The 121,896-nt window shown below is 40.9% G+C and overlaps 2 protein-coding genes across 3 annotated transcripts; one reads left to right on the top strand and one right to left on the bottom strand.

Annotated features, from left to right (window-relative positions):
* The first annotated feature begins 213 nt into the window (after positions 1–213).
* HJURP (Holliday junction recognition protein) lies at positions 214–42,869 on the top strand. Of its 2 annotated transcripts, none has more exons than XM_067546390.1 (13): positions 214–813; positions 2,141–2,207; positions 3,512–3,576; positions 4,509–4,536; positions 11,586–11,641; positions 14,799–14,856; positions 18,889–18,950; positions 21,272–21,379; positions 21,890–21,971; positions 23,614–24,971; positions 25,672–25,735; positions 35,698–35,785; positions 41,883–42,869. In XM_067546390.1, exons 1-13 carry the CDS (start codon positions 739–741, stop codon positions 42,004–42,006), a joined length of 2,235 nt encoding a protein of 744 aa, XP_067402491.1. In that variant the 5' UTR covers positions 214–738; the 3' UTR covers positions 42,007–42,869. The 2 variants fall into 2 exon arrangements, with proteins under 2 accessions (XP_067402491.1, XP_067402490.1); XM_067546389.1 differs by having other exon boundaries at positions 23,611–24,971.
* A 4,809-nt stretch (positions 42,870–47,678) lies between these two features.
* TRAT1 (T cell receptor associated transmembrane adaptor 1) lies at positions 47,679–62,941 on the bottom strand. The gene is made up of 6 exons (XM_067546387.1): positions 62,828–62,941; positions 55,625–55,741; positions 52,212–52,248; positions 50,782–50,840; positions 49,687–49,745; positions 47,679–48,535 (listed from the first exon to the last, which is right to left on the bottom strand). The coding sequence occupies exons 2-6, from the start codon at positions 55,737–55,739 to the stop codon at positions 48,284–48,286; spliced, it is 522 nt and encodes a 173-aa protein (XP_067402488.1). The 5' UTR covers positions 55,740–55,741; positions 62,828–62,941; the 3' UTR covers positions 47,679–48,283.
* Between the last annotated feature and the right edge of the window lie 58,955 nt (positions 62,942–121,896).

The raw sequence follows: 121,896 nt of genomic DNA, 5'->3' as shown, positions 1-121,896 counted from the left end.
TTTCTGGTCATCCTAGTGGCAGGTAAAAACGTGAAAATCTGAATTCTGAAGCTCCAAAGTAGCAGACATTACGAAATATCCGAAACGGGTTCTTTTAGGCCAGTTTTATGATTGTAAGGGGGTGAGGGGCTGATTCATTTGTGCATATTTGAGGTTGGCAATAACAACTAACATTGCAGAAAAGTGTAATGACCGCCTCTCATCCCCTCTCAAGACCCCTGAGTTCCCCTGTCCCTACACTCTCCAGAAACCCTCTGAGGAGGAGGAGGAGGAGGAGGAACCACCTCACCCCTTTCCCTCCTGTATTTTCTCTCCAGGGCCTGCTAAAACAAAAACCTCAGGGCTGTAATGACCAATAGGAGGCCACAAGGATGCGACCTCCAATAGGAGCTCACGGTGGGCCGGTGTTGCTAGGTAGATCAATGGCCTTTTTTCCCGTGTCGAATCCCTATCCTTTCCGAGCCCGGCGCCCAATTAGAGAGCTCTGAAAAAGAAATGGGCGGAACAGAATAGGCCGGGAGGAGGGATTCCGAATACGATAGCCAATTGGAAAGAGAAACATCGGCTCTGGGAACACGCATTGGCTATTCTGAATAAAGTGACATGGCCAATTTCCAATCCGATTGTCAGTGGTTGCGGAAGGCGGTGCGAAGTTCAAATCGGCGGCGCGCGGCGGCTTAGTGGGGGCGCCCGGAGTGGAAGAGAGTGAGACAGCGGGTGGTGCGGGGGCGCCCCGCCATGGAGGGGCTGGAGGAGAGGCTGCGCCTCAACAACGCGCGGTTCGCGAACTCCCTGCAGCGGATCATAGAGACGGTGAGGCCGGGGGCGGGGCTTCGCTGCCCTCCAGCAGCCGTTATGCTGGGGTGAGCTCGGGTAACGGCCCGCCCCGGGCCCGAGTCCCCCCCCCCCGGGAGCCGCGTGGCCCAGCCGTTCCGCGCAGCTCGCGGGGTGGGGTCGTCTCCTGCCACGTGGGTACGCGGCGCCGGCGAGCAGCGGGGAGGGTTTTTTAACTGGCTTTTGTGTCCTTTTCTCTGGGCCCAGCCCCGGGGGCGCCGCCCATCGGCTGGCTCGGGATGGGCGGAGCCAATCCTGAGTGGAGGGGCCGTAAGGGGACGCAGGGGCCTGCTGTGCCCCCCCCCCCCCGGTACCGGGGACCGGACCGGAGCCGCGGCGCGCCTTATGGCTGCTGCCCCCCCGCAGCACCTCGTTGGCTTGCTCCGAAGGGGGGGGGGCAGACTCCAGCCGCGGCGCTGCCGCCCTTCAGCGAAATCAACAGCACGGGCACGTGTGGGGCGCTAGGAGAAGTCAAGTCTTGAGGCGAAACTTCCCCCTGGGGGTGTGTATCCATGTAGGCTCCTGCGTCTGTCTCAGTCACGTACCCAGCCCGACTTCAGCACCCGCTGCAGACTGGAAGCCACACGTGCTTGGGAGACCGGCTGCCTTTGGCTTAGGTCTCCAAGCAAGGATTTGGGAATTAAGTTTACTAAAACCGTGGCTTAATTCTCCACTCAGGGGTGTGGTATGTGGCAGCTGTGCCCCTGGCCACCAAGCCGCTGACAGGGCAGGTGGTGGCTCCCTGGGAATACATGCAGCGCATTAGACATGCACTATCCCAAAGTATTGTTTGGGCTTCGTGTTTATTTACAAACTGAAAAAATGTTTATGCAACATTTTTTAAAAAACCAAACCTTGGATTTTCTTCTGTGCTGTGGTAAATAGCATTTACACAATGGTGGTGATAAATGCTTCTCATCCTGCCAGACCCTGCATTGCCATATAGGATCAGACCAGCAGTCTGTCTAATCAATGGCCAATACCAGTTATTTCAGAGGAAAGTGGAAGAAACTTTGTAATGGACCATTATGGGATATCTTGTCCATTGTGCGCTTTTACTTCTAAACACCTGTCAATTAGTGTTCGGTTTATCCCCTGGAGCAGCAGTATTTATATCCTTTGAAAATGTATTTTGTAATGTAAATGTGGGTATTGTCAGATTGCTGATTTTAAATTACTTTAAAGTAACAATCAGTGTGTGTATGTGTGTGTTTCAAATCTAAACCAAGGTTATAAAAATTAAGTAAAAGCTTTGCTGTTATAAATTTAACCAATCATTTCTAACTGTTAAAATTTTTTTTAATAGTACAATTATCCCTTTGAAGATGATTTACTTGTCTCTATGGAATCATTGACTTATGATACACCCAGTGGTAAGAATTCCTTAAAACATCAATGTTTTCATTTTTTTCAGACCTACAGATTTACACAAATAGGATTAGACAATGTCTGGCTAAAAGAATTCACTCTGTGTCCCAGATCCTACAAAAACTTCAGTATCTGCTGTAGTTTACACATGGGAGTAGTCCCATTGAAGCCATGTGTAAAATTCAATGCATGGGTGTATTTTTACAGGATCTCGGTCAATGTCCATATGTATAGAGGCCTGCAAATCTGCAGATATCTGCTTTATATCCCTGGATCATTGTCTGCAGATCGCGGATTGGATGCAGATGCAAACTTTGTGTCTGTGCAGGGCTCTACATATGTAGCAATAGGTGAAAGGTAAAAGTACCTTATAATTTTAGTCCAGTGTATCATTATTTAGACCAAAACCGTTATTGGGGTTCAGGATAACAATGATTAATATTATAGTGAATTGTAAGGAACAGACATTAAGGTAGAAGAGGAGTTTAAAGGAAAGAAAGTTAGTGAGAGAAGAGAATGAAGGGGGAGGACCCAATAGCTGTTATGTGAAAGTTTTTGTGATGTGAATGTTTTGCAGTATCTCATTGGGCTGGAGGGATGGAATAGATTGCATTGTCTTAAAAAGACTTTTTCTTCACTGTGAGAGCAAATGGCTAATTTCAGTTACTATACTGAGATTGGGGAAGTCATGTTTTTTCAGTATCTCATAAAAGCGGTCATCTGTCAGATGGGTTGCATGTGTATAGTACTGCTAAGGGAAATCTGCACCAACAAAATAAAAATCCTGCACACAGTATTTTAAAATTCTGCACAATTTTATTTGTCAATAAATACATGTGTAGGCTCCAGCATGGCAATGGGGAGCACAGGCCACTGGCTGCATGGAGGTGGGAGCCTCACCAGGTCAGGTGCAGCGTCACTGCTGAGTCCCTGCAGGACAGGGACCAACTCACTATATACCTCACCAGCAGGGACTACTCACGTATAAAGTTAGCTGCTTGCTTAGGTCTTTGTAGGATCAGAGCCATAACATGCAATGGAGCTGAGTTATGTCATTAAGGGAACTAACTTTGAATTTACTGACTTTATTCAATTTCATCTCAAACATTGAACTGCATTAAAGATGTCATTTTCATATAAAATTGCTGGCCAGCACAAAGCATAATTGACCTGCGGGTGTAGTTTGGTTTTGATGGTTTTTTGTCACTGCCTAATATACTCCTTAAATAAAGAGGGTTTTATTCAACATAGACTTGATACTGTTATGCATACAATATGTTTGTAGTAATTTCTATTTTGTTATATCTAGGACCACAGTTATGGGGTGAAATGTCACCAAAAACCATTACAAAATGGAAGAAAAAATTACACAAGGTATTTAATAACTTGCTTGCATGGTAAGATTACCTTAATTTAACCTTGCTGTTCCAAAGAATATTTATGACATGCAATGGAAGAGAAATAATTCTCCATTTCACAGTGACTAATAAGCCCAGTGGCTGAAAAAATATTGTTGAAAGAATGCAGTTTGAAGGTCTTTTAACAATACTTTTGTACCTCTTCAGGATATCACTGTTGACTTCAAAGTATACTTGAGGTATAATTATAGCAATTGGCCAAGTTCTGCTCTGCGGTCCCCATTGGTCCCACCTCTAGCATTATTTACACGCATTGTTTTGTAGAGATTGAACTAAAGGAATGATAGTCTTTGTGTCTCAGTTGTCTCTAAGTGTCCTTGTGGAGGCTCACTTCACTTCCTTATTGTTGTGGGAATTATATTTCGTGTGTTTCCTTTTTCTTCTCCACTCCAAAAAATAAATACTGGCCCCCTGCAGCAAATATATATTACAAACATTCATAAGAAGCCCCACCTGCAACCTTTTCCCACATGCCTGCTCTAAAAGGTGGGCTGTCTGGGGTGTCTTGAAGGTCAGCAAATCTGGATTTTTTTTTTAACTGGGCAGATTAAAGGAAGAAAGAGTGAATTTTAAGGACCCAAAGTAGAATGCCCTGTCCTTAGTGTGCTCATATACCAAGGTAGCTGCAGTTTGTGTGTCTTTGCTGATCTCAACAGCAGCAGTATAGAGTGAGGAACGGAGGTGGTGCTTCAGGTCAGATGATCTTAGGATATTCAGTGTTTTGTAGGTCAGTAACCTCTTAGGCTGCAACCAAAAGCTGTTGGGAATTGAAGTTGAATAGTACGTTACAAGATCACGGCTTTTACAAGTAAATAAGTACCTTGTTCAAAATAATTTTCACTGTTCTAAGGTTCTTCTGATTCTTCTCTTTTTTGTTTTTAATTGCAGAGGGCCGCACAATGTCAAAAAACCACAGGTAAAGGAAAACTCTTATGTATTTCAGCATTTACTATAATTCATCTATTCAAAAGCAAAATAAAAATGCCACATCACTATATGTGTAGTTTCAGAAATGTATATTTCCTTTTAATATGCTATGAAGTATAAAACAAGACATCAGGCATCGTCATCCAAGAAAAGACCTAAAATGGCACTACTGGACATGTTAATATGCCTTTATAAAAAGCTTGAAAACACATACACACAATTGTTTACGTGATAGGTGTGGTTGGTATCATTGCCTGTTTTTAAGGATGGCCAACACTTCTTGTTATAAAACCATGTTTTCAGTTGCTTATAGCAACCAAACCTTTCACACTAAAATTTTCCATGTTGAATGTCTGCCTCAGGCTGAGTTTTGGAAAATTTCAGTTGCCATTCTAAAAAATGGCTGAACCAGTCTAGGGAAAAATAAGGGGTTTTTACCCCCATTATATTCTGGTGACCTGTTCTTTTAAAAACTCTAATGCCCTTATGTTTTGGAGCAGAGACTTTAAGTTTGGCCGGAGGTTGGCTTTTGTGCCAGGGATGTGGCTTTTGCAATCCTCGTGAAAATCTAGCTGCATTTGGTCAAGTTCTAAGTCTTTGGAAAATTGCAACTCTCACTTGCTCAGTAGAGACTGATATTAGCCCGTAAAGTCCCGGAAGATTCCATCCTTACTGAGCATGTTTGAGCCTCTCACAGCTCCTAGTGCGGATGCCAGTCTCCACAAAGTGACTGAGCATTCTCCACTCCTCACAACTCCTGCAGGTGACAGGAGTGTGCATTTGTCATCCTCATAGAGCAGGGGTGGGGAACGTCCGGCCCGCGGGCCGTATAAGGCCCGCAAAATCATTTGGTCTGGCCCTGGCGGCGGGGGAATTCGGCGGCGGCGCGGTTTCACAGCGGCGGTGGGGTTCCATGGGGGGGACAGTGCCCGCCACCGAAACCCTGCCGCCGTTTGCCCCTTTTCGGCGGCGGGGGGGACTTCGGCAGCGGGCACTCAGCCGTCTTCCGCGTACCACCATCAGGCCCTTGGCAGAAAAAAGGTTCCCCACCCCTGTCATAGAGTGACTGAACATGCTTCAGCCCAGGGCTATGGGGGTTAAGCAGGACACTCCCTCTAATGGCTGCTCTGGGTCTAGGTGCTACTGAGCAGTGGAAATCAGAGCAGGGAGCCTGTGTCTCCTGTGCTGTTAGGGACCCCTCCCCCCAGTTGGCACCCAGGAAGCATGGAGGAGGAAGCAGTCTGATTTGAATGCAGAGAGGACAAAAGCTCTATGGGGGGGAGGGTAAGGAATAGATTGGGTCAAAGAGTTTGGTGAGACTAGGACTAGAGGGAGAAAGGGAGAGAAGCTGGGACTCAGGATAGCGGGGGTGAGGGAGACTGGGACTAGTTGGGCATGGAAATTGAGAGTAGGGGTGGTGAGGAATGGGCTTCCAGGAACTGGTGGATGGCATCACTGAGATTTCACGAGGAGTTGAAGAGCGGAGCACTGAGACTTGCTGGACTAGTAGACAGTCACTAGTAAACAGTGGGGGAAGGGAATAGAGCTGGTAGGAAGAGAGACTTAGATTGGATGAAGAGCCCGAGAGGGAGACTAGAATTGACTGGGCAAGAAGAATGAGACTAGGATGTGAAGCCTGAGGGATGGAGGCTTGGACTGGATAGGCAAGGAGAAAGGGCCTGGGACAAAGAGCCACAGGTTGGGAAGAGGACAGGACTGGAGTAGACAGTTTGGAGGGGATAACTTGGGGAGGAATGTGCAGAAGAGTCTGCACATTAGGGTATGCTCCCTTCCAAACCCTGATATGGAACCCAAGATTCTAGAGGGTCACCATTCTATTGCTGTCAGCAAATATCTGTGAAATCTCCTGGCTGGGTGTCTCTCATTCCCTTCTGGTGCTAGTCTACATAGAGGATGTAAACCTGTTATTGCTGTCAGTTACTTCATTAGCTCCAGTGACAGATCTGTGGTGGATCTAAAGTTTCTAACACTGCTGATGAACCATGTGAGCATCAATATGCCGCCACATAATGGGATTTAGGGTTTTTTTGAGTTTGGCTTTTGAAAAATTTATGGAATTACACAAACTACGTTAAAAGAACATAGTATGTTGCAAGGTCAAAAGTTAGGAAATGCAAATCTGTCCTATGGGCTGAATGAGGTGCAGGGATCCTGTGAAAAAAGTATGTGATCATGTAATTAAAAACTATCACAATGCATATGCACAAGGGGGACAAATTTAGATTGCATAGGCAAGCTTGATTCTGGTTTTCCCAAATTCTGATGCTTGTCTTTTAATGTTGTTTGAACATAGGGATTTCTTTGGTTTGGGTTGTTTTTTCTTCATTCATTTATTTATTTATATGTATGTATGTAGATATATATAAGTTAGATTGTGTTAAAGGTGAACTCTTGGCTGGGGAATGAATGTAGATAGGATAACAGAAGGATGTTGGGGCCAACTATCTGTTAGAGGTTTGAGATACCTTTTTCTTGAAATGTAACATTTGTCTGTTACTATCATGTTCAGGTGATGTAATTACATTCAAAAGATGGGTAGGGGGCTAAAAATGTGCTGTTTATATGGCTCAGGTGTGAGCACAAGAGCAGTATTCCTAAGTCACATGGTGTAATAGGAATTCTCCCTGAGAAAAGGTTTCCAGTATATTTTAACTATAGGCTTGATCCAAAGGCCACTGAAATCAGTGGATCACACCTCTTAACTCCTTCTGATTTTTGTAATAGTATGTGTATATGGTGACAGGGGGTGAGTGATAATTAAAAAATATTCTTAGGTAATGGAATGAAACTCAGAAGGTGGAATAGCCTGCAATGGAGACTTCAAAAGATAGTGTTCATTGTCTCTCCACTGGGAAGTCTTTGTGTTAGGGTTTGACCCTAGCCCTGCTATGTCCTAATGGCTTTGAAATTAATGCCAAAGAAATTTATTTGTTGGGTTTGGGTTTTGGGTTTTTTTAGTACTTCAGAGGCTTAATTTGAACTACTTTTAAATCCCATCTTCTTTACAAGGCCATGTACAAGAAAAACCACTTCACACTTTCTGGTTTGTTTCCTTTCTCCATTTTTAATTTTATTAAAGTAAGCCCTATAGCAGAAGTATTTTTGAACTTAGTTATGCTAAAGCAAGAAGTACTTTACACTTGTTAACAAAACGGATGGACAACATGGATGTTTCTAGCTTTTGTTCTGAGGCAAAAAATAACTTTCCAGTTTTTCTCTGTGTATTTTTACGTAATATGATCAAAGATACAGTCTTACTGGGGATTGTCAGTGTGACAGCAACTTGTAGTAGTTTAAAACCTGTTAGAATAGCATAACAGAATGGGCAGTGGAAAACATTGCATTTTGACTGGTCGGTAACCTTGGTGATATAGTTCCAATCCATGGTGTTGTCCTAGGATTTTTTTGTTTACTGAACTGGATCACAAAAAATAGCAGTACATGCCCACTTATGGCTGTTGAACAAGCAAAACACACTGTTCACTAATACTATGTTATACTACAAGTTTGACGGCATCATAGGCATCAGTTACTATGCTCTTTCAGTTTGCCTTGAAGCCTATTTAGCAAACGAGTTGTAAGATGTCTGTATGTTACTTTAAATCTTTAAGATGAACAGTAACATTACATATTCTTTATGTACTAAATGCCCCCTACAATGTAGTTATTGCTGGGTTTTCAGCATGCATTCCGACTCATATCAGTACTCATTTTAACTATGCAGTTTCATTGTGTTTGCAGTTTATTTGCTTTTTGCTCCAAGCATCTGCCACTTCCTACATTGCACTGTGTTAAAGTTTATGCCCCTGCTTAGTGATTTGTGTTGGCAGTCCTTGGGGTAGGAGGACCAAGGAAGGAATGTGTTAAACTCTGGCAGGATGATGTTTCTATGGTGTTTAACACATAATCCAAATTTTTCTTTACCTTAATAAAAGGGATGGTTTTGTTCCAGTTTCAAACAAAAAATCCCTCTGTGATGTTCAGTGGATTTTGTTCTACAGGAACAACACATTTTAATAGGACATGTTTGTATGTTTTAACTTCCCTTGTTGCTTCCCAGTAGCACATCTAAATTGGGGGTAATGTAACCCCGATTCAGCTTTTTAAAAATAAAATGTTGCTAAAAGATATTTGCAGTGCACTGCAGATGTATATCATATTCACAAAGTGAGCAAGATGTGCTCTCTGTCCCAAAGAGTTTACAAGGTAAGGCCCTGATCCTTCAACCATTGTAAACACATGTGCTTAACACTCTTCCTGTGAGTAATCCCATCATAGTCTTGTTTGGCCCTCCTCCTCTTAACATGCCATATGGCTTTCTCTAGAGTCTAAAGCCTCATCCTGCAATCTGCTAGGCATGAGATTAATCCCACTAAAGTCAGTGGGACTACTTGTGTGCATAAAATAGAGCACAATGAATACATATTTGCAGGATCCCCATATGCCTAATTTAAGAAACCAAAAGGTTTTCCCCGTCATAATAAAAATAAATGCTTTTGATTTTTTATTAACCTCAGTTTATCTAAATACCGAAGTGAAACAGTTAAAACAGAAGCAACAAATTCTGCCTTCAGCAAGAACTTTTTTTTAATGTCTATCATGGATAGGTAGCTTTAGACTGTCTGATTATACATACATTTTTATTATATATAATGTTTCCATTTTTTCCAGGCCAATTGCATCATATGCTTTCTGTCATGAGAAGACATAAACACTACAGTTTTAGTACCAGCAGAGAGTAAATTTGTCTGAAGATTTAGGTACAGAACCTTTAATAGGTATCCTTAGATTATAGAGGGGAGAATCAAATTCTTGCAAGTAGTGTGATAATAATACAGACTGAGTTAATTACTCTCTTCTTCCTGCCTCTGGTGCACATCAAAAGCATGTCCCACGTGTAGATTTTAAAGACTGTACTACTATTTAGAAAATAGATCCTGTTTTCCAATATAACAAGGAGTTACCCTTGTTTAAGATGTTTGTTAATATTATTTGTTTCTGTTTCCAAAGCCAAAGGCTTTTTCATATTTTCTGATTTCTTCTCAGCCATTTCAAATCAATTTTCAATCTGAGAAATGTTATTAGGGACAGCATCTCATTTAGTATCAAGAGTCAAATTGCCCTTCAAGAGTATGCACAGCCGTAAATACAAATTAAACAAAGTTGGTATCAGATGTAATTACCGGTGGTTTTAAGGAACATTTTCCCCCCCCCTCCCCCAACTCAGTCAGGCTGAGTGCTTCTGGTGCAGAAATAAGCTGGGGAAGAAGGTAGCGAGGACTGAAGCACAAAGTAAAATCTTGCACTAGATCCTTCAAGGAGAAAAAAGCATGGAGCATCTTTTAGATTCTTTTTGTAACCACAGATGCTATTATGGTGTTTACATTTGATTTGCTGCTTATGAAAGAAAAATAAAATTGAAATATAGTGATTGCGACAATTGCCCCCTTAAGCCAAAAAAGAGAGCACAATTTGTAAAGAGAGAAACTGCTCTAAGATAGGCTGCCCAAAATATACCAGGAAGATATGAAGTACATAAAACAGCTCCTGAAGTAATAGGTGGAAAAAACCCCAAACCTCTCCCCTTCCCCCAGAAGTACACAGAAAACTGCCTCCCTTCTTCCTCTTCTTTCATGAGTCTCAAAGATAGTACCAGGAAATGCAGGCAGAGGGTTTTCACCTGTAGTCACTTCAGGGAGAAAGGGGGTACTGTATGGCAGCTCCAATTGATGTGAGCATGTGGAGGAGTCATTCCCTAGCTCAGTCATGGCTCTTTTGACAGTTCCTTGGTATTGGTATTGGGGAAGCAATGCAGGAAGTCTCAGATCTGGGAACACCAGCAGATGCGAGATTTTGTGTAAATAGTGTTCATTTAATGCAGTGTTGGGTTTGAGGCAGGTGTCTGGAGCAGGCAAACTAAACTTTTTTTTTAAAGGTACTTGAAACTAGACAAAAAGCATATTTATGATACTGTATTTTTCCTTATTGATTACTAAAAATGTAGCTCCTAATCTTCTCCTTCCTTGCTTTCTAGTACATTTTTGGGCACTATGTAAATAATCCATGCAAAGAACGCAGAAGAAGGCATGTTGCATCTCATTAAAACATTATACATAGTTTTAACAATATTTGCAACTAATTATAAGTGGTATAAATATTTGTCTACCTAAAAGAGCAAATTAATGATTGTAGTGTAAGCCTTGTAAAACTTTGTTCAAAAGAGAAATGCTTATGCTTTGAAGGTAATTTCCAGTATTTACAGCACACATTTTTTTGTGTGTACAACTTAAAAAAGTTGATTAAAAATGTCCAGGAACCAATTCTTATGGGAAAGTTGCATAGCTAGACAGCATTATGCAAAATTCCAGAACTAGGGGGTGATTTCTAGAGGCACAAGGGGCAGTTTGACACCCAACAATACTTGTTCCCCTGAAAATCTCTCTCCCTAACATTTAAGAATGTTATTCATACATTTTGGACAAATTATATATATTCAAAGGCAAATGTCACTTATACTGTATAGAACTAGGCACATTCTTAATATTTAATGCAAATACTTAAGTGTGTGCATATAACTTGACTTGTGTGTAGTCCCAATGAGGTTAATGGAAATAAATTAAATTAGACGGTAGTTGCAGGATTTAGCACCTAGAGATTAGTGGTGTTTCACAAATAGTTTGCAGTTTTCTATTAGAGAGTCTTTTGAGTGTCTATCTAAAAGCATTGGGCCAGTTCTTCAGCTGATCTCATGAACATTTCATTAACTTCAGTGATACTATGCCAATTTACGTTGAGTAAAAGTCTGATTTTGTGTCATTCTTCCTTTCTTTCATTCCTTTGTGTGTGTGCTGAATTTGTTAAACCTTTCTGGAGTATTCTTACTTAGAAAATGCTTTAATTATAAATACATATGTCTAAATGAAGAATTAGTTAAATCAGGTTGTGGATGCAAATAAAGCTTATTTGCAATATGTCGCATTCTAACATAGTTATTTTTTATTATGCATTCTAATTAAGAAACACAAAAGCAATGGACCTCTGATTTTGAAGATGAAGATGTAAAAGTACATCAGGTATGGACACTATAAGGTTTTCTGGCAAATGTGAATATGTTAGATGTTAGTGTATGACTATGCAAATATAATTACTATATGTTTTTCTTCATGCAGGACTCTATGATTTTTATAATAACCTAACTTAAAATAAAAATATTGAATTTAATCACCATGCTGTCTAATACAGATAAAATATTTTTGAAAAAATTAGGATATTTTCTTCCTTATCAACTACGTTAATCTGCTTTGGTTTACTCATTGTATATTTGAATTTTTGCAAAGAGTTTGCAACAGTGCATCTCCTTCAAGAATTGCCCCTATAGTTCCCAGCTGTGGAATGCACATGCATCCTTTATGGCCAGTTGCATCCTTTTAGAAGAGCTGTTATTGTCATTGTTCCTTCATGGGTTGAAACAAAATTTATGCTTATAGTCACTGATCATCTAATATACTTTTCCTATCTTTAATGTAGTGGAGCAACTGGAGGTGGCCTGCAGTTATGGGTTTTGTGCCTCACCATGCCCTTATCATCTGCAGTGTCCCCTATCTGTCCTCAGGATGAGGTTGATGCATCTTTTTATCTGTGGTGAGGCACAAAGGTTCTAATTGCATTACTTGATGCATTGGAGTCCAGATCACAGGAAACCCTGATCTAACATGCCCTTGCGTTTGGTGAACCCCAGGTCATATAGAAGTTCAACTAAACTGTACTGCTTAGGTGTCTGTCACTGACATAACTGGGCCTCAAGCCAATATTTACAGATAAGCAAGGAAAAGTGGTGAGTCATGAGTAGGCTTGGCAGTTTTTATTTTTTGTAAATTTAGTGGTTAATATCTATTTATTTTTAACCTTTTTCCCCCCAGTTTTTATCATTTTAAGTAAATGTTCACAGTTTCAAAGAAGGGCTGCAGGACCCATGACACTACCTGCACAAGTTGATGTGAAGGCTGTGGTCTTGATGAGGGCAGAGCAGAGACCCCTCTCTCCCCCAAAGACCAGGAGGAGGAGAGCAAGCCCCTGGCTGCAAGGAGGCCACCCCACTCCTGAACAGCTCTTCTCCAAGGATGGCCCCCCACACTGTCAGCTGGTGAAGGAGTGGGTGGGACTGTAACAGCAGGGCTGCAGAGAGCTTCTTGTGGGCCTAAGGTGCAGGGGAGGCTGCATTTGCTAACTGATGTCGATGAATATTTTTTTCATCTATTTCTGTGTGTCAGGTGACATCAGTGTTTATTAACGACTTCTGATTTAAATTGAATCCTGCCAAGCTTAAGTCATCTGGGTCTTGAGGCCTTTATGGGAAAGTCGGTGGGCAGTATGGTCCATAGAGCAGCTGTTGCCTTTTTCTCTGGTTATAGTTCTCAACAACAATGCAAATGATATTTGGACCCTGTATTGGTCATTGTTTGAAAGTGGGGTGGGTGGAGTTTTTTTAAGCCTGTTCCTACTGTTTTTAAAAGTATACTGCAATCTTCTTTCCTCTTGTACTGTACATATTGACAGTTATATTTATTTCACTTTTCTTTGAGAAATGCATGCTGTTTATATAAAAGGCTATAGAGAGATAGACTTTCCTATAATTACCTTGGTCCATGTCATTATCTTCTCCCTACTGTGCTGTGGATATATGAATATCCACTGAATCCCAGACTCTGTTTTAGACTAATCTAAAATGAAAGAGCTATTTCCTGTGGGCTTTGAAAACTACAGATGGGGGGAGGGGTGGGAGAGTTTCAACTGAAGATAGGTTTTTTTTAACGTTACTTAGTTAGTGTTTTCAGTTGTAAATTCTGTGCGCTTTTTCAGGGTTAGTTGCTTTTGGGTTCCCTTCTTCTGAGAATCAAATGTGAAACAGTACCTGAAATTCAGTATGGCAGACTTTATGGGTTAGTTGCACCTTTGAAGTAATGACACTGTTTTTCTAGTTGTTTGTCTCAAGTTCATAAAAGTTTTGTGTCCCTGCATTTTGTTATGGTCTTCTGTTCAAAATGCATTTTTGAATTAGATAGCAAAATAGCATTTAGATTTATTTTACCAGAGATCCTGAAGACCCTCATGGTAAGATATTGATTGAAAACATGTAGAAAAAGTTATTTGTCTGTATGAGTATCCTTTGCATTGAATTTAAAAGTTACTAAAAAAATTGACCCTGAAATTTTCTCTGCTGAAACCTTTAAAGTAGACAGTTAAGCCCTAATCTGCATACATTGTGATTTTTTGCTATTGACTCCAATTATTTCATTGGGTGCAGGATCAAACCCCCAAATCCTGAGGAATAATAATATAGTTTTAAAGAAAACCAGTTGCAGATAACTAGTCCCTTTCTTTGTATAAGTAGAGACACTCACTATATTGTAATATCTGCAGTAAAGTAGATTTGCTGTTGTGCAAAGTTCTGTTCTCCTGCGGCAAGTAACTGTAATTAACAGGAAAACAAGATCTTTGTTCTTTTCGTTATCCTTCTCATAGTAGGGGATAAGGGAGTAAACTTTTTTCCTGTGCCAGCAAACTTCCATGGCCATTTTACAAGGTGGCCTTCATATAAACACTTAGGAAATCTTCTGTAGTTAAGTAACCTCAGTGTGGTACTATTTTGAAACCAGCTGGTTCTGCTTCTTGAGTCTACTCCAGGAACAGCATTGTATTTGAAGATTTGTTGTCTTTGTATGACAACCAGTTGAAATGTACTCCATTTAGAAGTATATGTTTTTTCCCAGACTGCCAGCCCTACAAACACAATGTGGAGTCTGAAACTCAAACTGGGTTCTTTTTGGCTCATAGATTACCTATAATAAAGATATGGCAATCAAAATTCATTTAATTATTCTGTTAAACCAGTCTGTCTGATCCCCATCACTGTCTCACTGTAGTGCTGTTATTCTATAACATGTAACCGGAATAGATGACAGCTTCATCTCACTGTTGTGTTTGATCTCTGGGGATAAAAGGAGGAAAAAGTATTAAAAATGTTAGTGTTCAGCTGAGAGTCAGGAATAGGCTTTAGGAGCAGTTTTGTTGATTAAGATGCCATTTAGATATAGTCATTTTCAGAAGAGAATTGGGCTTTCAGCAGGAGCAGTGGAACTAACGGCAAAGGGAAGTTGAGAAGTCCAGATTATTAGAGCTAAATTGCGACTCGTTTTTGTGACTTCATTCATGTGTGTTTTTTATTTCAAGGAACCTGCTAGGAATTCTTCTATAGACTCTCATGAAAAAACTCAAGTTGGTAACACAGGTAAGAGTTCAAAAGTTATCAATCTTGCTATTAGTATTACTAATTTAAAATACATGAAGGTCCTGCTAGTTACCATCTTTTCCAAAGTAATAAAAATGGTAGATTAATCTGGGTCTGCTTTTTACAATCCTAATATGTTATAGCCAAAGTATTGACTAGGGACCATATGAGACTCTGCAACATTATTAATGCTGACCAGTGCAATATTCATGTTCTTGATTAGACCTCAGCCCAGAAGTGGCTGGTATGGCAGCCAAGGAACTTTGTGCAAGATCAAAAGTTTTTCTCTCTCACCAACAAAAGTTGGCTCAATAAAAGATATTACTTCACCCATCTTGTCTCTCTAAGTTTGAAATAGATTTGTTTGCATCTGTCTGCCATTTCTATAAATCAATTGGGGGAGAAAGAATGTGAAAACTCTTATTGCAAAGTGCAAAATGAATGGCTAATTATTATTATTGTTTGTTTATTTGTATTACCATTGTGCCTAAGAGGTGTGTACCAGAAAGGCATGCAGAGTAATATTAATAGGCATGCAAGTGAAGTCATTGAACTAATGATGTGTCTGCAAGAAAAACCAGGACTTCTGCAGCTGTTGTCACAGTCTCATTTCAGCCACTTTTGAAAATGTCTTGTGTTCCTGGCTAACTGCTTAGTTGATCATGACAGTTATATTAATGCTGTGGTCTTCAAATAGCTCTGTTCTGAATGGCATCACACAACTTAGAAAAAATCTTATCAGACTTATTTATACATCTGTAAGAGTAAGATTTGTCCTTTCGAGTAAAGTAATGGTTGGTAATGTTCTTCTTTAACTCATATTGCACTGCAGTAGTCTGATTAATTGGTATATAATCTCTGTGGTATAATTGTTGAAAATGAAACTTCTGCATTAGCATAGCATATCTCTTAAAATGCCCCTTAGCATTTATCTATCAATGGAAAACAACAATTTCAAAATGTGACATTACGGTCAATTAAAAGGACAGTCATATTAGTTTTTTAAATGTCCTTGTCTGTCTCTCGTCAGCATATTTGTACTCATGCGAAGTTATGGCCGCTGTAGGTCAGATGATGGAAACTTCTTATAGCAAGGCCTGTTAAACTATTCATGCCACCTCCTACTCCTCTGCATTCCCTAATGTTTTGAGAGCAAGGCTTTAAAAGGGGGCATGGCACTCTCTGCAGGCTCAGTTCTTTCCAACTGCAGCACCAGATGGAGGTAAACTTCCACGAATCCAGATCGGTGCTTTATTTTAGTGTAGTTCATAGTTGGTGTTTTATAACTGGTGTAGTCTTGGATAAGTTAGTGATTTAAGGAAAATTTTGTTCTTAGTAAACTTTATAGAGACTTTGGTTCTGACTATTTGTCCTTGGTGGATCTAAAGGTAAAGAGACTTGGCTTTAAAGATGTCTACCAGTCTTCCTGGCATCAGATGTTCATACAAATGATCGGAATGTCTTGAAGAGAGTCATCATTCTTCAGAATCCTCTCTCTACAAGCACACTTACTCTGGGAGCATGTGTGACTGTGGTTGCTATAGGGATTATGCTGAGACTGCCCAATCAGGGCAAACTGCAAAGAATGCAGCAAACAATCCCCAGAACTGGTGGTTTATTCTTATCATTAGATTCACCAGGCCAGACATAAAACAGCTTCTGTAATATTTTACTGGTTACCAGGAAGCTAAAATACAGTCCCTTTAAGCAGTCCAGCCTTTGGCTCCCCCACAGACAACCAAGTCAAATATGGTGAGGATTATTTAAAATTTTATTCACCATATTTAAAGTTCTGCCAATCCCACATTACTCACTAGATCAATGAATATTTCAGATTTTATTCAAATACACGCTTATAGCCAATTCTTATTAACTAATCTAAGATTTATTAAAAAGGAAAGGAAGAGAGTACTGAAGTTCAAAATGATTATATATACAGATATGAATAAAGTTCTTAGGTCAGTTTCATAGCTGCTGATTTGTAAAAAGTTCTTCCAGAATCAGTTCCATAGATTGTAGTCCAATAGGCAGTGCATGTGCAGAGTTTAACTTATTTCATAAGAAATAGCAGTGTAATCCAGAGTGGAGCTGGAGACCTCAGTTTTGCCTAAATTTGAAGCAGATCTCAGATGGTAAGGATCAAACTGTAGAGTTCTTTTATAGATCTCTGGCAGGTTACGATAGCCTCTTGACATCAGATAACACAGCAGGCTTTCCTTGGATGAAGAATAAGTAACATACATTGTTGCTGTGAAGTAAACCTTCTATTTCCTGGGCACACATTGGTAACTAGATGCATTCATTAGCATAAGATAATTAACCATTCTAGCAGTTTATAGACAGTTTACTGCAAACATCAAAGAGAAATATAGACAATGATATTATTACACTCCAAGTTTCATCTAAATGTTAATATTCCCTTTATCTTTGCCTTAGAATATAGTAATACACAGGAACAGAAGTTTATCATCTACAAGCTAATGAGATCACACTGTGACGCTTCTAACATATATAGGTAAACACAGATAAATACAATTCGTATTCTATTTCTCCAGCAATACAGACTTACATTTCAAGGATATAGTCTACTTACATGGCCTTGATTGCTAGCTACAAGAAAGGGCCATGTTTGCTATTTCAGTACTTTCCTAATATGTTCTTAAAGGTTGATCTTGGCTCACGTTAGCTGGCTGGTTGCTTAGCCTTTTTTGGCTCAGTGTCACAGCATGCAAGAAGTGCAACAACAGACTAACTTGTATTGCTTCCAAAAGGGTTAATAGCAGTGCTTCTCAGATCCGCCACCTCAGAGGGATCCAATAATAATGCAAAAAGACCAGTGTTGAGGCTGGAAACTTTTGGGTCTAAAAAAACCATGTATAATGCACTGCACTGAACCCTGGGATCCAGTTACAAAACTGCTGTGCAGTCGGCTCCTAAGTCATCAAAATCAACTTTGAAACACTTACAGATTCTGTCAATCTGTGCCTCTGAGCAAAAGGCCAAATCACAGGGAAAATCATTGGATCTGCTTATCCTGGTTCCAAAGTAGGTAGTGCAGGACAAAAAGACTCCTGTTATCAGGACTAGCAGAGAGAGAGAGACTCCTCAGATCCATTGGAGCATGATCAGAGAATAATGGATCCCAAACCATAAGCTAGGATTTCAAATTGGCATATCCTTGTCTAAGGATTGCATTGGATCCAAAGAAAGTTCTGGAACTTGTGGTAGCCTTGTCACCAATACTGTCAGTTTTTTCTGTCATGGTGTTAGATCAAGTGCATCACACAGATTTGCAGTCAGATCATTTCTCAGATCTGCAAGAAACATCTCCTATAAAGGAAGTGAAAAAAAGCTCTTGCCCTTCTCACAGCTCTCTGTCTGAGAAGCAAAGGTTGGAAGACTTGTTTGATATTCCCTGAATACTTAATAGAGGATTGCATGCCTATGAGTGGGGATATGCAGAGGACACTTGAAGGAAGAAACAGAGGTTATTTACCTGGAGTTGTTTGAGATGGACTCTGCATATTCACACTCCTTTCCAAGCTTCCTGTCCTCTTCAGAGTCCTAATAAAATCTTAACTGATGGAAACTGTGGAAGGAATTGAGGCTGCAGAGGACACCATGCCCCCTTTAATAGCCTTGCCCTCGGAGCACTTGGGAATGGAGGGTGGGCTGGAGGGGCACATTAGCTCGCTAATAGTCACTCCTATGAAAAGATTCCACCATTTGAGTTACACCACTCAGCGCATTGACTATGGATATTCATAGTGTATCTCAAAGAGCTCTGGTTACTCCATTTTTCAAAAGTGACTTAGGCACTTTGGAGCCCAAATCCCACTGACTTTCAATGAGATTTAAATTAAAGAGATACGTTTCTTCAAGGTTTTGTAAAAATGTATTTTTGCATGCTGTAATTTTTTGATCAATTTGGTCTTGACAATGTCAGTTTAAAATAATTCCCAGAAAAACGAATATATTGCACTGGTGTTGGATTCAGTTTGAATTTACTTAGTGTTTAACTTCAAATCGTAGATACAGAAAGTGAAGCTGATTTGGTTTCGATTAGAAGAAAATTTGAAAATGTTAACCTCAAGGTAAAAACAATTCTGCTTTATATTTCTTGCATTCAGTTTAAGGGTTGGATTTTTTTTTTTAATTTAAAATATTTCCATGTGTATGTGACAGGTTCTGGATTGATAGCCCCAAAGACTTAATTCCTGTTCATCTGCAGGTCAATTACAGCACAGGCAGCCGCAAGCACTGTACTAGTATCATTTTCTCCTCCTTCTCCACAGTGTTGCCTATTCAGCTCCGAGGTGCTAAAGTGACCAACTCTAGATGTGGAGGGTGGTTTATTTTCCATCTTTGTTCAGTCCAGAAACTGCTAACAAGGATATTGATTAATATTTAAAACTTTCAGGACATTTGTGATCTGGACTGATACAAGCAAAACCATTTCACATAAACTGTTTAGGATTTCTAGTCCCAAAGAAGATTGCGAGGAACTTCAAAGAGACCTAAGCAAGCAATATCAGGGTAATATAATGGCAAATTAAGTTCAATGTTGATAAATGTACATTAACATACATTGGATGGAAAAAATTGAATTACTCAAAACATTTTACAGGTTTCTGAAGTTACTATTGAGGTCTTCATTGAGCTGTCTGACACCCTTTCCCTTTCCTGAGTCAACCGTAACTTCAGTAACTTGTAAAATGTTTTGAGTAGTTGAATTTTTTGTCAAAACAGCAAATGATGTTAAGAAACATAAGAATGAGATGGAGAATATTATGATGCCTCTATATAAATAAATGGCATGGCCTCTTCTGAAATATTATATGCAGTACTGGTCACTGGTATCTCTAAAAGGATATTGCAGAATTAGTGGGTTCAGAGATACGCAACGAAAGAAAGTCACAAAATTCCTGGGTTCAGATCAAGGGCATGAAAAACTCATTTGATGAGATTAAAGAGGTTGGGATTGTTCACTTTAGAAAGGAGTGGAATGAGAGGGGACATGATAAAAAAAAAAATTATTTGTAAAGAGACTGTAGATCAGGAATTAGTTTTCTTTGTCTCTTAACACAAGAACAAAGGACCATGTGATGACATTTGGTGGCAAATCCAAAATCAATAAAAAACTATGCTGTTTCTCACAATGCATAATTAGACTGAAACATCTTGCCCCATAGGACATCGTTGGGGCCAAGAATTTAGCAAAATCTGAAAAGGATTGGATATAGATATCCATTCTATCTGGAGTTACTATAGTAATCAAAAAGTTTGAAGGCATATTAAATCATATGCCTCAATGCATAAGCCAATCTTTAACAATTAGAGACCAGGATAAGATCTAATTCAGGTGTGCAGATTGCAGTACATTTGTCAACTCTGGGGTTCTGACTCTTTTCTGTGAAGCAACTGGTGTTGGCTACTGTCAGAGACAGGTAACTGGACTAGGTGGATCTTGTGTCTGATCCAGTATGGCAATTCCTATATTTTTGGTAAAGACACATATTAACACAGAGAAGGCCAGAGAAAATAGTTAAGTAGAGCTGAAGAATGGAGACAAATCTTCCTTTTGTGTAGGAGTATATATTATCATTTGCATCTCTATTATTATTATTATACAATATTTAGCATTTTTGTTATGACTTGCATCTAAGGATCTCAGTGCTTTACAAATTTTTGTTTTAGAATGTTTTGAAGTATTTATTAAACCCTTTTTACATATGGGCACTCTGAGGCACAGAGGTTGACTTGCCTGGGATCACCCAAACTACTCAGTGTCATGTAGCTATGAGAAGACAGTAGGAGTCCAGAGTAACAGTCTACTGTTATTACTACTGAGCAAGTATCTTTCCCTAAATCTTTAATCAACCTTTTCCTATTTAAAAATAAATAAATAAAGGTGAAGAAAGTCTGCTGGAATACTTCAGCTGGAGAGAAGCTGGAGTGGTATTGGCTTCCATGTAGGCTATTCACATCTCACAAGTATACATAGTTCCAAAAGACTTAGGAGATGGACAGTGAATTTCTTGTTTCGTATAGCTATTTATACATGCATCTAATATGAACACAAGTTCATATTTTCCTTAAAACAGAGAATATATACAATGGAAAAGTTAGGTTATAGTTACTGAACATTTTGTATTGCTCTGTATCTAACTTCCAAGATAAACATCATTTACTTGAAATGCAGTAACCTGATCGGGTATGTCATGGGTCTTTATTGGTCAATATTTATATTATTCTGTTTTAATCAATCTTTTATTTGTTTTTCTTCAAGTATTCAAATCATAAGGATTTCAAATGTATTGCGTTTTGTGAAGTTTTCTATTACTAATTTGCACTGTGTAAACATTTTTTGTTGTGAATGTTGCATTTGACATGTTTTTGTTTCTGTGACTAAAAGGACATTCTACTTGTAAACCCTTCAGAGCTGGAAATGAGAGAGAAAGTTAGAGTTCGTGTGGATGTGATAGTACAAGACAATGAAAGAAACATCCCTAAATGGATTACGGTAATGCATCTGCTTGGTTTGTTGGAATTCATTCACTATGTAAAACTGGTATCTTTAAACTACTAGCCAAACTATTAGTTGGTGTGCCTGTTGCCGGGGTCAATCCAAAATTGTGAGAACTTCATTAGTGAAAAATAGGATGAGTTTCTTGAAGATGGAACATCTTCTTGTTTTATAAATTGAAGTAAATATAAATATTTAGGAAAGAAATGCAAATTTGATGCTTAATTTAGAATTATAAATGTCCTGTAAGATTTTGAATATTTTGCCAAATGTCCTTTTTCTCAAGTTTTTATCTGTTGCTTTGTCTAATAAAACCTACTGTAACTGTAATTGAAGCAAAAGCAAGTCTTAAATAGGGCTTTTTCCTCCCTGTATTTTACTGAACTTTGCAGGGTATGGTTCATGTCTTTTGTACAGTGCCTAGCACAATGGGATTACAATCCTGAATGGAGCCTGGGTGCTATTGTAATATAAAAATAACTTACTGAGTTCTCTGGGGTTTTTCAGGTTGCACCTAGAGAAAAATCAAAGAGCCTTCGTGTAACATGTCCATGGCAAGACTTGATGGGTATGACTAAATATCCAATTGGTAAGTATAAAACTGAACTGTAGTTATTTAACATTTTGTATTGAAAATGCAGAAAAGTGTGTTCACCTGAACATAAAGATGCAATAATTTGAATTCTTGAGGCGGTTTTGTTAATGGGTATTGCCCGTTGTTAATGTTTTGCCATAGGCAAAACATAGGCGTTTTAAACATTTAAAAAAGAGTTAGCTCATATAAATGAACTCCAGCTATTCTATAAAATAGTCAGAGAAAAAGATATATTTCAAAACCCCACAGTAATAAAGAATTTAAGCACGGTCAGGTTAGTACATGTTTTTGTGCTTGCTTTGGTTTAGCTGGTAGCACACCATAGTCTCATGGGAGTCTTGTATTTGGCACTTATTGCTGTACAAGTTCTCCTCGAGGAGCATCATGAAGATGGACCTGATTTTTGCAGTCTTTAGGTGGGAAAAAATGTGCATTGACGTTCATGGGGGTCTTCTCCTGCTTAAGGCCTGCTGGGATTATGGTGCTCTTTTGAAGGAGGGTTTACTTCCTCTAAGTTGTTTTCATGTCCTAACAATTGCTATCAGATATCCAACCAACCATTCTATTCCCTAGCATTTAAGACATGGTGGGTAATGGGCACCTAATTGCCTTCTGTGCCTTTGAACATCTTTCCTTTCGGTGCATAATGCCCTGGGATTATAGAAAGTCCTCTTGATCCTTCCACATTTTTGGATTTAATGGGCTTCTGACTACAAAAAGAGGGACGAAAAAGGTCTTGGGTAAAAACTTGGCTTTTAGGAAGGATCATTGTACTACTTTGAGGGAATAAAACAACTAACATATCTACATAAGGCTATGCCCTAGGTTTCATTATGCCACTGAACCTTGTTAATTTTACACACTGTTCATATGCAGATTGTAATTTACCCCAAAATCAGTAATCTCTCGCTGCTTCACAAAGATTTAGAAGCAGAGTCTACCATTTATGAGTCTTTGTGACTTTTACGGTATATACTTCAGAGCACTTTGCAACTTAGTATGTTACTTGTTATAACTTTACACTTGTCAAATGAACAAGGTAAATTTTATTTATTTTTTTGTCTTTGGTTGCTAACAAATTCACATGGGGTTCCCAGTCATTATTGCAGATTTGTTAAGAGGGGAGGCTCTATCTAATGTTCATTCATCACTGAAGTCCTTTTTGGACAACTTCCACCTATGCCCCAGAAGAACTTTAAAACAGTTTGTACTCCAAGACTCTTGATACCCATTTTCTGCAAGCTGTTAATACTGCCTTGTAAAAATGTTAATGAAAATTAACTAAAATGCATTAGTCCAGCCACCATCCTTTAACCTGATGGGAATCATAATGAAAAACACTTGAGATTTTACTCATGAAAAAAGAAAACAATCGAGAGTTTTAAAAGTCTTTATTAACAGCAATGAAGATTAACAGTGCAAGAATATTTGTACACCTTCTTCTAACATTTAAAATTAGATTTATACTATGTAATTAATACATCACTAGAAAGGTTCTAATTGCTGTTATATATAACTGTATTTGGCCTAATACATAACCAACCTAATGGTTTCAGGAGGAAAGCAGACTCTGCAAATGAATCTTTTGCATCCAGGTCTCTCATACTATGTGTTTCTACTTTTCTTATTTCAGCAGATAAGATAACTGTACCCGGATACGTACCTTTTCTGGAAAAAAATGAAACTGGCTATGATAGCTTCATGGAAGAATACCAGTCTGCAGATGAAGAATGTTGCTGGAGCAATATCACACTTGCAGATTTGTATCCAGGAATGGTGGAGACACTTTGTAAGTTGCTGAACAAACACGCTCAGAGAAATGTAGCTGATTCCATAATCAGACACTACAAACACAGACTATGGCATCGTAGAAAATCAAAGCCTAATGTCACCATAGAAAGAATAAGAAGGTTCAGGTCATCTAAATTGAAGCCTATGCTGCCTGACACAAACAGTAATGATCATCACTTGCCTACTGGAAATAATTTAAATGAAGGTAATAAACTTCTTCATGATGGCAAATGTGAGACACAATGTGTGACTAATGATGAATCTGGTGTGGTATTTTACACACATGCTAATACTGGTGAAATGGAAATAGATTGGTGTGAAAATTTAGGAGATAATTCATATACTCAGAGAATAGACCAAAACATCTCAGAGGCTGTTTTTCCAAATGCTACTGCTAGAACAGAAGAAACATTTCTAATTGAGAGTCCATCTCAGACCACAGTGTCATTACATGGCTCAGAAGGCAGCCCAAATGGGAAGCTGCTTGAAGTACCTTCTCTGGGCTACTCTTCTGTAACTTGCACAACATCTTGTCTAGTGAAAGAGGGCAAGAACGTCAAAATTGACCATACAACTTTTGATGGTACATCAGGGTTCGATTTGTCCACTTGCCACTTGAATGGTGTTGCTAACACCTTTCCACCACTTAACAACTCTTCTCTAATGAGAACATCAAATGCATTAATCAGAAATCCGGAAATAAAAACTTGCAGAGGGGATTTTTCACTGCAGCGCAGTCATTCATTTTCCTCACTTCCTGTGAATCAAAGTCCTGTCAAGACTCGCCAGAAATGCGAAGATGAGTTTGAAAAACTTTACCAGAAGCTGTGCCCTAAAGAACTTCAGAAACCTCATAAGTTTACAAGGCCTCCTTCAAACCCAAAAGAAAAAGAAAGACTAATCAAGTCTTACTTCTGTAATTCTATGAAGTCTCATAAAAAATATGACAGTGCATTTGACAAGGTTTATCAGAGATTGTGTTCCGAAAGGCTTCCAAAACTGCCTACGTTTCTGAGAGCTTCGAATTTAAGGAAATATGAAGGCATACAGATGTCAGAAACTGTGAATGCTCTAATTAACTCACCCATACGAACTTTACCTGCAGTTACCAGAATTAAAAGAGTAGCAGATTTCCACAATGAAGGTCTTTTGTCTTCACCTGTAAAGAGACTGAAAAATATACCTGAATGTTTTTTTCCTAGAGTAAGTCATCAGTCTCTTTGTAGAAAAAATATTAATCCTCAGGTGACTGGTATGGATTTCTCAAGTGTGATGGATGGGATTGTTGCTGGGATATTTGATAGTCCTGATTTGTCAAAGTCAGGCATCTGAAAACTTTGTAAGGACAATTTTATTACAATGTTTTTGGGTGATAATTTGCAAAAGGGTAAAAAATTATAGCTTGTACTAGAGTCAGTTTGAAAAAGATTGATTTAGTCCAAGAGAAGCTTTAAGTCCATTTAAAATTTCTCCTTCAGTTTTTTGCCCAGTATGGTTGAAATGTTTCAAGTGTGTTAAACTCATGGGCCCCCAAATCCCATCTTCTTTAACCTGGAATATGGCCCCTAAAAATATCCCACAAAAGTTCTAGTGTTAGGGTTTTAGTTTAATTTTAGTTAATTGCAATTGAGTTTAAAAGCAATAAGATCTCAAGTTATATGAGCATTATTAAATCATCTTTACGGGCCTCTGAGAAAGAGGCAGGTGTTACTCCCATTTTACAGACAGGGAAACTGAGCTGGACAAGCCAATGGCCTGGAATCATTAGACTCCTATTAATTTCTGTGGGTTTTAAATCAGGCTGTTAGTGCAGGGTTCCCATTTTCTTGTTCTGGTCCATGCTGTGAACTGTAAAACGCTTGTAAGTGTCTACTTTGCTAATTTCTCAGTGCTTTGTTTTCAGGATTCTAGGTTTCATACATCTTCAAATCACACTTTTCTGATTAGCCCAAGTACTTTTGTGCAAGGTAAGTTTCAAAAGGCATTATGAATTACTTTATCAGTTAGGAGGGCTTCTCTTAAGGGGAAGTCAGTAGATCTCCAACTCTTTAATTCTACTTTGGGTATGTCTCAAAATGTTCCTTTCTGAGGGATCACCAAGAAGGGCTTTCTGGACCACAGCTTGAGACTTGGGGTGTTTTACTTTTTCTTTCTTCAGATCAGAAATTTCTTCTAAAGGCTTAATTTTATAAATACTGATTTTCCTGCTCCCTTTCCCTGTTGTGTTGCTAACACCGTACATAGCTAATATCTATTCATGTGCAGTAGGGAAGTCACCAGTTAGTTAATCATATTTTTAAGAACTAAAGGCTTTTGCTACCACTCTAGAGGAGTTCCTGCTTCCAGCTCTACAAACTTGTGGTTACACAGTAACAGGATTACAAATATGTCCAGGCCAGGTCTACGCTGCAGACTTGAGAGTATAACTGTCTCTCAGGTGTGTGAAAATCCACACCCTGGGTGATGTAGTATACCAACCTAATCCCCAGTATAGACAGTACTACATCGGCAGGAGAGCTTCTCCTGTTGACATAGCCGCTGCCTCTCATGGAGGTGGATTAACTATGCCGATGAGAGAAGCTCTCCCATCAGCGTAGGAGCATCTTCACTTAATTGCTTCAGCTGCACTGTTGCAACATTTTAAGTGTAGACTTGCCGTTAGGTGGACTTATTAAGCTAAATAAAAGTGCTGCCACTTAGGCAGCAAGAGGATTTGCTCAAATTCTGAATTTAAAAAATGTAACTGGTTTGAGATTAAATAGGCACAAACTCCCAGGGCCTATAAAATTCCTAATCTTTGTGGTAACCATTATAAAGAATTGCTGAGAATTGTAAATATGACGTTGGAGATTTAAAATAAACTATTCCAAATACAGCAGCATCTGCTACAGTAGTCCTCATAGTTAAGGTTGTCAGTATTTCCGATGTAATACATAATTTTCACATCCATCTCAATTGGCTGTAAAACCTCCAGGCTGAAGTTTATGCGGACACTGTTAACCTGAAAAATCTCATTACTCTTTAAAAGTGTTGTCATGCTCTTGTTGCAAGAAGTACACAAGATATCCTGAAAGTGATTCAAGATTTTTTTTTTGTTTTGTTTCATCAGCTTTTTTACTTTGTGCCTTTTGACAGCACTGTGTTTATTCAATTTCATGGTTCTGTTGACGGTCAGTCATCATTAGCATGATATCACTTATGCATTGCTCATGGAGAAGCATGTATGCCTCTCCTTACTGCCTGTAAGAGGGCATCTCCATTTTTCCGTAACACAGGAGAAGATCTGCTGTTTCTAAGTTTGATTCTAGAAAAGTGTACCTTTTTCCTGTGAACTCTGTATAGATCCAGGGAACAACAAGATGGAGAACGCGACAGCCAGAGTTCCCTCCTTTCCTCCACAGACCATTTTGTATGTGGCTGGGGGAGGGGACAGAAAGGTGGTTCTTCTTTCCCCAAACCATAGTATAGACAAGGGAGTTGTGGGAATCAGGAGAGTAGGAGTGAGATTTTTCACTCTTTGGGACTTCTGTACAGTTCAGAGGTTGGGAGGTCTTGCTTCAGTGCTGCTGAAACTGGCATGCAATCAGTAGTGTGAACAGAAGCAGGAGACGAGGCAAATGGGGCAGACATACTCACACACATCTAATGGTGCTGCTGGACTTTTCCCTTGATGACAAGGCCATTATAAAAATCTGTAGGGGAGGGGAAAAGCTCTTAAGCCTTTTAAAGAAGTTATTGTACAGGTCAAAGAATTTTCTGGTCAGTCTTGCTGTGTTAGAACAGCATTTAGTCAAGCAAAATTTTTCAGGTTATTCATAATTTATTAGCTATATTGGCAAAAGCTCAGTTTTGCCAGTATAAATTGAATCTGCACTGTGTGTGCTTTGCCAGTATGGTACATACTTATATCAGCAAAGCTCTCCTAGGTGTAGACCTGGCTTGACTCTGTACAACAACAAAACCTAGATTGGTATCATCAACATAATTACCCAGAAGTGTGAAATTTTATTACTGTATCACATCTTTTTCCATAGCTTACCCTTTGGCAGAACAACTCCTATGGTCTCAAAGGAGGCATCATTTACTTCTCATACCACTTGTGTCTCTTGTCATACTTGTCTTACATCCCTGGAATTTCCTAAAGATAACTTTTTGGTTCCTCTGATCTACCTTCTTTGATCTCTGAACTAGTTGTTCTTCTTCGAGTGCTTGGTCATGTCCATTCTCAATTAGGTGTGTGTGTGTATGTGTGTGCGCCACATGCACGGGTGCCAGAAATTTTTCCCCTAATGGTACCTGTAGGGCTGACCCTAGTGCCCTCTGCAGCAACGCACATATGCACTTGTATATAGGGCGCTGCCGGCTCTCCTCCCTCTCAGTTCCTTCTTACCGCCTGTGATGGTGCTGGAATGTCTCTTGATCTTGCAAGCCTTCCAAACCTAGTCGTTTTCTAATATCTCTCTTACCTGCATATAATTGCCTTTTAGTTTGTTTAGCTGTAGAGTTGTTAGATAGCGACCTAGGGACGGTCCCCAGGTTTTAAATGCTGTGCTTTGTGTAGGAAGCCTATGCTGAAGAGCAACCCACATCAGAGTTGTTTAAAGTGTCTGGGGAAGACTCACATATGTGAAAAGTGTAAGATCTGCAAAAGCTTTTGCCCCCAGATTGAAAAGAACCACGATGCTCAGCTGAAGGCCATTTTAAGGGATCTGCACTCATACCAGTATCTGAGCCGGGTCATTCGGATTTGGTGCTGTGTACCTCAGCCTCTGCACAGATTACCCCTCTGGCACCGTCTTCTTCATGGCACCAATCAACATCCCTGGTGCCAAAGAAGAGGATGAAAAAGACCCATGCTGAGTGTGGGCGTTAGCCAGCGAAAAAGGAAGAGGTGGGGGACCAGGTGAGACCCTCATCAGGCCACAAATCCCCTCATCCCCTGAGGGACCCCTTACTTTCATGAGCTTCAAGCCCTATAACAAACCCACCACCAACTCTGGGCAGTGGTAAAGGGCCCCGTCACCTGGCAGTACCATCTACTATGGAGGCCTTGCAAGCAATGAAGGACCTCCTGGCGATGCCCGTACCGCCGACACCTAGAGGGGGAAGGCCCCCGCACTGAGACTTCGCACTGATGCCAGTAGGGAGCTTAGCTAAGGGGAAATGCCATTGAAATCAGTGTGGTGGTGCCCATCTCCCAGGCCCTGATCACCAGTGCATAGATAGTCCCCGAACCTGAAGACTTACTCACCGGAATGACCCAGAGAGAGGTTGATTTCTTGCCGATGATCTTCAGGTGCCCAGCACCAGTTGGCAGAGCAGTAGTACTGGTCACCGGAATATCGCCGATCCCCAGATTCCCAGTGCGGATCCCTGGAATCTCGGCCACGCTCCCCTAGCCCTTACCAAAACCTAAGGACAAGCGCCGGTCCAGGGATACCTGATGCACAGACTCCCTACGCCACTCCCCGGTATTGGAGCACTGGGACTTGTCTTAGAATGCTGAGGGACAGTCGGGGTCAGCACCACCATGGTCTCCAGATAGCAGTTCATTGCTCTCAGACAGAGAGGATGTGGTTCAGCGGATAGGTCTATTCTCTAGCCCCACACCTGGCTTCCCCATGATGCCACCAATGGGGGCATGGCTGCAGGGACAATGGCCCAGACTGTGGCAATACTGGAACCTGTGGAGGTTCCCCCCCACTAGGAGTCTTGCAGGCCTATTCAGTAGCAAGTACCTCAGTACCGAGATCTTTGGTGCCCCAGAGTATGGCACTGCACTTAGATGTGGAATCAGACCAAGAAAGGGTGCCCACCTCAAACCCAGGAAGAGCCACCGCAGACAGGGTAAAGGATCCCAATCCGCCACATCTACTAACCTCTTCATCGTCCTCACCTGATGAGGCAGTAGTGGGCCCCTCCACTGCAGCTCTGCTGAATGATTTCAGATCCCATCAGGAACTGCTTAAGAGAGTGGTGTCCAATCTGGTCATTAATATAGAAGAGCTCAATGAGCCTGCAGATGAGCTCTTTGGGATCCTGGCAACAGCAGCTCTATCCAGGGTGGCCCTTCCAGTACATGAAAGGGTAGTGAAGCTTGCCAAAGCACTATGGCAAACCCCAGCCTCCTGATCCCCCACGTCAAAGCGGGTGGAAAGGAAATATTACGTGCTGGCCAAGAGGTTTGAATATCTTTACACTCATCCCTGTTTGGGATCGTTGGTAGCCACAGCTGTCAACAAGAGGGATTGGCAGGGCCAAGTGGGTTCCACGCTGAAAAATGAAGCCAAAAAGCTGGATTTATTAGAAACAACAAGAGTTCTGTAGCATCTTAAAGACTATAACAGATTCCTGCGGGCATAAGCTTTTGTGGGCTGCAACCCACTTCGTCAGATGGGTTGCAGCCCACGAAAACTTATGCCTACAGGAATTTGTTAGTCTTTAAGATGCTACAGGACTCTCGTTGTTTTTGCTGTATACAGACTAACACAGCTACCCCTCTGGATTTATTAGGACGCAAGATTTATTCTACTGCTAGCCTGCAGATGCATGTGTCTAATTAGCAAGCCTTGTTGGGTAGTTACCACTTTAATATCTGGCACTTGCTGAAAAAACTTGCAGACTCCCTAACTCAGGCCTCCACTCGAGTTCAAGGCCATCTTGGAGGAAGGGAGGACAGTAGCTAGGGCGTCACTGCAAGCAGCCTCAGACGCAGCAGTTTCCGCAGCCAGGACCATGGCTTCAGTGTCGATGAGAAGGGCATCGTAGCTGCAGTCGCTGAGCCTTTCATCGGAGGTCCAACAGTTCATCCAGGACCTCCCCTTTGACAGCACAGCCCTGTTTGCAGATCAGAGCGACTCTAGGCTGCATGACATGAAAGATTTGAGGGTGACTGCGTTCCCTTGGCCTGTACACCCTATCATCATTCAGGAGACATTTCAAGCCCCAACAGCACAGAGATTCAGGGGGCAATCCCATGGAGAACTCTACAGAAGAAGGAATAAGGGTTACAAGAGGCGCCTGGGCCACTTCTCATCTGCATGCCCCCAGCCAGGCTCGAGCTGGCATCACCAAGGTGGCAAACAGACCTTTTGAAGGTGCGCCTGAGGGCAACTTACAGTTGCTATCCTGTATCTCTATTGTTGTTTTTCTTCCTGCGTAACTCCTTTTCTCCTGGCCTGGGCTGCCATAACATCAGATCGCTCAGTACAGTAGCCAGAGGATACACCCTCTAGTTTTCCTTGATCCCACCATCCCACTTGCCCTCCCTGTCCCTCTTCAGGGACCCTTCTTATGAGCAATTTCTCATCCAGGAGGTGCATGCCATCTTAAAAGTGGGTGTGGTGGAAGAGGTCCCTCGAGAACTATGGGGAAGAGGTTTTTACTCCTGTTACTTTCTAATTCCCAAGGCAAAAGGAGGGTTGAGACCCATCCTGGACCTGAAGGGCTTCAACAGATACCTCAAGAAGCTGTAGTTTCCTATGGTCTCCTTAGCCACCATTATTCTTTCACTGGATCCGGGTGACTGGTACGCTGTCCTCATCTTAAAAGATGCCTTTTTTCGCATTTGTATCTTCCTAGGACACAGGAAGTTCCTGAGGTTCATGGTGGGAGCTCACCATTATCAGTTCTCAGTGCTCCCCTTTGGCTTTTCAACCACACTGCGCATGTTCACCAAATGCATGGCAGTGGTGATGGCCCACCTAAGGCACAGAGATGTGTAAGTCTGCCCTTACCTGGACGACAGAGGCTGGTCAAGGATTCAAGTCCAGGGCAACACTGAGATTATCCGATCCACTTGCCAAGTTCTGGGCCTTCTAATAAATGAACGAAAGTCAACACTTGTTCCAGTTCAAAAGATAGAGTTTATCAGAGCAGTCCTGGACTTTACACAGGCCAGAGCGCTCCTACCGGAAGAAAGGTTCCTAGCAATGTAAGACCTTACAGCCCAAATATCAACCCCCATGCTCACTATGGAAAGAGTATTCTTCAGCCTACTGGGTCACATGTCAGCCTGTGCTTACGTGGTGCAGCATGCCAGACTGCACCTTAGACCTCTCCAAATGTCCATGTATTCCTCAACCAGGCATCACCTGGACACGATACTTATGGCCCTCCACGAATACTTACCTCCCTGTCAAGGTGGACAAGGCCACATCAGCACAGGGGTACCTTTCAAGGCCCCCCAAACCAATGTTATCACTGGTCTCGGATGCATTAGATCTAGGGTGGGGAGCCCCCCTTGGATCCCTCAAGACTCAGGGCATCCGGAAAAGAAGAGCTAGTGTTGCAAATCAGTGTCAGAGAGCTCAAGGCGGTCTGCCTAGCTTGCTTTGTGTTCCTGCCCCGGATCTCCAACAAGGTGGTTTAAGTAATCACAAACAACACGGCCTCAATGTACTACATCAACAGACGGCTGGGGTGGAGGGGCCGGTCCCTTGCCCTGTGTCAGGAGACCTTACATCTCTGGGACTTCTGTGTCAGTCACAACATCCCCCTGGAGGCGGTACATCTCCTGGGGGCCAGAAACTTATTAGCAGATCACCTCAGCAGGTCCATTTGCTCTCACACAGTGGTCCCTAAACCCAGAAGTGACCAGTCATATCTTCCAGAGGGGGGCAATCCCCAAATGGACCTCTTCACCACCAGGGAGAACAGAAAATGCAGGCTATTCTGCTCCCAGCAGGGACTCAACGATGGCTCTCTGACTGACATCTTCCTCCTGCCTTGGTTGGGAGATTTCATGTATGCCTTCCGCCAATACCACTGATCCACAAGGTCCTCATCAGGGTGAAGAGAGACAGGTCACAAGTCATCCTGCATGGCCACCACAACGTTAGTTCAAGTAACATCTTGAACCATCAATAACTTGCCTGTGGATGCTTCTGTCGCAATTAGATCTTCTCTCCCAGGACCATGGTCATCTGCTTCACCCAGACCTGATCTCCCTGCAACATGCTCCATGGTTAAGCCTGAGAAGAACAGACCTGTTTGGGCCAAGTCTGGTAGATTCTACTCGAGAGTAGAAAACCATCCACCAGAATGTCTTAACTGGCCAACTGGAAACGCTTTACCTGCTGGGTGACAGACCATGGTACCCCTCTGATGGAGACCAGTTCATATGATCCTAGACTACTTGCTCCATTTGAAGCAAGAAGGGTTGGTGGTCTTATCAATCAAAGTGCACTTAGTAGCCATATCGGTAAAATGATCTTTTCAAACGAGATGACCAGATTCCTCAAGGGGTTGGAAAGACTCTTCCCACTGATACAAGACCTGATCCCCCAGTGGGATCTGAATCTGTTTCTCTCCAAGTTCACTGGACCTCCATTTGAGCCCTTGGCTTTGTTCCTTCGTGCACCCATCTTGGAAGGTGGCATTCTTAGTGGCCATTACGTCAGCAAGGCGGGTCTCAGAGATCAAGGCTTTGACCTCGGAGCCTTTCTATACTACTACCTTGTATAAGGACAAGGTTCAATTACAGCCACATCTGGCATTCCTGCTGAAGCTGATTTCCCATTTCCACATAAACCAGGACGTTTTCCTACTGGTCTTCTTCCCAAAACCTCACAATTCTAATGAGGAGAGGCATTTGCACACTCTTGATGTCAGGAGAGCCCTAGGTTTCTACATAGAGAGAACAAAACCCTTCCGTCGTTCCACACAGCTCTTCATCACTATCACCAAACAGATGAAAGGGCTTCCAGTGTCATCACAGTACATCTTGTCGTGGATCACAGCCTGTATTTGGGATTGCTATGAACAGCATGGAGTCGCGCCTCCAACATCCCTGATGGCCCACTCAGCAAGGGCCCATGCATCCTCAGCGACCTTCTAGGCACATGTCCCAATACAGGACATCTGCAGAGCCGCTACTTGGTCATTAGTACATACCTTTGCATGCCACTATGCCATAACACAGCAAGCTCAGGAGGATGCTAGCTTTGGTAGAGCAGCGGTAGAAATGTCCCAGCCACGAACTCCTGCCCGCCTCTAGGGATACTGCTGGTAAGTCACCTAATTGGGAATGGACATGAGCAAGCACTTGAAGAAAAGAGAACAATTACTTACCTCGTAGCTGTTGTTCTTCGAGATGTGTTGCTGATGTCCATTCCACACCCACTCTCCTTCTTCTCCGTTGGAATTCCGGCAAGAAGGAACTGGGAGGAAGGAGGGCCGGCATCGCCCTGTATACGGGTGCATACACATGCCACTGCAGAGGGTGCTAGAACTGGCCCTACAGGTACCACTAGGGGGAAAATTTCCACACCAGTGCATATGGCACGCACATCTAATTGGGAATGGACATGAGCAACACATCTCAAAGAACAACAGTTCCGAGATAAGTAACCGTTCTTTTACATAAATATCCTCTCCAAGGAAGGTATTACTTTCTTTCATTAAATGTCCATTCTGGGCTTCGCAGAGAGGGACACACTTGATATGTAGGAAGGAATAATTTCAGTGATGTAAGAGCAAAAGTGGAAAATAGGGTGTAAAAATACTTGACTTATTTTTCTTTAAAGTTGTCATCCTGGTCTGCTTGTTAAAAATGACTGGCAGTATCGAATAAATTTACAGAACATAGAGATGAAACATTCCTATGAGGTTATTTAGCCCATCTCCCTGCCAGTTCAGGGTTTTACGTCCTATTATGTACTTCTGTTGTTTAGTGCAGTTAGTCTTTACATGACCCTGACAACAGAGCTTCCACTTCATCTGCTGGGTCAGGATTTTTCCATCTAAATAGCTTTTGCTCTGCTATTCAGCCAAAATGTTGACATTTTTATTATATACTGCCTTTTCCTGCCTTGTATAACTCCCCTATATCTGTGGCATGTTTATACTATTTAATGTTTTGTAGCCTGCTACCATGTTCCACTGCCAAACTACACGTATTTAACTATCTTAATCATTCTTTATAAATCAACCACAGTGGCCCTTCAGTCATTTCCTGTTGCTGTTCTCCAAGTTCTGTCCAGTTAGTATAGGTCCAGTAATGAGACCCAAAATTAAATGCAGTATTTCAGGTCTGGTAACATACAAGCAAATTGCACTAGCTTTTTTTCCTACAAGATAGCATTACAAACGTATCTAATTTGTCCACTGCCATCAGTTTCAGCATTTCTATTTTATAAGTTTCTCACTTCCATTATACATTCGTGTTCTGAATTCTTTTCCCCAGATATATGAATGGACACTGTCAAATTCTACTTTTTTTTTTTTTTTTAAAAAAAAAAAAAAAAAAAAAAAGTAAAGTTTTTCTGCTACACTAAGGCTGTATTCAGCAAGAAAAGAGCTAACTTAGTGTGCAGGGGAAATGACAGACTACATAAAACATTCTCAAATGTACATAATTAACAGACTAGAAAAATATACTTTTTTGTTAATGCCTTACAGTTTTACTAATCTGCATTTCTGGTAAGTATAATAGGTACAGATTCTTTAGAAATAAGGTTTTCTTCATGTTAACAGTATTTCTTTAGGGTCTCTTTTTTTCCAAGATAAGTCTAATTTTATTGTTTGCTCTTCGTTAACGCCTTATGTCCCTTTGTATTATTACTCTAACTGATGTTTGCAGGTCCCTCCAATGCCTTTCTGTGAAACTAAATCTAATTGTAAGATATTTCCATCCTTTTCTAGTGCTGATAAAGTATGAGATCTTTAAAGGAAATTAGTTTTACACTTACGTATGTTCGCTGTTATAAAGTACAAATTGTATTTGAAATTAGATTAAGCCACAGGCTTTCACATAAGGAACGTTCATTTTACTTCGCAGATGGAAGTAAGTTGATGCTTTCTTTTAATACTCAGAACTGCTGCTCTGAGCTAGCTAAGGTCAGAATAATCCAATATTTTAACATACTGTATTGGATAGGGTACTCAATGTGGTGTTTAACCTTATGACCTCATTAATTTTAATCATCAGAATCCAAGATTGCAAATGTCTATGCAAGTATCCCTGGGACTTTGCAAAGTAATGGCTCATCCCGAAGTGCACAAAAATATCAACAAAGGCAAGTGACTTTTTAGTAGTTACAAAAATAGCAGCAAAATAAGTTCATCTTTATTTTATTTTTTTTTAGAAAATTGTTTATAAATGTGGTGTGCTTTTTTTTTTTTTCTTTAGATGGTGTTTTGGGGTTGTTGGTAGCCTATATTTAGATTATGGACTTATGACAAAAAAAAATGACTGCAGTTAATCACTGAATAGATGACACTACATCACATCATATAAACCTATATTTTTAGGATCCATTTGTCTCTGACTTCCTGTAATACATTATATCATGGGCGATTTTCCCATTAAGATTTTAAAGGCCATAGTTGGTATGTATACATGATATAGGAATACATTATTAAAATATATATGCACATGTATGGAATATGTGATAAAGTATGAAACATGGCATTGATGGGGCATGCTTTGTGTACTGTATATATGATTATGCTCATGTGATAAATTACATCTCTCCTGTATCAATGACCATCTCACCTGCTTTATCCATATATAGAAAGATTTTAGTCTACAGATTGACTTCAGATATCCACAAGGTTTTTTTAAACTTTCCACAAAATTTCCTTCTCATATTGTCAAATGTGGACTTACCTAAATCCTATCCTCACTCCCAAAAAATTATTTTTCTGAGATCCAGGGTTAGTAATGTTAGTACATTTGACAGGTTCAGGTTTTGATATCTTGTGCCATACTAAGGCTAGAAACAGATGCTTTATTATCTACCAATGGAAGTAGGGTACTTCCAGCTGTCGAGTGAGCAAATACTTATAATTTGTGATTTTGTTTAGAAAGGATATGTTAAGGTAACAGGTTCATCTTTGAGTGCTGTCCCTGCGGGTGCTCCACTTTAGGTGTTGGTTTGTCCTGGCACCGTCGATCGGAGATTTTTGCATCAGTGTCTGTCCGGGCCATGCATGCACAGCGGGTGTCTCACAGTACCATTGGTGCCTCAACCATGGTGTGTGGTCCAACCCCTTTTCTCAACCGTCCTTGGCCTGAGACAGAGCTCCGCAGCACTGTCCCTACAGAAATCAGTGGAGTTGAGATGCATATCTGATTCTGCCTCTATGGTACTGTCAATGCCGGTGAAAACGACACTGAGACCTACCACAGCACCAATGTCTCCAGCTTTGGCACCACCAGCATCGGTACTGACCAAGATGGCACCATGAAAAGCTTTACACAAAACAACAGCACTGTCTACTGTGCTGACTGACAAAACCATGCCACCACCGTATCTTCCACACTGCACTCACCGGTATTCGGTACTGATATGTCACCAGACCATACAGCACCAGAGCATCCATTATCTCCCGTCACTACTCCATTTTCAAGCGATGAGGAAGACAACCTACAGGAGGGTGCCTTTTCACCACACCACTCATCCCCCATTAGACATGAGTCGACATCTACCACGAAGTCAAAATCCTAATGGACAAAATTATGAGAGAGTGGTGCAAACAAACATGAATGTACCCCCAAATGCCATTCTCTGTGTAACGGCCTCCATGGGATCCAGGGACTGCTTACAGAGCCCAATTTAGCGGTCCCATAACACCACCCGGGTGGCAAATTAAGATCATCTCCTCCATCATCTGAATCGGAATCATCTGAAGTTGAAGATGACCCATTAGACAAGACAGATGACAGGTCAGGAGCAAGACACCACAGCACCCCATCTTTCCTCATCACCTCCCGATGAGGCTATAATGCCATCACCTCCTACCACAGCTGATGACTTCAGTCAATTCCAGGAACTTTTCAAAAGGGTGGCACTAAGCCAAGAAATACCCTTGGAGGAAGTAGCAGAAAACCAACACAAACTTCTCCAGATACTACATACATCGACTAACATGAGGATTGCGTTGCCAATAAATGACGCATTAATGGAATCAGATGCCAACCACTGCTCTACCAACCTGTAAAAGGGCAGACAGAAAATACTATGTCCCTGCTAAGGGCATGGAATTTTTATGTATTCACTCTCCTTCAAACTCCTTGGTGATAGCCCAAAGGAGCAAACAAACACAATACAAGTCCACACCACAGGACAAATACTGCAAGAGACTTGATTTGGTTAGCTGCAAAATTTATTCGTCTGCAACCTTGCAGTTGAGAATGGCCAATTACAACGCCCTTCTGGTAAAATATAATCATGACAATTACACTAAACTGAGTGAATTTGTTAGCAACTTACCTGAAGACAAACGCGAACAATTTAAGTCTCTGGTAACTGAGGGTCATCTAATCGCTTGAATGTCTCTGCAGACATCCCTCGATGTCGCTGACACAGCAGCCCAAACAACGGTAATTGCTGTGGTCATGCATCGGACATACTGGCTGTTGTCGTCAGGCATCCTGAGGGACCTGCAAGTAAAGGTAAAAGATCTACCATTTGACAGGGAGAAACTGTTTTTCAAAAAAACAAAAGAGACTAGGTTCTCCATTCCATGAAGGACTTGAGAGCAACTCTGAGGACCCTCGGAAATTACACGCCTGCCTCCAGGCGTAAAGAGGTACCAGCCTTACCAATGCAGGGAACCCTCATTCACTCGCCAACAAAGACCATTTGAGTCATACAGGTAGAAGTAGAGACCTTAAAGAAGGAGTCTGACTCTGATCCAAGCATCATCCTTGCAACCATTGCAGGCAAAACAGTTTTGTGTTTTGTGTTTTTGTGTGTGTTTTTGTGTTTGTTTTTGAAGCTTTTTGTCAAGGGTCTGAGAAACCTTCCCACCATTTCAGTGCCAACAACCACTACCACCACAAATCTTTGGACATCGATTATGCCCATTTTACAACACCTAGGCATCATTACCACAGACAGATGGGCCCTAGAGATCGTCTGAGTGGGCTAATCCATCTATTCACATCCATACTACCCACTCAACCTCCCTCCCTATCCATCTTCAGGGGCCCCCTCATGAGCACCTCCTACAACAAGAGGTGTGTCAGTCACACCATCTAGGGACAATAGAACAGGTCCCACCACAATCCAGGGAGAAGGAATTCTACTCCCACTATTTTTTAACACACAGAAAAAAGTGGAGGTTGGAGACCAATCCTGGACCTCAGGAAGCTCAACAAATTTGTTTGTGTCCAAAAGTTCAAGACAGTCACGTTAACCACAATAATCCCAGTGCTAGAATAGGGAGACTGGTTCTCAGCCCTTGACCTCCAAGATGTGTATTTTCATATTACAATACACCCAGCACATAGACAATTCCTTCATTTCACAGTGGAATCATAACATTATCAATACAGGATACTGCCATTCAGCCTCTCCATCGTGCCACGGATCTTCTTCAAGAGCCTTACAGTCATAGCAATCCACTTATGCAGACGGGATAATCATATTCCCATACCTAGACGACTGCTTCTTGAGAAGTTCCACAAAATCAGGCAATACACAACACACTATCTATCTCTTTCAAAGCCTAGGATTTCAAGGAAACACGCAGAAATCAACCATGGCACGCATACAACAACTGGAATTCAGAGGGGCACACCTTGACTCCATAGAGGCAGACATGCTGAGCAGAAAATTATTTCAAGAACACAAATGGGAACTGAATGACACAGTGCTACACGCTGTATTCCAACAATCAGGAGTCCCAACAGTAGACCTATTTGAAACAACAGCAAACCAAAAATGCCCTCGCTTTTGCTCGAGAGCTGGGATAGGACCCCAATCCCTAGGGGATACCTTCCTCCTCAAATGGAGAGTGATACAACTATCTGCATTCCCACCAATCCCCTTACTATCAAGACTAGTATATAAAATTTGTCACAATGGAGCTTCTGTCAAACTGATTGCCCCAGCATGGCCCAGACAACCATGGTACCCTTCCCTGCTGAGAATGTCAGTTCGAACCCTGCAACAGCTTCCTATGTGAAGGGACCTCTTGTCTCAAGACAATGGCAGGTTTCTCCATCCCGACTTGAACAGATTTCACTCAACAGCTTGGTTACTACTTGACTCCATCAACAGGAAATGAACTGTTGAGAACAGGTCAAATGTGTTACTTAACAGCAGAAAACCATCTACATGTAAAACCCACACACAAAAATGGAAGAGGTTCTATATATGGTGCCAATCAAAATGCACTAATTCACTTTCAGCACCCCTCCCACAAGTGCTAGACTACTTATTGGAGCTAAAAACTGCAGGCCTTTCCCAAATTCCATTAGAGTACAACTCGCAGCCATCAACACTTTTTTCACCAAAAAATTTGAAGGGCTATCAATATTCACGGACCCCAACACCAAACGTTTCCTAACTGGGCTACAAGCATATACTCAGAAGTCCATGACCCCACATCAACTTGAGACTTAAACCTAGTGCTAAAGACTCTCACAAGTTTTCCATTTGAACCACTAGCTACGTGTTTACTCCTACACCTGTCAATGAAAGTCGCATTCTTTGTTGCAATCACCTCCACTAGAAGGATAGGCAAAATAGGAGTCCTCATAGAGCATCCGCCTTACACCATCTTTTTTAGGGACAAAATCACGTTCTGACCTCACCCTAAATTTCTACCTAAAGCAACATTGTCCTTTCATATAAACCAAGTTATACACCTGCCTACATTCTATCCCAAATCGCATCAGAATCAACAAGAAGCTAGCTGGCACACACTAGATGTCAAAAGAGCATTGGCGTTCTACCTAGATAGAACCAAAACAATCCACAAATCACCAAGACTATTCATTTAAACCACTGACCAATCCAAGAGATCCACAGAGGCTACCCAGAGGCTTTCCAAATTGATCTCTAGCTGCATCCATCTTTGCTACGAACAAAGCAAAGCACCTTCACAGATTAGAACCCAGTTCTAGTAGTAGGCAGGCAGTGTAGCTTTGTGTGTGGTTTCTGCTGTTTCATCTCCACCCCTGTTTATGCTGTTTGCAGTTTTCATTTTCAGTTTTATTTCAAGTATGGACTTTCTAGTTACGGCCTTTCATTTATATATAATTTAAAAATAGTTGATTTAGTGAATGATCTTGAGCAAGCTAATGGGTAGGTAGTCTTTCTGTGGGCTTTGCTTGAGTTCAGTCACGTTAACTTTTTTTATTACATCTTTGCTCAGCTTCTTAATTCACGCTTTTTTTCCTTTCTCTGGTATAAACAGAAACTTCTCCCTATGATATTGGCAAAATGTTTTGAGCCAGAAACTTATTTTCTTCATGCATATAAGTAATAGGCTCCATGTGGAAAGCATTAGTGAATGTTCCATTGCTAAACTATCTGGAATAGAAAATGTGTTCCTTAATTGCAAATCAGTGACCATGCATTTATGTAACCTGAATTAAGACTCAGTTGGAGAGTGTCCTCAGGCCAGCACTATGATAGCTTTAGAGGTACAAGATGACTGCAGTAAACATCCTGGAAATGAAGCTTGTCATAAGTGGTCTTGACGTCTTCCGAAATCTTACAGTCAAGTGGATAGCAAAGCTGCTGTATGTTCTAATCAACAGTTAGGGAAGAACCAGATAAGTCCTCTTGTGTCTGGAAAGACTTCGGATTTGGCAACCTCTGGCAAGAAGCTAATTATAAAAGATCAACTTCAGAGAAGGAAAGGTCAATAACTAACAGATTTACTGTAGATCTGTATGAGTTGTTGGCTCAAACTGTATTGGGATGGATCACTTGAGGGTGTGATCACAGAGTGGATTAGTTTTCAACAAATCTTAAATAACAAGCTGCCAATCCTTCAGTTCCTGAGGGGGGGGAAATAAAAAGCAGAGCAGTAGATGTATTCTCCTTCCACTGGAGCAAAACTTTCATTTACATTTATGTTCATACACATGCAGTTGCTTGTTTTTAAAGCTTTTAACCTAAATTAGGTTAAAACAGATTTTATTTAATTTATTAATATCATTTAGGCATTAATACAATGAAAAAATAAAGGATTTTTTGCAATTGGATGGGTGTGGGAATTCCTGTATTGGGCCCATTGCATTTTGCCATTAGTATTTTAAGATGACTAGATTATTTGCTTTGACATTCAGCTTCTGTTCTGTTCTTTGGAGATTCAGTTATCATGGGCGCTTTTTAATTATCAGTAACTTTATGATCTAAAATTCTTTTCCAGGGTATCTAGAAAACTCAGCTACAATGATGGGAGAGAGAGAAGCTCAGATGTTCTTTTAGAAGACTACATCGCTAAAGATATGCAAGGAGCATTTGTGGAAGGCTACAGAGAAAATATTTTATAAAGTTATAAAGACATCAGAGACATTTTAATTAAACATTGCAATCTGAGAATTGTATTTCTTGATAGGGAGGGAGCTGAGGAATAATGTTGTAGCATATAGTAAAGGCCATGTCTACACTAGCACTTATTTTCGCAAAACTTTTTGTCGCTTGGGTGTGTAAAAAAACACCCCTGAGTGACATAGGTTTTGCCATCATGAGTGCTTGTGTGCACAGCACTATGTTGGTGGGATACGCTCTCCTGCCAATATAGCTACCGCAGTTTATTGAACTGGTTTTATCATATTGAGAGGAGAGCTCTCTCCCTTTGACTTAACGCTGCTACACGAGATCTCTTACAGAAGCACAGCTGTATCGGTACAGTTGAGCTGCTGTAAGCTTGTAAATGTAGACATGGCCTTAGTCCTGGTATGTGCTTTCCCTCTCATCCAAAATAATTCCCATCTTCACCTTCAGCCAAGGTGGGCACACGGGCACCTTTCCTTAATGAGGACTCATTCATTTGGTTCCAGAAGTCCACTGGAGGGAATCAAAGTTTCTTCTGAGTGTTTAACTTTTACATTTAGTAGTGTTTGTCATAATAGATATTTATGATTTGCATTTTTTCTGTTTGCTTATAGACATTCATTTTAGTGTACTAATAATAATGCACGTAGGCTTTGTATTCCACCAGAATTCCTATCCTCTCTTGTGCATATATACACATTATTTGGCTCTTGAAAGCACTGGTCTGGAAGGTCCAAATGCAGTGTAATGTATTATGACTTTGTAATGAAGCTGTGCTATCAGATTTGAGGTTTTAATGTTTAATTTTCAATTTACTTCATTATAAATCTTAATTGCTTAATAAAATTTTTATATATTATTGGATTTGGCAGTTCTCTTTATAAAGTTTTAATAGATTTTATATTTAGTGCAACAAATATACTTGAGGTTGCAATTTTATTGTTCCCAGTCTTACAAATGATAATTTCATCACCATGACGTGATGTAGTAAGGTCTACATACTGTAAAGTACAGAAAAATAATATACCAGTATATATATGCCAGTATATATATATGCAATAACCCATCATAGGCAACAGAATGCATTCAGGATCTTATTCTTGAGGAAGATACAATATATTTTTCAGCTGTTCAGTGCTTGTTACAGGAGTGTGTTGAAAAATGTGTCTGCCTACCCCGTGTTTGGTACTTCAAGGGCAAATGCTCTCCCAGATTTACAGAGTACATCATTTCAGCTGGTGCACTCTCTGGCCTACCTCCCATTCCTGGGTAGTCTTTTCTGCTCCATGAAGAAATCAGTCTAGCTGTTGCAAATACTTCAGATGGTCATTGTGTTGTGGGTCCTTTGGGGTTTGTTATTTTGTTTTTCACAGCCCCACTTCCTGTTCCTTTTTTGGCTGGGAGATTGTTTTAATCTAACTGCTAGTATAGCTGCTGCAGGCATAGGGCAGCTTTATTACAGCCTTCTTTTAGGCCACAGGAGCATGATTCCTTTCCCCAACAGATCCTGGAAGGTTTGGTACTGCTTCCTAAAAGTTAGAGGAATCATTTTACGATGCCTGGTGACCGCTAGGTCACATGCACATGCACTCAGTGTCCACAATGACCCTAACTGGCCATTGTTGCCCTCTTTAGGAAGGGAAACTAGTGTTCCCTATGCATGTGACTTTGTACCTAGACGGTCACCTGGTTGGTTGGTTGTGTGTATGTATTACTATAGCACCTAGTCATGAGCCAGGACCCCACTGTGTTACGTGCTGTACAAATACAGAACAAAAAGATGGTCCTGACACACAAGAGCTTTCAGTCTCAGTGTTAGATGAGAGACGTCTCATTTGTTCCTTGAGCAACCAGAAAACTCTTGCTCAGGGGCAACAACTATCCTCAGCTAACAGTTCAGGCACCCAATTCATATTGACTTAAAAGATAATTTTATTGGCAAAATAATAAAGCAAAAGGTAGGCAAAACCTCTCCTGAATATTACAGAAAACATTGCTAGGTTGTTACTAACTGGAATTAGGTTCTTGTGCATGTAGTCTCAGAAGTCTTTCATCACAGCCTCAAGCGCTCTCTTTTTGTTGATGCCCTACCACCTATTCTGGGGGGTATAGCAAAGGAAGATAAATCAGTTACGAGATTTCTTTCACTGGGTGGCTTTATTAATTTATGAACACTAGATTCGTCCTTGGAGTGATGTCTGCCTTTTAACAATAAACACACATAACTCTCTTATATATTGTTTTTGTTGGCTCATATTTGTTCCTGTTTCAAACACACATGAATAATGTGCTCTGTAAATATCCTTTCAATGGATCTTTTGAAATAAAATTCTTCCCCACCCAATGATCTCCCAAATCCTCTCCATCCTTAAAATATTGCATGCATAATCTATTTTCTGTTTTAACTGTTCCAGAACATCTCGAAAGTATATTTGAATATGTTCCTTGGACAGGTCCTGGCTGTTGTAGGGGTAATATTCCCAATACCAGTAGTAAAAGGTGAGGTCCCTCTTGCCTAGCAGTATTGTACAAATCTCACTAGTTAAGATATATAGTAGCTTCTCTCTAAATAATTTCTATCAGGTTGAATTTAAGTAGACAGATTCCATCCTACTTGTCCCAACTGACTAGAAGAATTTTAGAGAAGTGGTCCAGGAAAAACCTCAAGAGGCATTTGAGTTTAACTCTATCTGATAATTTCTGAGAGTGATGCTTACAGTTCTCGATTAAGAAATGCTGAGAGTAGCACATAAGGAAAGAATTGCACAATTTTTGTTGCCATTTGTTTTTCAATATTTAGGTGTTCTATCCACTGTCTAGGAAATGGTGATGTTTCCAGGGAGCTCTGCTAATGTACCAAGTGACACTGTTGAAAAACTTATAGATGGGTGTCATAGCTGTATGACATCTTCTTGTCTTTACATGGTACCTTTTCTGTCTGGTCTGCCATCTCTTTTGTTATCTTATGTCTCTGTGTCATCTTTCCTCCGTTCACTATGGCTTGGTTCTTTTTCCTCTCTTCAGTTCTTTTCTTTCAACTTTCTTCTAATGTAAAGCCATGAATAAATGTTAAAAATATTTTTGATATGATGAAAGTGGTTTCAGACTATACTCCTGTATCATTTTTTAGTTTATTTGTCATTAATCTGGTAAGAAAATATTTAAAAACTGCAGATGTTTGTTCTTAACACTATCCTAATCAATTCACTCTTACATTTTCTTGTAATTATTCTTTAATACTTCATACAGTAAACATTTGATCAATAACACCAAAAGTTACATCAGGTTCACTAGATTACATGTTGTGTAAAGAGTGGAGAAGAATATTCTCTGCTGGACAGCTTGCTTTTAAGAAGTATTGAGCAACCTCCCCTGAAAACCTCTACCAAAAAACAAAAGGCTATTGCTGGGCCATAGTATGGCTTTCAAGGATGTAGTGCCTAGACATAACAGACTTAGTCCAGGTTAAAAAGAGAACCTGAGGCCAAAGAGCGAGAGAAATGCTGCATTATATAGATATGTTTGCAGTTTAAGGGGAAAAAATCTCTTAACTCACACAGCGCTAGTAGAAGTGTCTCAAGAAATAACTGACATGAACATTAAGGTTATTTATCCTAAAATGGAGGCTGTGGTGACAGCTATAGATAATTTAACCACTGCAGTGATCAGCCAGGAGAGAGTCTCTGATAAGTTCTGTCTTCACTTCTCCCACCAAGGGACAAGTAAAAAAATTGCAGGTCCACTGAAATCAGTGAAGATGAACAATGCCACAGAAGAAACCAAGTGTGCTGACTTGGGCACCACTTAGTAAAGGACTTAAGGGCATGTACTTAAAGTGAAGCAAGAGCTAAAATCCCCCTGACTGGAATGAGAAATAAACATAAGTGGTTTGTGGAATTGGGGCCTTGGTAAAGTTCTCTGAACCTTGATTGTCAGAAACTTGGGATTTACAGCGTGAGGGAGGGAAGCCAAAGGTCTAGTCCATGCACAGAGTACAAACAATGTGGAAGGGAGTGTGGGGTCCAGTGCACCTGGACTGATTACCTGCTGCTCAGCAGGACTTAAGTAAAGACACCTGGGCCTTGTAAAGGGAGAGACTGCTGCAGGTTGTAAGATACCAACAGGTACTTAGGGCCTAAGAAGGCCCTTGCAGAGCTATGCATCAGTAGGGGGAAGGCACCTATAGAAAAGGCTAAAGTTCAGGCGTCCAGGGAGGAAGGCTGTGCCTAGCTTGGAACCAGAGCTGAATAGCACTGGAGCTCTGTAGGGAGGAGGGACTGGTCCTAGCTGAAGCTGGGATGAAGAGATTGTAAATCTGAGTTTTCTTTTGAAAGACTACACACGCCTTAATAAATTGGACCCCCAGAAGGGGGAATGTTCTGAATGTCTGACCTGTGGACCTCTTAAGGGAGATTGAGTTAAGGCGAAACTAAGGCAGGCCTCAGTAGAGCCATCTAGCCAGTTGGGGGGCAATGTGGGATAGGTGTGCCCTTTGAGACAGCAAGAGAAACATTAACAGTCCTTGGCCAGTCTGAGTTAAAAGGCTTCATGAATTGTGTTAACTGAGAATGCTACATTCCTTGTTTTGTGTAGCCGATATAATATAAAAATGTGACAACATAAATACTTGTCCCAGGGGCAGTTTGCTTCCCTAATTAGTTAGGTAAGCCTTACTTTTAATCACCTTGAACAGGCTGGTGCTAGATCTGGCTGGTGTGTCAGCTTAGTCTAAATACTTTATTATAAATCTCTCCATTAACAGAGATGCTGTTCAAAACATTTTTGGCTTGTGGGGCCAAGAGCTTGCTGATGTGCAGTTTATTCTTTACTTTGATTCAATCTCACTCAACTGTGGTAACGGGGCTATAACACCTTTAAACCTGATTAGATTAAGATAGTATTTCTTGTTCTGACGTCCCTGTGTTTAGGTTCAGGTTTATCTCCTATTTTTATTTTCTTTCTTTAATTTTGAAGGTATTACCCTGGGGAATTGCTTTCAGATAATGCTTCATGTAATTTCTGTTCATTCCCTGCTAGCATTTATTTCTGCCCCTGTAACGTTAGTTTCTACATCTCACTTAGAATGAACTAGTTTCCAGGAGAGCAAATTAATTTGTGCAATGTTTTTAAATGGGAACTTGGGCAATCAAGTTCTTTCTGGTGTCCTTGAATGCTAGAGCCCATTATGCTTTTCATAAGGGGAAAAATCTACCCCTTTCATGGCCACCCAAATATGGCAGCATTATAGCAGTGGTGTATTATTGTTCGCTACTATTACCATTCACATAGCACCCAAAATGTCATACATAAAACTAGAAAGGTCTTTGCCCCAAAGAGCTTTCAAGCTAAAATGGTGCGGTAAGTTGAAGTATGACATATGCATATAGTTTGTGAATTGTTTGGGGAATAGAAAGGTTTAAAGTGGCAGTGTAAAATCCAGTAGAAATCATTCTATCCTCAGCAGGCTTATTTTCATAGATTATTTGCCACTTTCTTTACAGATTGTTCAATACGGACAGATAAAATGTTATAGCAGTAGAGATTGAGATTGATTTTGGTACTGCTCACCCATAGAAAGCTAAAAGTATATAAGGATACAGTATCATTAAATTTGCTGGCTGTATAAAGCACTAATTAAGTGAACTGAAGCAATTACATTACTCTCTAATTAACCTTAAATATTACTGCAGGTCACAGTGGGAAAGTACTAAACATTGAACACCAATCAAACAAACCTTTAAATATGCTAGTCTTAAAGTGCATCGGATGGTTTCCCAAACTGCTCATGAAACAATATAGAATAACAGGCTAATATGCTAGCTTTCTACAGATGACTGAGTGGCCCATTTTGGATCCCTTGAAGTGAGGTCCAGGGACAACTGAAATGAAGGAGCAAGTCCTGGTATAAAACATGAAGAATGGCTGCTAATTTAGGTCCAAATCTTGAGAAGTACTCCGCTCCTGCAACTTCTTTATAAAGTAGGTAAATATGTAGGTGGCCAGCTCTTCTTCGGGTTGCTTTAAAATTAGCAGTCTGTGTTTAAAATCCTGCCACCTTCTGACCTAAATTAGTCTGCAGTTATGCCCAGCAGATAATTTGAATGCATCACTTAACCATTTATACCATTGATCAGTGTTTCATTTACTAAGCTATTATCCCAAATTAAGGATACTGATTATTCAGGGTCTTTCCACCAACCTATACAGGTGAAGGATCTACTTTATCTTGTGTGATCAGTCATTTGGGTCGAGGTCCTCTTTAGATGTTTTGTCCTATGTTGTATGAATCAAGCCAAACAGTCTGATAGGGTCGTCATGAATGGCTTCCTCTGTTGAGTTATTTTCAGCGGCCAGCTGGTGGCTGTTGAGATAAATGCTAGTTTGGGAAGCCAGTGTGCTGGTTTTAGATGGTATCTCTTCTTCATTCACTTCTATTGCAGGAGCTTTCTTTTTCCTAGGCTTTCTGTGTTTTTCCTTGATGCTGTGATTGAGAGAGGCATAGCACATCTGACCTTCTGTCTCCACCTAAGAGAAAAATCATTTTTGTTCAGTTTCATCCTTTTCTTAATTACTACACCTTTAAGACTTTCACTTTCTTAAGGCAACCTAGTTTGGAACCTTCAACATAGTGTTATGGTGAGAAGTTTCAGTTTTGAAGGGCGAGGGATGTATTGTATGAGTCAGTGGTTCACAAATTTTTTTCTGCCAAGGACTTCTTCGGCATCTGACTAAATGTCCTGGACCCCTTTCATTTCCATTACCACTGGAAGACATCTGCCAGTGTGACCTCTCACAGTGTGTGTGCAAGGTCATGCTCTGCAAATGATGCCATTTTTGTTCTCAGAATGGCATCCTCCATGAGGCAAAAGTGAATGGTGAACACCCAGCAATGTGGGAACCCCACTTTGGGAACCACTGGTGTAAGTCAACTCCAAGTGTTTTGGCAACAGAGACATCACAAGATGGTTTCCCCTGCCCTATTTCTTCTTTCCCTATCCTGTTATTTAGTGAAGAGCTAACTCATTAGATTATTTTTTGCAGGGCTTACAAAAATCCTACACAGGTTTTGCCCAGATGAAAGTGGTGGGGTGTTGGCCACAGGGTGTGGTACTGACTCCAGCCCTTATATTTTTAGGATATGTATCTTGTACTGGGCATATTGGAGATAATCAAATATAGAACTGTATCCCTAGTGCATTCATGATTACATTACGTTTCAGCTTGCAACTTATTTGGCAACTTATTATTATTAGCAATTGTTAGCAACTTATTTTTAATTTATCAGGCCATTGCTTAATTTACAATAGTGGATAATATCTCTTCCACCTGACCAAAAATTCTGGTTTTCCAGTTCTTTTAATATAGTATCTCAAAACTACAGGGCTGAGCATTTTATAAAAGATTGGTAACTAAAATACTAAGATGCCTTCCACATGTAATCTTTCATTTTACTAGTGGCTGAACTGAAGGTTTGACACAACTGACACATTTGGCTGGTACTTAGTTGCTTGAAAACCTCAAACTTAAGTGCTCTGCTGAATTGGTATATCCATTTTTGTGAGGAGGAGACTGAAATCTTGTGTTATAGTCTGCCATTGGATACGTGTTAAGGAGCTGTCAGACAAAGTGTGTTCCTTAATGCAGAAGGCTAAAATCAAGAATATAAATAAGAGTACCTTAACTTCATTAGCGTGTCTCCGGGGCTGGGCCTTCATTTGTTCATAGCAACAGTCCTCTAGAGCTTATTAGAAATGAAAAAATTCATAGTGGTTAGAAGATGCTGTCTGTGATTAAAGAATAAACAAACAGCCTGTTATAGAACTAAATGCTCCTAATCTACATTAGGAGAAATTCAGGTTCTAAGCTATATTTCCCTTCTCACTCTCCAATCTGTCAGGAAATAAAAAGCTAGGAAATTCATGCATAGGGTTTATCTTAACGGCATCACATTACTGGACAGTGTATTAAGTTGTCCAGTAAAAGTCTTACAATTATGGAATAACTTAAAACATTAATGGACTTGATAGTGTGATTTGTCAGGTCTCGCAAGCTGAGCAGGGACAGTACCTGGGTAAGAGAAATTCCCAGAGTCGGGGTTAAAGTTACTGGGGGTGGGAGTGGAATTGATTAGGTTCTTTGACTTTGCAATTAACTTTCTGTGCACTTGGGCCAAGTTAATGTTTCTCTTCATGCCTCACTTTATGCACTAGTAAAATAGATATCTCCTTCCCTCAAAGAACAAATTTGCACTGGTTTAATTAAATTGGTGTAAACCCTCTTGTGGATACCGGGTGTTTTATTTGAGTTTAGTTCAAACCTATTGCTAATATCTCTAAGAAAAACCAAAATAAACCCAGTTTAAACTGAAATAAGTGTCCACAAGGCCTTTTGCACGGGTTTAATATTGCACTTTTAGTTAAACTGTTGCAACTCTGCATGTAGAACTAGCCCTTATGTGTTTTTGTGATATTTGAATGAACAGGACTATTTAAATGTATCTTAATATCTGGAGAGTAAAATATGAATCCCTGTCACAGCACTATGTCAAGATCTAGGTTATTATGGGAATTAAAACATTTTAAAAAGAGCAGTTAGAGGTTTAATGCTTTTCTCCCTGTAACTGACACAAGTTGGTATCCATTTTATCAATAAACAGTGCTTCTGAAATTCATGTTTTAAGAGACATTCATAAAAGATGTTACTCATTCTGTCTCTAAAATGTAAATTTATTATATGTCCACTTAATACGTTCTTAGGATAAGAAATCTTACCTAAAATCTCCTGATTGAGGTTGCCATAAACTGGGCTGTCTTCAGTATAATCATCATAGCTATAATGGGGAATCAGAAATAATCTTAATTCACTCTGTAATATGCACTGCAATATCTTATGCCGCACATATTGACCCTGACTTTATTTATATTGCAGTGGTGCCTGGAGGCTTTAATCAAGATTAGCAGCCCATTGCACTGAGCACTTTACATGTAGACATACATATACAGATAGATATTAATAAAAAGTACATGCCTTAGAAGAGATTACAGTCCAAATAGGCAAGACAAGTAAAGTGTGGGAGACAACAAGTATCATCATTTTGCAGATGGGGAACTGGGGCACCTAAGTGACTTGTCCAGAGTGATGCAAGGAGACTGTAGACTAGTCACGAGTTGAACCCAGTTCTCCTGAGTCACAGTCCAGGATCTCAATCATAAGATCATCCTTGTGGTTAACATGAAGAATTTAACATGTTTGTAATACATTTGTAAAAACCACACTCAACACAAATATTTTCTGACCTTCCATGCTCTACAAACTGAAGGTGATGAAAGTGTAAAAGAGAAAAGCAGATCTGAAGACAAAAAAAATTTTTTTTAAATGGCAATTGCTACCCCCAGCTGGCATTATAGAGCTTCCAGAAGCCTCCACTTTTTGGGGGTCAAGAGCGTCTTGTACTTAATGAATGGTATGACTTAAAGATTAATTGGTGTATGCCCAAAAATGGGAACTGGTCGTGCAGACTACTGCATGCTGAAAGGTGTTTTGTATGACACATTCCTAGCTGTGCAATGTACTCTGTGCCTGCTCAGAATGAAGGGAATCATGGTATACAGTTTTTCAAACAGTATTTTTCAATGTGTTTGGGCACCTATGAATGTCTGCATGCTAGCTTCAGACAAATAAACAGTCGGGTATTTGGGGGATATAGCATTTTTTCTATTTTAAGGATTTTGTTTTTGTTAGTTTGGGGTAGAGAGGGGCTTTGTTCATATCTCAGGTTCCTGAAAAAACGTGATTCAATCATCCAGAGGCAGTCTTTGAAAAATATTCTGTAAAATGTAAGTACAAATACTGAGGTATTATGGAGGAGTAATTAATCAGAGCAGTTAGCAGTGAGTTCTGAATTCTCACTGAGGCCAAGAAATAATGAATACCCATTTAGCCTGCTATCCTAAATTGATTAACTGTATCATGCTTCTCATACTAATATACAAACTCCCTCAAACTGCTTAATAAAGTGAGCAGTATGTCCCACTACAAATTGCATTCTTTTCTGCTTCCCTTAGTTGCCCCTTTCAGCTGTCTCTCTGTAAATTAAACAAGACCCATCACACTTCTCTGGTCCATTCCTCCAAATCTAGCCATAGTAATTTTAACTCTATTTTAACCTTTTTAAATCGTACATAATTTATCTTCAACATACCTTGGACTATATTCTTGATAGTTTTTGTACGTGTGACCTGGAAAATATTTTAAAACACAAGTAGTTTAAGCAAAAAGAAAATATGAATTGTGTAATCGTTGAACAGTTCTATTTGCTGTCTTTATGGCTTTATTCTTAACAGAATTGTATTGTGTGACTTGTGGAGAGACACATGACCTGAGTCTAAGAATGGCTCTGTACCACTGTTCATGCTGTTTGCGTGAGATTGAAAGTTTTAGGCTCTCAGATTCAGATTGTTGATTGTTGATATTTTTAATTTTTTCCCCTCTTATGAGAATCTAGCTCTAAAATTGTGGCTAACACAGTTTATTAATATTACGTATTGCAATAATGCCTACAGTCCCTCATTAAGGTCCCACAATATATGTGTTATATACACCCACAATAAAAGACAGTTACAGTTTTAAAGAATTTACAATATAAACATATGATGCGCCGCAACAGGTAGAGCTAAATAAACAGGATGTGGTAGCACAAAGGAACAGTGAAAGAATCCTGTGTGGTAAGCAGTAGTCTTGGCAGACTCACCGCCTTTTCATCTTCAGTTGGTTTTACAAATGTTATTACTGACATCTTGATACGGGGGTAGCTAGGTGTTACACAGATAGGGAAAGTGAAGCAGAGTCCCAGGCCACAGAGCGATTAATTGTTGAAGCTGAGTTTAGAATTCAGGAATTCCTGGCTCTCAGTTCTATGTTCTAGCCTCCAGAATGGGCCTCTCACAAAATCTGATTCCACTGGCACCACGTTGTCAGCCAAACTCATTGCTCCCCTAGTTAGTTTTGTTAATTTCATTTTCATTGTGAAAATATTTTACCTTGCAGTTCATCAAGTAGGTGTCATCTTCGCATCTCTCAGCCAAATAGCTTTCATTGTGGGTTATAGTGTCAGTTATATAGAGAGGCCTTCTCTATACACAATTTATATATCTGTGTACCAGTATAGTTAAAGCCATACAATCCCCATTCTAGAATGGACATAGTTCTACCACTGTAGAGATGGTTATACCAGTATGGCTTACTTTCATATAGGAAGGGAATAAGCTAAACCAATGCAAGATGGATATTTTCTGGAAATGCAGAAGTCAATGCATCTGAGGGTACTGAGAGAGTTGGCTGATGTGATTACAGAGCCATTGGCCATTACTTTTGAAAACTCGTGGTGATCAGGAGAGGTCCTGGACAATTGGAAAAAGGTAAATATAGTGTCCATCTTTAAAAAAGGGAAGGAGGAGGATCCAGGGAACTACAGACCAGTCAGTCTCACCTCGGTCCCTGGAAAAATCATGGAGCAGGTCATCAAGGAATCCATGTTGAAGCATTTGGAGGAGAGGAAGGTGATAAGGAACAGTCAGCGTGGATTCACCAAGGGCAAGTCATGACTGACCAACCTGATTGCCTTCTATGATGAGATGACTGGCTGTGCGGATGTGGGGAAAGTGGTGGACATGATATACTTTGACTTTAGCAAAACTTTTGGTATGGTTTACCACAGTATTCTTGTCAGTAAGATCAAGTAGTATGGTTGGATGAATGGACTATAAGGTCAGTAAAAAGGTGGCTAGATCATTGGATTCAACAGATAGGGATCAACAGCTCAATGTCTGGTTAGCAGCCGGTATCAAGCGAAATGCCCCTGGGATCAGTCCTGGGACAAGTTTTGTTCAACATCTTCATTAATGATCTGGATGATGGGGCGGATTGCACCCTCAGCAGGTTTGCAGATGACACTAAACTGAGGGGAGTGGTAGATACGCTGGAGAGTAGGGATAAGTTAAAGAGTGACCTAGACAAAGTGGAGGATTGGGCCACAAGAAATCTGATGAGGTTCAAGGACAAGTGCAGAGTCCTGCACTTAGAATGAAAGAATCCCATGCACTGCTTCAGACTGGGAACTGACTGGCTAAGCAGCAGTTCTGCAGAAAAGAATTTGGGGTTACAGTGGGCAAAAGGCTGGATATGAGTCAATGGCATATTGGATTGCCTTAGTAGGAACATTGTCAGCAGATCGAGGGAAGTGATTATTCCCCTCTATTCAGCACTGGTGAAGCCACATTTGGAGTACTGTGTACAGTTTTGGGCCCCCCACTACAAAAAGGATGTGGACAAATTGGAGAGAGTCTAGTAGAGGTCAATGAAAATGATTAGGGGACTGGGGCACATGACTTATGAGGAGAGGCTGAGGTAACTGGGCTTATTTAGTTTGCAGAAGAGAAGAGTGAGGGGGGATTTGATAGCAGCCCTGAAGGGGGTTCGAAAAAGGCTAGGCTGTTCTCAGTGGTGGTAGATGACAGAACAAGGAGCAATGGTATCAAGTTGCAAAGGGAAAGATCTAGGTTGGATATTAGGAAAATCTTTCCCCCTAGGTGGGTGGTGAAGCACTGGAATGGGTTATCTAAGAAGGTGGTGGAATCTCCATCATTAGAGGTTTTTAAGGCCTGGCTTGGTAAAGCCCTGGCTGGGATGATTTAGATGAGGTGGTCCTGTTTTAAGCAGGGGGTTGGACTAGATGACCTCCTGACGTCCCTTCCAACCCTAATCTTCCATGATTCTATGATATCTTTATACTGGTAGAACTACATGCACCCTAGGGGTTGTACTGACATAGTTATTTCAGTAATTTTATTGTGTGCGTGCGTGCGTGCGTGCGTGCACCAATGTAAAATCTGTGTGTAGATCAGACCAATAGTCATGGGCTAACATTCATGAAGTAAAATAAGCCACCTCATTGTTAGCAATAAAAAGGCTTGATAGCTACGTTGATGCATGTGTGCGCTCTCTCTCTCTCTCTCTCTCTCACACACACACACACACACACACACACACACACACACACACTTTTTTAGCGGAGCTGAATTTCTAATGAAGAAAAAAATAGAATTTGGATGAAATCTGAAATTCAAATAAGCATTTCTAAATTCTGGGGGAGAAAATATTGTTCACCTAGATACATAACTTGTATTAATGTGTATTTAAAGTGCAGTCGTATCTGAAATTCAGATGGCTAAAACATACAGATGGGGGAAATTGTCTACATGAAAAATGTTGAAAATGTTATCTGAATTAAATTCTGTCCCTTGCTCATGTCTAGCTGGCTTGTCTGGGGAGAGTAGGTTGGAGGATTTTTTTTTTTTTTTTTTTTTTTTTTAAGGGTTCTTTGTCATTAAGTCATTCTGATGTTTTGAAAGTTTTTGTCATACCATGAGACATCAGGTATCAGTGCATTGCAAGTTAAAAATGCATTATTACTAGAATAAATTCTTAAAAAATGATTCATTTTAAAAGATTCAGTCTGCTTGCCAGAAAATTCCCAGTGGTGGTGAAATTTTGTGGTCTCTCTCAAATACTCAAATAATCTCTTGCGCACGTACACACACACACATAATTTCTTACCTCTTTGCTTGTTTGCTATGCAGTATGAAATATTTATGATCAGTGAAACAACCAAAGCCAGAGTCAGAAAGGCTAGAAGTCCCCAGATTGAAAAGTGGCATTCTACGATTTCCATTTCTGTAACAGAAAGCAAATCCCTGCATATTATGTGTTGTCTAACGGCTGTACTTTTTTGCCTACTTTAGTGGAGGTGGTGGCTTTATTTTTTTTATTCCAGACACAGCCACTGACATGCAACCCAATTAAATACTAGTGGGAATATCTGGATGCCAAAGAGTAGGGAACTAGTGTTGATAAACTACTTGTAATGATGACACGTAATAGCATTTTGGTTTGACCAAGACTGGGTTTATCAATTTATGACAACTAGGAAAATAGGCTTCTACCACACAAATGCATAGCTATTTTTCTTGAACTGTTTTTAAAACTGCTAGTTTGTGGTTGAATTACATGGGTTGGTGAGGCAAATTCTGAAGTTAAAGACATGTCTATATATGAAAGTTAATCTGGAATAAAGTACAATGTGAATTTAATGCAGATTAACTCCATGTGTGGACACCCTTATTCTAGAATGAGTGCCTTATTTCAAACTAGTTTAAACTAATTCTTGAATATGAGCATTCACTCATGGAATCAATTAGAAATAAGTAAACTGAAATAACTCCCTAGGTAGGCAAGTCCTTGTTCTCTATTCAGGCAAAACTATTGGCTTCCGTGGGAATTTGCCTCAAAAAAGGCTAAGGGCTTCGTGATTTGGCCCTATATTGGGACTTTTTTCCACAGGAACCTGAGGATTTATTGGGTCCTTGCACCTTCATATTTTCTGCTTCTTCTCCACATCTCTCCTGTGAAAAATATATCGACCCTGTTGCTCCCTCTTCCCTTACCAAAAACTGCCGTCTTCTCCTCCTGACCAGCTGGGCTACTATGCAATGGGTTTGGGGTGAGAAGCAGAGAACCCAGAGCTGTAAGAAGATAAGTAGCTGGGAGTCCTTGGACCTCCAAAGGGTCTCAGAGGCACATCCTAGCAACAGCAATAGCTGCAAAGCAGCCCTAAAATAATAGCCAGTCAACGTTAATTGTGCATATAGTGGGGGAATATAGGGGCAGCTTAGAGACCCTCCCTCCCAGGCCTTTCTCTCGTTGGTGCCCCAGGAGAAACCCAGGCAGGAACCCTCCCTCACCAAATGCCTTTCTCAGCTTTTACAGCGGTTCAGCTTGTGACGCTAGCCTAGCTCATCCGAATTCTCCAACATCAAGCCTGGATGAGAAGACCATTGTGTATTTGTGACCTCCTACTCCGACATTGTAGCAAAACCTGGGCAGAGTGTCATGCATCTGATTACTCTTATCCGCAAAGTAGCGGGAAAAGTCTTCCAAGGTAGAGAGAAACTCTCAGCTATGTGAGTAGAGGCAACCTGAATCTGGGTCTGTGTCTGTAGGTACTTAGGTCTCCAATCATCGTGGTATTTGAGCGTTTGAAATGGAGCCCCGGGGGAGTGAGGGGTTAAAGCACTTGCACTCCAGTAATGCCTCAGGGAAGGACTGAGCTGGAAAAGAGGTCAATGGGGGGTTGGAGAAGAGTGGTGGTAATTGGAGTGAATGGTGTACAGTGGGTCTGATCTGACTCTTGAACTTTCTTTGCATATTTTTTACAAAGTTTCAATAAGAGTAAAGGGGGGGGAATGTTTTCCTTGTGGGAAGGGCCGGGGCTTTCACTTCTGTTGAGAAGACAAAGTGCTATTGCTCAGCTCGTTAGTTGCGGCTCGTTAGAGCACTGCTCCCTCTGGTTCCAGCACTTTTTGTTCCCTAATGATGTACATATTGCGTGAGCTGCCTTCCCCCCCCCCCTTTTTTTTTTTTTTAAAGTCCTAGCAAAGGTTGCTTCTGTGTTGATGAAATCTATAGCTGGGTGCTCAGTGATCCATGACACCATCTCAGGCTATGTCTACACTATAGCTTATGTCTGTATAGCTTGTGTCACTCAGGAGTGTGAATAAATCAGTCCCCTGAGCAACACAGGTTATGCTGACATAAGCGCTGGGGTGGACAGTGCTATGTCAGCGGAAGAGCACATAGCTACTGTCTCTCGCGGAAATTATTTTATTATGCCGACGCAAGTGCTGCAGTCTGTATGTGCAAACAAGCCCGTTTAAAAAAGGCCTTTTCATAAGGTCCAATTCATTGGTTATTAAGGTCAATGGAAAAACCCCAAATGACTGTTAATGAGCATTTGATCATGCCCTTAATCCAATTTTGCTACTATTGAAACCAGTGGCAAAGCTTCTGTTGATTACAGGAGGAGAAATGTCAGGCTCCCAATTATTGCCTGGCATCTGTACAGAACAACTACTGGGTGGCCAGAGTTAGAAATGTATCAGAAGAGCCAGGAGATGGTACTTGGGTAGTAACATTGCTGCCATCATGAATTGCACAGGCCTCTAGTCTAAGATTCCTTCCCCCACAAGCTCCTCTTCTTTTTAGCATTGCTTTTTAACCATAACATTCTCTCTGAAATAATGTTTTGTAACACACAACCCCGTCACAGCCACTTTTTGAAGCATTTTAAACTACATCATCCAATTTCTATTCCTTTTGTTTTTACCCTTTTCAGCCTCTCCCTGGGTATTTGTTTGTATAGTAACATGATTATTTATCTGTAGAGCACCAACAATGTATTTCTCTTTGTGTCCTATTGACCTCAGTCACTGCAGCTCAGATCTTGCATCTGGTTTTCAAGGTGCTCCTGTCTTCTTAAAAACTTTACAGGTGATTTGACCTGAAGCAACGAGGACGTCCAACAACTTGCCAGGATACAGGAGCGCAGTGAGTACATGGCATAGCCTGGCTTAGGACTCCCTGCTTCCCAGCTCTTTGCTGAAACCACTAGCTGATCTGGCTGCTTCTTCCTTGACAGCCATCTGACTTGTAATCAACTTGATACCTAGACTGCAAGTAATTCTCTCACTTAAAGGTTCAGGCCCTGATACTACATGAAGAATGGCATGGCGGGACTCCTGTGTCTTTACTGAGTCCCAGTGAAGTCACTGGGGATTCAAGTAGGCCCAGAGCTCTGCATGCAAACTTTCTCTTTGTAGGATCAGGGGCTAAGTGGGGATACTTAATCAACAATGTGTGGAATATTTTGAACACATTAACCACATTGCTACTTCTGATTCCATCTCTCCCTCTTCTCTCAATGCTAGTATTCTCTCACATAGGTCATGAAACTCCTCGGTATTTTTCTAATTAAGAAAATGCACTTTCTCAAAAAGTGCAGTGCTGGTTTCAAGGAGTCCTGAGTTTTCTCTTTCTCCCAGAAGACATGAGGCTGCTGCCATGTGTGAGACTTCTCCCATTATTTTGCAGTGCATCTGAGATATCCTTCGGGCCTCTGCTTTTTGAGACAACAGTTCTGATCTGCCTAAGGTATTTCTAGGCTTTCCTTCACTAGGCTGTTCTGAATGCCAATAACAACACTTTGTATGTTTACGAGTGCCTTCCATTTGAGGATCTTAAAGCCAGTTATAAGCATTCATCAACTTAGACTTCAGACTCCTATGAAATAGATGTGCATTACCCCCATTCTTTCCCCAGGAGGAAATGAGGGATCTGCTCTTAGGGGGAGATTTCCAGGAAACACAAAGGGCTTTGGGTCTACTGAATATCTCCCCTGAACAACTTGCCCAGGGTCACATAAAACAGAGCCAGGAAGTGAACTCCGATCATCTGACTCACAGTCCAGTAACTTAATCACAAAACCATCCTTCTTCCTGTTGCCTTCTCAAGATATTTGTTTTCCTTCCCCCCATTCCATCTCTCTTTCTGTGTTTCATTTTCTCCACATTCATTTTATCCTAGGCATGGGGGAGAGAGGGAAATGATGTGGTCCGAGGCAGGAAAGTATAAGGAACTGTAATCAAAATGTCACCTCTGTTTTACACTGGGTTAGAAAGGTTTGTAGAAGAGAAAGGGTCAACAAAACAGTGAGTTTTAAGGTGACTTGCAAATAAAAAATCAGCTGAGAAGCTGCCCTTCTTGAAGTAAAGAGAGCTCGAAATTTAAAAAAAAAAAAAAAAAATCCAGTTTGTCCTACTACTTCAGGAATATTGGACATAATAATTGTCCTGATTTTGCTGGAACAGGAAGAACAATCTGAGGTGTGACTTGACAGTTCTCAGCCCCTGATTGGAGAGGCAGAGGTTATTGAACCCTTAAAATGAGCAATTCTCCCCCTAGTTTTTTGGGCACTTGATTTAATTTGGCAATAATAACAAACAAATATCTAAGTCTAAATAAAACTCACTTCTCTCACTTAATCAGGTTTAACTTCCTTGGTATTTTAAGATGTCACAAGCCTCCTACGTCTTTAGATTCTCCTAGCAAAAACAACCGATGCAAGATCTGAATTTTTAACATAAAAAGACAACCAGAAAATTTAAAACAAACAAATCCCACAACTATATAAACCTTCTTTTTTTTACTTCATAAAGAAATACTTTTTTAAAAGGGGGCAGGGACACACACTCCATTTAACTTTTCCTCAGGTCACTTTAAGTTTAATTTAAATTTTTTTTTCCTACAAAATCCTCATTCAAACAGTCTTTATTTGCTTTTATTTAATTAGAAAGTTTAAACACACACACACACTTCCCATTTGTGTTCCGAATCTTTACTCTTTTTTGCATAAGTGAACATACATTTGATCTGCTTGTCAGCCAACTTTTTTTATATTTCATAAACAGTGAGTCTTAAGATATTCACAAAGCTCTAAGAAAGGATTTGAGCAAATCCTATGACTGCCTCTCCATGTGTTCTCTCCTTTTAAATGTAAATTTCAAACTCATCTCACTATCTAAACAGAAAACAAGTAAAATCTTTCATTTTCATTTTCCTAGCCTTATAGCTACACATTCCCCTTCTCTTCTCCATTTGTTCCTTCACCCACATGTTTGCTGCCAATAGACCCCTACCCATATTTACTATTATAAGTGAATTATTTAAATATCTACAACTTTAGCGGCAGTGGTGGGGGAAACCTAAATAGCTCTGCAGAGAAAAGAATGTCTCTGCAGATCACTGAAACTGTCTCTATATATGTGACTGCAGGTATAACCTGCAAAAATGGACTTGCTGTGCAAAAGATGTCAAAAATTGGGGCGGGGGCTGGACAAAAAATTGAGAAAAATGGAAAGAAAAGTCAGAATATTTTCTCTCATTATTTGGATTGGTCTATGGATTAATGTCTCTAATTTTAATTCTCATCCACATCATTTGCTGTTATATATTGCAAAAACAGTATGTTTTGTGTAGCGGAGAGATTGGTTTTTAAAGATCTTTATCATATTTGGTGGCATTACCTCCATCTATATGTAAGTAAGTATAATCAAACTGAACCCTTTTGTAAAAAACAAGACAAAAGATTGAAACAACTCCTTGTATTTTTTTAAAAAATAATGCCCCAGGGCAAAGAAGATCTATAGGAATAATAACCATGGTTTGACTATAATAAATATGCAATTCTATCAACGGCTTCTAGGATCATTTTCAGACTATGACAAAGAAACATAATGGAATCTAGCCTTTTATATTTACTTGCTCTCAAGAGCAGCTTACTATAGGTACAAATCTTATCAAAGTAAATTAGGCTGCTTTTGGAGCAACATGCTTCTCTATGTGTGAGGAAGGAGGTCACAATATGGCCCAAAGAGCATCATAAAACAACTAATCAGAACCAGGAAATCTGGTTTCCATTTTTGTACCTTGTGGGGGGATAAAGTCAATACATTACATGGCTGTATATTAAAAACATTTTCCATTGGGGTCTTTTCTGAATTTATGCTACTTCTTGTGCTGCTCTGTTGTTTCTCCCAGCCAAGGCCTTACTGGTTTGCAAACAGAGGGTCAAATTGAGAGGTGAGACTAAATGTAACGTACACCTTCTTCTGGTCCCTTTAGCATTTAATTTCAACACGATTCCTGTGTGCTTTTTGGCTGTTGATCAGAGTTTGCCCTGTGTTTTAGCAAATTGTACATCGTTTTGTACATAAATGGTACCATCATAGTACTAATAAAATGTTTAAGATTCTTTTAAAATATTTTCCTGGAAATGCAATTGCTTTTTTCTCTTTTCTAATTGCCCTCTGCAGACATCTTATGCATATCTTGTCCTGTTTGCAGAGTCCATTCTGCTAGGATTGCAGTCAAAAATCCACTGTCTGAACTCCTGCTCCTCAGCTCTGATATAATGTGAAAGTGGGGACACAGCAAGGCTTCTCTTACAGAATTAATTGGGTGCTTGTGAAAAGTGGTGAAGTGAGAGCTTCGGGGGCAATCATTTATTTATCCTCTCTGAATAGCTATAGCTTGGGTTACTGCAGGCCATGCTTCCCCACATTGCCCCTATGTACCTGATTTAGAGAAACCACCACTAAAGATGATCAGACAGTTTAGTCTCTGTTCAGTTCTTTCAGCTGAAACTGCTACGAAGCAGGGCTAAATAATGCCACTTCTGTCTACTTGGAACTGGATTCGCCGCATGCTCGAACACCTCACATCACACAGGGAAATGTACTGAATTACTTTTGGGCACTACCAACATGATCTAGATGTTAAGGAGTGATTTGGAGGGTAAAAAGCTTTGAATTTTGTTGCTTCCGTTGCCTTCTGTTTCTATGTGCAAACTAAATTCTGACTTTGTTTATGAAAGAAGAAAATATTCTCTCCAACTAAACAGTGAGATAATGTTCTGTAGTAATGACCCTTACCCAAAAATCCATTAAGTAGCTGATGAACGTTAAATTAACATTAATAAAGCTTCCATGGCCGTGAACTTTAAAGACAGGATTGATTCCCTAGAAAGGAGTCCTTAAACTTCAGTTAATTAGAGCGTGGCTAATTGCTTTTTAAGATATAAACTTCATACTTCAGAAGGGAAAAAGTACACAGTAAAATCAGATCTCTCTGTGCAGGCAAATATTTTAAGCCTAAAAATGCCAATGTTTTTTCTTTTTTGACAAATCTAACTGCACTTTGGCCCACTTAGCTGGAGATTAACTAAAGTTTGTGATGATGATTCATCATCATTGTTAATATTATTTATTAATATGCAGCCTTTGACTCTCTAAGCAGCATGCTCAAGGGATTTGTAATCTATTGAAACATTTTTTCTTAGAAACAAGAGATTTGGAATAAAAGACATACCTGTTCATATACTGCTGTTTTGTAGAAAGACCTCCCCCTGTACCTCAAGCAAAATTGGTTTTAAAATGTTGGCAGACTTTGATGTGCTGTTTTCCTTTGGCCTGGCAATTTGATTCTGTACCTGGAGCCCTCTATTCGATCTCAAGTCTTAACGTCTGTTCTGTTACGAACAGGAAATGTGGTGGAGGCAGCTTGTACAATCTCAATATCAAATTGGCGATCTCCTGCATTGTTTTCCTCAGAAAGAAGTGAAAACGCATGCATGTGAGCCCTTGCATTTGTATTTGGTATTATCCACCTGTCTTGCCATAAAAAATACATGAAACTGAGACTTAAAGTTATCATGTGATGAGCCTCACGTTAAGCAGTACTTAGATGGGTAGTTCCATTAAATTCAATGGCAATGCTTGAGTGAGAAAGTAGGCCGGTGCCCAAGTGTATTCAGTTACCTCAGTAGTATGGTTGTGGTACAGTCATGTATGCTGTGGAGTATCATCTTAATAAAATGGACATATGTCCTTTAGAAGTCAAATTCAGTCTCTATTCAGTTTTGTGGGGAAACTGGATATGTATTAATAATACCACAGTAATGTTGAATGCAGGTCTGTCCAGGGCTCCACACAGCAAATACAGTGCAACATTTTAAAACAGGGAAATTAACCACTGGAATTGAGCAGTGTGATGGGTTCTTTGTCACCTGAAGTCTTTAAATCAAGTGTGTATGTCTTTCTAAAAAATACTCTAGCTCAACCAGAATTTACAGGGTTGTTGCTGAAATCACTAAGTGAAATTCTGTGGTCTGTGTTATGCAGGAGGTGAGACTAGAAGATCATGGTATGGTCCCATCACACCTTAAAGTCTATTAATTTAGATTTTTGCAATATGCAGATATGCATGTATAATCTGCACAAGACCTGGAGCAGGGGCCAGGTCATAGCGTGTTTTCTAGATATTGTATCTTTACATTTTTGTGGAATCTGCCTGTGTTTGGATACTGAAGCCATTTTATTCTTAGCTTGTTGTTGAGGAGCCATCCTTTTTATTTTTGTTTTCCTCAGTCTAAAATACCTTATTTTAGGTTAAACATATGCATGCTCTTTTTTTAATGGAAAACCCGAACCATTTTGACTACAATTTTTTCTTTTTTTCCTGAATAAACCTAAGTAAAATGGTCCTGTGGGTCTCAGCAGTCTATATCAGAGTTGTAATTTCATGTATGTTTTACATTTTATCATACTGGTGCTGATTCCAGTCCCATTGGAAAAGACAACTATGGGGAAAATGTCCTGCTGCTTCCCATATATCTCCTGCTAAAATTATTCCTGAAAGAATATTTTTTTATATATTAACTTTCTTAGATCATCATTTAGAAAACACATTTACTACACCAGTATCTTATTTAGGGATGAATGGGTAAACAGCTAGTTCTGATAATGTAAGAATACTCTGCTATTTTTATCCAAAAGCCAAATGGAACCTGTGATGATCCAAGCTTTATGAAAACTAGTGGTCTGCCAGTTAGGAAGAATTAAGAGTAAAAATACTGAAAATAGTAAATGTTTTTATACACATCATTACAAACTTGAAAATAGGCCCATTTTGATGAATGTTGGTATGGAAAAAGAATCTATTTCTGAGTCAAAGGTAGCTTTGACCTTTACTAAGGTATTTGATTAGTATATCTGAGACTTGAAATGTGTGGCATTGGAATTGTTTGCTCCAAAAATATCCATCCTGTCAAACTTTGCTGAATGCTAAAAGACAAAATGTGGCTCAATGCAACTCGGTGCTGCGTTCCCTTGCCCAGATCCACCAAAGCACTTCCACACATCCAAGCGGGGAGTCGTCCTGTTGACTTTCAGTGGGGCCGTTCACATGCTTAACCTTTGTGTCGGGAGAAGTTGACCCTTTCAAGGGGTTGGGACCCAGCTGTGCCTTTGCAGGCTTAGCCTACTTCCCAGGTGAGGGAATGAGTCCAGGAGTCACATGATGGCGGGGCCTGCTGGGAGGTAGAAAAGACCAAAGTTCAGTGAGAAGTTCAAAGGCACAGGAGGGTTGTGTGAGCTGCTCTACACGGAGGGTATGTCTACAGTGCCATTAAAAACCTGCAGCTGGCCCATGCCAGCTGACTCAGGCTAGGGGGCTCTTCAGTGGCAGTGTAGACATTTGGGTTCAGGCTGGAGCCTGGGCTCTAGGACTCTGTGAGGTGGAAGGGTCCCAGGGGTCAGGTTGCAGTCCAAGAGTGAATGCCTGCAATGCAATTAAACAGCCCGAGCCCCGCAAGCCAGAGTCAGCTTGCACAGGCCAGCCACGGGTGACTAATTGCAGTGTAGATACATCCAAAGAGAATCTACTTAGCTCCTAGGTAGAAGGCCTGAGGAATAAGAGATTCAGAATGAAATATCTATCAGCCGGAGAGAAAGGCCTGGCTGGAGCTACTGCCAGTGAGGGGCAGGGGCAAAGCCCTTAAAAGGGAATTAGGAGCCCAACAGGGACATAATGAACTGGAGAGCAAGAAGAATAAGGCTGGGGATTTCCAGGTTTACATTGAACTGTTGGTTTATGTTGTTAAACCAGACTCTAGAAGAGGAGAATAATTCCAAAGCACCAGTTGTGGTGAAAGGAGTGGGAAATGGAGGCAGCAACTGGGTCTGATGCTGGTTTGAATAAGACCTTCTTATGTGCGTGTCTCAGTATATTTCTGATTCTGAACAGAATACTTAGCACCTTGCAGGAATAAGCTGTTGGCCATGGCACCACATTGCCTGAAAAAATAATTATCTTTGTGCAAAACTTTTGACAAAAGTCCATCCTTACTTGCTTTGCACAGTTCTAATCCAATCCTCTACAGCCTGCAAAATTTGATTGAAAGTCTCAGGCAAAACCAGGTTCAAATCCATCCAAATTAAAAGGCATGTCAGGATTTGCCATAATGTGTATAAATGCTTTCCCCCCTGCTATTTGCCTTCCTCTAATGGGAACTAATTTCTCATGCTGTCAAACAGATGAGATTTGTCACTCCCTTGAATAGCTGCCCTACTAAAATGTTGTTGCTTTATATGGTCTGTGTCTTATAGTGCAAACACTGGACGGGAAGCCTCAGCAGTTTCTTTAATAAAGAAATTGGTTTTCAAAAATTGATATAAAACAAATTCATCAACTAAGGAAGAGAAAAAACACATACATAAATCAAAGGAATAACAGTCTAGACAGCTGATACAAGGCTCAGGTACACTTGATTAGCGTAGAGAGAACCATCTATTTCAAGTAATAGGGTAAATTAGCTGCATAAATCGTATTCCATATTTGCAAACTCACTAGCAATTTGCACCATTGCTGTACGGGTTTCAGATTTGCGAGTCATTCTATCAGTCTCAATAAGCACTGTTAATTTAACTTTCTGATACTGGCCTAAATCATCCGGTGTATTATGCCCACATAACTCCTACTGAAATTAGTAGCATAACTGAGAGCAGAATTTGACCCTTCATGTCTACTTTGTGTGTGATCCAGCTTCCCAAAGGATAATGATTACCTGAATCATAACCACTGAACGACAGCCCTTCACATAATAAGTGGCATCGTGGCTAACAATGGAATGCACTTGCGACGAATGGAAAGTGATTTTTACAGTGAAAGTCCCGCGTAGTTTCAGAGCTACTGCAACGTGCAGGTGGCACATCCACTTACAGTGTGCATCTCTTAGGGCACACAGCAGCTTGGGAGGGGGCTTCCCAGCGCAAGTGGGCAGAAATTCACTAGCTCTGCACCACTTAAGTCTCACTCAAAATGCTTGATTCTGTTTTTACAGCAATTTGACTCCAGTGTAACATCAGTAGCGTTACTCCTGGTTTACGCCACTGGAAGCAGGGTTTAGAGATTTCTGAACAGGTCTGGACCCCATGTGCATTCAGTGTCACTGAGGCCAGCTTGAATTCCATCTTTGCAGTGCCATGGCACAGGTCTCCTTGAAAACAAGAGTATATTTCACCTGTAGCTGTCTTTCCCTGGCACTCCAGAACAGATTCACTTTAAGGGTCTGACTTCATAGCAGCTGAGAGGGTGCTTCCCAGTGCGAGTGAACAGACACACACTGGTTGAGCTAGCATGTAGAGCCCTGCAGCGGGACTGGGATCCTGTGGGTCCCGTAGGCCCTACTGCCATAAGAGTGGGTAAAATGTACTTTATTGTGGGTGGGATTGGGTGGGCAAAAAAAAACAAAAAACCCCAGACTGCGGTAGTTTGTGGGAAAACATTAACTCTCAGGTCAGTTTATCATAAATAGAATTTCATCTATGTAAAGCAAGTTTCTTTTTTTAGATACAACTTTTAATACTTAAATTTAAGCGAGGAATAGGTAGAGATTTGATGTCTATGACAGGAGTTAAGGTTTTTTTTTTTTTTACATGGTTTAAGCAAGATTTGTTTTATTCTTTTAGTGGTAAAAATGGTCTGAATTCCATTAACATATTAACAGACTTTTTTTTTTTTTTTTTTAAGTAGCATGGAGGAATCTATCTCTCTTGTGGGATTTGCAGGATCGAAGGTTCTTCTTCAAGTGCTTGATCGTGTCGATTCCATTGTAGGTGCATGCGCGCTCCCGGGCATGGTTACTGGAATTTTTTCCCCCTTAGTAGTACCCGTAGGGCCGGCTTCGGCACCCCCTGGAGCCTCACGCACATGCCGCGGTACATAAGGTGCTGCTGGTCCTACTTCCTATCACTTCCTTTTTTCTGCCAGTTACTGGAACTGCGTTCGTTGCTTACTCAATCCGCAAGTGCCTCTTAGCGTTTAGTTGTAAGTGTTGTTAAGTAGAAGTAGTTAGTGTATTTTAGATAAGTAGCTGTAAATAGTTAGTAGCTAAGGTTTAGTCCCATTAGGGACCTTCTCCTGGCAGCAGGGCATGCCCCGATCTCTGTTCTTTAAGCCCTGTAAGTCTTGCAGCAAGCTCTTCCTGCTTAGCGACCCCCATGACAGTTGTCTGAAGTGCCTGGGGGATTTGCATAGGAAGGACAAGTGCCGTATCTGCAAGGTATTGAGGCCAAGGATGCTGAAGGAGTGGGAAATTCGTCTGAAGGCCCTATTGATGGAGGCCGCCTTAAGACCAGCCTTGGAGCTGTCCTGCTCCCTCTCAATGCCGAGCGCCCCTCTGGCACCGGAACTTCGTCAGCACCAGCAACGATCTGCCTCGCTGTCAAAGAGAAAGGAGAAGAAGCAGCGCTCGGAGAGGAATCGCTCCCCTGCGCCAAAGAAGACTAAGGAAGTAGGATCAAGCGTCAGGCCTTCACTCCATCAGGCTGAGCAGACTCTGCAGGAGCAGTCCAGGCCTTCACTCCATCAGACTCGGGACAGTCTCCTCTGATTCTGAGCATCGATGCCGCTGCAGGAGCAGAGCTTGCCTCCAACCCCTATGCCCCAGATGAGGCAGGAGAAAGGGAAAGCCCTCAGGGACCCTCCAATGGCTGTGCGGCTCTCCGGAACCCTGGCATGTCTCCCCATGAGTCAGGTCACCAAGACTCTGGACAGCCCTGTCACCGGATAGATCGGGACATCAGCAGGGGCATTCAGTGGCGTTGTCTCAGATTCTGCCTCCACAGCTCCTGGTGCCATTGATGCCGCAGGCATTTCAAGCACGCGATGATCGGCACCATTGTCTATCTTTGGCACCGAGGCACTCACCTGTGGCGATGATGCTGCCTTGGCACTGGTCAGTGGTCTGGGGAACATTATCACCGGTCGCCGATATCTTGCTCCCTGTCGCCGAGGCAGCAGTCGTTGGAGCACCAGAGGTCTCGGGAGGTCAGATACCAATCCCGCTCTCCTCGGCACCACTCAGCAGGAAAGGGGGCAAGCTCAGGTTGTCATTGGTCACCAGTGAGCGAGTTCTATTCCTCAGGGGAGAGTAAAGCTTCAGCACCCCACCCTGGCCAGCCCCATCGACCTGGGGGTCAGGAGCAGTGTCCCTGCTTGGCTTCTCCAGCATGGCCTCAGGGATAGTGGCTGACTCACTGGCCCTTTTGGAATCCTTAGGGGTTCCCTGTGGCCACAAGCCCTTATTCCCTCCGATCCTCAGGGAAACAATCTGCAGCCCCGGCACCCCCAGCCGAGAATCACAGCTCGATCTCTAATGTGGAGCCAGACTCGCTGGAGGGTACATCTACTGAAGTTCCCCAGCAGCCAGAGGAGATGCCGCTGCCCCCTGCACAGGATCAGTTGTCTTCCTCCTCCCCAGACAAGGCGGTCACGTCAGGGTCCTCAGCTCCCCTGGATGACTTCCATGCCCATCAGAAGCTCCTCAAGAGAGTTGCCTCAAATTTGGGACTAGAAGCTGAGGAGTTCCAAGAAATGTTGGACAACTTCTTTGATGTTCTGGCAGCTGCGGCGCCGGCCCAGGTCGCTCTACCAGTCCAGGAAAAGGTTCTCAAGGTGGTCAAATCCCTATGGCAGACACCATCCTCCTTGCCACCAACCGCCAAAAGGGCGGAGAAGAAGTACTATGTCCCCGCTAAGGGGTTCGAGTACTTATTTATGCAATCTTCCCTGGATTCCCTGGTAGTAGGAGCTGCCAATGAATGGGACAGGCAGGGATAACCTGCCACGACCCCCAAAAACAAAGACAATCAACAACTGGATTTGTTTTGGAGAAAAATTTATTCTACAGCAAGCCCGCAATTCAGAATCGCAAATTAGCAGGCGCTGCTAGAGGAGGTATAATTATAACTTCTGGGACTCCCTGAGTGAGGGCTGCTTTGCAGGCAGTGTTGGATGCAGCTGACTCAGCTGTGAGATCGATGGCCTCCGTGATCTCCATGCACCGGTGCTCGTGGTTACAGTCGTCTGGTCTGTCCCAGGAGGTGCAACAGTCCATACAGGCCCTGCTGTTTCATGGAAGTGCACTCTTCTCAGATCAGACCGACACCAAATTCCACAGGTTAAAGGAATCTAGGGCCACCTTGCGCTTGTTGGGCCTCTACATGCCATGGGCTTCAAGGAGGCAGTCCCGCCTGCAGCAGCACCAGCTGAGATACCAGGCCCAGCGTTTCGGGACCTACCAGAGGAGAGACAACAGGGAGAGAAATTTTAGATGGCATAGGTCAGACCCGTCTTCCTCCACAGCCAGTCAGCCAACCCACTCCTGGCGCTGTAGTGGCCAGCACCAATCATCTTGATGGTGCCCCTGGAGCAGGCACCAGACTTTACGACGCTAGCTTCGGCAGGGCAGTGCTGCAGTCAGCTCATCTGTGAACTCCGAACCCGCCTCCAAGCTACTGCATTGTGACTACAATGGAATGGACATGAGCAAGCACTTGAAGAAGAAAAGACGGTTACTCATCTTGTAACTGCTGTTCTTCGAGATGTGTTGCTCACGTCCATTCCATGACCTGCCCCCCCATTCCCTGCTGTCGGAGTTGATGGCAAGAAGGAACTAAGGGAGTGTTGGTGGCGCCTTATGTACCGTGGCATGTGCGTGGGGCTCCAGGGGGTGCCGAAGCAGGCCCTGCTGATACTGCTGAGGGGGAAAAAATTCCAGTAATGGTGCATGGGGGCGCACACACACCTACAATGGAATGGACATGAGCAACACGTCTCGAAGAACAACAGTTGCAAGGTGAGTAACCATCTTTTTATAGGTGGGAGTGGGATAAAAATGCAAGAAACAATGAGGGTGCGGGTGGGAGTGAGTATTGCAGGGTGGGACCAGGATTTTAAAAACAAATAGCCTAGTGCAGGGGATCTACTAGCATGCTAAAAAGTGTGGCGTGACCATGACAGTACCAGCTGCAGCTTGGTCTAGCCACTCTGGGTACTTAGTTGGCTAACTAGCCTGATCTCTGCCCATGCCGCCGCGGCCACATTGCTATTTTTAGCCAACTAGCTCGAACAGATGATTGCTCTTATTACAAGCTGTATTATATGTTTCCTGTGGGGAAACCGCTACTTTTTTCTGAATTCTACATACCCTTATTATCAAGGACTCTGGCATTAAACTGAATGTGCAGAAAAACCTCTTATCTTTGTGGCAATCAGTGTCAAAATTTCCATTTGAGAGAGAGGATCCACACAGCTTTCTCATGCAATATTTTGGCACTATTTCTGTGAGAAAGACGTGTGTTTTGGACCCAAGTGGAATAGGCAGAGCCCATTGTCCACAACCCATTGAGGTCAATCGTAGTCTTTTCATTAACGTCAGTGGGCTTTAGTTCAGGCTCAGAAGAGTTGCTCGGGAGAGTGTGTGTGAGAGAGAAAGAGAGGTCACCCTTCTCTGGCAGTGCCTCTTTTGATAGCAACTGTAAAGCGGGACTTTCCCATTGGAGGAATGCTTTAATATATTCTACTTATGAGTAGATTGATTTTGATATTCATAATTTCCCCAGACACCATTAACTAAGCAACATGTGTTTAAATAGCTTTGTAAGTAGACGTCTGATCCTTCAGCCTCTTTTAACATGAGTTGTCCCAGAGAAGTCAGGGAGCCGGATTCTCCTCTCACTTGCTGACTTTACCCCCTCCCAGCTCCGTTGATGTCTATCTTCTGATTTGCACCAATGTTTGAAGCGAATTCACAATACAGTGGGTACAACTTTCAAACTGTGCCTCAGTCCTGTTTTTAAAACTGACTTAGGAGCCCATTAGAGAGACAAGGTGCGGGGAGGATAATATCTTTTATTAGACCAAGTTCTGTTGAGAAGAGAGACAAGTGCTGGAGCTCTTCTTCAGGTCGCTATGTAGCTCGAACGCTTGTCTCTCTCACCAAGAGAAGTTGGTCCAATGAAAGATATTTTCTCACAACTTCAAATGTGGGTTACTATACTGCAGTAGCTAATAGGCTGAATGGCCAAGCTGCTTTTCAGCTCAGACGTGTTTTGTGGTTGGCTATTTAAAGAAATATCTGATAAGCAGGTAAAAATACTCATGTCTGACCGCATTCTCCACTATTCTGCTTTAGCATTGTTCACTTGTTGTTTCCTTTTCAACAGAACATGTAGGTTAAGAAAAAAGGGCACCAACTTCTTTTGTAATACAACAGTCAGTACGTGGTTATGCTTGCATGGAGAAGAGCTCTGTTGCTAGTTCAGAATATTTGTAAATTAGTAAGAGCTCCCTATTTATGATTATCCATTTTTTTTTGTGATTTTTGCAGTGTTTTCTGTCGTCAACTCTCCTTGTCTTCTACTTCCTAAAGCCCTATTTACCAATGGTCCACCTAGCCCAGTATCCTGTTTTCTGACAGTGGCCAATGCCAGCTGCTTCAGCGAGAATGAACAGAATAGGTAATCATCAAGTGATGCATCCTGTTGTCCATTCCCAGCTTCTGGCAAACAGCAATCCCTGTCTATCCTGGCTAATAGCCATTGATGGACCTATCCTTCATGAATTTATCTAATTCTTTTTTTTGAACCCCATTATAGTCTTTGGCCTTCACGTCGTCCTCTGGCAAGGAGTTTCACAGGTTGACTGTGCGTTGTGTGAAGGAATACTTCCTTTTGTTCATTTAAAACCTGCTACCTATTAATTTCATTTGGTAACCCCTAGTTTTTGTGTTATGAAAAGGAGTAAATAGCATTCCTTATTTACTTTCTCCACACCAGTCATGATTTTATAGACTTCTATCATATCTCCCCTTAGTTGTGTCTTTTCCAAGCTGAAAAATCCTAGCCTTACTAATCTCGAGGCATATGGAAGCTTATCCACACCCCTAATAATTTTTGTTGTTCTTTTCTGTACCTTTTCCAGTTCCAGTATCTTCTTTGAGATGGGGTGACCAGACCTGCACACAGTATTCAAGATGTGGGCGTACTATGAATTTATAACGAGGCAATACAGGTTTTTTTCTGTTTTATTATCTCTCTCTTTCCTAATGATTCCCAACATTTTGTTTGCTTTTTTGACTGCCGCTGCACATTGAGTGAATGTTTTCAGAGAACTATCCATAATGACTCCAAGATCTCTTTCTTGAGGGGTAATATCTAATGTAGATCCCATCATTTTATATGTATAGTTGGGTTTATATATTTTCCAATGTGCATTACTTTGCATTTATCAACATTGAATTTCACCTGCCATTTTGTTGCCCAGTCACCCAGTTTTGTGAGATCACTTTGTAACTCTTCACAGTTTGCTTTGGACTTAACTATCTTGAGTAGTTCTTCTTTGAGATGTATTTCTCATGTCCATTCCACTATAAGTGTGTGCATGCCTCCATGCATGGTTACCCGGAACTTTTTTCCCCTTAGCAGATCCCGTAGGGCCGGTTCTGGCGTCCCCTGGAGCCCCGTGCACATGCTGCGGTATATGAGGCGCTGCCGGCCCTAAACCCCCTCAGTTCCTTCTTTCCACTTGTGACGGTTGCTGGAACTAGCCATTCGCTCAGCAAGTACTATTCCCCTTGTTTGGACTTGTTTGATATTCTAAGTTAGTTTTAGGTAGTTAAGTAGTTGTTAAATGTTGTTAAGAGTAGATAGAGATAAGGCAAGTCCCTGCAGGGACTTAGAGCAGCTGGGCTATGCCCCGGTCGCCGGGATTCAAGCCGTGTGCTTCCTGCGGGAAGGCCTTCCCACTCAGCGACCCCCCACAACCACTGCCTTAAGTGCTTGGGGGAAGCCCACAGAAAAGTGTAAGATCTGCAGGGCTTTCAAACCGAGGACTCAAAAGGACCCAGAAATCCAGTTGAAAGCCCTGTTGATGGAGGCAGCGCTCCACCTGGTGTCTGAATCGACCCGCTCCACCTCGGTACCAAGCGTGACCTCAGGACAGAGTGCACCATCGGCATCGCTCTCGACTCGGCACCGCACAACATCGCCGGCACCGAAGAGGAAGAAGCAGTGCGTGGAGCGCGGACGCTCCACTGCGCTGTCAGTACAGGCAGGGTCGAGTGCGGAGATGCATCGGACCCAGCCTGTCTGGAAGTTTTTAAAAAAAATTGGTGTCACATTGGCTATCCTCTAGTCATCTGGCACAGAAACTGGTTTAAATGCTAGGTTACATACTACAGTTAGTATTTCACATTTGAGTTCCTTCAGTTCTCTTAGGCGAATACCATCTGGTCCTGGTGACTTATTACTGGTTAATTTATCAATTTCTTCCAAAACCTCCTCCAATAACACCTCAATCTTGGACAGTTCCTCAGATTTGTCATCTAAAAAGAATGGCTCAGGTTTGGGAATCTCCCTCACATATTCAGCCCTGGAGACCGATGCAAAGAATTCCTTTAGTTTCTCCACAATGGCCTTATCGTCCTTGAATGCTCTGTTAGCATCTCTAGGATCCAGTGGCTCCACTGGTTATTTAGCAGGTTTCCTGCTTCTGATGTACTTCAAAAAAATGTTTGCTGTTACTTTTTGAATCTTTGGCTAACTGTTCTTCAAATTATTTTTTGGCCTTTCTAATTATATTGTACATACATGTAGTAAAATGTTACTGTAGGAATAGGGAAGAGCCTATGCTGTAGATTTGTTTGCCACCTGTAGTTAAAAATAAATGGAGAATTTTTAACACGGTTGTGTATATCATTCTCAGAAGGTGAACGCTCAATATGCAAAAAAACAAGTGTTACAAGCCTTTGAAAAAAACCATGTGGTCAAGGCTGACCACTGTGGTTTGTGAGGGTTTTTTCTCCCTTTCAAGCCCTTTTGTTCTTCCTTTTTAAATCTCTGTTTTGTGACTTTTATGGATGTACTGGCACCTGTCACCAGCTCACTTTCTAAAGCTACTCACAGCAGAAAATATAGTCAAACTCTAATCATATCTAAGAAAATAAAGACTGTGAGGTTTAATTCATAGTCAGGGCCCAAGCAAAGCAAAGTTCGGTCACCATTCTTGAGACTATGCAACTTAATTTTTCTTTTTGCCATGTAATTCTGCATTTGTAATATCAGTAGACCCAGAGACCCAAGTTCTGCCCTCCATTACACCAGTGAAATCTTTTTGGAATCAGGTGTTATAATGTAACAGAATTAATTAGGATTGAATAGCTGTAAATGAAAACTGAATTTGGCCCAAAAATGAGGGTGAGGGGGTGTTTTGAGTATGACTAACTGCCTACATATACCAAGTGATGGGGCTGATAAATGTATACACAACTGTGTAAAACTTCATTTGTAAATACAAACCCCAGAATCCCTTTCTTTCTACAGTTAGAGTGACATGACCCGGAAGGGATTAAGAAACAAGCAGGCTGCATGACCCAAAATCAACCTTCAAAAAACATAGTGGAAGGCAATACAAATGGTGATTAGAGCCATTCATTGTAAAATAACTAAAACTTTAAAGTTTAAACTTATTGTTAAGCGTTTGGAAGTAAATAATGGCCCTGTACGTCTGTATTTACCCACAATCTTGTTAGTGATTATTGATGTAATCCAATAGTTCCTGTCTGTCACTATATTCTGTTAATTTAGAAATCAAAAGAAGATATTAACCTTTAGATGGAACTTGAGTGCAGTATTGTCATTGTGTCATTTCTCTTTGAAGTTGGAATAATAACTATCTGTAAATGGCTGGAGATAGCCGATTACCTTCTGCTGCCAATGCATCTAGTTACTAGTGTAGGAAATAGGATGTGTTACTTCAAAGCTTAAAGTAATTACTTATTATGCACCCAAGGATTACCTGCTGTCAAAAGACTGTCAATAACCTGCTAGGGATCTATAAAGGGAGCATCGGACCCAATCCCATTTATCGTAGGACTGCTTCGCTTTCTTCAGGAGTTTAAGTTGCCAGTCTAAGGTCCCAGTTATAGACTGGTTCACCTGCAATTTCTTTTGGAAGAAATTACACAGACTCTACATATGGATTATCTATTGGACTATAACTTATGAACCTGATTCTAAAAGAACTTTTGCAACTCAGTTTACCATCTCTGCTATGAAACTGACCTATGGACTTTATTCTCATCTATATGTATAATCTTTTAACCATTTCTTTCTTTCTTTTTTAATAAATATTAGTTCAGTTAATAAGAATTAGCTGTAAGTGTAAGATCTGAACTATTTATTGACCTCGTGTGTCGTGTGTCCAGTCCTTCAGGATTGGTAGAACTTTTCATATGGTGGACAAGATTTTCATTAATCCCCCTCGTATTTGACTTGGCTGTTTGGGTGGAAGCTGGAGGGCTGGATGGCATTAAGGAACCTGTGTTTTGGCTGCTCGATAACCAGGTAGGTAACGAGAAGCTATTTGTTGCTAGCTTGGAGAATCTAATTTTTAGAAATAACCAACAGTATTTGAGGGTTTGCCTGCCCCGTTCTTTGCAGTTTTGCCCTAATTAAGCTATTGCAGCATGGCTCCCCTAGGGACCAATGTCACCGCAGTTTTTGATGTTTTTAAGCCCCCAAATGCTTCTAGGAAATGATGGTATTTAGGAAAGGACCTGACGTTATCTTCCCGCCCCTCGCCCTGAAAAGCTTCCTTTAAAGAAGTTTCCTTAACTTTTATTTATGGTAAGACAGAAAAGAAACATTTGTTGCACAATAGATTCTATGTTTAACAACATTTTCTGTGATGCTTATGTCTGTCAAGTGTGTATAATTGGAAGCAAGATTCATGTGTTAAAATAGTGAGTTGACAAACTCTATTTCCCTATGCTATGGAATTCAGTATTTCAATATGCCATTTTTTATCATCTTGCCTAAAACTAATCCAAAAATCTAATCCATACTGGCACGTAGAAATGAAAGTCTGATTTGAAGATTTGTTATAAAGAACTTACACAGAAATGATGTTTTGCGTGCTTGAAATATCTCACTGTTTTACAAATTGAACTCAATAAATGATACATATTATACACCAAGATCATTTCATTCAACACTGAATTGCAGCCAGTTTTGATGTAAAACACAGCAACCATTCAACAGTAACTCTACACAGATGTTTAAGGCAAGAATGGAAGAATGCTGCCTAATGAAAAATATAGGCAGTATTCAACAAAGCAGAATGTAATTAGGCAACTTGGAATTTGGCCAGGATGCTGGAGTTAATTTCCCTTTTAAAGGGTGGAACGGGATCTTTAATTACTATTCCAAAAGTGCCCAGAACCTTGTTTAGATTTCATCTGAAAGATAGCACATCCAGAAGCACAGTGCCCACTGGCAACATACTTGGATGCTGGTTTACTACTAATTGAGGTCCTGATCCTGCAAACTTTTATGCACGTGCTTCATTTGAATATGAGTAGTCCAACTGTCGTTAGTTGGTCTGTTCACAGGGTTAAAGCTAAGTGCAAACGCATGTGGAAGACCGGGGCCTACTGCAGCATTTTCTATTTACCCACTTCCAGGGGGTATAGATAGGTCTCTGTTGTTCTCGTTAGTTGTAGCACTTTCTCTTTTTCTTAAATTAATCTCTAGCTGTTGGGTCACATTACGAAGGCTATCTCCATGACCCTGAGTATCACAGATGCAGTAATGTTCTCCTGAGTTTGCAGAGAGCCTGACACGATAGCTCTGAGGTATGTATTGTCTTATTCATTTCAGTGGGTGCTAACTGTGATGCTAATGATGGTTCTTTAAAAGTCAGCTTTAATTGTTTCACCGCTTATCACAGCATGTGTGTGTGTGTGTGTGTGAGAGAGAGAGAGAGAGGTTGGTGGGGAGGGGGAATACTCAAAAGATTAGGTGTTGTAGAAAACAGAGGCTGTTTATATTAAGATGTATAGGCCTTTAATGATATGTTGAGGATTATTTTTCTGAGGGGAAGGGCTCAGTTTTGGGGTTTTTTTTTAAAAAGCTTGGGAACTGCTGACCTAACACGCAAGTGCTGCCTGCTCAATCCCCATTTAGTGTTCAAATAACGATCTGGCTCAGTTCAGCCTAACTTGTGAAGTATGATGGGATCCCAGCAGATGGTGGTAGTGGTACAAACCAAACCCGTTCCCCACCAGCCATATTGCCCAGGCGGTTTCATAACGAGAGCTGCCCTGCTATAACTCAGATGTAAAAAGGATGATGATGATGACCTGGTGTGGTTACACTTGGCTAGGTCTAGTACTATGATCCACAGGTCACACAATTGCAGGGCTAGCTTCCCTTCTGTCCCCTTCCTGCTCTCTCTCTCTCTCTCTCTCTCTCTGGCATCAGGCCTCCTGCTTTTACCTCTTCTGGGCTAGAATTCCCCAACTCGGCTACTCTGAAACTGGGCCCTGGCATCCAGCATGCTCCATGTCAACTGTGCTTACTCAGCAGGTTGTATTGGGTTGGCACCTGCAGCCCTTCCTTCAGGAGTCTGTGACCAGTGCTGAATGCAGTGACCCAGACAGCCTCTTACACTAGAGTGTCATTGAATTTTAACAAAGTGTTTCTCAAAAAAGGATTTTGAAGCTGTGTGCACTCAAGTCTGACTTCTCGGGGGACTTACCACCCTGTGGTGACCACTTAAGCAGCCCCAACTCTTTGAGAGACTCCCGGTGGGTGCTGGTGTTAGTTTGAACAGCTCCCAGACAACTCCCTCCCACTCTGTAAAGGGAGAGGTCATTAAACCCAGTCAATGTCCCTTTGTTCTGGTCAGTTCCTGAGCTTTTCTCCTGCTGCATAGGCACAGTCTGGTAGGCACAGCAGGAGGTCAAGCCAGATTACCTGGATCCTAAACTCTTTAGGGCAGGGATTGGGTGTTTCATACAGTGCTGTACCTAACACAGTGTGTGCCTGGTCCATGACTGGGATTCCTAGGTGTATGATCATACATATGAGAGACAACAGTCCTGGAACCACTCCCTAGTGCTTATTGTGGGGTGGCTTATCTTGATCTACAGTGAACTTCCTGCTGGTTTCTTACCGTCTGCTGTTAAACTAACTGAATATAGTCATGCAGTAAACATTCAAACAACCAAGGCAACGTGCATTACTCCTAAATGATTACAGTAGCTCTATACGCCACAGGGACCTCTTCCTCCCACAGACCAAGCTGAAGCTGTGGAATGGGTTAAAGAAAGCTAGGCCAGCCGCCAGGATTCTTTTGTTTTTAATGAGCATCCAGAAAGTCGATAAAACGGAGACCATACAGTGCAGGGGCAGCTGCCAGCTGGCCCATGAACTAGCTCCAGCCTGTTTCTGATGTGATCTCTTCTGATATGATCTTTTCTACGCTTTCATTTAAAAAAAAAAAAAAAAGTGATAGCTTTAATTTTGCAAACATGAAATAATGCAGTGTCGGCTTCCTGAGTGTGCAGGTAGCTTGAAACAATGATTGAGAGAGGTGTGAATGCTCCCCACCACCAGCAAACTCGTTGGGTTCTTAACACTAAAGTCTAACAACACTGTAAATGTCAGCATTAGCTATTTCACTGTTCAGCGTTTTAACAGAAGGAGTGCAGCACATATCAGGGAGTGGGAACTGGGAGCTGTAACAGGGAAGAAAGAAAGAGACACACCAAGCTGAGAAGAGGGCGAGAACTAAGAAAGGGAAGTGTGTAAAGGAAAACAAAGGGCAGAAATACCTGTGGTCCTGTAGGAGAGTGTATAATTCCACAGTATAATGCTGAATAGGATGATAAATGTAGTGAACAAGTAACCAAAGGTTTAGTTACTAGATGAACTAACTAAAGGATATTCTACGCTGGCTCTTTTTGTCACCGTCCCATTGATATCTGTGGGGGATGTGGTGAGGATTAAGAAAAGTATGGAGTCTCCTGCATTTATAATCTGGCCCATCGGCCATTATTAAAAATGGAATTTTGCCTTGTCCACAGAATGAGTCTGACACTGTGATCTAATGGGTTGCTAATGAATGAAATGGGCCAGTTCCAGCTGAAGTTTGACACATGTAAGGATTGTCTGTATTAAAGAAAGCAAAGACAGGATTCCAAGAGATGCAGAGCAGCTCTCAGCACTAGGCATAATTGTGAGAAGCAAACATGAGTCGGTAAAAGTGAACACCAGTCAGCGCTGGAAAATGTTCGGTAAAGAGCCTCCAAGTGGATGAAGTAAAGAGAATAGCAGCTAAGACAGGACAGTGACGGGTTCTCAGTGGACTCTTGAACAGCATTATAGCGCTAGTTATATAAGTGGTCTCTTCCTTGCTTTGTATTTTGTCTATATTTGGATGGTTTTCTCCTCACCTTATTCCAGAATACACTTAATGTCTGTCCCAGTGCTGAAGTTATTCAGAGAAGGTGTGGCATTTGGTCATTGTCATTGTCAATTCTTATTAATATATTGGAACAAAAGCCCAAATACTCCACTTCTGGGTTTCGAGGGGAGCCGGAGCCCAGGGACCCTGGCTGGCCTACATAGTACTAGATAGCTCACTCCAGGGCATGCTGACTCTGCAAGGACCACTAAGCAAGTGTTCGAGCGGGATTGCATTCTGAAGAGCAGATGGGCAGCCACTGGTCCCAGCACCAATGTGCTCAAAATCTTTTAGGTGAAACTTTTGTGCAACTTTTGAATGGATTCCTCTTCTCGTCTGTGCTTTCCTGCCCACAGATACCTGAAGGGGTTTTTCCTTAAGCAGCAGCAAGATAAATTGCTCCTGGAGTGAAAATCTTTCAGAAGAAAGAAGAACGAGAAGGAAAGTTCAAGTACAAAGTCATGGCATTTCCAGTGCCCTACATAGGGAAATCTTGCATAGATGTGCAAAGGGCCTCTAATTCCCATCTGACTTTTTGGGTTATTTACATTGCTACTCCTATTAAAGTCTCAAGCCTCCTAGCTAGGAGTATGATACTATCCAATTTATCTGTTGCCACCCAGAAAAGAAAGACAGATACTTTAAGGAAATGAAGCATATTAATACAAAGCAGAAGGAAACATTTACAGTGTTTAATATAGACTATTGCTAAAGCTGCCTCCCACAAGTCCAATCTCTCCCCCATGTGGTGGGATGGAGGAAACACAGCAAGAAGGGGATTGCCTTGTATGGCGAAATATGGTTGGTGAGCTATTCTCTCCAGGTTGTTATGAAAGCTATGAAGGCCGACAGGAATCTATTCTGAAACACTCTGATTAATGGGGCTCTGGTTGGGCAGACCAGGTTCATTAGCTTGGTAACTGGGCAACTGGTCTAAGAGATGGTCATTTCAAAAACAATTCTGCCAAGATACTGGAAACTCTTACTGGCTGCAATCTTTCTACTGGAAATGGTCTTGCTGGCTGAGTGTGTGTGCGAGACAGCGTGCAACTGCTTGTCCACTTTACACAAATTCCCACGCAGCCTTTGACAATACAGGAAGTCCCGCAGTGATGGGGAAATAGTGAAAGAGGCATGAGATGGACGTTGCTAGGAGTCATAGTCGTGAACCTCCACGCGGATAGGTCAAGACTTTGGTCGCACTGCGTTGACTTAGGGTGACACTGTAGTTCAGCAGCATCTTGATTGACTTGGCTGCTATCTTCAGGGACAGCACATCTGTCCTCAGTCTGAGGAAGGGGCTAGAAAAAGTGCCCTTAAAAATTGCTTGTCCCAAACACCCCTGACCTCACTGCTGAAGGGTATCCCATCACACAATTGAAACTTAAACAATACTCTTCTAGCAAAATACATTCTCTATTCTGATTTGAGCTCTAGCAATGGTAAGTATGGAGGGCAGTTGAAATGCTTCAACGATACTTTGGAAGAAAATCTGCATGAGCAACCGGTGACTGATCGCATTGCATGGCACCACACTGTAAGGGTGGGTATCCAGGACTCTGGGAAGAATTGAGCTGACAGCTGGAACCGCACCACCAGATACAGAAACAACGTGCAGTCCAATTAACACAACCAGGTGTTAACTCACAGACTGTGATCTGCTATTAGCATGCTCAGGAATTGACACGACTCTTGTTCGATAGTGACAGAAAGGCTTTAATTACTATACTTATAAACATATAAAATGAGCCCCCAAACCAAAAGTCCAGTATGTTTTAGCTGCAAAAGCAATTATCCTCACCAATGCAGGCAAGAGGCGGTGATGGTTTCTTAGCAGCTTCCCCCGAGAGCCTGGATCCGTGGTCTCAGAAGACAGCTGGGCAAGATGGCAGGTCTTGTCAGTTTCTTGTCCAGAATGATTCTTCACTCTTGAAGCTTGTTTGCCTTGCCTATTTCCATTGCTTCTCTTTTATATTCTTAAATTCAATGCTTTTTAAAGCATTTTGGTAATTTACATGAGTAAACACAGGAATTCCAGAAAACAATACAAGAGGGAGAAACCCATGTGCTTTACTTAGTTAAAAGGTGCTAGCCACCTAGATTTGTTGTGTAGTTTCAGGGTTCCACCCTTCAAACAAAGGGGTATTGGGGTTGTAATTAAATTGAGCAATTCCTGGGGTGGCATCCAGCCATGGGCTTTGATCATAAGATATTTTGAGAGGTCTGGAGCCATGGAGGTCTAGCACACCCTGCATTTAACACATTTCTGTTTACAGCATAGTTGAGTTACTCTCAGAGGATAAGTTCATTAGGGAAAATGGTCCAGACAAGAGAGAGAATTAATAAACAGTTATCTTAATGAAATACCAGACATACTTTGAGAATGGAAAGACAGCATGGGTACGTTGCAATGAGAAACAATCACCCCTTTTCAAAAGGGACTCCAGCCACCATTTCACATACTCTGCAATATGCAACTTATTAATTTGGTAGCTTAATTTTATAAGTAGGCCCAGCCTCGCTGAAATTTTATGGTCTACACCAGGCAAATGACTCTGTGGTCAGCATGGTATATGTTGTTCTTCCTGAATTGGTCTATGGAGCCATGCAAAGACACAGTAGTGCAAACAGTGATTGTCAACAACGTCCTTGAAATAGACATGACGATTATTACTACTGCTGCTGCTGAAGCTGGAGACTAGCAAATGCTGATGAATGTATGTGTTTATATGGCAGTTCTTTATAAAAGATACGTACAACTGTATATATAGATAGTTAATACGAAAAGCACCATCTATGGGTAGATAAGAATATGTGCCATTGTCTGCAGGTTTGTATAAGTTTACAGGTTTAAGGAAGATGTTAGTGACTTCCTGAGTGCAGCTCTTAAGCGTTAAGTGACAATGGACAGAATGTTTTGCTTCTGACTCTTCTCACTAAAGGTAGTAATAATAACCACGTACTTGCCATCATGCATTTGATCATGATCTATCTGGTCCTTCACGATGCTCCCACCTTTATGGGACCTACTCAGACTAGATCAACGTTATTTTAAGATTTTTAAATACACACTTTCCTATTGCACCCACGCATGTCTAGGACCATATTTAATTATGTTTGTTTGTGGTTTACCTATTTGTGTTTTAAATAGGTCAGTCACTGCTTATCATTTACTGCCATGCCAATTTCCTTCTGTATCAGATGGAAATGTACATCATCTTTTATAGACTGTCACCATCAATTTCTTCACAACTTCCTTATCAAAAGCTGACTGATTTAAGACAATTTGATTTGCAATGTGCCAAAAATACATAGCAAACTTTAGAGGTTTAATATTGAAATGGCTAATCAGATTTGGGAAGAATGTCTCTGTGATCAGTGCGTGCCAATCTAGAGCTGCTAGCATTTATAAATGCTGCATTGCTTTTAGATGAGACATCCTTTTGGGATGGTAGCTGTCTGTCCATTTTTGCTGCCTTCTGTAGCCTGATCGATTGTTGCAATTATGAAATTATTCATTGGGGGTGCAACCTGTGAAAAATAACAGGTTATTTTCCAGGCCGCTACCTAGGGTTAATTAAGAAGATAAAATTGGTGAAGCGTGCACACAAACTTTGAGCTTTCATGAATATAGACAAATATAATTGAAATAAGTATAAGAATAAAATAGGTACAATAAAGTGGTTTCCTGCATTGTTCATACTTACAATCTTACATTGTGCATACTTACAACCTAATGGAGACCATTAGAAACAAAGATGGAAGGAAAAATAAGTGGCAACCACTCCAAGGAGAGGGGGCTGGGCCAGTTGTCCCATGTCATCCGCAGTGTCTCAACAATAGGATGCATAACCATCTTTTATACACTTTTTCCTATTCCACCCACGCATGTCCCAGAACCATATTTGAAAACGTTTGTTTGTGGTTTTCCTATTTGTCACACAATGCATTATTAAACTATCACAAGATACGTATTGCTAAATATTATAACCTTAGGACAAGCACATATCGTTTCATGTTAGCTTATACCAATTGCCAACTTATACTGGGCCTCACTCTTAACACTTAATGCTTAAGGTTATAGCCAAGCCTATTTCCAATACATATATTTTGGTTCTTCTACTTGCTATTACAGCTTCAGTAACTTCCATTATTATTGCTATATGCATGCTTAGCATTATATTTTACCCAAAGCATAGACCCTCCAAGATCAGGTCAGGGGTCAGTGGTCAACACCTCCCTCCCTGGAAAGTTAGGGGTCACTTTGCAACTTGAGCCCCTACCTGATTTTCTACCATTGGGACTCTTCTGTCAGTGTCAAAACATGCTCTCCATTGAATTTAGCCCCATGTCCATATACCCATTCAGAATTTCTTTCCCTGGATTTCTTTAAAAGGAGAGAGTATATTAACCACGTTCTAAGAAATCTTCCATGTTTAAATATCTGTTGGACTGTTCAATAGCCTTTAACTAACCCTGATCCAACAAACTGCTTACTGGAAGAAATACCCCCTGTGCAGAGGAGTAACACAAATCCTATGCATCACTTAAGTCTGAATTATTTGGCCATAGGATTGGAAAGGACGTCCAGGATCAAGTCCAGTCCCCAGCTTTGCAGGCAACCCTATCATATAATCCCATTCGTAAACTTATCAAGTGCCATCTTAAATCTAGTTAGGTTGTTTGCCCTATTAGAAAGCTATTCCAGAACCTCACGCCTGGTGGAGATCTTCTTCTAATTTGCAGCCTAAATTCATTCATAGCCTTGTACTGGCTGTCTGCGTGCGCGTGAATTTCACCTTCCTAGAACACAATCTAGGCTGCATTATGTCTTTTCTGTTAATGTCACAATGTTTTGAATGAAGAAGGTTGTTTTGCCTGCTTCCTACTTTACTGCAACACAAAGTAAGAAGTCTGACCACAAAGCCATCTCTCTCTCTGCCTCTGCACCAGCACCACTTCGTGTAGTGATAGACCAGATGCCACTAATAGAAGAATAGTCTTAAATAAGATCATATTCAATTTCAATTAAATTTAAGTTTTGAGTATAGTGCAAATTGACACACAGGAATCCCCTGTAATGATACTTGGGGCCTTGGATCATTGTTAGTCTAACCCTGGGAAAGTGGATAAAAGTTGTTAAAATGTCACTAACCTATAACAATAACTCTTGATGAGAAAAGATGCAAAAAGGAGACAGGCAAACTGAATTGTCTAAACAAAAAGGCCTCAAAGATTGTGTTACGCTTGTGTCCGTAAAACAGGACAGGTATGGGACCGGAAACCAATGGATCAGAATTGGTGTGTTGGAAATTAGCCCTATTTGGTGAACAAAATAATGAGGGGATGAGCTATTCCACTCATCATTTCCCTTTTGGCATCCTCAAAGAACAGACTTTGGGAAGAAAATTGATGGACACCGACACTGGCTGACTGAAAGATGAAAAAACAGGAAGAGGGAGTGTACCCATGGCGGCTGCATCTCTACCAGCTCTGGATAAATTTCAAAAACCAGCTGGGGTGTGAGACTTTGTCATCCCCTCTTCCCACCTATGTATCCTTTTCCTTCCTCACCTTAGTTTTTCTCTTCTCTATCCTCTTCTTTTGCTTTCTGTCTAAGAAGACTCTGGCTTAGCTGGCCAAGACTGTGTACTTTGCAACACTGCTGTTAGCCTGTGACCAAAAATCAATGCCCTAATTAGCATGATGCTGCTACAAGTTTTCTAGGTCTCGGAGTAGCTCATAAGATTGTGTGCTGTACTTGTGTGGTTTTTTTCAGCACATAAATCAGCAGCAAAGACGGAAGCTGCATTTTTCATCTTTGTTATTTTTTTCTCTTCTCTTTTGTTTATTTGTTTTGTCTTCCAGAAAACAGGACTGGACTTTAACAATAGCAGCTCCAGCCCATCTCAACTAACATATTTTGGTTTCCCCAAAGAAAGGATAGTTATTACCAACTTTACTACCATCTAAAAGACTGTCAAATAGGGGCTTTTTTCCTTATAAAAACTTTTTACAGCTAAAGGGAAAAAAGGAGTGTTGTTGAAATGAAAGCTTTACACTTCAAATGCTTAACTGTTTTTCCTTCTTTAGTATTTTTAGTGAAATGTTAACAAGATTTTTAATCATGTTTGCCGTGGTACCAATCAAGCGGAGGGCCCATATATTCCATCTAAAGTAACACAACACCCCCTCAGGAGTGGATTACTATTTAATTTTTTGCATTCGTTCAATTCTTTCATTCTCTGCACCTGGTATCAAGAAGAATGCCAATTGTAGCAGCACCTGAACTCTCCTGAATAGAGAGAGAGAGACGGTCATTTTTTCCCCCTTCAGTTTAGTGCCGACAGTTACAAGAAATATTGTCAGGTCACAAATCTTAATCTTTATAAATCTATTCTGTTTCTCTATATGCAAAAGGCAAACAAATACTTTGTCTGAACTAAGTCATCCAGTCAGCATCCTTGCCTGTTACGTATGGAGAAACATTTGAAAAGATTACTTTGAAATTAATGGATCTTTATCTGTTTCCTGACCTCCCCTGTTCTGCCTCACCTCAACCTGTCCCAAATGTAAATAAAACAAAACCTGCAAGAATTCGTAGCTTTGTAAGAAAATACCAGTTGAGAACAATGCTCTCTTGCATGTTGAAAGATGACATTTCAGATACAAGACTGAGACATTACTAGCTAACGTGTTCCACAGGCAGTTGTCATTTCCTCTCATTTGCAGGTGCTTGCAGCTGCTGCTTTTGATCCAGTGATAAACAGATCATGCTTGTTTACTCATTTTAGCCAAAAAGGAAGTAAAATCCAGAGGAGCCAGTGAGATACAAAGTACAAATGAATCTCTTCCACACTAGGACATCTGCTTGGGGAAGGCAAAGTGTTATCTGTGTGGCAAACGAAACAAATGTTTGGACAGCCTGTATGCAGTCCTGATCTCTGACTTCAAAAGCCTCATTGGAAGAGAACCTGTACACATCTGGGAACAGCTGTTCTTCCACACCACACTGCAAATACTCTGAGCAACAAGAGCAGGAGAGTTGAATCTTGGGACTCAGAGACAGGGCTTTTTCAGTAGAAGGGGTGTGCTGTCAAGGAGGTGAGACACAATATGAGACGCCTCAATGATTATAAAGCAGCCAAGAAAGAAGAAAGATGGTCCATCGTTTGCCAGTAATAGCTATTTCTTTCTTGCTAATTCATTGCATTTGGTACCTTTCTACTGCAGTGATGGGCATAGTAACATTGTGTGTGTGTGTCTGAGGGATGGGAAACCCACCTGGTTCATGACTTTGCTAGACAGCACACTGTTTAGCTCCAGAGTTGAGATTTAGAAACTAGGGCCTTGATCCTGTGAACTTCTGCATATATTTAACATTAAACACAGGAGTTGTCTCATGGCTTCAAGCTGCTCTCCAAGACAAGGGGCTTCCGCAGTCACAGACCTGCTACTGAATGAGCCCTGAGTTCAGTGGGATTAATCATGTATAAAGCCAAAGATGCTCATAAACACTAGGATCGGCACCTAAATATCTTACTGTAAAAATTCACATGCCAATCCTTATAATCAAAACATTTAAGGCCAGCCTGCTTGTACCCTAGAAGAAATGGAAGGATTTTTCCCGGAAATACACAAAGCAACCCTTACCCTAAACGTTCATCTCAGAGCTCCTTGTGGCACTCCCATACTTTCTCAAACTGCTCTTTTATGCTTTCTCCTCAGGAGTAGGGTGGCCTCAGGTGTTGTGAGAAGAGCAATGCCTGTAGTGCTGCATCAAATGCTGGGAAGTCAACAGACATCTTTCGCCAAAGATAGGGTTCTCTTGAAGGCTCCAAACATCAACCTGGTTTCTCTCTCAGCTTGAGAAATCAATTGTGTTCTCAGTTCAAGAAAATAGAGGGCTTCTGGGTTGTGGGTTTTTGCTGACTTAGAATCTGCATTCCTGCAAGATTACCCTGTTGTGCACTCTGACTGTATTCCCATGCTAATTAACTTTGCTATAGTCATTTTGTTTTCTAGTATGAAAGAGCAATGATATGTCAAGAGAAACCCACTGAAGAACTGCCAAGAAATCCTGAAGTTAAGACGTACAGTGCACTTTTAATGGTTGTATCAAAACACATTTTAGCTATAAAATGGTCTCTAGGTTGCTTTCATCCCTTATATATATTATATATATTACCTAACTGGAAATTGTCTATTCAGGAATTTCTAAGTCAGAGAGTTAGACAACAATGAGGTTTTTTCTCAACAATTGCATCATAATTTTTAAAGTGTGGTGGGGATGCAAAAAAGGAAGTATTTATCTTGCTGTTGCCTCGGTTGCTCTCCTTTAGACTTTGAGGTGGCCTTACAACCTAGCTTCCACTTTCAGAACAGGTACAGTGCAGTAATGGTGGACTCGTCAGTTTCTCTGTACTCTTTCTTTTGTGAGCTTTGTGGTTGGTTTGTTTTTTTAAGGCGAGGATAGAGCTATTGAGTGGCGAATATTGAACTATAGGTCTTTCATAAAAGAGGGACCGCAGTTACACATTATGCAACTGATGACTCATTATGCAACTGATGACTGTGGTGGCTGGCTGTATCTGAACTCCAGATTTTACATTTCAGTTTTAAATTTAGGAACTTTTGTGATTTTTTTTATGAATAAATTGTACTTGAAATGAATCACTTTTATTCAAATGGCTCTGAAGTCGGCTAGGAGAACAGGCCTTCGTGGGAACTCTTGGTTGTTACACTAATAGTGAAGCAATGTGTGCTTTCTTGGTTGGAATGATTCTAGGCCTGTCCCCCACCTTTCTGAACAGCTGTGAATGAGGAAAAACATGCCTTCACAGTAAAACATGCCACTGTAACAAAAAAACAAAAAAAAAACCCAAGAGAAAACAAAAAACAATTGGGTTGCTGTTGTAATCACTAACCAACCTGCTGCTGTCTCCTCTGAAGTTTGTTGGAGAGCTCATCCTGCAATTGGATCCTCGCAGGCAGATCCTTGCACCCGTGCAGAGTCTCAATGACCTCAGCTAGGACTCTAAGGAAATGTGCAAAAGTTTGCTCATGGGATCCAACAGCTGGATTAACATTCTAATTAACCCATGCAATCTGTAAAGAGTTCAGCATTGTGCAGTCCTCGCCTTACACCCCGGAGAGGGGCACTCTGGTGTCTGCCCAATGGTGTTCCCAAGCACACATCTCCTAGGTGGGAACATGGCTCAGATCTCCACTTGACAAGTCAACCTCATCTCAACCATCCAATGAGAAGCAATCTGCTCTGTAGCTTTATGCATCACAGTCTGTCTCCTGCTGTTGCTGCAGAGGACAAATTCACACTCTGAATGCAATGAACTCATGTAATGCAATCTCCTCCATTCCTTTTGCTGATCCCCTACAGCTTGGGTAGCAACAGCATGTTACCTCTCCATCACTGAGATGGAAACCTCCTGCTTCCTATGTCTGATACAAATGATCTTTCCCTTCTTTTAATGGCCCATCTTATTATTCCTCTCTGCTGAAGTATGTTAGATTGTTACTATTAGTAATATTTACATGCATAAACTTCCAAGTTAACTTTCTTGTGCTTGCTTAACAATCAGGAGGCTGAGGGTAACAAAAATAGCTGCAAAAAACCCCAATTTTTCATGTTTTTAAATATACAACATTGTAGAAACCAATTTTTTTAAACTAGTAGCAGCTGCTCTGCCTGTGTTCATAGCACTAACCCTGGCTTAGTTTGTACTAAAAGGTGCAGCAGACACCAGGTGAAACAACCAGAAACTCCATTAGGGTCAAGAGAAGATCAACTGCATTTATCATTACTGAAGGCTAGGCTCTTAACAATTTTGGAAGGATCATTTGAGGAAGGATAATCTTGTGGTTAAGATACCAGAATGGGACTGAGGAGATTAGTGATCATTTCTGGGCTCTGCCACACATTTCTCATGTGACTACAGGCAAGTCACTTAGACCCAGATGCTCAAAGATATTTAAGCAATTAATTTCAATTGAGAGTTAGGTGCCTGAGTACCATTGAGAATCTGGGCCTTTAGCCTCTCTGTACATGCAAAATGGGAAGATATTACCCTTTTTCTCTTGCATCTATTTAGATAGTAAGTGACAGTCACTTCCCTAAAGATTTTATAATGGGATTCTTGTGTCAGTTGGGACTTCTAGGAGGTACTGTAATAAAAATAAACAATATGTTTTTAGCAAGATGGCATGGAAAAAAGGAAAATAAAATACCCTCCCTCTTTTTTATAGATATAAGCTTGTTTTCTGGAGAAGGACCATGGGAAGGGGATACAGGATAGAGTGAGATAAAGGACTGAAGAGGAAAGAGCATCCTGAAGATAAGATGGCAAGAAAATCAGTAAGTGAAGATAATGGAAAATTGGAAAGAGATGGAGGAGGGGATGGTAGTTGAGGGAATAAAAAGAAATGCAACTGAGTGGTGATGAAAATTTAAGGACAAAGGAATTTAAAAAAAAAAAGAAGAGATGCAAGTAAAAGAAGATCTGAAGTGAACAAGGGGGAAGGGAGAAACAAGCAACAATGAAAGTTAGTTCTTTTAAATAATAAACACTCTTGTTCCATGCCATGATCTCTAAGCAGTTTACACACACAAAAGCTCACAATACCCCAGTAGCTACGACTGCATAAGTATCATTGTAGTCATTTTACAGAGATGTTAAGTGATTTGCCCAGGATCATGCAGTGAATCAAAGACAGCAGTGGAATCCAGGGTCCTGACTCTGCTAGCCACGTTACCTTCCTTGAAGTTTGTTAGATGATAAACTCCCCATAGCTAATTGGCTGATAATGAAAGCCGTGGGTGTTAGAGCATGAAGCACTGTAACCACTGAGTATTACAGACAACTGCTTTAGGAATTTTCATGTGGTGAAAATGATATTCCAAAAGCTGAACAAGGATTTGTAATGCTGGACTTTGTGCTACACACTGAACGCAGTGAGGCAACCTAGAGGATTAAGATAAATGCAAAGGGTATGAGTAAAGGTTATTCACCTTCATTGATATCAGTCCCTTATTAGCAACATCACAGCATGCTAGATGACCTAATTGCTAAACCTCATGTGCCTGACCTTCTGCTAAGCCAATTTAAAGCTTTATTATTTTCTTGGTTGATGAGATTTACAGTAACCTCTACAAATCTGTTGCTCTTTAATCTTAATTCAACCCTCCAAATTTTATAATGTATTTTGGAGCTGCCAGCAATAAGTGAGACTGATGTCTCTGTTTAACATCTTTCTGTACGAATTAATGGTCCAGCTAACTTTCTTCCATGTAACATGGCTGACCTGTTCTTTAGATACTAAAAGCAGCACGTGGCTGGGGATATGTTGTCCTGGTAATTTGTCTCCTCCTGAGCATCCGTCTCCATGGGACCCAATTAATACTTATGCGTAAGCTTAACGGGGCCTTTCAAATCTTAGCCTTGCTTCTTTTAGGAGAAGGCAGTAGTGAGGGAATAGCATGAGTGAATTAACCCTGGGAAGACACAGAGAAATCAACGTAAGATGGGTGGGAAGAAGACAATTGAGATAACTCTGAGAAAAAGCAAGTGATTCTCACGCTAGTTACAGAGGGGTAGAATGAAAAATTTAAAGAACTGCCTGACTGCCTATAGGTAAAATATTAGAGAAGGTCCCGGTAGCATCTGTTCAGAGAGGTTATTGGCTTGTGATAACTGGATTAAAAGAAACATTGTAGAGCTCCTGGAAGGCTCAGGGGGATTGGTAATGGGATACAAATAGCCTTTCACTTCACTGGTTTGAACATGGCTTAGGCTGAGAGTGAATGGAACACTATCATCTTTTGAGGGGTGTTGGGTTCCTATGTGAAATGCAAATGACTGAGATCAGTTCTACCGGTCAGGTATCCTCCCTCCCTCCCTTCCACCCAAAGAAACCCAACCACTAATGCGCCTCTCATTTGCAATTAGTCCAGACAACCCAAGCACTAAATACTCTTTAAAATACTTCAGTATTCTACAGTAATTGCCGTACCACAGCAGTATCACTGTTCCTAGCAGTAACATTTGGATAACGACCGGAGTATTATTCCGTAAGAGTGGGTATGAAGAGAAGACTGCTGCTTACCCGTAAGTGACCTTGACAGGCAGCAATGAGTGACATTTTCAGGGCACCGTGGAACCTTCTATTGCTGTTCTTTATTTCACCTCACCTCGTGAAAGGTTATCAATCTGAAACCTTTAACATGCACTAACAAGTACTTCAGATTTGGAGAAATAAATAGAAGTCTCGTTAAAGAAAATTATGGCTATAATGGAGACAGGCCTGGATAAATCCTGGGCTAATGGGCAAATGATCTATCCAACTACTGACTGTGCCCTTCCTGGGCAAGTGCTTGGAAGTTCTCTGTGTGATTAATGAGGAAAGAAGCAGCTGGTTCACCCAATTCTCTTCTCTTGCCCTTTGTGGGAAAAACTGCTCTCTAGCTAATCATTTTGTGTTTGTTTAATTAAGCAGGACAGGAGTGCTTTTTCAAAGCACTGCCTTCCTTCCACTTCTGCTCTCTTTTCTCCCTTTCCCTTTCCCATCATTTTTCTGATGACTGTCGTGGAAGAGAAACTTTGCTCCAGAAAAGTGGTGGAAAATCAGGTCAGGAATCAAGTTGCAATATTGCTGCAGGTGTCTGTTCTGTATGTGTCCTCTACTAGGTTTGAATCATGGCCTCCTTTGTCTGACAATACTGATTTGTCAATATAGAAAGAATTCACTGGAAAGGGTCTGTTTTGATGAACCTCTTGATTTTTTAAAAATTAAAGTTTCAAATTGTCTGACACTTTTGAAATGACAAGTTTTGATTTTTGGTACACAATGACTTTTTTTGTTTCAAAATTTAGTTTGTTTTACTACTTGAAATTACTGAAGTGTTTTGATTGACTTTTTTTTTTTTTTTTGGATTATTGGTTCATGAAAGTTTTTAAGGTTTTGACTTTTGGTCCTGATTTGGGATGGAATTTTTTTAAACTTGAAAATTCCCATGGAATGGGAAAACCATTTCCCACTTGGCTCCAGTTTGAACAGCTATGTGAACCCTTCAAATGTGTGTATTTAAAGGTTTCATGTAGCTCAAGTCTGATGTCACTCTTCTTATTTCAAAACAACTTATTTACTTCCAGCCTTTCCAGAGAAGGACAAGTTCTAGACTGGGACTGAGTACCACAAAATAGGAAGAGGGATGAACTGTCCTCTTGTAGATCTCTTTCCACCTCATCTCTCAACCAGATGTGCCATACTTCATGTGTACCCAACATATGTCTCCTCCTGATTTTCTTTCAATATTTGTGCGTGTTTTTCTTTCTAAGACACTGTTTAAAAAAATACAACTTGTATGCGGAAGGGGAAGATAACTAAAACTCTGTACAGACAGAGAATTAGTGTGGGGAATGGAATATGAAATAGAATGGATTTAGTTAATCCAAATAAATGTTCTACTTTCTGGTTACATTTGCTATCTCTGGTTAATGTGACAGTAATAGGGAAGTACTGTAGGAACTGGCTTTCCTTTCTATTGCTCAGAGATCCTATGTAGTCTCCTAATGTGAAGGGAAAAGATTGCATTTTACGGTTTTCTAATGACACATTAAAGAGTTGAAACTTTCCTGATTGAAGTATTTCCCCCCCATACAGAGTCATTATTACTCCCACCACTGAAATGCAACTATCTCTAGGAGTAGTAATGGTTTCATGGCTCAAAGCAACACTGAGCAACATTGGAAGCAAAGAAGAATATTGTATTCATCTAGTTGAAAGAGCAAGGGATTGTAGGCATTGAAAACAAATAGCCAAATAGAATTTGGCCAGAACATAGGCTTAAAAATGCTACTGCTGTGAAAAGTGCCACTGAACTGGTAAGACATGCGACTGGTTAGGACCTTGCTCTTCTATCTCATCCAAAAGATGGATGGGCTCCTTTACTGTGTTCACGAATCAATCGCAATTCTTCCTAATGCAGGGGTTCATCGTGATTGCTTTTAAAAACAAATCAAAAGAATTGCCACCAAGTTACTGCAATCACTAGTATTTGGGCAATCATAAAAAAGTTCAGTTTCTTATAAAGGCTAACGTGTAAAGCACAAGTGGTAAGAAAAACAATACAAAACTGCTAATTAAGACAATGTGCAACTAACAATAGCTAATCATTGACCTCCATGGGACTTCAGCCATTCACTTGAAATTAAGCAAATACTTAAGTGCTTTGCTGACTAAGGGCTTCAGCTGCATGTTACAATAACAAATTCTAGTTCTACAATGTTTAAAAATGAACCAAAATCCCATCATTAATCCCATCAAACTAATGCTGTTCTTAAACAAATAGTGCTCTACACCCATCATGCTTTATGATATAAAATCCAATCATTCTGGAGTTTTTCAAACAAGGTGGGGATAGCCACTTTCCAACATTTCACTCTCCACTCTTGATGCTTTGTTTTGCAAAATTCATATCCACATATACCATGGAGTCTCTGCTTGGTGGTGAGGGAGAACCAGCACAGGTAGATTTTCTTCTAACCTGCAAAGAAAGCATTAAGATATATTACATATACAGTCGGTGTGTGATCTGTTAAAGCTGTAAAGGCACATCTTATACACGTAAGAGTTGACTTCTGTTCTGACTTCTTAATTTGTCAGTGTTGCTTCATCACCGTTAGTGGCAAAGCTAATGAGATTCCTGTAACAAATCCATTGCACCTGATTCTGCTCCCACTCAAACCAATGGCAAAAATCTCCCATTGACATCAGTTTGAGCAGGATTGGAGTCAAAATTGTCCTCTGCCCCAATGCTTTCCTTAAAAACAGTCTATGTTCTTCAAATATAGCCTGTGAACAAGTTTTCATGGAGATTTAACTATTTGAAAGTGTAAAGGAGCAGTATCAACAACCAAGTTTTGAGGAAGAGAAAGAAACGTTAGATAGCGGCTAAAACTTCAAATCAAGATCAGTTAATAACTTGTAACTCAAAAACAGTTGCGTTTTCTTCAAACTTTGCAAATTCCTTCTCTGTTTTCAGGATCAATATGGCAGTTTTCAGGTCAAAAACCCGTTTCAAGCCAAAGTTCTAGGAGTGCTAAATGGGACTTTTAAAATGGAAGCTAGATGAAACTGTAATTATGGAGAGGCTGCCGCTTCTTTAAAACACAGACACAACTATAGAGACATGAATAAATAGATAAAATTAAACAGTTGACAACACAGTATGATCCTAATCGTTGACACTGTTTGGGTGATTTGAAATGGGTTTGGCTTATCAGCTAATTAGGAAGCATTAGCACAGGAAAGACTAGCAGTTCATAAGAAAAGGAGGGGTGAATATTGAGAATTTAAATAATTTGGATTCTACTGTAGTTAATTATAACTTCATCACCAGTCTTACACAGTGTAGGATTTCCTTCCATCCACCCTTCCCCGTCAATGTTCTAGTTATTTTTTTCATATCTTTCCATCTTCTGGGGAAAATGCATTACAGTCCTTTAAAATACATTACACCAGGGGAAAGACAAAAGGAAAAGAAGCCATTTGTCATACTATGGGATTCATTTCTTCAGCCCCATATGAGACTGATTAGGCCCTATCACACCACATGTGAGGCTCAACATTTCTGATGTCAATAGTCTTACAGTAATAACAGTGAGATAATATCATGTGTTACTTTGAGCCTAAAATAGAAGACATACTATCTTGCATTATCTGGGGCAATTGTTAGGTGGGAGTTATTTTTATTTACATTTTGACACAGACTGTGTTTGATCCTACGTAGGCCATGGCATGACAGTGAGTCACACAGGAAATTAAACTACATCTGTCTTTATGTGAAGATCCATTGCTCAAATTTAATTACTTAGGATTACAAATCGATAATAGGCTTCATTAGCATAATGCTATTCCTGTGAAAGTATGTGCTGGGATTATGAATTTAAATCATGTCTCCAAAGAACACACAGATCTCATTCATCAGAGCAACAGCAATTTTCACTTCAAGAAACATTTCTGATTTACATAACGATTCTCAACGCATGATGCAAGATTTATAAATCAGTTGTCAATCTAAAAGATGCCCTCTATTCAAATTATGAAGCCTCTGTGACTCAAGACACATTATTCTGAATGGAGAGGCCATAAAAACATCAGTACCTTGGACATAAAATTGATCTATTAGGTAATAATGTTTCAAGTGGAACTTGGGACTCCATTTATCAAAAATGTCTGTCTGTAGCTGGGTTTCACATGGGATATTAATGAAATCCTGTATACTTCAATCATATTTTAATCCCAATATGGACATAAAATAAAGTGGCTGAGAGAGAGGACTCCAGGCTGTGAAACCTCTCTCCATCTAAATGTCCTCCAAGGTCTAGGGTGCTTGGATCTGAGGCACAGGCCTATGCTGAGTAGCTTCAGATCAGAAGTGAATTAAAAAATAAAACTAGTTTTGCAGTTGAAGCCTCCAGTATAAGTGGGCAAAAACCATCGAATATTCCACTATTATAATTCAGCATCTTAATTCTCACGTGCAGCTTTGTGAAAAGCCTATATTTTCTTTCTCATTAGTGTCTCTTCTTGACCATCAGCTGCCTTATATTTTGGGTATGGATCAAAAGTAAAGGTTGAAAAATGAATTATTAAAATGCAGCAAAGTGGATTCAGAGGATTAGTAAGAGGTATAGGGAAGTCTGAGTGGGAGTTCTGTTGGAGGAGAAGGGAGGGAGGAGGCAAATCTCCGTTCCTTAGGGCAGTGGCTCTCAACTAACTGGGGTATGGTTTTCTGGTTTTGTTTTGGTGTTTGCTTGGTTTTTTGGTTTTAGTTTCTTTATTTTTCTTGACAGGACTTTAGGCAGGAAGGCTATACAGATACATAGGCAGCAGTGGTAGTGACCCAAGGAATGGAAGAGACAATGAAGATGACTGGATGTGGAAGCTGTGGGTTGTACGTCATCCTGGAGCAGGTACCTGAAAAGACCTTCGTTTCTGTGAAATGCCACCTGATAATGCTGATGGAAGAGAAGATCCAAGGTTTGGAGATGCAGGTGGAAACTATGATTGAGTTTCAAAGGGGGTTCGAGCAGATGATGGAGGGAAGGGAAGAGGAGGCTGAAGAGAAAAGTCAAGACTCACAGATGCAAGCTGGACTGAAGAATTCTGAAAGGAGATGGCTGGGTGAGGAAAGTGGCCAATGGAAGCATGTGACTGCGAGAACCAGGCAGAGGAAAAGACCAGATAGTGCAGGAGAAATAGAGCTCAGGAACAGGTTTGCTGAAATGGAAAATGAAGAAGGGGCACAGCAGGCAGTAACTGAAGGAGGGAGGACAAGGAAGAAGAGAAGAGCGGCTAGTCCTATAAGAAGAGGGGAAGAGTCAATGGAGATAGCCAGAGTTCAGAATCCAGGAAGATACAGGATGACTCATAGAAGATTGCAAAGGAGAATAAAAGACAAGAGGACTTGCAGCCAGAAAGAACAGGAGGAAGGCTGGAGAATCACATCATCACCAGGAAAAGGCAGGTCTACATGACTGGGGACTCCCTACTAAGAAGAATAGACAGGCCTGTCACCAGACCTGATCCAGAGAACAGAAGGGCGTACTGTTTGCTAGGAGTTAAGATACAGGACGTGGACCTGAGGCTGAAGAGGTTCTTAATGGGAGCAGGAAAGACTCCACTGATTGTTCTTCACATGGGAACAAATGATATAGGTAGATTCTCACTGGAACGTATCAAGGGAGATGTCAGGCTGGGGAAGATGCTTAAGAAAAGGGAGGCTCAGGTGATCTTCAGTGGGATTTTGCCTGTCCCTAGAGGAGAAGAATGAAGGTGAGACAAGAGTAGAATGATCAACAGATGGCTCAGGCAGTGGTGCTATAAGGAGGGCTTTGGGATGTTTGACCACTGGGAGGCATTCATGGACAGAGGACTGTTCTTATGGATTGGACTCCACTTGAGTAGGGAAGGAAATAGACTTATGCGATGGAGGCTGGCACAACTGATTAAAAGAGCTAGAAATTAGGAATTTGGGGGAGACGTTGGGAGATGCTCATGTAATCTCCACATCTGATTCTAACATTGAGTAGGAGGAAAATCAAGTAAGAAAGGATAAAGCAGTGGAGAAAAGAATAGTAGAGGTAGGAGAATGGACATTAAAAGGAAAGAGAGTGCTGATACCAATGAAGCTAACAGTCAGGCAATACTGGCAATACAATGACTGTACCCTGTCAGGTGATGAATGTGGGCGAAGCCAAGCAGAAACAACTGAAATGTTTGTACACTAATGCAAGGAGTCTGGGTAACAAAATGGAGGAACTAGAACTATTGGTGCAGGAAGTGCAACAGATATGATAGGGATCACAGAAACATAGTGGAATAATAATCATGACTGGGATTGAAGGGTATATGCTGTTCAGGAAAGACAGATATAAAGGCAAAGGTTGTGGAGCAGTATTGTATATTAATGATGAGGTAGACTGTAAAGAAATTAGAAGTGATGAATGGATAAAACAGAGTGTGTTTGGGTCAAAATCACGTTGGGGAAGAAAACTTTTAGAAGTTCCCTTTGGATAGTGCTCGGGGTATGGTACAGACCCCCAGGATAAGATTCAGATATGGACAGAGACATCTTTAATATTTTTAATGACATAAATACTACAGGGAATTGTATGATTATGGGAGAGTTTAGTTTCCCAGATATAGACTGGCGGACAAGTGTTACTAATAATGGTAGGGACCAGATTTTCCTGGATGTGATAGCTTTCTTCACCATATAGTTGCTGAACCAACTAGAGATGCCGCCATTTTAGATCTTTGTATTGGTGAGTAATGAGAACCGCATAAAAGAACTGGTTGTAGGGGACAATCTTGGTTTGAGTGATTATGAGCTAATTCAGTTTAAACTAAATGGAAGGATAAACAAAAATAGATCTTCAACTTAGGTCTTTGATTTCAAAAGGTCAAACTTTAAAAAATGAAGGACCTCAGTAAGAGAAATGGACTGGACTGAAGAACTCAAGGATCTGAATATGAAGGAGGCTTAGAATTACTTTGCAGAAACCATCTGAAGCCTGCATCCCAAGCAAGGGGGGAAAATTTGTAGGGAAGGATTGCAGACCAACCTGGATGAGCAAGCAATTCAAACAGATTAGGAGAAGGCAGAAAGCTTACAAGGAATGGAAGAAGGGAGGGATCAGCAAGGAAAACTACCTCTTGGAGATCAGAAAGTGTATGGATAAAATGAGACCTGCCAAAAGTCAAGCAGAGTTGGACCTTGCAAAGGAAATTAAAACCAATAGTAAAAGGTTCTATAGCCATATAAAGAAGAAAAAAAAGAAAAAGAAAAGAAAAAGTGGTACAGCTAAACTCTGAGGATGGTGTGGAGATTAAAGATAAGCTAGGCATGGCCCAACACCTAAACAATACTTTGCCTCAGTTTTTAATAAGGTTAATCAAGAGTTTGAGATAGTGGCAGGGTGGTTAATGGGAATGAGAATATGGAAGTAGCAATTATCACATTTGAGGTGGAAGTCGAACTCAAACAGCTTAATGGGACTAAATCGGGCGTCCCGGATAGTCTCCATCCAAGAATATTAAAGGAACTGGCACATGAAATTGCAAGCCCAATAGCAAGAATTTTTGATGAATCGGTAAACTCAGGGGTTATACCCTATGAACTGAGAATTGTTCATATGGTTCCTCTTTTTAAGAAAGGGGGGAAGAAGCGATCCAGGGAATTACAGGTCTGTAAATTTGACCTCAATTGTATGGAAGGTCTTGGAACAAATTCTGAAAGAAAAGTAGTTAAGGACATAGAAGTAAATGGTAATTGGGATAAAAATGCAACATGGTTTTAGAAACGGTAGATCATGCCAGACCAACCTGAGCTCTTTCTTTGAAAAGAGAACTAATTTTTTCAGACAAAGGAAATGCAGTAGATCTAATCTACCTGGATTTCAGTGAGACATTTAATACAGTTGGACGTGGGGAATTATTAGTTAAATTAGAAAGATGGAGGTTAATATGAGACTTGAAAGGTGGATAAGGAACTGGTTAAAGGGGAGATGACAATGGGTCATACTGAAAGGTGAACTGTGAGGCTTGAGGGAGGTTACTAGTGGAGTTCCTCAGGGATCGGTCTAGGAACCAATTATACTTAACATTTTTATTAATGATGTTGGCACAAAAAGTGGGAATGTGCTAATAAAATTTGCAGATGGCACAAAGTTGGGAGGCATTACAATACATAGAAGGACCGGAATATCAGAGAAGATATGGATGACCTTGAAAACGGGAGCAATAGAAATGGGATGAAATTTAATAGTGCAAAGACATGTACTTAGGGACAACAACAAGAATGTTTGCTATAAACTGGGGATTTACCAGTTGGAAGAGACCAAGGAGGAGAAAGACCTGGGTGTATTGGTTGGTCACAGGACTACTATGATCCACTAATGTGATGCAGTTGTGAAAAAGGCTAATGCAGTCCTATGATGCATCAGGCCGAAGTATTTTCAGTAGAGACGCGGAAGTGTTAGTACAATTACGCAAGGCACTGGTGAGACTCCAACTGGAATATTATGTGCAGTTCTGATCTCCCTTGTTTAAGAAAGATGAATTCAAACCAGAACAGGTGCAGAGAAGGGCTACTAGGATGATCCGAGGAATGGAAAACCTGCCTTATGAGAGGAGACTCCAAGAGCTTGGCTTGTTTAGCCTAACCCCAAAAGAAGGCTGAGGGGAGATATGATTGCTCTGTATAAATACATCAGAGGGATAAATACCAGGGAGGGAGAGGAGTTATTTAAATTAAGTGCCAATGTGGACGTAAGAAAAAAATGGATACAAACTGGCCATCAACAAGTTTAAGCTTGAAATTAGATTAAGGTTTCTAACCATCAGAGGAGTGAAGTTCTGGAGCAGTGGGGGAAAAGCCTAACTAGCTTCAAGACTGAGCTTGATAAGTGTAATGGGGGGATGATATTATGAGACTGCCTACAATAACATGTAGTCAGTCTACCACTGCTAGCAGCAACTATCTTCAACAGCTGGTGATGGGACACTAGATGGGTATCACAGAGAATTCTTTCCCAGGTGTCTGACTGGTGGATCTTGCCCACATGCTCAAGGTCTAACTGATCGTCATATTTGGGATTGGGAAGGAATTCCCCCCTCCCGGTCATATTGGCAGAGACCCTAGGGTTTTTTTGCCTTCCTCTGTAACATAGGCACCAGTCACTTGCAGATTTAAATTAGTGTAAATGGTGGATTCTCTGTAACATGAAGTCTTTAAATTGTGATTTGAGGAGTTCAATAACTAGACAGTTATGGGTCTATTACAGGAGTGGGTGGGTGAGATTCTGTAGTGTGTAATGTGCAGAAGGTCACATTAGATGATCACGATGGTCCTTTTCCTTTAAAGCCTGTGAGACTATGCATCTCAGGATGAAATATAAAATGCTAACAGAAAATATAAATAAAAGCATACTCTGTAACTCTTGAGTCTTGCGGAGCTTCCAGGACAGCGAGACTCTTTGAGTGAATAAATTCTGTGCATTAGTTAGTAAACAAGAATTCTGCACCATAGACTGTACTTAGTTCATCTTGTTTGACAAGTTTAGTTTCATGTATTTCTCATGTACTTAGTGCATTTAAAATTTTTTCGTAATGAGACTTCATTATGACAATGACTCTTCTTAAATCTTTGAGAAGTGGAGTAAGATGGCTGGGTTTTTTTGAGATTTAGGGTTGAAGGAGTCATGAAATTAGACCAGTTGTATCTTCTGCAGAATGAAATATAGAGAGGATCTACTTAGCTCCTACCCAACAACAAAGCCAATTTTAAGCTACATAGATTTGTAAATCATGTTCTGTATCCAAAAGCATCTGAAATGAAACCCAAATACTCAGTGTCTTCTGTAAAACAAAAGCTGTCTGACAGTATTCCCGCGAGCATGCATTTCTGAAGGCTTCCCTTCCACAAAGACACTGCCTGATGTTGATACTGAGAAGGCATGAGTCGGGGAAGAATTGCTTCCAAGTCAGAAGCTGTCTGGAGCAGCTTGTGCTTAGTAAGGATAGTATTTTGTATCGATTATCATTTAGGTCACACTATTAGGAGTACATCAGTATATGTAAGCAAAAGGCTAATAAATGATTGATTAGCTGTTTATTAAAAGTCCAACAGGTCAATTTGTTGTTTATCATCATCTATAACATCATCAAGGAGCATTTAATAAGCTTCTAGTCATCTAGAACACCTAACACTTATGCCTGTAACATGCTTATAATGTCTATCATTAATTAATGCTTTATAAACTATTTATTAAATTTACCCTTAGTATAAAGGGCAACCATTACTTAGATTGCAGTAGCAGCCATAGTTTGCTATGGACTTTCCAAACACAGATGAGGAGACAGTCCTTGAACAAAAGTGCTTTTGACTGGAGGCTTTAAAATCGCTTTACACACATGAGTTTTCCCTAATGGGGAAAGAGCAGAATTACCTATGTTGTTGCTATCTGGCCAAAGGAGATAAACCTAGTTTTAATTTCTAGCAAGAGTGCAGAAGAGTGGATGACTGCATTGTCTTTCCAATTCAGATCTGAGTTTGTTGTTAATCTTGGGTAGTTTAGACCGGCACTTTGATTTCTGGAATGATCATTAAAGCTGCAACCTCTCCCCCTTCCTTCGTCTCAATTTTGTTGTCGTTCTTTGTTTAGTAATTAGAGCTTTTCAAGATGACATACAACTCAGTAGACACAAGGAATTTGGAAAAATATTTCCAGTGTAATCTGGTACAAAATGAAGTAAGACTAAACATGTTACTAACTAAACTTTTAATCTCCCAAATGGTTGCAGGTTCAGGGTTTTGTTTTTGTTTTGGGGTTTTGGGGGTTTTTTTTGGTAATCATATCTGGTAACTTTGGGAGCGACTGGTGGTACAATAATAAACTTTAATGAAAAAGTAATCTCCTGAAATGCTTTAAATATAAACAAAGAAAAGTAAAGCTGAAATAAAACATGGAAATAAATGAAATAAAACAGTAGCAGGCAGATCTAAAGAAGAAGAAGGAGCTGGAACTACAAGGCTTGTAGCTTCTAATTCATAATGGGAAACACTCAGTTGTTTGCAGTTCAAATAAACCCTCCAATCTTTGGAAGGTTATTGCAATTTACTGGAGATGCTTGGGTTGGGCTTTCTGAACAGAAAATGTTTCTTGTGGAATTTTTACTATTTCTAGGGTGACCAGATAACAAGTGTGAAAAATCTGGATGGGGTAATAGGCGCCTATATAAGAAAAAGCCCTGAATATCAGGAATGTGTCTATAAAATCGGGACGTCTGGTCACCTAAACTATTTCCTACTTCAGTCTATTGGCTGTACCATATTGAAGCAGTTTTTGTTGTAGTGTTTTGCTATTTGCTTCTGTTCTTATGCCCCAGACTTCCTGTGTGACCTTGGTCAAATCACTAAGGGTGTACCTATGTTGCAACTGGAGGAGTGATTTCAGGACATGCAGACAGACCTGAGATAGCTTTAATCTAGCTAGTTCAAGTATTGATCGCAGTGAAACCGTGGAAGCATGGTCTTCAACACGAGCAGTATGAGCCCACCAAGGACCCTGGGGGTGTACTCGGGTGGCTAGCCTTGTACTTTAGTCCATGCTGCCACAGCTTCATTGCTATGGGTATCCAAGCTAGCTAGATTAAAATTAGCTCTGGTATGGCTACATATGCTTCAGTCACTCCTCCGATTCAGTGTAGCCATACCTTTAGCCTCTCTGTGACTCCATTCCCCACCTGTAAAATGGGGATAATAGTACTTCCCTCCCTTACAGGGGTGTTGTGAGGATAAATACATTGTGGGATCCTCAATACTACAGTAAGGGGGGGCCATAAATACATAAAATAGGTAGGTAGAGCTTTATATTTGATTCCTTGCTGTGCTGCAGGTTCTTCTCCCACTGCGTTTCCCGTTGAGTTCAGGTTTACAAACACTCCGAGGGAATCCATCCCAAATCTCTGCATTTCACTTTGCTTTTGGGCCCAAACCATGAAAAGCCACAGTGTGCTGCAGGGTAGTTTGACCTGAAATGATAAGTTGGTCCCTAGTTCTTTGGAAAGCTAACCCACATTCAGTGGCTTGCTGTGAACAAGTTGCATAGTTTTAATGCAGGCTTTCAAGAATGAAATTGTCTTTGGCAAACCAATAGAGTCCTTAGAAATCTCAAAAGGGAAAGATTCAGTGCGGAGTTATCCATTCCCTGATCCTGTCTACACACCTAGATACCAGAATGGAGAGTACATTAGAGATGTCTGAACAGATACTCCGCCCTGATAGGTACAACTCCATGACCTCAGACAAATCAATTATCATGTTGTGGTTCTGTCAAAACTGAGTACAAGCAGGACCTCACTGTAAACAAAATGCTGCTATGTTACTCTGGGAAATCTATTAATTAAAATGGCGTGCTTACCAGTACACAAATTATGGTAGTCAAGATGATCACAAACGTATATGCAGTCAGGATCCCCAAGCATATGACAAATTTGGTTTCTGATGACTTGCAGGACTCTTGCAATGTACCTTCTATTCCTAGGCATAAAATATTACAGTTTAAAATAAAACCTGATTCTGAAGCAAATACTCTCCCCTCAGGTTTCATCGAGTTTCTTCATAAAAATGTATGCTTTGCCTTGTAGTTACCAAACACTTTGAGAATTTTTTTTTCCAGATTCAAAACACAGGGACTCCAAAAGTGCCTTGGAAAACAATTTGCAAGTTAGTATGCACAAATGTTTCACTGTCTAAAAACCGGGCCTAGAAATAAGAAGCCAGTTAAAAAATTGTGACTGTATTGGGACTCTAGTTTTAATCTTAAAAACCATGAACATCATTTTAATATTTAATATCTGGCACAGAAAGCCAATAGTTCAAAGATTGTGGTTTTGCTAGTGTGACTTTAAGAGCATCTGGTTATTGTAGAGTATATAATCTATATTTACTGAAATGAATAAACTGTTTATAAATATACATTCAGCCTTAGATGATATAACAAACCCATGGCTTTATGTATGCAAGCATCAAATATCTGCTATACCACATAGGTGTGGCATTGAGAATGGGATTGTGTCCAAAACACAAAATTGATGACTGAGGCTAACTGAGAATCTTTTTAACTGGAATACTGAGGATATAATATTTACATAGCGCCTAGTTTGTGCTAGGTGCTTAAATAGCAGTAAGGGATCTTATATTCTGTATGCCAGTCACCAGAGGGCAGTACTACACCAAAAGAGCAGTAATGCATGCAGCGTGGGAAATCTTGTGAATTGCTGATGTCCCTCATACACTGTTTCTGTGAATAAACATAGGACTTTGGTCTCCAGAGCTGTTGATGCAACATTTTGCATTAACATTAAAGTTAGAGGTTTTTTTCAAAGACTATGGAAGAAAGACCTGTATCTAAGGATAAAGACTATGCTCATTAACTTTAAACATACATATGGACAGTGGTTGCTGTTTAAAAAGTCACCGTTTGCCAACATACGTCATACAATGGCTTCTCATACTACAGTTTTTCGCCATAGAACATAGCTGTGTGGTGTACATTGGCAATACTGGATTATTAATAGCAACTGATGTAAAATAATGTACCTGTAAGACTTAAGATCAAGGAAAAGTTTTCAAATGAGACTTAGCAAAATCCTACCAGAGATGTAAGTTCCATTGCTACTTCCTTCTAGATATGGAGGTGGTAAAAGTCGTGCCACTTTGCATGTGTACAGTCCAATGTCTGTTGGGTCAAGATTGTTCACTTCCAAGAAGGCTACACCTTTTAGAAGATTGCCTGTGGGCTGGTACTTTCCATCATCTCTTGTGAACGAAGCACTTTGGTTTAAAGGTACATTCCTTGAAGACATGGTTATTTTCTTCACAGAATCATTAAAGAGCAGCAGTTGAATACCCCAGTAGACTTCAATCTCAGCCTCTGATAGAAACTGGAAGTCAAATATGCAAGCAAGAAGTACAGATGCACCATTTTTAGTAGAGACTATGGCCGGATATTGCTTTACTTCGATATGAGCTGTAAAATAAAAGCACATACATCACCGTTAGTCCACATTCCTTTCTTATCTCCTAGATCTTCAGCTACTGCTTCCAAATTAGTCCTAAATTTTCACACTTGCTTTAAGATTCATCGGCCTCCAAATGTAATTAGGTACTAATCTGGCTGTTTGATAGATTAAAAATAGCTTTAATTAGAGGGCTGTGTGTTCCCTCCTGGGGCTATTACATCAGCATTCCTGATTATATCACAGCAGGAGCACTGCTTTTTCACTGTTTGCTTGCTTGAAAGAAATCCCTGATAAGAAATGGGGGATGTAAAGAGAGGGTGATTAGAGATTAGTTCAGCTTCTCTTTTAGAGAGTGGGATATGGACTTTAGTCCCCAGTTCACATAATTTTTTTTAGAAAAATAAGCTTTTTAAAAATTTTGTTCAAGTTCCTTCAAGTAAGTTTCTTATCTTTAAAAGATTGTCTTACGTTTGGAAAGTGGACACTTCCAGGCTGTGTGTTAAGCCCCACTGCAGCGCCCACTTGCTGCACTTCATCCTACCCATCCAACACAGTTTACATAGTCTGTTTCTGCAGCCCCAAAGCTGAGTAGCATTTAAACACACAGGGAATAATACCTCGCTCTTACATAGTGCTTTCCATCTAGAGATCTCAAAGTGCTCTACAGAGGCGGTCAATATCATGAACCCCATTTTACAGATGGGGAAATTAAGACAGGGAGGTGAAATGATTTGCCTAAGGTTACCCAGCAGCAGAGCCAGGAATAGACTCCATGTCTCCTCAATCACAGTCTGTGCTCTCTCCACTAAGTCACACTGTCTTCCCTATTGATGTTACTTGTGTAATACTGTTCATTGTGAGAGGTCAGCACTAATACCTTGGAGGCGCAGTTTATGCCTGCAGCTGCTACTGGTGTAACAAAGGGATTGTTAAATGCTGTTGGATATTTTCTGGTTACAAAGTTGAAATATTGGATCAGGTTGGACAAACATAAGCCAGGGGAGCATTTTCATGGAGAGAAGAGAACTGATGCCTTCTTGCAGACCATAGAGTTCCTAAAACAATAGGGAAGCTGTTGTGATTCAAAGCAATTCAGGGGCCTAGTTAGTTGAGTTGTTAGCTTCATGTCTAATTTACCACATAGCAGCATTAGTGTGCATGTACCTACATAGATAGTCAAATGTCCGTAACTTGAGTTTCACACTAACTTTCCAAAGCTTAACTGGGCTTGTGCTACATGAAGAACTATGGGTTGGCTTTCCAAGAAATGCGTAAAGGATTTAGTAGCATGTTCCACTGAAAGTCAATGGAACTCATGCTGCTAAATTACTCAAGGGCTTTTTAAAAGCACTATAGCCACAACTACCCAAAGTGTATCAATTTTTTTGGCGCTCTTTATTTAGGAAGCTTTTACAAGTTTTACAAATCCTTGCCATGTAAACAGTGGCGGATTAACCCCTGGGCTAATTTAGGGGCCCCCAGAAAAATGTCATGATGCTCGGCAGGATGATTTAGCGGCCATGCCTGCTGCTCTGGCTGGCCATGCTTGGGGAAAGCTTCTTCGATGAGTTGGCGGAGGGATCAGCCAGTGACTGGGGCTGGAGGTTGCTGCAGCAGCAGCTGACGCCTCTTCCTCTCCTGCTTGTTGTTTTGCTTCACTGTTGCCCATGGCTGCTTACCACTGCTGGTAATGGGGCTTCCCCTGCATCCTTCCATGCCTGGCTGGGCATCTGGGGCTAGATGGTGAAGGAAGATGGGGAACACCACTGCCTGCTACATCTCCTCCAGCCCCAAGCTGCGCAGGAATGGCCATTCCTGGCAGAAGTCCTACCATCCCAAGCCTGAGCTGAGGAGATGGGCAGCAATCTGCAGCTCATCAGCAACCTAGAGAACATAGATGGTAAGAGGGATGGGGGGGGTGCTGTGATGGGGAGCTCTCCACAGCCAGGGCAGCTGGGGAAATCCCCACTACCTCAACCCACAGGGGCACCCCCCAGAGAAATGCAACTCCCACAAGCACACGGGGAGCATGGGTGATGACCCTCTGCTGTCCTGCTCGAGGGGGGAAACATGGAAACCCCCAAACCCCCCCATCCACATACACACCATGGGAGCCCCCATTGCCTCTTCCTCACCTCTCAGTGTTCAATCATTTCCCTCCCCAGGCGTGACCTATTAGCTCCCCTCCTCTTCCAGTTTTTTTTCCTGTATCTTTTAGTGATTGCAAAATATATGGTCAGATACAGGTTTTGTTTGGGGTTTTTTATGCCTCCATCCACAGTTTTGAGGCCTTTGGATGCCCCATCCCTGCATCTCACAATACAGCATTATTTACCCCATCCTAATATGTCATAATGTAGCCCTATTTACCCCAACCTGCACCCCTGAGACCTTGGTGGACCCCACCTCCCCATGGCTCACAGTCTTGGGATCTTAGTGTGAACGCTTGCCCTGTACAGTGTGATATGGCATTATTTACCCATCTGCTAGGCTGATATGAGGCCTTCCCTAGTATAGTTCTCCCTTCTTAGCATTGGATGAAAGACTATAGCGCTATTTACCCCGACAAAGATCTTTGTGTGTATTTCCCCCCTCACCCAGCATGGATTCATGTGGCCCTGTTTACACTGGTCCACAGCTTCCAGACCCAACTCACTCAACTATGAATTTCACGAATGAATTGTGGTCCACCCATATTTACTTAAAGATGGTCAGTGGAATCAACTGTTGTCATGGGCTAATGGTCATCTGTTGCTATGTGAATTCCAAAGCCAAGCCTGGCTGGGGGACAAAACATAGGGACAAAGCCAGATAATTATAGAAGTGGGAGAAATTTATTTTGTGAGGACCTTCAGTTCCAGTGACTTTTTTCACCCCCATATCACTGATGATGAGGCATTGGTATAACTGAGTGATGAATCTTCTCTCTCTGCAGTATTATTGGAAAAACTATATTTTCATTGGCTTAATAATGACCAAACATCCTGTTGTGTGCTCTGGCTAAGCAGAACTTGGCCTATTCTTAAAAGTGTGATTTAATGTATATATAAGCTAGTTTCTAATTATCTGAAATAGTTAGTCCTAAAACTTAATTGATAAAATGTCAACTTTCTCCTGGTTTGACATGACTTGCCTTTGGCAGAAAGCCAAAAGAGTCACCTTGGCACACGTCAGATTCTTTCAACATTTTTATGTGATCACTTGCAAACTTTCTTTTAAACCAGTTCTCACCACTGGCTGAAACTTAAAGCTCTTAATGATAAAGTAATTTCATCTGTTTAGGATTATTTCTTTGAATTAAGTTACTTTCTGGAATTGTGACTGTTGTCTTTCAGACATCTTTGCTTCCACAGTAGAAAAACCAGACTGTAACAGGATCAATAAGTGGAAAAAATGCATAATGGTCAGGTTTAAGAAAATTGGGGAAGATGAAAGAACCACTTGTTGACCTGTGAATGACTGACTCTTGTAACACCAGTGGTGTCCAGATTAGCAGTGAACACCCTTGTGTAATGTACAGATAATATCTAACCATTTTTCTATGTGCAAAAATTGAGCAGTTAAATTAAGCATAATTAACTGGAATATGATTTGCTTTATTATTAATGCAGTATGTATAAACACTGAATGAAGTCTTTGTATTAATGCATTTTGATACATTCATGTTTTTAAGGCGTGTGGGAGGGCTCAAAATGTTTTTTGTATCCAGGATCCCAGTAAATTTTAATGCACCTTTGCATGTAAATATGAGAAACAAAGCAATCATTACAACAGCTGTGTCTTTAAACAAAACCTATTATACAGGAATCTAGTCATCGGTTCTTTCTCTTTAACAGGGTGTTACCATTTTACAGAGTGAACCTCATTACAACACCTATATCATTTCCAGTGATTTTATTCAATTGAATGAAATCTCTATACATAATATATCTCTGTATTTAGCAGACCAGGTAGGTCTATCAAATGTTAATATTCCAAACAATTGGAGAGGTATGCTTTTTGGTTTTTTCCCCCCTCCCAAGTGAATGTTCTTTGCCTGAGTACTGAATAAAAAGTAACCAAATATCTGTCCTCTGCCTATTTTGCTGCATAGGTAATTGGTGTGTTAATTTTTTCCATAAGCACAACCTATGGTTTTTTTAATCATTCTTTAATGATTGAGCTATTTTGTCCCCAATGAGATGCTACCAGTTACCAAGCAGATACTAGCAGATGAGAGAATAATTCTTCATTTCCTTTTTGGTGACCATTTTCACTACTAAACCCCAGAAGGATTACCTAAGGATCATTTGGTAATAACTATCCAACGTGTGATATTTGATTACAGAATGCATTCCAATACTCTCTAATGACTGGACATGTCCATCACATATGCATAAAATTTCTTCTTTCACCACAATTTTACCATTTTTATCGCCATTCAATCTCTGTATATTTTAACCTGGCTGGTGTGAGGTATGACTGAAACAGTATCTTAAAGAAATTTTCTTTTATTGTGCTACAGATTGAGGTTGCTGGTCCCCATCCTCTGGGGTAATTTGTCTATCCATGTCCTTTTCACAGCATGTCATATAGGGACAAATTTTTTTTATTAGGAAATCAGTCTGCAAAGATTGATATAAATTAAGTTGTTTGTTTGTTTTTGTTTCCTAGATGATCAAATGCCATCACTTCTATTAACGTTGGCTTTCTGCATAAAACAGGTTTTCTAGAAAGTTGAGAAATAAAGTGCCTGATTTGAAAGTACAGGTATCTGAGAAGAATGGGCTGGTTAAAGTTAGTTTTGCTGACTAAATAAATTAGAAACTTTTGCTGAATAACTGGCTAACTGTGTGTATTCCATGGCTCTCACAGTCATTGAAGCTCTCTGGGTTAAGATCTGGATTATTTTCAATGGGTGTCATTAGTGAGGGAAAAGAACTGATCTGATCTCTAGTTCTCTCCCCAACACACAGTGTAGCCTTTACTAAAGGGTGTGATTTATTTTTTATTAATCCATGGTAGTCTGGTGATGTGTATACTGTTGCAATTGTCTTGTTCAATAAAGATGCAGTGTTTGGCTGGGTTAGAAAACCCTCAATCCACTATTGCTTTGAGCTGGCTAGCTTGATAGTACCGTAGAATATTTGGAACTAGTCCTCTCTGTTCAATGGGTCTGAACAAAGTAGCTGCACTTACTCTGTCTCTTCTTATTCCATATAAATTCTAACAACATCCTCTGTATTCCTGCTAGAGTTTTACCTGGGATGATCACAGAAAGATTTTGAAATAAGAAAGCTGTCATTAGCAGAATCTTCCTTTTGACTGTAGCTATTCTTCCCAACCAAGAAATTGCATCATTCCCCAGCACTCCAGGGCTTTGTTCATTTGCTGAAGTAGTGGTTTGACATTTAAATCATAGAACTCTTCCAGGTTGTTTGAGATTTGAATTCCCAGGTATCAGATAGAATTTGTACCCAAATGTTTTCTGGAGGAGTGACTTTACAGAGTCTGGGAAATGTATAGCTAGCATTTCAGATGTGACATAATTTACTTTAAATCAGGATACTTTCCCAAGGTTTGGATTTCTTTAGACGCTGATTTTGGGGAAATTGTTTTTTAGATAAAAATATTACATCTGCATAGAATGCTACTTTCTGATGTGTTCCTGCACGTTTTATTCCTATAATGGATCCACTGTTCTTTATCCTCTGTGCAAAATGCTCTATAGCCATTGCAAAAAGTAAAGGAGACAATGGACATCCCTTCCTTGTTCCTCTTTGTAATTCAAAAAGGGGAGATTTAACCCCATTAACTCACACAACTGGTTTGGGGCTGGTGTAAAGAGCAGTTATCAATTTAAAGAACTGGGGGCCAAAGTCCATATGGGATAGGACTCGAAACAGAAAGTTCTCTATCAATGGCTTTCTCTGCATCTAGTGATAACAAGAAATGTTTTTGATCTGGCATTATGGATGATTCCAAGTACTCTCCAGATATTGTCTGAAGTGACTATCCTTAATGAATCCAGTTAGATCTAGAGATATATACAAACTAAGAGCATACAATGCAGTTGGCTAACTAGTATTTTTGCTAAAATCTTTGTCACAGTTCAACAGAGATATGGGCCTATAGGAACTGCATAAGGTAAGGTCTTTTTCATCTTTAGGGAGAACAACCACAGTAGCTTCTTTCACAGGTTGTAATGTAGAAGTTCTGTTCTCCTAACAGAATTACATTGAAGATACCTCTCGAAAGACCCACTAATACACCTCCTTACATAGCTTGTAAAGTTTATCTGGAAAGCCATCAGTTTTATCCCTTTTCATACGTGCTACTGCCTCTAGGATTTCTTCTATTAGTTCTTTATCTCAAGTTTCTTTATCAATTTAGCTTCTCTTTGACAAGCCTGCTACTTCCAACTATTTTTGAATAATTTCAGAACTTGGAGTTTCTGAGGTATAGAGATTTTTATAATAAGCAGCAAAAGTAGCACATTTCATTAGGCTATGGAACAATCTTTTGCTGAGTTTTCTTAATTGGTGGAATAATATGTTACCTTTGAATCCCTTAAGCTTTCAAGCCAATAGCCTATCACTTTTATTTCCTTTTTCATAAAACATCTGTTCTGTATCACTAAGGACTTCTTCACTAACATCAACATATTCAGTTTCTCTCTAATATTAGTTTGTTTTTTTCTGCACCTGTGTTTTTATGAATGTTTTGTAACCTTTTTATTTCCTGTTCTACTTCTATTTTTTCTAGGGCTCTTTCTTTTTTTCAGTTGAGAGGCTCTGCTTATCAACTGACCCCTAAAATACCTGAGTCCCGGAAAAGGCATCTTTTTATGTTGCCCATATAATTTAATTGGAAGTATTGAACAAAGTCCTCTTTTATTGCTGCAACCCTATATTTGACTCGGAGAAGCAAACAGTTGGTTTTCCAGTATAGTGATCTTTGGGACCCAACCCAGCTGTCAAATATTACTTCCACTGGTGCATGATCTGACCATTAGCCATAATGGATCTAAACATAAAAAGACGCTTTTTCTGAGACTCAGGTAAAGCAGTATTTAGGGGTTAGCTGATCACCATATCTTCTGCAGATCTTTTCTGTTTCATTGAGGACTTAGTAGAGATTATAAGGGTGCAAATAGTCTCTCCAACAATCTGAGAGATTGAATTGGTGGCACCGGGAAATCAATGCTATACCTGCTTGCCTATTCAATATGTCATTGGTTTGGGGGTTGGTGTTTTTTTCCAGGTGTGCCACAGGAAGCAGTCAGTGAATGATTGAAGTCTCATCCAAGTATCATTTCCCCTTCCCCAAAGTATTGCCGATGTTTAGAGAACTCCTGTTAACAACCCAGCAATTGTGTCCTTTAACAAATAAGCTGTCCCTTCGTATCCTCAAATTGATCTTTAATCTGAAAAGGTACAGGTTTAGCAAATATTATGCCCACTCCTCTTTTCTTTAGCTGAAGCAAAATATGTCTGTTGAAACCAGTTGCCTTTCATGCCCATAATTAGCCCCTCCTGAAAATGAGTTAGTAGAATAATCTGAGTGCAATTCTAATCCAATTCTATGAGGGCTCTTTGTTCCTTTTAATGACATTATTTAGTCCTTTGATTTAAAAGGAAGAGACATTGAGAATAATTATTTAGATTAAACCTGAAATTATTGTGATTCTTTAGTTGTTCGATAACCTGAACACTTGTGTTGCCAAAGTTTCTTGTTTCTATTTACGTTGCATTTACTATTGTGTGCCTGAATATGGCTTGGTTTTTGTTTGTGAACTTCCATGTCTATTTCTTATATTAATTGCCCCCTGCCTCTCCTGTGCGTTCCTCTTCTCCATTTCCTTTACTCTATAAACCCACAAGTGAATTATCAACATGATATGTAAAATGACTGGTTTGCTGAGTCCTAAACCCCTCTAATTTCTTCATAAGCACTTGGACCACTTCTCTTGCAATCAAAGGAGGTACATTCTCCACTTATGGGACCTGGACCCTCGCCTTTACGGATAGGTTGCCATCTGATCGTTTGAGTTATGGGGAGGGTTTACACAGACCCCCAAAGGTTCCTTCCCTCCCCTTCTCTATTTTATCCAATTTCTTCCAGTCTTGAAATTCTACCCCACTTCCCTTTTATTGTCCTTTATTTACTCTGTTTTAATACACAGAACACAGCTATTACTCTTCACCCCAGTTAAAGTAAATGTCATACTATTACCTTTATAACGTTAACATAGTTACTGTTCAGCTGTTCATTCCTGGTGACTCCCACAAAGTCCCTTCTGATTAGTTTTTGGATTATTACTCAGGTATCAGAGTTCTCTTGTTCAGCTTCACTTCTGCCACTGCCAGTATTTTCTCTAGTGTCTTTTCTCTTGGTCTTCTTTTTCCTGATTTTTAACCATTTGCCTAAAGTTTTTCAGCAGCTTATCTGTAGTTGCTACCTCTGGGGGGTTGTCCTGTACATCTGAGATGTGGATTTCTATCCCAAGTGACTGGATGGTGTTTTTAACCCCTGTTTACAGTCTCTTATTGTATAATACTGATTTTGGAAGCCAAATAAGAGTTTAAATGCAAATCCCCATCTGCAGCGGATATCTGCCCTCCTGAGTGCTGCTATAATTTTCTGCAATTCTCTTCTCTTTTTTTAAAAGTTAGGGCAAGAGAGGTCATGGAAAATTTGCAGCTTGTGGCCTTTGAATATGAGCTCTGAATACTCTGGTTTTTTTCATAATTATTTTTTTCTGCTGATGATAATGACATTTCTCAATTAGGTCTCTGAGTTTATTATTATTATTATTATTATTATGAGGCTGAAATTGCAGCAGCAGCAGCAGCTCTGTTTGCTCTCTGCACTTTTACCTCTTCCAGAGAGTTCAGCTTTAACAACTCTACAATGTAAGTTTTTACATACCAGACTGGATTTCCTCCTGCAGCATGTTGAGACAGTCCCTTAATTCTGATGTTGTTCCTTCTTGATCTGTTTTCTATATCATCCAATTTAAGTTGCATCTCTCTCTCTCTTTGTGTAATCATCAGTGTCGTGCAACTCTAGCTCTGTTTCTCTCTCATTTGCTTTTCTTAGGCCATCATCTAGCACTGTGATTCTCTCAAATCAGCTACTTCCTTCTTCACTGCAAGAAGCTTGGTCATCAGATCATCTCCAGAAATGTGTGCTTTTTATTTTCTTCAGCTCTGACATTTCTGCCTGGTTTGGCTGCCATGTGAGAAGTATAAGGGGCCTACCGTCAATCAAATGTTGGCCCCATCCCCAACCTCTCAGGTCAGCCCCCTCAGGCCTTGCCCACCTGTCACCATAAGACCCACCCCTGAGGTATTACTTCTCAGGTCAAGATGGACACATGACCAGAAGCAAGGGAGTGGTACGTGACCCCTCTAAGAATTCCTCCCACTGCCCTCTACCAATCTGCGTGGTTTTCACCCCTATAGGACCACTCTGAGAGCAGATTTGACCAACTGGGAGAAGTCCCCGGATAGGGTGACCCATCCAGAAGTGGGTCAGGTGACCTCTCTAAGAACTCCTCCTGCTGCCCTCTACCTAACAGGGTGGGTTTCATCCCCATAGGACCTCCCCTACCTAGGGTGACCAGATGTCCTGATTTTATAGGCACAGTCCTGATATTCGGGGCTTTTCCTTACATAGGCACCTATTATGCCCACCCCTGTCCTGATTTTTCACACTTGCTATCTGGTCACCCTACCCCACTTTTCCAAACACTTCCAAACCTTAAGGCAGAGATCAAGTATGCGGGCCCCAAAAGATGAACAGGAATGCAGGCTTAGGTGTACATGCAAACGAGGGGGGATTGGAGTGGAAACTGTTTGCAACCTTAGCAAAGTATCTGCTACCATGAATAAAACCTGATTTTAATTGTGGCTCTCATTACCAAAGAGCAGGTAACATAACTTCCATTTCCTGTACTTACAGAAAGCAGCTAGGAGACTGTGTAATCGCAGGGCTTGATTGTCCTCCTGCAGAGTAGGTGCAACTTCCTTTGCTTACAAGTGTAAAGTAGCCTACAATAAGAGTTATTCCTTTCATTCAGGAAGAGAGACAGACCCCAGTAATGTTAGAGGGAAAGGTGATGAAGAGAGCAGGAGGCACATTTCAGCTAATTTATGAAATGTAGCATCCAGGCATATTGACTAAGGCAACAGCTACCTGGCAGCTGGGAGGTGTCATTCCTATCTTACATAAATGTATGCATGTGAGTGCTGCTTGAGCGCTGGCAGCATGGGCTGGGGCTCAGGCTAGCTGTCCAAGCACAAAGTACAATCCCACCTGGCCCCCCAGTACATACTCAAGTTGCTGGCCCAAGCCACTGCTCACACCCCACTGCTATTTTTAGGTACTAGCTGGAGCAGAGCTAGAGCAGGTATGTCTGCCTGAGAATTACACCAGCCAACTGCTGCGTAGATCAAGGTTTAAAAGAGAATTCTCACAGCATGACCAGCACCATATATATTCTAAAGGGAAAATAGGGTTTCTTTCTTGAAATTGCCACTATTATTGGGCTAATTCATTTACTCCAGGATTGTACATACCCTGGGATCACATATATGGGCACATTAGAGAAACTCCAGCAGAGAGCCACAAGAATGATAAAAGATTTGGAAAACTTGACTGTCACGCCTCCATTCCTGCCTTTTCCCTGCAGAAACAGCACAGACTCCAGTGGTTGTGCCATTACCGTATCATTTATGTTTCCTCCACCGTTTCCACACAGTCTATTTATAATACCAGCATGCTTTTGGCCTTATCTCCCTCCCCTGTGCTCAGCTTGCCCTGATCCCCTCTCTCCCCAAGTCTTGCTTCCTGACTCTTTATATGCCCTGGACTGATGGGTTAATTGGCTCTTTATCCATCCATCCAGCCAGCCTGATTGTCTAATTTACCCCAGTCAGCTTTCTCAAGGGGAACTAATTAACATCTGAGTGATCAGAGTATAGACTCACCTGTTCGTTCCCTGTCACACAGACCTATGAGGAAAGGTTAAACAAACTGGGCAGGTTTAGTCTTGAGAAAAGAAGATTGAAGGGGGACCCTTGATAAGTCTTTAAATATGTTAAGGGCTGTTATAAACAGGACGGTGATCAATTTTTCTCCATGTCTACTGATGGTAGAACAAGAAATAACAGGTTTAACCTGCATCAAAGGTGATCTAGGTTAGATATTAGGAAAATCTTTCCAACTACAAGGCTAGTTAGCCATTGGAATAGGCTTCCAAAAGAGATTGTGGAATCCCCATCATTGGAGGTTTGTAACGACTGGTTAGACAAACACCTGTCAGGGATTGTCTAGGTTAACTTGGTCCTGCCTCAGCAAAGGGGGCTGGACTTGATGACCTCTTGAGCTCCCTTCTATGACTCTATAGCCATTCATGTTTAAGCTGGAAGTATTAGTGAATCATAAATATGAGCTTATTTTGCAATATTTAATTACAAATTTCATAATTCACTTCTTTCACTTCCTCTCACCTATTTCTAAAATTTTGAAGAGCATTTAATGGCCTGTGATTTATTTGCTAATTAATCGTTGCTGGTTGGTGTGCTCCTTATTGTAGAGGGTCTGTAAATTACTTCATAATGGATGATTAGAGCAAAGTGCTATGGAAGGTTCCAGTTCCTATTTCCTTTCTGTTTCATTGGCTTGTTTTTCAGAATCAACCTTCAGGCCTGAATGAAAAGCTCAAGAATGGTGGGAAATCTGTGACTCTTGCTTAGCTGCACTAATGGAACTGAATTATTGGCTCAGAAATGAAGATTTTATTTAGGATGTTTATGGTAAATAGAAATTGCCTTGCTGCCCAGGGCTGTATTAAGGCAGAAGCACTAAAGGCCAGTGCCTATGACCCCCATCTCTGGAGTTGTATGATGAGATCGGGAAATTGGCTTATGTTTTAAAAAGTTTTGGGCCCATATGGATGCAAAGAGAAGCTTGAAAATGTGAACTGAGTGTAACTGATGCTTGCCTGAGTCTGCACGTGGCCTAAAACAACAACTCAAAAAGGGCTGACCTGCCCCATTCATCCTAACCGTGAAATCACTGCCACTCTCTGGAGGGCTGAGGCCACAGCGTGGAAGCAGACAAATGGTGTGGGGCCCATGGCATGGGGGACCCATATGGGCTTTGCCTGTGATGCCAGAAAGCCTTAATTTAGCCTCCTTATAGTATCTAGCAATTACTTTGTCTGCTGTAGTGCCAGAAGGGGCTATGTGATGGTACCAGTGTGAAATTCTGTGGGTTTTGCGTGGTTTTGACCCAAAATTGGGTAAAACCTAGCTGTGTTAGCTGAACTTCTTAGCAATTTTGGGGTTAATTCACAACTGAAACTCGGGGAGATACAAGTTTCCGGAGTCAACTGTCACATGGGAGGAGGATAAAAAATCCCCAAGCAATGGGCTCCAATTATCCTATCCTCTCAGAGGCTGCTGGGAATGGGAGGGGCCAGGGGCCAATGTAACCCAGACCCAACTCTTCCTAGAGGGGGAGAGGTATATTCAAGAGGACTTGGGAAGTAGAAGAGGTGCTGAGGGGAAGAACAGCTGCAGAAAGGAGTAGCAGGAGAGGCAATCATGTTGGGAAGAAGGGTACTGAGTTTGGGGAGAGTTGGGCACCAACAGAGGCCTGCCTTTCTAGGAAGCTCTGGACTTGCCTGAGAGGTAAGAGAGCTTATGGAGAAATGGGACTAAAGACTTTTTACATATAGACAATGACAAATCAAATACTGTTGCTTCCCTTTATAAGTACGACTGCATTCTCCCTGGCTTTCTGTCGCCGACCCCCTTTTCTGGTTGTTTGGTGTGACCAATATTTGCAAGCCCATGTAGTATTTTGGGGGATCACTGTATTAAATCTGTGAATGGTTTTGGTATGGTTTTCTTCTACTCATGGGGGCAGGTAACCATAGCTCCTACAGGAACTGAAAACAGTGGGGGTGATTGAGGTGAGTTGCTCGGACTGTAAACAACTCCAGAGAGGTACCACCTCCTGGGGTGGCTTCTATACACTAGTTCAAACTGGGTTTTTCAGAAGACCAGAGACAAATGAAAGTTTTTGATATAAAAGCTGAGTTTAAACAGACTCAGGGTCTTTTGATTCAGCAAATGAACAGAACCTTTGGTTCTAAGGGGATCCCACCCTTGCTGCACAGGCACTAGCTGTTAGATAGATGGCTTGTTGAGGATATCACAGCGTAAGGCAGGAAACCATATAGCCTTGAAATCCCCAGTCAGAAAGGAGTGGGGATACTGGTCCCTGCCCAGAGACCCAGGTGATGGCTGGAGGCCTGAGACCTAACTGGGCACTCCTGGAGTGGAGATACAGGTGCAGGAACCTTGAAACTGTGACAATCCGGTCTTCTTGCCCTGAGGCAATAGTTTGGTGACAGTAAAGCCGGGCACGTCTCTTGTCATAATACTGTAAACAAGGCAAGAGTTACCTGATCTCAGATTTAATTACAAACTTGAACCTTTGGTCAAGTTCACAAGCATTTTTAAGTCAAACTGGGTCAAATTTTAGACACCAGATCAAGCTATATGGCTTAGTACCAATGTGAAATTCTGTGGGTTTTGCATAATTTCGACCCAAAATTGGGCAAAACCTAGCTCTCTTAGCTGAATTTCTTTGAGATTTTGAGTTAGTTCAAAACTGAAACTCAGGATGTACAAACTCTGAGCAAAAAAGCAAGCGAAGCTTTGCATAACCTCTCCTTGAGAACAACAGCTGCCAAGTTTTATACAGAGTATAGAGGCTTTTATAATGCTTAGGCCTGTCCTTTAATATTGTTGGTTATGAAGAAGTACAGATAAAGCAGAAATATGATGCATAAGCCACATAAAAGAGTTCCTTGACATGTCTTTAGTCCGTTAGCTAGAAAGAGAGCAACATAGGGTGGGCTCAAATTAAATATGTTTGATTCCAGACTAACTCATTCGACAGTATTTCTCTTCCCAACTAAAAGGAGCAGGCTGCTCTGAATTTGGAGCATCCCCTTCTGGCTGATGCCTGCAGCGTGACTGACAGATTCTTGGAAGAAGAGACGTGTGTTCCATGGTCTACAATAGTTGCTGACTGTAGTGTCAGCTGCTACAAAAGTCCAGAACATCAGGTCATGGATAGGTAGCTTCATTCATCCTTGAAGGTTGAGCCTGCATTCCAGACAAAGTTGTACAGTGTTATAGGAATTGAGTAGCTGGTGGTCATAGCAGGATGTGGCTACCCTCTCAGGTTCCTATTCCACCTGGGATCACAGAATTGCTCAGTTAAAAGCCCCATCATATCAAATGCAGTGGGAATTGGCTGGTGCTGGTCTGAATCTGGTAGAATGGTGCACTTGACCAAGGTGGTTAGGAATCATTGGGTCGCACAAGAGGTGCGTGCTGTGGAGTGTTTGCTTTTTTGTTTCCTGTGGTGGTGTAAGATCAAGCCAAGATCAATTAAATTGAGAGAACCTGAGACAAATTGTCTGCTTGACCTTAGGAACTGGCCGTAAAGCACAGATGAATGGTCGATACATTTGTACATGTTGACAAATAATCTCTGTAGTGCTAGACATAAGTGAATGTGTATATGAATAGGCACGATGGATCAGATTTTTCTAGCAAACCAGCCTGCAGATAGAAACAGAATCTAAATCTGAATACAGAGTCTCTCTTCACAAATTTGCACAGAGATTATGTGCTGGGGTTCTAAAAGTCACAGCACAGAACTCACAGCTCAGGCGGAGGGGGCCAAGGTACTTTGAAACTATATTTATGCCCTCGTGATTCCGGACTGCTCTGGGGACTGGAGAAGCCTGAGGCATAATTAGACAGCCCTTTGAGATGCCCAACCATGCGGTATTGCTAACCGCAATTGCTCAAAAATCATGAGTCAGCCGCTGCCATTCCCCCTGCCCAAGAAATCATTCAATTGGATTAAAAATTCTGAGATTTCAAATTATAAATTTACACTGTTATTTTTGAGTTTCTAGGGTGCACTCAGGTCACAACGCACAGTCAACCAGGGAACTCATATAACTGAGTTCAAAAAGAACTAGGTACATTCATGGAGGATAAGTCCATCAATGGCTATTAGCCAAGATGGTCACGGATGCAACCCCCTGACATGTGTCTCCCTAAACCTCTGACTGCCAGATGCTGGGACTGGACGACAGGGATTGATCACTCAATCTGTCTTGTTCTGTTCATTCTCTCTGAAGCATCTGGCACTGGCTGCTGTCAGATGATAGGATACTTAGCTACATGGATCGTTGGTGATGACACAGTATGGCTATTCTTATTTGCAAACTTTTTTCTGCAACCATGAGAGCTAGAAATTTAATTAAAAAAAAAAAAAAGTCTTGCCTAATCATCTGCCTCCAGGAACTGGGGCTTTAAAGGAAAAAATAAACCATCAAATGTTGCAAGACTTATGATAAAATCATGAGTTACACAGATTCTTTTTTAGCTATTCTAATCACAAAGCTCTTGATGTGTATTCTGTTGATGGGATAGTATGCATCCTACAGAAAATATCAGAGGGGTAGCCGTGTTAGTCTGTATATAGCAAAAACAACGAGGGTCCCGTAGCACTTTAAAGACTAACAAATTTAATTTCTGCAGACATAAGCTTTCGTGGGCTGTTATAGCTATTACAGCCCACGAAAGCTTATGTCTGCAGAAATTAAATTTGTTAGTCTTCAAAGTGCTACAGGACTCTCGTTTTTGCTACAGAAAATAGAATCTAAATCCTGCTGATAGCTTAGTACAGACCTCTAGCACCGACATAACACCCAGATATTGGATCAACTATAGAAACTGTATAATGTATGAAAAGTTCCAAGGGGTAGCTGTGTTAGTCTGTGTACAGCAAAAACAACGAGAGTTCTGTAGCACCTTAAA

The sequence above is a fragment of the Emydura macquarii genome, unplaced genomic scaffold, assembly GCF_026122565.2.
Source record: "Emydura macquarii macquarii isolate MOO-44397 ecotype Brisbane River unplaced genomic scaffold, CSIRO-AGI_Emac_v2 contig_1119, whole genome shotgun sequence".
NCBI lineage: Eukaryota > Metazoa > Chordata > Testudines > Chelidae > Emydura > Emydura macquarii.
The sequence above is the reverse complement of the archived record's forward strand: the minus strand, read 5'-3'. Positions and strand labels throughout refer to the sequence as shown.

What these genes read in the sequence shown, in the direction of transcription:
- TRAT1 (XM_067546387.1), bottom strand. Translation starts at nt 55,739, where the DNA reads ATGGAAATCGTAGAATGCCACTTTTCAATCTGGGGACTTCTAGCCTTT. An exon ending in TATCAAGAATATAGTCCAAG is followed by an intron (nt 50,841 to 52,211) that starts GTATGTTGAAGA and finishes TCCCCATTATAG; the next exon opens with CTATGATGATTATACTGAAG. An exon ending in CCTCAATCAGGAGATTTTAG is followed by an intron (nt 49,746 to 50,781) that starts GTAAGATTTCTT and finishes AATAAGCTCTAG; the next exon opens with AGGACTGTTGCTATGAACAA.
- HJURP (XM_067546389.1), top strand. Translation starts at nt 739, where the DNA reads ATGGAGGGGCTGGAGGAGAGGCTGCGCCTCAACAACGCGCGGTTCGCG. An exon ending in TTGAAAATGTTAACCTCAAG is followed by an intron (nt 18,951 to 21,271) that starts GTAAAAACAATT and finishes TGTGACTAAAAG; the next exon opens with GACATTCTACTTGTAAACCC. An exon ending in GCACAAAAATATCAACAAAG is followed by an intron (nt 35,786 to 41,882) that starts GCAAGTGACTTT and finishes ATTCTTTTCCAG; the next exon opens with GGTATCTAGAAAACTCAGCT.